This window comes from Pseudophryne corroboree, chromosome 8 (assembly GCF_028390025.1).
Source record: "Pseudophryne corroboree isolate aPseCor3 chromosome 8, aPseCor3.hap2, whole genome shotgun sequence".
Classification (NCBI taxonomy): domain Eukaryota; kingdom Metazoa; phylum Chordata; class Amphibia; order Anura; family Myobatrachidae; genus Pseudophryne; species Pseudophryne corroboree.
In genome coordinates, this window is record NC_086451.1 from 176,348,571 (window position 1) to 176,484,769 (window position 136,199).

General features: G+C 46.9%; 34 non-coding genes and 5 pseudogenes across 34 annotated transcripts; 27 read left to right on the forward strand and 12 right to left on the reverse strand.

Moving 5' to 3' along the window:
- Positions 1–9,832: 9,832 nt before the first annotated feature.
- LOC134952379 (U1 spliceosomal RNA) lies at positions 9,833–9,995 on the forward strand. The gene has a single exon (XR_010184918.1). It is a non-coding gene; the product is annotated as a U1 spliceosomal RNA (small nuclear RNA).
- A 31,113-nt stretch (positions 9,996–41,108) lies between these two features.
- Positions 41,109–41,220, forward strand: LOC134953775 (U5 spliceosomal RNA). Its single transcript, XR_010185774.1, has one exon. It is a non-coding gene; the product is annotated as a U5 spliceosomal RNA (small nuclear RNA).
- A 454-nt stretch (positions 41,221–41,674) lies between these two features.
- Positions 41,675–41,790, forward strand: LOC134953804 (U5 spliceosomal RNA). The gene has a single exon (XR_010185793.1). It is a non-coding gene; the product is annotated as a U5 spliceosomal RNA (small nuclear RNA).
- Positions 41,791–43,465: 1,675 nt separating this feature from the next.
- Positions 43,466–43,580, forward strand: LOC134953725 (U5 spliceosomal RNA). Its single transcript, XR_010185733.1, has one exon. It is a non-coding gene; the product is annotated as a U5 spliceosomal RNA (small nuclear RNA).
- Positions 43,581–63,368: 19,788 nt separating this feature from the next.
- Positions 63,369–63,532, forward strand: LOC134950394 (U1 spliceosomal RNA). The gene has a single exon (XR_010183320.1). It is a non-coding gene; the product is annotated as a U1 spliceosomal RNA (small nuclear RNA).
- Positions 63,533–63,684: 152 nt separating this feature from the next.
- LOC134952600 (U1 spliceosomal RNA) lies at positions 63,685–63,847 on the forward strand. Its single transcript, XR_010185090.1, has one exon. It is a non-coding gene; the product is annotated as a U1 spliceosomal RNA (small nuclear RNA).
- A 670-nt stretch (positions 63,848–64,517) lies between these two features.
- Positions 64,518–64,681, forward strand: LOC134950557 (U1 spliceosomal RNA). Its single transcript, XR_010183456.1, has one exon. It is a non-coding gene; the product is annotated as a U1 spliceosomal RNA (small nuclear RNA).
- Positions 64,682–64,833: 152 nt separating this feature from the next.
- On the forward strand, positions 64,834–64,996 carry LOC134952558 (U1 spliceosomal RNA). The gene has a single exon (XR_010185056.1). It is a non-coding gene; the product is annotated as a U1 spliceosomal RNA (small nuclear RNA).
- Positions 64,997–65,666: 670 nt separating this feature from the next.
- LOC134950815 (U1 spliceosomal RNA) lies at positions 65,667–65,830 on the forward strand. Its single transcript, XR_010183668.1, has one exon. It is a non-coding gene; the product is annotated as a U1 spliceosomal RNA (small nuclear RNA).
- A 152-nt stretch (positions 65,831–65,982) lies between these two features.
- Positions 65,983–66,145, forward strand: LOC134952984 (U1 spliceosomal RNA). The gene has a single exon (XR_010185338.1). It is a non-coding gene; the product is annotated as a U1 spliceosomal RNA (small nuclear RNA).
- Positions 66,146–66,816: 671 nt separating this feature from the next.
- LOC134951494 (U1 spliceosomal RNA) lies at positions 66,817–66,980 on the forward strand. Its single transcript, XR_010184224.1, has one exon. It is a non-coding gene; the product is annotated as a U1 spliceosomal RNA (small nuclear RNA).
- Positions 66,981–67,132: 152 nt separating this feature from the next.
- LOC134953227 (U1 spliceosomal RNA) lies at positions 67,133–67,295 on the forward strand. Its single transcript, XR_010185502.1, has one exon. It is a non-coding gene; the product is annotated as a U1 spliceosomal RNA (small nuclear RNA).
- A 671-nt stretch (positions 67,296–67,966) lies between these two features.
- LOC134951304 (U1 spliceosomal RNA) lies at positions 67,967–68,130 on the forward strand. Its single transcript, XR_010184069.1, has one exon. It is a non-coding gene; the product is annotated as a U1 spliceosomal RNA (small nuclear RNA).
- Positions 68,131–68,282: 152 nt separating this feature from the next.
- On the forward strand, positions 68,283–68,445 carry LOC134953604 (U1 spliceosomal RNA). Its single transcript, XR_010185675.1, has one exon. It is a non-coding gene; the product is annotated as a U1 spliceosomal RNA (small nuclear RNA).
- Positions 68,446–71,067: 2,622 nt separating this feature from the next.
- On the forward strand, positions 71,068–71,231 carry LOC134950293 (U1 spliceosomal RNA). Its single transcript, XR_010183236.1, has one exon. It is a non-coding gene; the product is annotated as a U1 spliceosomal RNA (small nuclear RNA).
- Positions 71,232–71,383: 152 nt separating this feature from the next.
- LOC134952912 (U1 spliceosomal RNA) lies at positions 71,384–71,546 on the forward strand. The gene has a single exon (XR_010185288.1). It is a non-coding gene; the product is annotated as a U1 spliceosomal RNA (small nuclear RNA).
- A 661-nt stretch (positions 71,547–72,207) lies between these two features.
- LOC134950990 (U1 spliceosomal RNA) lies at positions 72,208–72,371 on the forward strand. The gene has a single exon (XR_010183811.1). It is a non-coding gene; the product is annotated as a U1 spliceosomal RNA (small nuclear RNA).
- Positions 72,372–72,523: 152 nt separating this feature from the next.
- On the forward strand, positions 72,524–72,665 carry LOC134953065 (U1 spliceosomal RNA; annotated as a pseudogene).
- A 2,851-nt stretch (positions 72,666–75,516) lies between these two features.
- Positions 75,517–75,680, forward strand: LOC134951495 (U1 spliceosomal RNA). Its single transcript, XR_010184225.1, has one exon. It is a non-coding gene; the product is annotated as a U1 spliceosomal RNA (small nuclear RNA).
- A 152-nt stretch (positions 75,681–75,832) lies between these two features.
- LOC134953228 (U1 spliceosomal RNA) lies at positions 75,833–75,995 on the forward strand. Its single transcript, XR_010185503.1, has one exon. It is a non-coding gene; the product is annotated as a U1 spliceosomal RNA (small nuclear RNA).
- A 670-nt stretch (positions 75,996–76,665) lies between these two features.
- LOC134951496 (U1 spliceosomal RNA) lies at positions 76,666–76,829 on the forward strand. Its single transcript, XR_010184226.1, has one exon. It is a non-coding gene; the product is annotated as a U1 spliceosomal RNA (small nuclear RNA).
- Positions 76,830–76,981: 152 nt separating this feature from the next.
- LOC134953111 (U1 spliceosomal RNA) lies at positions 76,982–77,144 on the forward strand. The gene has a single exon (XR_010185431.1). It is a non-coding gene; the product is annotated as a U1 spliceosomal RNA (small nuclear RNA).
- Positions 77,145–77,815: 671 nt separating this feature from the next.
- On the forward strand, positions 77,816–77,979 carry LOC134951305 (U1 spliceosomal RNA). The gene has a single exon (XR_010184070.1). It is a non-coding gene; the product is annotated as a U1 spliceosomal RNA (small nuclear RNA).
- Positions 77,980–78,131: 152 nt separating this feature from the next.
- Positions 78,132–78,273, forward strand: LOC134953327 (U1 spliceosomal RNA; annotated as a pseudogene).
- A 695-nt stretch (positions 78,274–78,968) lies between these two features.
- LOC134951395 (U1 spliceosomal RNA) lies at positions 78,969–79,132 on the forward strand. The gene has a single exon (XR_010184144.1). It is a non-coding gene; the product is annotated as a U1 spliceosomal RNA (small nuclear RNA).
- Positions 79,133–79,284: 152 nt separating this feature from the next.
- LOC134952058 (U1 spliceosomal RNA) lies at positions 79,285–79,447 on the forward strand. The gene has a single exon (XR_010184676.1). It is a non-coding gene; the product is annotated as a U1 spliceosomal RNA (small nuclear RNA).
- A 670-nt stretch (positions 79,448–80,117) lies between these two features.
- On the forward strand, positions 80,118–80,281 carry LOC134950692 (U1 spliceosomal RNA). The gene has a single exon (XR_010183567.1). It is a non-coding gene; the product is annotated as a U1 spliceosomal RNA (small nuclear RNA).
- A 2,075-nt stretch (positions 80,282–82,356) lies between these two features.
- Positions 82,357–82,519, reverse strand: LOC134952059 (U1 spliceosomal RNA). Its single transcript, XR_010184677.1, has one exon. It is a non-coding gene; the product is annotated as a U1 spliceosomal RNA (small nuclear RNA).
- A 152-nt stretch (positions 82,520–82,671) lies between these two features.
- Positions 82,672–82,835, reverse strand: LOC134951396 (U1 spliceosomal RNA). The gene has a single exon (XR_010184145.1). It is a non-coding gene; the product is annotated as a U1 spliceosomal RNA (small nuclear RNA).
- Positions 82,836–83,530: 695 nt separating this feature from the next.
- On the reverse strand, positions 83,531–83,672 carry LOC134953473 (U1 spliceosomal RNA; annotated as a pseudogene).
- A 152-nt stretch (positions 83,673–83,824) lies between these two features.
- LOC134951114 (U1 spliceosomal RNA) lies at positions 83,825–83,988 on the reverse strand. Its single transcript, XR_010183913.1, has one exon. It is a non-coding gene; the product is annotated as a U1 spliceosomal RNA (small nuclear RNA).
- A 695-nt stretch (positions 83,989–84,683) lies between these two features.
- On the reverse strand, positions 84,684–84,825 carry LOC134953474 (U1 spliceosomal RNA; annotated as a pseudogene).
- Positions 84,826–85,996: 1,171 nt separating this feature from the next.
- On the reverse strand, positions 85,997–86,138 carry LOC134953384 (U1 spliceosomal RNA; annotated as a pseudogene).
- Positions 86,139–86,290: 152 nt separating this feature from the next.
- Positions 86,291–86,454, reverse strand: LOC134950675 (U1 spliceosomal RNA). Its single transcript, XR_010183553.1, has one exon. It is a non-coding gene; the product is annotated as a U1 spliceosomal RNA (small nuclear RNA).
- A 670-nt stretch (positions 86,455–87,124) lies between these two features.
- LOC134952428 (U1 spliceosomal RNA) lies at positions 87,125–87,287 on the reverse strand. The gene has a single exon (XR_010184952.1). It is a non-coding gene; the product is annotated as a U1 spliceosomal RNA (small nuclear RNA).
- Positions 87,288–87,439: 152 nt separating this feature from the next.
- Positions 87,440–87,603, reverse strand: LOC134950642 (U1 spliceosomal RNA). The gene has a single exon (XR_010183526.1). It is a non-coding gene; the product is annotated as a U1 spliceosomal RNA (small nuclear RNA).
- A 661-nt stretch (positions 87,604–88,264) lies between these two features.
- On the reverse strand, positions 88,265–88,427 carry LOC134952913 (U1 spliceosomal RNA). The gene has a single exon (XR_010185289.1). It is a non-coding gene; the product is annotated as a U1 spliceosomal RNA (small nuclear RNA).
- Positions 88,428–88,579: 152 nt separating this feature from the next.
- Positions 88,580–88,743, reverse strand: LOC134950369 (U1 spliceosomal RNA). The gene has a single exon (XR_010183300.1). It is a non-coding gene; the product is annotated as a U1 spliceosomal RNA (small nuclear RNA).
- Positions 88,744–91,365: 2,622 nt separating this feature from the next.
- Positions 91,366–91,528, reverse strand: LOC134953425 (U1 spliceosomal RNA). Its single transcript, XR_010185571.1, has one exon. It is a non-coding gene; the product is annotated as a U1 spliceosomal RNA (small nuclear RNA).
- Positions 91,529–136,199: the final 44,671 nt, after the last annotated feature.

Consider the following 136,199-nt stretch of genomic DNA (forward strand, 5'->3'; position numbering starts at 1 on the left):
TCAGCCGGATGCCGAGTCATATGGGTGGTAGTGGACCGTTTTAGCAAAATGGCCCATTTCATTGCTCTTCCCCGATTGCCATCTGCCCAGGGATTGGCAGTCTTGTTCCTCCGCCATGTTTTCAGACTCCATGGGTTACCCACTGATATTGTCTCTGATCGGGGTCCACAATTCATTGCACAATTTTGGAAGTCTTTTTGTGCCTCATTAAAGATGAAATTATCTTTAACGTCTGGCTACCATCCCCAATCCAACGGGCAGACTGAGCGAGTTAATCAATCATTAAAACAATATTTGCGTTTGTACTCGGCCAAACTCCAAAATGACTGGTCTGAGTTTCTTCCGTTGGCGGAGTTTGCTTACAACAATGCCTGTCATTCCTCCACCAATGTGTCTCCATTTTTTACAGTTTTTGGTTTTCACCCCAGAGCTAATTCCTTTTTTCAACATTCCTCTGTCTCCTCACTGACCTTGACCTCTCATCTCAAACTCATTTGGAGAAAAGTGCACCTGGCTCTCAGAAAAGCGGCATTTCGGGAGAAAATTTTTTCTGACAGGCTCCGGCGGCCGTGCACTTTTAAAGTAGGAGATAGGGTATGGTTGTCGACTCGCAACATTAAACTTCGACAAACCTCAGCCAGATTGGGTCCTAAATTTATTGGACCATTTCATATTATCAAAAAAGTCAATCCAGTTGCTTTCCGGTTACGTTTACCAAAAACTTTACGGATCGGAAATACCTTCCATTGCTCCTTGTTAAAACCATATGTTTCGTCCAGTAGATTTCCTCGCAAGATCTCTCAGGGGAAATCACCAATAGATGTACAGGGTCAGCAGGAGTTCTTGGTGGAGAAGGTTCTCGATTCCAAGTTGTCCCGGGGTCGGCTTTATTTTTTGGTACATTGGAGAGGTTATGGTCCAGAAGAAAGGTCTTGGGTCCTGGATGAGGATCTCCATGCCCCGAGGCTCAAAAGGGCATTTTTTCGAGAATTTCCGCAGAAACCTGGCCTTAGGGGTTCCTTGACCCCTCCTCAAGGGGGGGGTACTGTTAGGCGCCGAGGGTCCGCCCGTCAGTGCGGCCCGGCGCCTAGCAACTAGGGACGCCGCAGGCAGACAGCCGCCGGCTCCCTAGCAACGCTAGACGCCGGGCGCACGGAGCCGCTCAGACCCTAGCAACGGGGACGCCACGCTCGGACCGCGTTCCCCGTTGCTGTGTCTTAATTAATCAGTTCAAGTGTATCCTGGCCGTACAGCATGCAGCTGCACGGCATGATTATGTGATTACCCTGTCTGGATCTTGATTGGAGGGCTCCCAAATTTAAGCACTCTCAGGACTTCTCACAGACGCCGGTGATAGCTTCCTGTTTGCTGTGTCAGTTACAGAGAGTTTCCAGTCCTGCTCAATCCGGTTGTTCCTGTCCTCAGTGGTCCTGTACTCGGAAGTTGTCATCTATTCCTGGAGTCCGACCGAGCACCTTTAACATCCTGTGTTCGTGAGTCGCGGCGTAGCCGTGTGTTGCGGCTTGACCGCTTACTGTTTATTATTTAGTTTCATTGTGTTCCGGAGCTTTTGCGGAGGATTCCGCTCCCACAAATCCACTCTGGTATCCAGCGGTGCTGGATAGGAGTAACGGATCAGTGGATCTTTGGTTGTCCTTTTCCCTGGCGGTTTGTCCGCACATACTTTTGGTTTAAGTTAGTTAGCTTGTAGCCCCTGGCCTGGTTGCTTAGTCAGAGGGCCCCTTGTTATCACCCTGTCTCGGATTTCCCTTTGTCTCCCATTAAGACCTGAGGGGGCATCGAAGTTGGGCAGACATAATCCGCCCTTCAAACGCGGCTGCCATGGGCTCAAGCAACCATAGTCTCGCAGGGGATTTCTGATAACACGGGCGAGACAACGGAGTTAGGGCGCCAGGGGTTACTAGGCTTTCCTGCTCCCGTAACCAGCATATCTTTCCAGTACTCAGACCTCTGCCATAAGATCTCCTCTGGTCTGGAGTACGGGAATCATAACAGATCTTAAATAGACCCCTGGGTTTTAAGGATAACCATGGTTGAGTCCAATGGTTAATTCACATTGACCGAAGTTCTAATTAAGTAGTGATGTGCACCGGAAATTTTTCGGGTTTTGTGTTTTGGTTTTGGGTTCGGTTCCGCGGCCGTGTTTTGGGTTCGGACGCGTTTTGGCAAAACCTCACCGAAATTTTTTTGTCGGATTCGGGTGTGTTTTGGATTCAGGTTTTTTTTTCAAAAAACCCTAAAAAACAGCTTAAATCATAGAATTTGGGGGTCATTTTGATCCCATAGTATTATTAACCTCAATAACCATAATTTCCACTCATTTTCAGTCTTTTTTGAACACCTCACAATATTATTTCTTTTGGTATTTGGTACCGGGGACACAGTACCTCAATCAAGTCTATAGTTAGCTCTGAAATCAGCATTAAACTGGATCCACACTTAGATTATCTGTCCAATTTTTTTTTCTAGTTGAAACAAAATTATGCTAATATGTGGCAGCAAATGACAATTGACCATTTGCTCCCAAACACTGGAAAACATCCAAAAATGGTCATTTAGATAAATTGGTTAAATCCATTTCATTTAGCTAATTTATCCAAACTACCTTTATTGTATCTTTGTGGGTGAATGATGTGTGGGTCAGTGTTGAGGGTGGTGGAGGAGATGGGTAATAGGCACAGCAGGGTGTGGACAGTCAAATAGTGTGCTTAGAGGTGCAGATAAATAGGGATATCTAATAATTCACCCACTATTCTATAGAATTATTAGATATCCCTATTTATCTGCATTACTCACCTAACACTCAGCATTTATCTACATGCTGATGCTATTCATAGCACTTAGCTTGCAAGTATTTTACCCATAAGGAGACACATTAGATGTTCCCTCTCTTTTCATTAAAGACGTCCCCAGCAACCATACTGTACTATACTATAACAGGAATAATTACTGTGGGGGATTATACCATTTGATCTGGAATAAAGGGAAAATATTGTGGAAAGAGTGCTGTAAGTGTATGATATGTAGAACTATTGTCAGGTTCTGACATTTGTCAAGTGAATTACTAATATACATTCAACTAATATTACATAGTGTCCAGTAATTCAGTATCAGACTAATTGATATAGTCAATTTGGATCAATAATAAAGACACAACACAGGTAGCGAACCTTGATATTAATAAATGTATTTCAATTTATTATATATGGTAATTACATTATACAAACTTATTGTACTTTATTTCGTGTTTAGACAATTTTAACGAATTTATTAAAAGTTAATTTTTAAATCATCATTTGTGCGCCAGCAAAAGAGACATTCTTTTCTCTTCTCCTTTCCTGCATAACATTACTTGTCTCTGGTTGCACCCCCAAACGTCCTACAATTAATATTTAATATAACTGATGGACATTTATTGGGGCGCATTGGAAAATTCAGGGCTATGCCGTGTAGATGATGGCCTAACAGGAGGCTTTAAAATTTTCTTTCTAGTGTCCTTCGTTTGGGAGAAAAATGCAAAGGTACAAGACAGCTTTTCCTTGCCAATATCTCTCTTTTGCAAAGAGCTGCGTATTGGAAAATTCAGGGCTATGCCGGGTAGATGATGGCCTAACAGGAGGCTTTAAAATTTTCTTTCTAGTGTCCTTCGTTTGGGAAAAAAATGCAAAGGTACAAGACAGCTTTTCCTTGCCAATATCTCTCTTTTGCAAAGAGCTGCGCATTGGAAAATTAAGGGCTATACCGTGTAGATGAAGCACTAACAGGAGGCTTTAAAATTTTCATTCTAGTATTCTTCGTTTGGGAGAAAAATGCAAAGGTACAAGACAGCTTTTCCTTGCCAATATCTCTATTTTGCAAAGAGCTACGCATTGGAAAATTCAGGGCTATACCGTGTAGATGAAGCACTAACAGGAGGCTTTAAAATTTTCATTCTAGTGTCCTTCGTTTGGGAGAAAAATCCAATGGTACAAGACAGCTTTTCCTTGCCAATATCTCTCTTTTGCAAAGAGCTGCGCATTGGAAAATTCAGGGCTATGCCGTGTAGATGATGGCCTAACAGGAGGCTTTAAAATTTTCTTTCTAGTGTCCTTCGTTTGGGAGAAAAATGCAAAGGTACAAGACAGCTTTTCCTTGCCAATATCTCTCTTTTGCAAAGAGCTGCGCATTGGAAAATTCAGGGCTATGCCGTGTAGATGATGGCCTAACAGGAGGCTTTAAAATTTTCTTTCTAGTGTCCTTCGTTTGGGAGAAAAATGCAAAGGTACAAGACAGCTTTTCCTTGCCAATATCTCTCTTTTGCAAAGAGCTGCGTATTGGAAAATTCAAGGCTATGCCGGGTAGATGATGGCCTAACAGGAGGCTTTAAAATTTTCTTTCTAGTGTCCTTCGTTTGGGAGAAAAATGCAAAGGTGCAAGACAGCTTTTCCTTGCAAATATCTCTCTTTTGCAAAGAGCTGCGCATTGGAAAATTCAGGGCTATACCGTGTAGATGAAGCCCTAACAGGAGGCTTTAACATTTTCATTCTAGTGTCCTTCGTTTGGGAGAAAAATGCAAAGGTACAAGACAGCTTTTCCTTGCCAATATCTCTCTTTTGCAAAGAGCTGCGTATTGGAAAATTCAGGGCTATGCCGTGTAGATGATGGCCTAACAGGAGGCTTTAAAATTTTCTTTCTAGTGTCCTTCGTTTGGGAGAAAAATGCAAAGGTACAAGACAGCTTTTCCTTGCCAATATCTCTCTTTTGCAAAGAGCTGCGCATTGGAAAATTCAGGGCTATACCGTGTAGATGAAGCACTAACAGGAGGCTTTAAAATTTTCATTCTAGTGTCCTTCGTTTGGGAGAAAAATGCAAAGGTACAAGACAGCTTTTCCTTGCCAATATCTCTCTTTTGCAAAGAGCTGCGCATTGGAAAATTCAGGGCTATGCCGTGTAGATGATGGCCTAACAGGAGGCTTTAAAATTTTCTTTCTAGTGTCCTTCGTTTGGGAGAAAAATGCAAAAGTACAAGACAGATTTTCCTTGCCAATATCTCTCTTTTGCAAAGAGCTGCGCATTGGAAAATTCAGGGCTATACCGTGTAGATGAAGCCCTAACAGGAGGCTTTAAAATTTTCATTCTAGTGTCCTTCGTTTGGGAGAAAAATGCAAAGGTACAAGACAGCTTTTCCTTGCCAATATCTCTCTTTTGCAAAGAGCTGCGCATTGGAAAATTCAGGGCTATGCCGTGTAGATGATGGCCTAACAGGAGGCTTTAAAATTTTCTTTCTAGTGTCCTTCGTTTGGGAGAAAAATGCAAAGGTACAAGACAGCTTTTCCTTGCCAATATCTCTCTTTTGCAAAGAGCTGCGCATTGGAAAATTCAGGGCTATACCGTGTAGATGAAGCCCTAACAGGAGGCTTTAAAATTTTCATTCTAGTGTCCTTCGTTTGGGAGAAAAATGCAAAGGTACAAGACTGCTTTTCCTTGCCAATATCTCTCTTTTGCAAAGAGCTGCGCATTGGAAAATTCAGGGCTATGCCGTGTAGATGATGGCCTAACAGGAGGCTTTAAAATTTTCTTTCTAGTGTCCTTCGTTTGGGAGAAAAATGCAAAGGTACAAGACAGCTTTTCCTTGCCAATATCTCTCTTTTGCAAAGAGCTGCGCATTGGAAAATTCAGGGCTATGCCGTGTACCTGATGGCCTAACAGGAGGCTTTAAAATTTTCTTTCTAGTGTCCTTCGTTTGGGAGAAAAATGCAAAGGTACAAGACAGCTTTTCCTTGCCAATATCTCTCTTTTGCAAAGAGCTACGCATTGGAAAATTCAGGGCTATACCGTGTAGACGAAGCACTAACAGGAGGCTTTAAAATTTTCATTCTAGTGTCCTTCGTTTGGGAGAAAAATGCAAAGGTACAAGACAGCTTTTCCTTGCCAATATCTCTCTTTTGCAAAGAGCTACGCATTGGAAAATTCAGGGCTATACCGTGTAGATGAAGCACTAACAGGAGGCTTTAAAATTTTCATTCCAGTGTCCTTCGTTTGGGAGAAAAATCCAATGGTACAAGACAGCTTTTCCTTGCCAATATCTCTCTTTTGCAGAGAGCTGCGCATTGGAAAATTCAGGGCTATGCCGTGTAGATGATGGCCTAACAGGAGGCTTTAAAATTTTCTTTCTAGTGTCCTTCGTTTGGGAGAAAAATGCAAAGGTACAATACTGCTTTTCCTTGCCAATATCTCTCTTTTGCAGAGAGCTGCGCATTGGAAAATTCAGGGCTATGCCGTGTAGATGAAGCCCTAACAGGAGGCTTTAAAATTTTCTTTCTAGTGTCCTTCGTTTGGGAGAAAAATGCAAAGGTACAAGACAGCTTTTCCTTGCCAATATCTCTCTTTTGCAAAGAGCTGCGCATTGGAAAATTCAGGGCTATGCCGTGTAGATGATGGCCTAACAGGAGGCTTTAAAATTTTCTTTCTAGTGTCCTTCGTTTGGGAGAAAAATGCAAAGGTGCAAGACAGCTTTTCCTTGCCAATATCTCTCTTTTGCAAAGAGCTACGCATTGGAAAAATCAGGGCTATACCGTGTAGATGAAGCACTAACAGGAGGCTTTAAAATTTTCATTCTAGTGTCCTTCGTTTGGGAGAAAAATCCAATGGTACAAGACAGCTTTTCCTTGCCAATATCTCTCTTTTGCAGAGAGCTGCGCATTGGAAAATTCAGGGCTATGCCGTGTAGATGATGGCCTAACAGGAGACTTTAAAATTTTCTTTCTAGTGTCCTTCGTTTGGGAGAAAAATGCAAAGGTACAAGACAGCTTTTCCTTGCCAATATCTCTCTTTTGCAGAGAGCTGTGCATTGGAAAATTCAGGGCTATGCCGTGTAGATGATGGCCTAACAGGAGGCTTTAAAATTTTCTTCCTAGTGTCCTTCGTTTGGGAGAAAAATGCAAAGGTACGAGACAGCTTTTCCTTGCCAATATCTCTCTTTTGCAAAGAGCTACGCATTGGAAAATTCAGGGCTATGTCGTGTAGATGATGGCCTAACAGGAGGCTTTAAAATTTTCTTTCTAGTGTCCTTCGTTTGGGAGAAAAATGCAAAGGTACAAGACAGCTTTTCCTTGCCAATATCTCTCTTTTGCAAAGAGCTGCGTATTGGAAAATTCAGGGCTATGCCGTGTAGATGATGGCCTAACAGGAGGCTTTAAAATTTTCTTTCTAGTGTCCTTCGTTTGGGAGAAAAATGCAAAGGTACAAGACAGCTTTTCCTTGCCAATATCTCTCTTTTGCAAAGAGCTGCGCATTGGAAAATTCAGGGCTATACCGTGTAGATGAAGCACTAACAGGAGGCTTTAAAATTTTCATTCTAGTGTCCTTCGTTTGGGAGAAAAATGCAAAGGTACAAGACAGCTTTTCCTTGGCAATATCTCTCTTTTGCAAAGAGCTGCGCATTGGAAAATTCAGGGCTATGCCGTGTAGATGATGGCCTAACAGGAGGCTTTAAAATTTTCTTTCTAGTGTCCTTCGTTTGGGAGAAAAATGCAAAAGTACAAGACAGATTTTCCTTGCCAATATCTCTCTTTTGCAAAGAGCTGCGCATTGGAAAATTCAGGGCTATGCCGTGTAGATGATGGCCTAACAGGAGGCTTTAAAATTTTCTTTCTAGTGTCCTTCGTTTGGGAGAAAAATGCAAAGGTACAAGACAGCTTTTCCTTGCCAATATCTCTCTTTTGCAAAGAGCTGCGCATTGGAAAATTCAGGGCTATACCGTGTAGATGAAGCCCTAACAGGAGGCTTTAAAATTTTCATTCTAGTGTCCTTCGTTTGGGAGAAAAATGCAAAGGTACAAGACAGCTTTTCCTTGCCAATATCTCTCTTTTGCAAAGAGCTGCGCATTGGAAAATTCAGGGCTATGCCGTGTAGATGATGGCCTAACAGGAGGCTTTAAAATTTTCTTTCTAGTGTCCTTCGTTTGGGAGAAAAATGCAAAGGTACAAGACAGCTTTTCCTTGCCAATATCTCTCTTTTGCAAAGAGCTGCGCATTGGAAAATTCAGGGCTATGCCGTGTACATGATGGCCTAACAGGAGGCTTTAAAATTTTCTTTCTAGTGTCCTTCGTTTGGGAGAAAAATGCAAAGGTACAAGACAGCTTTTCCTTGCCAATATCTCTCTTTTGCAAAGAGCTACGCATTGGAAAATTCAGGGCTATACCGTGTAGATGAAGCACTAACAGGAGGCTTTAAAATTTTCATTCTAGTGTCCTTCGTTTGGGAGAAAAATGCAAAGGTACAAGACAGCTTTTCCTTGCCAATATCTCTCTTTTGCAAAGAGCTACGCATTGGAAATTTCAGGGCTATACCGTGTAGATGAAGCACTAACAGGAGGCTTTAAAATTTTCATTCCAGTGTCCTTCGTTTGGGAGAAAAATCCAATGGTACAAGACAGCTTTTCCTTGCCAATATCTCTCTTTTGCAGAGAGCTGCGCATTGGAAAATTCAGGGCTATGCCGTGTAGATGATGGCCTAACAGGAGGCTTTAAAATTTTCTTTCTAGTGTCCTTCGTTTGGGAGAAAAATGCAAAGGTACAATACTGCTTTTCCTTGCCAATATCTCTCTTTTGCAGAGAGCTGCGCATTGGAAAATTCAGGGCTATGCCGTGTAGATGAAGCCCTAACAGGAGGCTTTAAAATTTTCTTTCTAGTGTCCTTCGTTTGGGAGAAAAATGCAAAGGTACAAGACAGCTTTTCCTTGCCAATATCTCTCTTTTGCAAAGAGCTGCGCATTGGAAAATTCAGGGCTATGCCGTGTAGATGATGGCCTAACAGGAGGCTTTAAAATTTTCTTTCTAGTGTCCTTCGTTTGGGAGAAAAATGCAAAGGTGCAAGACAGCTTTTCCTTGCCAATATCTCTCTTTTGCAAAGAGCTACGCATTGGAAAAATCAGGGCTATACCGTGTAGATGAAGCACTAACAGGAGGCTTTAAAATTTTCATTCTAGTGTCCTTCGTTTGGGAGAAAAATCCAATGGTACAAGACAGCTTTTCCTTGCCAATATCTCTCTTTTGCAGAGAGCTGCGCATTGGAAAATTCAGGGCTATGCCGTGTAGATGATGGCCTAACAGGAGGCTTTAAAATTTTCTTTCTAGTGTCCTTCGTTTGGGAGAAAAATGCAAAGGTACAAGACAGCTTTTCCTTGCCAATATCTCTCTTTTGCAGAGAGCTGTGCATTGGAAAATTCAGGGCTATGCCGTGTAGATGATGGCCTAACAGGAGGCTTTAAAATTTTCTTTCTAGTGTCCTTCGTTTGGGAGAAAAATGCAAAGGTACAAGACAGCTTTTCCTTGCCAATATCTCTCTTTTGCAAAGAGCTACGCATTGGAAAATTCAGGGCTATGTCGTGTAGATGATGGCCTAACAGGAGGCTTTAAAATTTTCTTTCTAGTGTCCTTCGTTTGGGAGAAAAATGTAAAGGTACAAGACAGCTTTTCCTTGCCAAAATCTCTCTTTTGCAAAGAGCTGCGCAATGGAAAATTCAGGGCTATGCCGTGTAGATGATGGCCTAACAGGAAGCTTTAAAATTTTCTTTCTAGTGTCCTTCGTTTGGGAGAAAAATGCAAAGGTACAAGACAGCTTTTCCTTGGCAATATCTCTCTTTTGCAAAGAGCTGCGCATTGAAATATTCAGGGCTATACCGTGTAGATGAAGCACTAACAGGAGGCTTTTTAAATTTTCATTCTAGTGTCCTTCGTTTCGAGAGTTTCCTTGTGCTGCCTCGGTTGGATCTCCTTCACTTGACAGGGGGGTGCCCGAGCAGCGACCCTCCCCAGCTCTATCCCAAATCTTACTTACCTGCCAGGTGAGATACTATGATCATGAAGCTGCTTCTCCCAGGGCAAGGCTCACCCATTGCACTCTGGGTGTGCTGCTCCTGCGATTTCCCCAAATGTGGGAAACTTGACTGCATAATTTGTGTTTCCCCTGGTCGGCTCTCGTATAATTCAGATCTCTTTGTCTCAGGTCTCTCTCCAGCCTAGTTTGCTGTCTGTTTCCACTTCTCTTTTCTTGAGCCGCTCCCTTCTATGCCCTTGCGCACTATCCTGACTTCTCCCGTCTGCTTAATTTGTGCCTTCCAACGCACAATGCGAACTACAGGTAGTGCTGCAGGGCCCACACCCTTTTACTTGCCTTACAGATCAGCTCTGGAGCTGTTACAGTGCCCAGCTGCTGCAAGAAATCAGCTTGAATGCTTCAGGGGCTGGGGCATAGCCAACATGAGCCCCACACCGAAGGAGGGTGGAGGTGTTTAATGCGAACTAGGGGTCATCCAAGCGCCGCAAAAGGCTGCCATGCCCTGCACGCCCCTTTTCTCTTTTCATATGCAGATGTAGGTCCCTGCGGCCCTGGCATTACCGCTCCAACTAGTCACCCCTGGCCGGGGTTCCCTGGAGGAGTGGGGACCCCTTAAATCAAGAGGTTCCTCCCCTCGAGGCACCCAAGGGCCAGAGGTGAAGCCCGAGGCTGTCCCCAGCACCCCTGGGTGGTGGGTGCCGGGCTGATAGCCATGTGTGTAAAAAAAGAATATTGTTTTTTGTTGTTGTAGAACTACAAGGCCCAGCAAGCCTCCCCCGCTTGCTGGTACTTGGAGAACCTCAAGTACCAGCAGGCAGGGAAATAACGGGCTTGCTGGTACCTGTAGTTCTACAACAACAAAAAATACCCAAATAAAAACACAAACACACACAGCGTGACAGTAAAATTATTGAGACAGGCTGTAGCATGTGGGTGCATGTAACCCTATAAAAGTGATGGATTGGGTGACTATTACAATACCCACTGTTGCTGTCTGAAAAATTATGGATTTATAGATTGCTCTGCCGAGACATGTTTTTTTCTAAAATGCACCACAGGTATGGATGGATAGTATACTTGACGACACAGAGGTAGGTAGAGCAGTGGCCTACTGTACCGTACTGCTATATATTATATTATTTATTATTATTATTATTATCCTTTATTTATATGGCGCCACAAGGGTTCCGCAGTGCCCAATTACAGAGTACATAAACAAATAATCAAACAGGAAAACAGCAACTTACAGTTGACGACAATATAGGACAAGTACAGGGTAAATAAACATAGCTACATCAGCAGATGACACTGGAATAAGTATCAGGTGGCAGAAGACTGCTGGATTTGGTGCAGCTGAAGATTATTAAAGTAAGAAAAGAGTAAGCACATGAGGGAAGAGGGCCCTGCTCGTGAGAGCTTACATTCTAAAAGGGAGGGGTAGACAGACAGGGGTGAGACAGATGGGGTACATAGAGAGCATGGAACAGAGGTTTAGGATGAGATTTGGCTGGGTTTGGTGAAGAAGTGGGTCTTGAGAGCCCGTTTGAAGTTTTGTAGAGAGGTGGAGAGTCTGAGGGGGAGAGGTAGGGAATTCCAGAGAAGTGGTGCAGCACGTGAAAAATCTTGGAGGTAGGAGTGGGAGGAAGTAATCCGTAGGCAGGAGTCGGTGTGCATTAGCAGAGCGAAGAGGACGGGTGGGAGTGTAAAGCGAGATAAGATCAGAGATGTAGATGGGAGAGGAGTGGGTGAGGGCTTTGTAAGCAAGTGTGAGAAGCTTGAAATGGATTCTGAAAGGGAAGGGGAGCCAGTGAAGGACTAGTAAGAGAGGAGAGGTGGACGTAGTGCGTTTGGTGAGGAAAATGAGCCGGGAAGCAGCATTGAGGATAGATTGGAGTGGAGAGAGGTATTTGTCAGGAATGCCAGTCAGGAAGAGATTACAGCAGTCCAGTCTGGAGATGACCAGTGAGTGGATAAGAGTCTTAGTAGCATCCTGGGTCAGAAAGGGTCTGATCCTGGAAATATTTATTAGATGAAAACGGCAGGTTTGTGAGAGGTGCTGAATGTGTGGTTTGAAGGAGAGGGAGGAGTCAAGGATTACTCCAAGACAGCGCACTTGGGGGGTAGAGGAGATAGTAGTGCCATCAATAGATAATGAGATTGTAGGAGGTGAGGTTATGCGGGAGGGAGGGAAGATGATCAGCTCAGTCTTAGACATGTTAAGTTTAAGAAAGAGCTGGGACATCCAGGAAGAGATAGCAGAGAGACAGTTGGAGATACGAGTGAGGAGAGTAGGGGAGAGGTCTGGAGAGGAAAGATAGATTTGAGTGTCATCAGCATAGAGATGATATTGGAAACCAAAAGAACTAATGAGCTTACCTAGTGAGGACGTATAGAGAGAGAAGAGAAGAGGACCAAGGACAGAACCTTGGGGAACCCCTACAGTTAGTGGAAGTGAGGGGGAGGTGGAGTCATGAGAGGAGACAGAGAATGAACGGTCAGAAAGGTAGGACAACAACCAAGAGAGGGCTGTGTTACGCAGACCAATGGAGTGAAGGATTTGCAGTAGGAGAGGATGGTCCACAGTGTCAAAAGCAGCAGAGAGATCAAGTAGAATAAGTAGAGAGTAGTGTCCCTTAGATTTAGCAGCATGGAGGTCATTGCATACTTTTGTAAGGGCAGTTTCAGTGGAGTGGAGAGGACGGAAGCCAGACTGGAATGGGTCAAGCAGTGAGTGTGAGGAAAGAAAGGAAGTAAGGCGGTTGTAGACAATACGCTCAAGGAGTTTGGAGGCAAAAGGGAGGAGAGAGATGGGTCGGTAGTTGGAGAGAGTGTTTGGATCAAGGGTAGGTTTTTTAAGAATAGGAGAGATGAGAGCGTGCTTGAAGGCAGAGGGGACAGTGCCTGATGAGAGGGAGAGATTGAGAAGGTGGGAAAGATGGGAAAAAGCAGAAGAAGAGAGGTGGCAAAGGAGGCGGGAGGGGATTGGGTCAAGTGGGGAGGTGGTGAGGGGACAGGAACGAATGAGGGCCATGACTTCCTCTCCAGATGCATGGGAGAAAGATGACAGAGTTGGTGCGAGGGATGGGGAGGGTTGGTAAGGGTTGGGAGAAGGCTGGTTACTGATAGTCTGGTGTGATGTGATGTCCTGACGTATGGAGTCAATTTTGGATGTGAAGTTAGTGGCAAAGTCAAGAGCAGAGAGTGAGGAAGGGAGACGAGGTGGAGGTGGGCAGAGGAGTGAGTTGAGAGTGGCAAAGAGGCGCCGGGGGTTGGAAGACTGGGAGGAGATGAGGTTCTTGAAGTATGACTGTTTAGCAAGAGAAAGGGCAGCACTGAAGGATGAGAGCCTAAGTTTGAAATGGAGGAAGTCTGCCTTAGAGCGTGATTTCCTCCAGTGTCGCTCAGCCGTACGTGAGCATTTTTGCAGATATCTGGTGCATTTGGTGTGCAAGGGTTGAGGTGTTAATTTGTGAGGGTGAATAGTGGTTGGTGGAGCAACAGAGTCAAGAGCAGAAGTAAGGGAAGCATTGTATGTGGAAGTGGCTTGTTCAGGGCATGAGAGAGAGAGAATAGGAGAGAGAAGTGAGTCAAACAGGGAGGAAAGGAATGTGGTGTCAATAGCTTCAATGTTACGCTTAGTGATGGTAGCCTTAGGAGGTAGAGATGGGGAAGTCGAGAGAGATAGGTTGAAGGAGAGCAGGTGGTGGTCAGAGAGGGGAAATGGGGAGTTGGAAAAATCAGAAATATCACAGCGGTGAGTGAAGACCAGATCCAGTGAGCTCCCATTCACATGGGAGGGTGAGGAGGTCCACTGGGAGAGACCAAGTGAAGAGGTGAGGTTAAGGAGTTTAGAGGCAGGGGATTGTGTGAGGATGTCAATAGGGATGTTGAAATCGCCAAGGATAATGGTGGGAATGTCAGAAGAGAGGAAGTGAGGAAGCCAGGAAGCAAAGTTGTCGATTAATTTGGAAGCAGTGCCAGGGGGGCGGTAAATGACAGCTTCTCTAAGATGGACTGGTTGGAAGAGGCATATGGCGTGGACCTCAAATGTAGAGAATATAAGGGATGGTTCTGGTGGTATGAGTTGGTAGGAGTTACTAGAAGGTAAAAGGACCCCAACACCACCCCCATGGCGACCCCCAGGTCGGGGTGTGTGTGTGAATGTAAGGCCCCCAGCAGAGAGAGCAGCAGCAGAAGTAGTGTCAGAGGGCGTAATCCAAGTTTCAGTAATGGCTAGTAGGTGTAGGGAGTTGGAAATGAAAAGGTCATGAGTGGGGACCAGTTTGTTATAAACAGATCTGGCATTCCAGAGGGCACAGGATAGGGGGTATGAGTTTGTGGGAGAGATGTGAATTAGATTTTCAGGGTTGCTGTAGCGATGAGGTGGGATTAACTTTGAGGGCAGGGATGATGAGAGAGTAGTGATGGTACGGGTGCCTGAGCTAGGAGGGGAAACTGCAGGAGGTGGGCAGGGAGGGAGGTCAGTGTGATGTGAATGGGGGTGTGGGGAGGTGACAGGGAAGGGAGAGAGGGAGCAGGGCTGAGTTGTGGGGTAGCAGGACCATGGGGCAGAGGTGAATGAAAGTGGGGTAACAGGAAAGGTGGGGGAAGGAAACAGAGGGATGGAGGGGAGACAGAGGAGGGGAGAGAGGAGGAGGTGGAGGAGACTAGGGGGGAAGGCTAAAGATACATTATTAGGTAGACACTGAGTGATGTGGGGAGTATAAGAAAACCTTGACATAGTGTTAAGTAGGTAAATAGGTTGAGGGAAAGTGGAAGTAGGAGAGGAGACTGTAAGGCAATCCGAGCAGAAGAATTGCAGAAATGCAGGTGAGAAAAGCAGTGTAGGCTCAAGGGGTGTAGATTTAGTATGAAATGAGTCAAAAGCATAGATAAAGTGGGTGCAGAAAAGTATTTGGAGTGTAAGAAATGAAAGGATTGTGAGAGGTTTAAGAAGCAATGGTAATTATGTTAGATGTTTTAAGTGTTTGCAGGTAAAATTGCATTGGTGCAGCTGTGCTTAAAAAACAAAATTACAATAATACAGATACAGGCATTTGTAGGTGAAATGGGTGGTTTATGAAATGTCCAAGTAAGGTAGTTCTGTGCTATGTAATCAGATGCAACAATCAGGAGGTGAGTGATCTGAGGAGTAAGTGACTCACATTTGTTATTAGTTCTTCAGTTTTCTTTGTTTTGTTAGATTGGTGTGCTTCTGTTTTCCTTCTTTTTCACTTGGATTGAACGCTGATTGAACACTGCTGTTATGTGTCAATTTTATCACGCTTTGATAAAAATGCACGCTTAGATCAATAAATGCACAGCCAAATGGCTTTGCACAGCCTACACCATTGGACTTAAGTAGAAGACTATTACAAGTGAAACCAATAATTGAAATCTGTAACCACACCCCACCCCCTCAAATGCCAGGCAATAAATTACCTTAAAAACAACAACCAGGCATTCCACAAAGATTAAACTGGGTCTATATCATTCAAAACTTTAAAAAAGTACTTCAAAATCACATACTATGCAATAATGTTTCAATTTGCATTACCCAGCAGAATTAGCTTTGCATATATAGATATAGTGCAGCAGAATATATTGGTGGTTGTAGTCAATTGTAATTACCTGTAGGTGACAAGAAGAGAAGAAACGTCAATTCACAATCAATATCAGCTGAAGATAAATTAACGCTGATTGAACGCTACTGTTATGTGTCAATTTTATCACGCTTTGATAAAAATGCACGCTTAGATCAATAAATGCACAGCCAAACGGCTTTGCACAGCCTACACCATTGGACTTAAGTAGAAGACTATTACAAGTGAAACCAATAATTGAAATCTGTAACCACACCCCACCCCCTCAAATGCCAGGCAATAAATTACCTTAAAAACAACAACCAGGCATTCCACAAAGATTAAACTGGGTCTATATCATTCAAAACTTTAAAAAAGTACTTCAAAATCACATACTATGCAATAATGTTTCAATTTGCATAACCCAGCAGAATTAGCTTTGCATATATAGATATAGTGCAGCAGAATATATTGGTGGTTGTAGTCAATTGTAATTACCTGTAGGTGACAAGAAGAGAAGAAACGTCAATTCACAATCAATATCAGCTGAAGATAAATTAACGCTGATTGAACGCTGCTGTTATGTGTCAATTTTATCACGCTTTGATAAAAATGCACGCTTAGATCAATAAATGCACAGCCAAACGGCTTTGCACAGCCTACACCATTGGACTTAAGTAGAAGACTATTACAAGTGAAACCAATAATTGAAATCTGTAACCACACCCCACCCCCTCAAATGCCAGGCAATAAATTACCTTAAAAACAACAACCAGGCATTCCACAAAGATTAAACTGGGTCTATATCATTCAAAACTTTAAAAAAGTACTTCAAAATCACATACTATGCAATAATGTTTCAATTTGCATTACCCAGCAGAATTAGCTTTGCATATATAGATATAGGAGCAGCAGAATATATTGGTGGTTGTAGTCAATTGTAATTACTCAGCAGAATTAGCTTTGCATATATAGATATAGTGCAGCAGAATATATTGGTGGTTGTAGTCAATTGTAATTACCCAGCAGAATTAGCTTTGCAAATATAGATTTAGTGCAGCAGAATATATTGGTGGTTGTAGTCAGTTGTAATTACCCAGCAGAATTAGCTTTGCATATATATAGTGCAGCAGAATATATTGGTGGTTGTAGTCAATTGTAATTACCCAGCAGCAGCTCTACTGCACTCAACATCACCAGTGCTCACAATATATATAATGCTATATACTATGCCATAGTGGTGCTTACTATATAACACCTCCTACTGCGTTCCCCCTGGCAATGAGCATGACACCCAGAGAGTGAAACCCCTGGCAATGAGCATGACACCCAGCACGTGAAACTCTTGGCATTGAGCAGTTTTTGTAAAAGTAATTAGAAGCTTTACTGTAGGGCATAGTGTATCACAGATATTGTGGTGAGTGACATAATATGTTCCAAAGGGCATTAATGTGTGGGGCTTAACATGGTGGAAATTACTGTACTTTTTTCCCTGTGGTGGCCGAGGTCTGTTGGTGCAGGGTCAAGAACTGGGGTGTAAGGTAGTCTTTGCCTGCAAGGCTACGCCCATTTTATGGAGACCATACCCATTTTTGCGAGGTCACGCCCCCCCATCCCGTCCGGAGCGCTCACGCAAATATAGTTTTTTTAATATATATATATATGGGGGAGGGGCACAATTTTTAATGCCAATGGTGGCGGGGGGCACGCATTTGAAGCCAAATTGTTTAGAAACACCCCTGCAAGAAAATATCTGCAAATCCAATGTTACCATAAGTGTGGCATATACCTGCGCTTGCTCGCGGGGTGAGAACATCTCCCTAATTGAATTCAGCGATATGAATAGAGGTTGTGCAGCAGCCACAGAAAGGGTTAATCTCTGCAGCTTGTCACTAAATTACATTGTTGCAATTTTAGCTGGGAGCTGCAATAATTACTCTAATACATAACACAGCCAACACTTCTATATTCACACAATATACTGCATGGTGAATATAGAAGTGGTGCTTACTAAACAGCACCTCCTACTGCATTCCACATCACCGCTGGTCACACTCATATCAGGCCCATAATGCTGTATACTATGCCATAGTGGTGCTTACTATATAACACCAGGTGATGTGCAGTGGTCAAAACACACTAACTGGTCCCATGCTGTTGTTGAACTAAAGGCCTATACACACGATGAGATTCGGTCTATGCTAATAGGTTTAAAAAGGTTACATAAAAGCTACTTTATGTATTTATTCATTAAAGTTTTTAAGTTGTATTTTACAACCATACAATGATATGATATATAATGTATCGTATAATCATTACATAATGTTGATGGCATTGAATTGTCTCTGCCTTGACTAGTGGCAGCAGCTTCAGCACTAGGTGGAAGTGGATCTTGATCTTTCCCTATTTTACCCTCCACCTAATTGTTCTCCGTTTTTTAATGTGTGGAATTATATGCCAGTAATATATCTGGAATTAGACGGTGGTAATGTCTGGAATTAGATACCACTAGATAGATACCAGATATCACTGTGACTGGAATGATGACATATGCACAGTGACAGGACACTACCACAGCACCCTACAGCAGCCATATGCGGCACAAGACACTGGAGTATTAGTAATGTACTGTAGTATACTGAGCACCACAAGACAATGAGCAGTGATACGGAGCACTGATGAGATTACTAGAACTGACACTGAGCAGCCAGATGCAGCACTGGACTATTAGTAATGTACTCTAGTATACTGAGCACCACAATGCAGCACAAGACAATGAGCAGTGATACTGAGCACTGATGAGGATACTACTGAGAACTGACACTGAGCAGGAGAGACACACTACAATTTCATCTTGCGCCTCTTTTTTTATTTATCTTTGCATCATATGCTGTTTGGGGCTATTTTTTTAAGTGCCATCCTGTCTGACACTGCAGTGCCACTCCTAGATGGGCCAGGTGTTTGTGCTGCCCACTTGGGTCGCTTAGCTTAGTCATCCAGGGACCTTGGTGCAAATTTTAGGACTAAAAATAATATTGGGAGGTGTGAGGTGTTCAGAATAGACTGGAAAGGAGTAGAAATTATGGTTATTGAGCTTAATACTATAGGATCAAAATTACCCCCAAATTCTATGATTTTAGCTGTTTGAGGTTTTAAAAAAAAATCACCCAAATCCAAAACCCGAAAGGGTGGTTTTGCCAAAACGCGTCCGTATCCAAAACACAACTGCGGATCCGAAACCAAAACCAAAACATGAAACACGAAAAATGCCCGCTGCACATCTCTAGTTAGGGGAGAAGCATGTAGCCTTGTAGACTATGTACAGCTATATCTAGAAAAATATACGATCTAATCTTTAACCAACCAATGCAAGAAAGTATTTAATGTGAAAATACGAAACACTAGACTAATTGGAGGTGCGCCCTAAAGCAAATTACAATGTTAGGATTAGGGGGTTCGGAAAGACCTCTAGTGTATACACTACTATATACATTTTAAGATAGGAAGGTACAAATTACATATTCACATTGCATCTATGGGCTGGATTCAAATGTCCCTTTCCTCCCTCAATCGTGCCCGTCAGCAGCTATTCTAATGTTGCTGCCAACGGGTGCGACATGTTTATTTCAGCTCGCTACCCCCAGGGGAAACAAGCTGAAATGTGAGCAAAGAGACCCATTTGGGCAACCAAACGGTGTCTTTTCACGATCGCGCCCATTACTTTATTCAGGTTTAGGTGCTTTGTGCACCTAAACCAGAGTGTAATGGGCGCAATAATTGAGGGCATTTGAATTTCCCTTATATGTGTGTGTGTGATATACACACAGACACACATACTGTATTTCTTCATATAATGGACACCTCAGTTTCTATTCATTCATGTCCTGCCCCCTACTCTGTCAGACCCCTTCCCCTCTACTTTTCTGACCCCAAACGCCACTCATTCTTGTTGAGTGCTGGTGGGCCCATTCAGAATTTTGCTATGGGGCCCACAAAGGTCTAGTTACGCCACTGGGCAGGGTTATAGAGGAGGCGGTGCAAGGCATCCTGGGAACAGTCAAAGCTTTAGCCTGTTGGTGCCTTGGATCAACATCCAACTCTACACCCCGATGTTAGTGTAGTGCCTTTTGGGGTTAAGGTTTTACAGAAAGTTACAGGTTTTTTTAATTTAGTAAAATATGCCCCATTTTAAAGATAGGGCATTTAAATTTGTTGCACCTGTGCAGTACATAGCAGCCTGCAGGGCATGTACAGTGGCTTCATTTGGGTGCACATACATTGCCGGCTCCTGGTCGCAAACTGAAATTATTGTGTGTAAGTGGAATTAGCGGTGTTTATGTCATACAGGGGGGTGGGGGAGGTTTGTGGTTGGCGGGGGGCACGCTGTGCGATTATTATCCTGCATCTATACATACATGCGCTAACACCTGGACATACACTGATGTACCCACACCTAATATCCATACATACACGCCCTGACACCTGGACATACACCAACATTCCCACACCTGCATCTATACATACACATGCTGACACCTGGACATACACCAACATTCAAGCACCTGCATCTATATATACACGCGCTGACAAATGGACATACACCGACGTACCCACACTTGCATCTATACATACATGCACTGACATCTGGACATACAAGCACCTGCATCTATACATACACGCGCTGACACCTGAACCTACACTGACGTTCCCACACCTGCATCTATACATACACATTCTGACACCTGGACATACACAGACGTACCCACACCTGCATCTATACATACACGCGTTGACACCTGGACGTACACTGACGTACACACACCTACATCTACACACACGGTCGTGCCCTTATATTAAGGCTGAATCGAACAAACGGAATTCTCCCATAGGGAACTTCTGAGATGGGGGCATGGTATTTGAGGGGCTACACCTCAAAACTGATTGGACGTACTGAGCTGAAATTTGGCATGGGAGCGTAGAATCGTCACCCGGTGCTGCATGCCAAATTTCAGGGCAAAATAATAAAAAATGAGGAATTGGGAGTAACCTAAAGTTCCAACTGTCAGTTTTTTTCTGCTACTTCCTTGTTGGCTTATTGACACCGTTTTCCTATAGAGTGAATGAGGAGATTTTTGGGAAGGCATAACTCAGGGTAGAGGACAAAGAAAGACTAGGGGGTAAATTTACTAAGATTCGTAATTTCCGAAAAAAGGTCAAAGTTCAATCACGAATGACATCGACAGTGTAAAACTGCAACTTTTTGAATTGATTACGATGGATTTACTAAGCTGTCGTATTCGGGTTTTTCTTTTCTTCCGATGTCGATGTCATTCGTTTTTTTTTACCTATTTTTACGGCAGTGATTAGCAAAACACTGCCGTTTTTTTTTACAATCAATCTCGGCCGGATCTGTGTGATCCGTGCTGGGGTTCTTATTTTTTTTTTTTTAATTAAACAATGTAAAATCCCAAAAAAAAAATGCGTGGGGTCCCCCCTCCTAAGCATAACCAGCCTCGGGCTCTTTGAGCCGATCCTGGTTGCAGAAATATGGGGGAAAAATTGACAGGGGTTCCCCCATATTTAAGCAACCAGCATCGGGCTCTGCGCCTGGTCCTGGTTCCAAAAATACGGGGGACAAAAAGAGTAGGGGTCCCCCGTATTTTTAAAACCAGCACCGGGCTCCACTAGCTGGACAGATAATGCCACAGCCGGGGGTCACTTTTATACAGTGCCCTGCGGCCGTGGCATCAAAAATCCAACTAGTCACCCCTGGCCGGGGTACCCTGGGGGAGTGGGGACCCCTTCAATCAAGGGGTCCCCCCCCCCAGCCACCCAAGGGCCAGGGGTGAAGCCCGAGGCTGTCCCCCCCCATCCAATGGGCTGCGGATGGGGAGGCTGATAGCCATTTGTGATAATGAAAAGATATTGTTTTTAGTAGCAGTACTACAAGTCCCAGCAAGCCTCCCCCGCATGCTGGTACTTGGAAAACCACAAGTACCAGCATGCGGCGGAAAAACGGGCCCGCTGGTACCTGTAGTACTACCACTAAAAAAATACCCAAAAAAACACAAGACACACACACCGTGAAAGTATAATTTTATTACATACATACACACATACATACATACTTACCTTATGTTCTCACGCAGGTCGGTCCTCTTCTCCAGTAGAATCCAAGGGCTACCTGTTGAAGAAATTCTACTCACCAGATCCAGTGGTCCAGGCTCCTCGGCAAATCCAGGGATAATCCACGTACTTGAATAAAACAAAAAAACGGTTGCCCGACCTCGAACTGAAAGGTGACCCATGTTTGAAGTCAAAGTGGGTTTCTGGCATTCGTGGGAAGGTGACCCATGTGCAAACATGGGTCCCCTTTCAGTTCGTGGTCGGGACACCGTTTTTTTTTATTTATTCAAGTACGTGGATTAACCCTGGATTTGCCGAGGAGCCTGGACCCATGGATCTGGTGAGTAGAATTTCTTCAAAGAGGTAGCCCTTGGATTCTACTGGAGAAGAGGACCGACCTGCGTGAGAACATAAGGTAAGTATGTATGTATGTGTGTATGTATGTAATAAAATTATACTTTCACGGTGTGTGTGTCTTGTGTTTTTTTGGGTATTTTTTTAGTGGTAGTACTACAGGTACCAGCGGGCCCGTTTTTCCGCCGCATGCTGGTACTTGTGGTTCTCCAAGTACCAGCATGCGGGGGAGGCTTGCTGGGACTTGTAGTACTGCTACTAAAAACAATATCTTTTCATTATCACAAATGGCTATCAGCCTCCCCATCCGCAGCCCATTGGATGGGGGGGGACAGCCTCGGGCTTCACCCCTGGCCCTTGGGTGGCTGGGGGGGGGGACCCCTTGATTGAAGGGGTCCCCACTCCCCCAGGGTACCCCGGCCAGGGGTGACTAGTTGGATTTTTAATGCCACGGCCGCAGGGCGCTGTATAAAAGTGACCCCCGGCTGTGGCATTATCTGTCCAGCTAGTGGAGCCCGGTGCTGGTTTTAAAAATACGGGGGACCCCTACTCTTTTTGTCCCCCGTATTTTTGGGACCAGGACCAGGCGCAGAGCCCGATGCTGGTTGCTTAAATATGGGGGAACCCCTGTCATTTTTTCCCCCATATTTCTGCAACCAGGATCGGCTCAAAGAGCCCGAGGCTGGTTATGCTTAGGAGGGGGGACCCCACGCAATTTTTTTGGCAAAAATAAGCACTTTCCCACCCCTTCCCACTGATATACATGCACGGATCTCATGGATCCCTGCATGCATCTCAAATCACGGAAAAAAAAAGCAGGTCTGTTTTTTTTAGGACTTTTTTACGAGTTGTAATTTTTCACGGCAGTGTTTTGTGTTTTTTTGCTTTGCACTTCTTAGTAAATGACCGAGATTCATATCTAAACAGGCGTAATTTGACCGATGGTGTATTCATTCGTAATTTTTTACCTGAACTAGCAAAAAATTACGAATGCCCTCATCACTGCCGTGATTAGTGTTTAGTAAATGACCGAGATTAACCGAGATGACACTTTGAAGAAAAAACGGCATCTCGGTCAAAATCGGGAGCTTAGTAAATATACCCCTAGGGGTTTGTTTTATTAGATAGAGTATGTCCCAGTGTAGTGCCTTTTGGGGTTGTGGTTTTTCAGAAAGTTATAGTTTTTTTTTTATTAAGTAAAATATGCCCCATTATAATGATAGGGCTTTTCAATTTGTTGCGGCTGCGCAGTGGCCGCCAGCAGGGGGTGTACAGTGGCAGCTTCACTTGGGTGTACTAACATGGACGACTTTTTCCTCGCCTCTGGTTTTTGTTGGTAAACTGGAGGGGAACGGCCTACACTTGGGTGATACAGTGGGGTAAGGGGGTGTTTTGGGGTTACTGGGGGCATAGTGTGATAATTATAGGCCCTGGCACGGCTCACGTTAGTTTTATTGTTCCGTGGTGTAGGAGCGGTGGCAGGGCCGGCTCCTACACCACGTGATCACAGCACAGTCAGCCAGGGGCGGGAAGTTCAAAAGTGCTTAGCACTGTGCAGTATTTATCCCGTCATTATAGACGCAGCCTAGCACTGCAGCTGCTGCTGCGGAACTTCCACTGGTGCAGGGGGTGCAATGCGCAGGGGCCCATGGTAATGAAGGGGCCCATATGTGTCAAACTTAATTATACTGACTTATCTTTATGAATGTATTGCTGGGCACGCACGGCTGTGGTCTGTAATAAAGGAGGAGGAGGAGGCGGTCTAGCTGGAGGAGGAAGAGGGAGCCCACTCCCCTCTCTTCACATCTCCTCCCATTCTCTTACCGTCCTCATCCCCTCTCACAGACAGGCTGCTATTGCCGGGTTCGACGTCATGATCTAGTGACCGGCCCCGGCGCGAAAATAAAGAGAGCAGAGAAGCTTTCCTGAGTCCATGTCCCCCGGTAAGCCTTATACATAGCACCCCAGATCACCTCCATCAGGAACCGGCCCTGGTCACCTCCATCACCCTCCGGCCCTGGTCACTTCCATCATCATACCTCCCAACTGTCCCGATTTTCGCGGGACAGTCCCGTTTTTTGGGGACTGTCCCGCTGTCCCACCCGCGGGCCGCAGTGTCCCGCGGTGGGGGGGGGGGCAGTTGGGAGGCTCTGTCACCCGCTGCCCTGCTTAGCAGAGCAGCGGTGAATAGACGCTGTGCGCATGCGCACAGCGTCTATTCAGTGCAGACAGAGGGAGAGGGGGCATGCCAGCAGCTCACAGAGCGCTGGGCATGCCCCCTCAGTGACGAAAACGGGGGCGTGACTCGCGATCGCGGGTCCTCCCACGAAGCCACGCCCCCTTTTCGTAGGCCGCGCCCCCTTTTCGGAATCGCGCGCGGCCAGAAGGTTGACCAAGAGGAACGATGGTGCCCATGTGCTGTCCGGGAATGATGGTGCTGCGCCTGTCTGGCTAGGCAGGGGAGAGAAGGGTCATGCTGGGGGAAAAGATGGTGCAAAGCTGTCTGTGTTGAGGGGGGGAGGGGGGGGTGATGGTGTTGTCCTGTCTGCCTGTGGAAGGGGGGGTGATTGTGCTGTCTGTCTATGGGAAGAGGAAGTGTCTGTCTATGGGGGGGGGGGGGAGGGGGCGTTGCTGGAGGAAAAGATTGTGCTACATTGTCTATCTAGGGGTGTGGAGGGTGATGGTGTTGTCCTCTCTGCCTCTTTTCATGTGTCTTACTCTCTCTTTCATGTGTCTTACTCTCTCTTTCATGTGTCTGGCTCTTTTTCTTCTCTGTATCTCACTTTTCATGTGCCTATCTCTCTTTTGATGTGTATGTGTGTCTCTCTCTTCATGTGTCTCTCCTTTCATGTCTCTTTCTTGATCTCTCACTCTCTTTTCATAGCGCCCTTTTCTTGTCTCTTTTCATGTCACTCTGTCTCTCTCTCCATGTCTTTCTCTCTCTCTTTTTCTCTGTATCTCTCTTTTTTCATGTGCCTATCTCTCTTTTCAAGTCTCTCTTCATGTGTGTCTCTTTTTCTCTGTATCTCTCTTTTCATGTCTCTCACTGTCTCTTCATCTCTCTCTTTTCATATCTCTCTTTTCATGACTCTTTACATGTCAATCTATGTCTCTCTCTCTCCATGTCTGTGTCTCTCTCTTTTCATGTCTCTCTCTCTTTTCATGTGTATCTCTCTCTTCATGTCTCTTTTCATGTGTCTCTCACTGTTTTCATATCTCTTTTCATGTGTCTCTCTTTTTCTCTGTATCTCTCTTTTCATGTGTCTCTCTCTTTTCATGTGTCTCTCTCCCTCTCTCTTTTCATGTCTCTCCATGTTTCTCCCTCTGTGTGTCTCTCTTTTCATATCTCTCTTCATGTCTCTCTCTCATGTCTATCACTTTCTTTCTCTTATGTCCATCTCTCTCTCTTCCTGTCTCTGTCTTTTCATGTGTCTCTCTCTTTTCATGTCTCTTTCTTGATATCTCACTCTCTCTCTCTTTTCATGACTCTTTTCTTGTCTCTTTTCATATCACTCTGTCTCTCCATGTCTGTTTCTCTCTCTCTTTTCATGTCTCTCTTTTTCTCTGTATCTCTTTTTTTTTCATGTCTCTCTCTCTCTCTTCATGTCTGTCTCTGTAAATATCCCATTTTCTCTGTCTCTATCCCTATGTCTGTCTCCTCATGTCTCTCTTCATTTTTCTGTCTAACACACACACCTTTCTCTCTCTCTCTCACACACACACACACACACACACACACACACACACACACACACACTGTACACATCTCTCACACATACGTACAGTATGTTAGTCTTTTCATGTCTCTTTTTCTCTGTCTCTCCATTTCTGTCTCTCTATCTCTCCATGTCTCTCTCTCCTTTTCTCTGTCTCTCTGTGTCTCTCTCCCTTTTTCTGTCTCTGTCTCTCCCTTTTGCTCTGTCTCCCCATGTCTCACTACATGTTTCTGTCTCTCTCAGACACATACATATCTCTCTCACACACATACATGTTTTTCTTTTCATGTCTTTCTCTCTTTGTTTCTATCCATGTCTGTCTGTTTCTCACTCTCTCTATTTCTCTGTCTCTCTTTTTCTCTATCTCTCCATGGGCGGGATGTACTAAGCGGAAAATGCGGTAAACTCCCTGTTTACCGCATTTTCCGGATGTACTAACCCCAGGCCGGCAGGACAGCGCCGCGGTGGGGTACGTCCATAGAAGCCTATGGGGCTTCTCTCCGCGGCGCTGTGTGAGGGATCTAATCGGATCCCTCCTAGCATGCCCTGCGGCCACCCCCGTCACCCTGCGCATGCACAGACTGACTTCTGGGGCCGAATCCCGGAAGTCAGGCTGCCGCTGCGCATCGCGGAGGACAGCTCTTATCGGAAGAGCTGTCCTCCGCAATGCTGAGTACATATGCGATCAGCATCATGGCGCAGGGCGGCGATGTACATTAGTACATCCCGCCCCATGTCTTTCTCATTTTTCTGTCTCACTCGCACACACATATAGATCGCTCTGTCTCTCTCTCTATCCATGTCTTTCTAATTTTTTTTGTCTCGCACACACATATACTGTATATCGCTCTCTCTCACACACACACACATATATATATATATCTCTCACACACATATGCATATCTCTCACACACGCATACATATCTCTCACACAGACATACATGTATGTATCTCTATGTCTAATCTCCATGTCTCTCCTTTTTTCTCTCTGTCTTACTCTCTCGCACACACATACCGAATCCCAGTGAACCCTTTAAACCCAATTTACCCCCTTGACTCCCTCCTATAAAGACTTCACCTCTGCCTCTCCCCGTCACCCTCTACCTGTTACCCACTCTCTCCCAGTCACCCACCGTCTCTTCCTTTCACCCACTCTGTCATCCTGAGCCTCACCCTGTCACACTCTAATTCACGTCACCTTCTAACTCTCCCTGTCACACTCTGCCTCTTCCTAGTCACCCACTGTTTTTCCCTGTAACCATTAAACCTCTCCCTGTCACCCTCTCCTTATCACCTGCTGCCTCTCCTGTCCCCCTATCCCCGTCACCAACTACCTCTCCTGTCACCCTCTGTCTCCCCGTCACCCACTGCCTTTACCTTTAACCACCTCCCCTTCACCCACTGCCTCTACCTTTAACCCTCTCCTCTTCACCCACTACCTCTCCCTGTCATCTTCTACCCTTCACCCACTGCCTCTCCCTGTAGTCCTCTCACTCTCTCTCTCCACTACCAAGCAACATATTTTGAACTTGAGGAGAGGGGCCCAAAGCATATTTCTGCACCTGGGCCCACCACCCACAATTTCCGCCACCAGACTCTGGGTCCCCATCCTCCTCTTCCGCTACAGGTTCACAAGCAGCAAGAGCACTCCGATCCCCCCTCCAACCCGCCTCTCTGATCTCCCAATTCTCTGATTCTCCTCTCTATGTTCCAACCCCCCCCCGTCTCTCTCCATCTGCAGGAATAGGACCCGCCCCCTTCTTCATTCAGCCCGCCCCCTTCATCCCCTGTATCTTTCTTTCTGCCATTTGTGATCTCTCCCATCTGTAGGAATAGGCCCCGCACCTTTTTTACTCAGCCCGCCCCCTTCTTCCCCTGTACCTTGCTCTCTCCCGAGTGTGCTCTCCGTCTCTCCCGTCTGCAGGAATAGGCCCCGACCCCTTCTTCATTACTTTCTTAGGAAAGGGAGGAGGAGCCGAGGAGGAAGGTGTACTCTGGGAGGCCGGGAGCTGCGGCGGTGTAGAGGGGCTGATGAAACACTTTGGCCACTCCCCCTCCAGCGGACCTTGGAAACAGCACCTTATAGGGGGAGAAGACCCGGACACCTGCATTCTACCATCCCTTCCCCCGCTGCTTCAATGAAGACAGCTCTGCCAGGCCAGTCACAGTGGCGTGGAGAAGAGAGGGGGGAGGCGCACTCACAGATCTAGCACACAGCGGCAGAGGTGTCTGGGTAAGAAAACAGTGGCATGTGATCAACGTCTGGATGTGCCCAGCACAAGGCTGACTGGCAATTACTTGCCACTCCCAGCACTGCTCAATTCCCTGCTCCGCACCTCTTCCCAACACCTCCCCCCTGTTATGTGTTGTGTACACTAGTGTGACCTGCTGGCACTCCAACTCCCATGTCGTGTCAGCTGTTTTACTTATCCTCCAGCTCACCAACCCCTCCCCCCCCCCACGTAATGTGCACCTATAGCCAGACTCCAAATTCCCCTCCCTGCTGTGTGTCCGGCCATCCCCCCCTCCCTGCTGTGTGTCCGGCTACACCCCCCCTCTCCTCCGTGCTGTGTGTCCGGCCAACACCCCCCCCCCTCCCTCCCTGCTGTGTGTCCGGCCACCCCCCCCTCCCTGCTGTGTGTCCGGCCAACCCCCCCCCTCCTCCCTGCTGTGTGTCTGGCCACCCCCCCCCCTCCCTGCTGTGTGTCCGGCCACCCCCCCCCTCCCTGCTGTGTGTCCGGCTACCCTTCCTCCTCCCTGCTGTGTGACCGGCCAACCCCCCTCCCTCCTCCCTGCTGTGTGTCCGGCCAACCCCCCTCCCTCCTCCCTGCTGTGTGTCCGGCCACCCCCCCCCCTCCCTGCTGTGTGTCCGTCTACCCTCCCTCCTCCCTGCTGTGTGTCCGGCCACCCTCCCTCCTCCCTGCTGTGTGTCCGGCCACCCTCCCTGCTGTGTGTCCGGCCAACCCCTCCCTCCTCCCTGCTATGTGTCCGGCCAACCCCCCCCCCCCTCCCTCCTCCCTGCTATGTGTCCGGCCAACCCCCCTCCCTCCTCCCTGCTGTGTGTCCGGCCACCCCCCCCCTCCCTGCTGTGTGTCCGTCTATCCTCCCTCCTCCCTGCTGTGTCTCCGGCCACCCTCCCTCCTCCCTGCTGTGTCTCCGGGCACCCTTCCTCCTCCCTGCTGTGTGTCCGGCCTACCCCCCCCCCCTGCTGTTTGTCCGGCCACCCTCCCCTCCCCTGCTGTGTGTCCGGCCTACCCCCCCCCTCCCTGCTGTGTGTCCGGCCTACCCCCCCCCCTCCCTGCTGTGTGTCCGGACTACCCCCCCTCCTCCCTGCTGTGTGTCCGGCCACCCTCCCCTCCCCTGCTGTGTGTCCGGCCTACTCCCCCCCCCCCCTGCTGTGTGTCCAGCCCCCCCCCTCACCTGCTGTGTGTCCAGCCCCCCCCTCCTCACCTGCTGTGTGTCCGGCCTACCCCCCCTCCCCTCCCTGCTGTTTGTCCGGCCTACCCCCCCCCCCACATCTCATTCACCCACCGCCGCAGACTCCTCCCCCACACGGTTATTATAATAAGGCCACCCCCCCCCTCACCTGCTGTGTGTCCAGCTCCCCCCCTCACCTGCTGTGTGTCCAGCCACCCCCCCCCTCACCTGCTGTGTGTCCGGCCTACCCCCCCCCCTCACCTGCTGTGTGTCCAGCCCCCCTCACCTGCTGTGTGTCCAGCCGCCTACCCCCCCCCTCACCTGCTGTGTGTCCGGCCTCCCCCCCCCCCCTCCCTGCTGTGTGTCCAGCCCCCCCCCCTCACCTGCTGTGTGTCCAGCCCCCCCCCCTCACCTGCTGTGTGTCCGGCCTACCCCCCCTCCCTGCTGTTTGTCCGGCCTACCCCCCCTCCCCTCCCCTGCTGTGTGTCCTGCCTACCCCCCCTCCCTGTTGTGTGTCCAGCCCCCCCCCCTCACCTGCTGTGTCCGGCCTACCCTCCCCTCCCCTGCTGTGTGTTCGGCAACCCCCCCCCTCTTCCCGCTGTGTTCGAACACCCCCTACCCCCTCCCCTCCCTGCCGTGTGTCCGGTCACCCTCCCCTCTCTGCTGTGTGTCCAGCCACCCCCCCCCCTCTCTGCTGTGTGTCCGGCCACCCCCCCCAGACACGCAGCGCCTGACACACACAGACATGCAATGCCTGACACGCATACGCATATGCAGCGCCTGACACACACGCACACACACAGCACCTCACACACACACACACACAGCACCTGACACTCACACGGACCTGACACACACGCACTCACACGCAGTACCTGATACACGCACACGCATATGCAGCGCCTGACACACACGCAGCACCTGACACGCACACACACAGATGCAGTACCTAACATTCACACGGATCTGACACACACGCACACACTCACACGCAGCACCTGACACACACAGATACGCAGCGCCTGACACACACGCACAGGCAGCGCCTGACACACACGCACAGGCAGCGCCTGACACACACGCACAGGCAGCACCTGACACACACGCACAGGCAGCGCCTGACACACACGCACAGGCAGCGCCTGACACACAGGCAGCGCCTGACACACAGGCAGCGCCTGACACTGACACACAGGCAGCGCCTGACACACAGGCAGCGCCTGACACACAGGCACACACCTGACACACACGCACACACCTGACACTCACACGCACCTGACACACGCACTCACACACAGCACCTGACATACTCACATGCAGCACCTGACACACACACACACGCAGACATGCAGCACATGACACGCAGCGCCTGACACACACACAGACACGCAGCGCCTGACACACACGCAGCGCCTGACACACACGCAGATACGCAGCGCCTGACACACACGCAGATACGCAGCGCCTGACACACACGCAGACACGCAGCGCCTGACACACACGCAGACACGCAGCACCTGGCACACACGCAGCACCTGACACACGCAGCACCTGACACACACACGCAGACATGCAGCACATGACACACAAGCAGCGCCTGACACACACGCAGACACGCAGCGCCTGACAGACACGCAGCGCCTGACACACACGCAGACACGCAGCGCCTGACACACACGCAGACACGCAGCGCCTGACACACACGCAGCACCTGACACACACGCAGACACGCAGCGCCTGACACACACGCAGCACCTGACACACACGCAGACATGCAGCACCTGACACACGCAGCACCTGACACACACGCAGACACGCGGCACCTGACACACACGCAGCACCTGACACACACGCAGACACGCAGCACCTGACACACACGCAGACACGCAGCACCTGGCAGACACGCAGCACCTGACACACGCGCAGACACGCAGCACCTGACACACACGCAGACACGCAGCACCTGACACACACGCAGACACGCACACACACACAGCACCTGACACAGATATGCAGCGCCTGACACACACACGCAGACATACAGCGCCTGACACACATACACGCAGACATGCAGCGCCTGACACACACACGCAGACATGCAGCGCCTGACACACACACACGCAGACATGCAGCACACCTGACACACCCACACACAGATATGCAGCACCTGACACACCCACACACACATACAGACAAGCAGCACCTGACACACACACACACACACACACGCAGCACCTGACACACATATATACATGTGGCATTTAACGCACACACGCACAGCACCTGACACACAATCATATACACTCAGAGCACCTAACACACACATACACTCGCAGCACCTCACACACACTCGTATACACACGCAGCACCTGCTACTTACACATATATACACATGCAGCACCTGCCACTCCCACATACATGAACAGCACCTAACACACACATATATACATGCAGCACCTGACACACATACACGCGCAGCACCTGACAGTCGCACACATACAGATGCGACAGCTGACACAAACACATACACGCTCAACACCTGACACCCACGTGGCAGCTGACGCATACAAATGCAGCACCTGAGATACACACATACACGTACAGCACCTGAGACACACACATACATGTACAGCACCTGAAACACACACACACATGTATGTACACGCGCGGCTCCAGGCACACACATACGTACGTACACACGCGGCACTTGACACACACACACACACACGTACACGCGCGGCACCTGACACACACGCACGCACGCACGCACGTACGTACGTACGTACGTACACGTGTGGCATCTGACACACACACACGTATGCACACGCGTGGCTCCTGACACACACGCGTGTTGCTCCTGACACACACACATGTACGTACACGCTCGGCTCCTGACACACACACGTATGTATGTATACGTGCTGCACCTGACACCTACACGTATGTACGTATACGCGTGGCTCCTGACACCCTCACGCATGTACACGTGCTGCTCCTGGCACACACACGCACACACACGTACACGCGTGGCACCTGACACATACACGCGTGTACGTACACACATGCACAGCACCTGACATACACACATGTAGGTACGCGCCACCTGACACACACACACGTACACGCACGACACCTGACACACACGTACATACTAGTGATGAGTGGGTTCGGTTCGTCGGAATCCGGACCCTCCGGACTTGACCCATTTTACATGGGTCCGAGGCAGGTTCGAACCTTCCCGCCTTGCTCGGCTAACCCGAGCGCGCCCGAACGTCATCATCCCGCTGATTCCCGCGAGATTCGGATGTCTGCATTCGTGGAAAGGGGTCCTATGTGTAAACATGGGACCCCTTTCAGTCCGTCTGGTCCGGGTGTTCGGTTTGTTGTTTTGCCAAGTACGTGGATTTAATCTGGAACCTGGATCAGGTGAGTATAATTATCTTTTATTTTCAGGTACCCGTGGATTCTACTTGGAGAAGAGGACCGACTGCTTCGTGTCAACATAGGTAAGTATGTGTGTGTCGGCAGGTGTAAAATAAAGTTATACTTTCACGGTGTCTGTGTCCTGTTTTTATTTGGGTATTTTTTTCCCAGTAGAACTACAGGTACCAGCGGGCCCGTTTTTCTCCCGCATGCTGGTACTTGTGGTTCTCAAAGTACCATCTTGCGGGGGAGGCTTGCTGGGACTTGTAGTGCTACTGGAAAAAACAATATTCTTTCAATTTTCTCAAGGCTATCAGCCTCCCATCCGCAGCCCTTGGATGGGGGGGACAGCTTCGGGCTTCACCCCTGGCCCTTGGGTGGCTGGGGGGGGGGACCCCTTGATTGAAGGGGTCCCCACTCCCCCAGGGTACCCCGGCCAGGGGTGACTAGTTGGATATTTAATGGCACGGCCGCAGGGCACTGTATAAAAGTGACCCCCGGCTGTGGCATTATCTGTCCAGCTAGTGGAGCCCGATGCTGGTGTAAAAAATATGGGGGACCCTACTCTTTTTGTCCCCCGTATTTTTTGCACCAGCACCAGGCGCAGAGCCCGGTGCTGGTTTTAAAAATACGGGGGATCCCCTGTCCGTTTTTTCCCCGGATTTTTAGAACCAGGATCGGCTCGAAGAGCCCGAGGCTGGTTATGCTTTGGAGGGGGTACCCCACGCAAATTTTTTTTCCGGGTTTTTCACATTCCATTTAAAAATAACAAACAAATAATAATCTTTTAAAAAATATATAAATAATACTTGTGCCTCCAAAAAAGACAAACCAAGTACCTAATCCCTTCTAATATAAATAGATATGCTATTACCCCCCAAAAAACAGCAAAAAAAACATGTTTTAATTTTTTTTATTAGATTCCGCCTGCAAAATGTGGTGGATTGAAAATTACGAATTTACTGTTTAAAAGCACTGTTGTCGAATTTACAAACTTCAATTGAATATACTTTTGTCGAACTGCTGCATTTGTACCATTGCAGAAAAGTCGAATTTGTCAAATGTCGAATTTTAAAAAGTCGAATTTTGAGAGCCTGTAAGAATAGGCCCCTCCCCCTTCTTCACATCAGCCGTCCTCTTCTACCCCTGTACCTTGCTCTCTCCTGTCTGTGCTCTCTCCCGTCTGTAGGACTAGGCCCCGCCCCCTTCTTACCCTCCAGTGACTGCTCTCTCCTGACAAGTGGACCAGGCCTGCCCCCTACACGCTGCTGGTGTCTTCATTGTTACTTGGTCTGGAGCTCCGTTGGGGAGAGAACTCACGTGAGCTTATTAAGAATGAGGAACTGGGATGTTTTAATTTTATTGTGAGTAGTGTAGTGTGGTGATGTAGTATGTTGTATGGGGGGTATAGTGTAACTATGAAGTGCAGCATATGGGAGGGCTATAGCATAGTGATGTAGTGTGGCATATGGGGGGTGGTAGCGCATAGGCGTGTGTACAGGGGGTGCCTGGTGCGCACAGGCACTCCCTAATGTCCAGCACCGCTGCACGCCACGCTTGCTGTAGCACAGTGATCGCTGAGTGTGTGATCAGTGGAGCCTAGCCTGCAGCTCATTTCTGTACCTCCCACCACCGCTGCTGGGAGGGCAGACGGGGAGCAGGTGTCACAAGGAGTGTGTGGGTAACTAATTCACAATACTTCCGCTCAACGTGGCACTGCTGGTCCTTCATCTCCCATGTCTCTTCACCAGGTGGCGGGCGGCCCAGAAATTAAGTGATGTGTTGTGCAGCAGTCAGTGTGAAGTGACTGTGAGTAACACTGGTGGTGCTGATGATGCTGCTGCAGAATCGGGAAGCAATTAATTCATAAATATAATGTACTCTATCAGTGTATTATACATACATAAACATGTACATACGTGTATTTGTGTATACATGTATATGCATGTATATACATGAGTGTGTGTGCATATATATATATATATACAGCCAGTTCCCAGGAACAAGAGTCCTCCCCCGCTTCCGCTAAGTCCACAGCATGACGCTGGGGCTCCACTGGTGGAGCAAGGTGCGGTGGGGGCCCGTCTCAAGTGCTTCAGCGGTCAGTGGGCTTGCTCACAGGTGGATCCCTGGATTCTACAAGTAGTGTCTCAGGGATACAAGCTGGAATTCGAGACGTCTCCCCCTCGCCGTTTCCTAAAATCTGCCTTGCCAACATCTCCCTTGGACAGGGAGGCTGTGATAGAGGCAAATTCACAAGCTGTATTCGCAGCAGGTGATAGTCAAGGTACCCCTCCTTCAACAAGGAAAGGGTTACTATTCCACAATGTTTGTGGTACCGAAACCGGACGGTTCGGTTAGACCCATTTTAAATTTAAAATCTTTGAACACGTATATAAAACGGTTCAGGTTCAAGATGGAATCAGGGCGGTTATCTCAAGCCTGGAGGAAGGAGATTACATGGTATCACTGGACATCAAGGATGCTTACCTGCATGTCCCCATTTACACTCCTCACCAGGTGTACCTAAGATTTGTGGTACAGGACTGTCATTACCAATTCCAGGCGCTGCCGTTTGGTCTGTCCACGGCACTGAGGGTGTTTACCAAGTTAATGATGATACTCCTGCGAAAAAAGGAAGTTATAATTATCCCGTACTTGGACGAACTCCTGATAAAGGCGAGGTCCAAGAAACAGTTGTTGATCCGAGTAGCACTTGCTCTAGGCTGGTGCTACAACAGCACGGCTGGATCCTGAATATTCCAAAGTCGCAGCTGGTTCCTGCAACACGTCTATTGTTCCTGGGGATGGTTCTGGACACAGAACAGAAAAGGGTGTTTCTCCCGGAGGAGAAGGCCAAGGAGTTGTCATCGCTAGTCAGAGACCTCTTAAGACCAAAACAGGTGTCGGTGCACCACTGCACGCGAGTCCTGGGAAAGATGGTAGCTTCTTACGAAGCAATTCCGTTCGGAAGGTTCCATGCACGGATCTTTCAGTGGGATCTGTTGGACAAGTGGTCCGGATCGCATCTTCAGATGCATCAGAGGATAACCCTGTCTGCAAGGACCAGGGTGTCTCTACTGTGGTGGCTGCAGAGTGCTCATCTTCTAGAGGGCTGCAGATTCGGCATACAGGACTGGGTCCTGGTAACCACGGACGCCAGCCTTCGAAGCTGGGGAGCAGTCACACAGGGAAGAAATTTCCAGGGACTATGGTCAAGCCAGGAAATGTCCCTACACATAAATATTCTGGAACTAAGAGCCATTTACAATGCCCTAAGTCAGGCAAGACCCCTGCTTCAAAGTCAGCTAGTACTGATTCACCCAGACAACATCACGGCGGTCGCCCATGTAAACCGACAGGGCGGCACGAGAAGCAGGATGGCGATGGCAGAAGCCATGAAGATTCTCCGATGGGCGGAAAATCACGTGTTATTCCGGGAGTGGACAACTGGGAAGCAGACTTCCTCAGCAGACACGACCTCCACCCGGGAGAGTGGGGACTTCATCCAGAAGTCTTCCGGCTGATTACAAACCTCAACAAAAAGCTAGAAAACTATTGCGCCAGGTCAAGGGACCCTCAGGCGATATCGGTGGATGCTCTAGTGACACCGTGGGTGTACCGGTCGGTTTATGTGTTTCCTCCTCTTCCCCTCATACCAAGGGTGCTGAGGATAATAAGAAGGAGAAGAGTAAGAACTATACTCATTGTTCCGGATTGGCCAAGAAGAGCTTGGTACCCAGAACTTCAAGAAATGATCTCAGAGGACCCATGGCCTCTACTGCTCAGACAAGACCTGCTGCAGCAGGGGCCTTGTCTGTTCCAAGACTTACCGCGGCTGCGTTTGATGGCATGGCGGTTGAACACCGGATCCTGAAGGAAAAGGGCATTCCGGAGGAAGTCATTCCTACGCTGAACAAAGCCAGGAAGGACGTGACCGCAAAACATTATCACCGCATATGGCGAAAATATGTTGCTTGGTGTGAGGACAGGAAGGCCCCAATGGAGGAATTTCAACTGGGTTGATTCCTGCACTTCCTACAGTCAGGGGTGACTATGGGCCTCAAATTGGGGTCCATTAAGGTCCAGATTTCGGCTCTGTCGATTTTCTTCCAAAAAGAACTGGCTTCCCTGCCGGAAGTTCAGACTTTTTTTTAAAGGAGTGCTGCATATTCAGCCTCCTTTTGTGCCTCCAGTGGCACCTTTGGATCTCAACGTGGTGTTGGATTTCCTTAAATCACATTGGTTTGAGCCACTTTAAACCGTGGAGTTAAAATATCTCACGTGGAAAGTGGTCATGCTATTGGCCCTGGCTTCGGCCAGGCATGTGTCAGAGTTGGCGGCTTTGTCATGTAAAAGCCCTTATGTGATTTTCCATATGGATAGGGCGGAATTGAGGACTCGTCCCCAATTTCTGCCTAAGGTGGTTTCAGCGTTTCATTTGAACCAACTTATTGTGGTGCCTGCGGCTACTCGGAACTTGGAGGATTCCAAGTTGCTGGATGTAGTCAGGGCCCTGAAAATTTGTTTCCAGAATGGCTGGAGTCAGGAAAACTGACTCGCTGTTTATCCTCTACGCACCAAACAAGATGGGTGCTCCTGCTTCAAAGCAGACTATTGCTCGCTGGATATGTAGCACAATTCAGCTTGCACATTCTGCGGCGGGACTTCCGCATTCTAGAATAGTAAAAGCCCATTCCACGCGGAAGGTGGGCTCTTCTTGGGCGGCTGCCCGAGGGGTCTCTGCTTTACAACTTTGCCGAGCTGCTACTCGGTCGGGGTCAAACACATTTGCAAGATTTTACAAGTTTGATACCCTGACTGAGGAGGACCTGGAGTTCGCTCATTCGGTGCTGCAGAGTCATCCGCACTCTCCCGCCTGTTTGGGAGCTTTGATATAATCCCCATGGTCCTTACGGAGTCCCAGCATCCACTTAGGACGTCAGAGAAAATAAGATTTTACTCACCGGTAAATCTATTTCTCGTAGTCCGTAGTGGATGCTGGGCGCCCATCCCAAGTGCGGATTGTCTGCAATACTTGTACATAGTTATTGTTAACAATAGGGTTATTGTTGAGAGCCATCTGTGCAGAGGCTCCGTTGTTGTCATACTGTTAACTGGGTATAATATCACGAGTTGTACGGTGTGGCTGGTATGAGTCTTACCCGGGATTCAAAATCCTTCCTTAGTGTCAGCTCTTCCGGGCACAGTATCCTAACTGAGGTCTGGAGGAGGGTCATAGGGGGAGGAGCCAGTGCACACCAGGTAGTCCTAAAGCTCTCTTTAGTTGTGCCCAATCTCCTGCGGAGCCGCTATTCCCCATGGTCCTTACGGAGTCCCAGCATCCACTACGGACTACGAGAAATAGATTTATATATATATATATATAATAAGATTTTACTTATTATATATATATATATATATATATATATATATGACTTGGGGTTTGTTTTATTAGATAGAGCATGTCCCTGTAAAGTGCCTTTTGGGGTTGTGGTTTTTCAGAAAGTTACAGGTTTTTTTTAATTAAGAGAAATATGCCCCATTATAGAGATCGGGCATTTCAATTTGTTGCGCCTGCGCAGTGGCCGCCAGCAGGGGGTGTACTAGAGTGCCTTCTCTTGAGAGCCGCAATATGGCCGCCTTCTCCCCGGTTATTCTGTAAATAGGAAAATAACCTCACAGGTTCACATAGGGCAGAGTTGCCACTACTAGTGCAGGGCTGTAACGTACAGTACTAAGGAAAAGCCATATACTAAAGTGGCACGGTGACCTCACCCCTCTCAGAGACACCAGGGCGCAGCACACTGTACGGGGTACACTGGTACACACACCTGTTAGCTCAGGGCAGCACTATAGGACCCTCCTGTAATGCTGTGCTGGTGGCGTGTAGTGATCAGGGCACTGGGAGACAGGCAGGCTGGTCTCCGTCTCTGCTGCCTATAGAACTTCCACCTCTGTTATATATCAGGGCTGCTCTCCTGTTGTTATGATTCCAATACTCTGGTCTGGGGATATCTTATAGCAAGGACCTGAGTACTGGAACGTAATGCTGGGAAAGGGAGTGGGAACGGGAATAGCCCCTGGCGCCCTATCTCCGTTGTCTCGCCCGTGCTGTCAGAAATCTCTTGCGAGACTATGGTTGCTTGGACCCATGGCAGCCGCGTTTGAAGGGCGGATTACGTCTGCCCAACTCCGATGGCCCCTCAGGTCTTAATGGGAGACAAAGAGAAATCCGAGACAGGGTGATAACAAGGGGCCCTCTACTAAACAACAAAGCCAGGGGCTCAAAACTAACTTTAAACTAGAGTATGTGTGGAAAACCGCCAGGGAAAAGGACAACTAAAATACCCACTTGTCCACTCTCCTACCCGGCACCGGCGAGTTCCGGAGAGGACTGTGGGAGCGGAAACCTCCGCAAATGCACCAACACAAAATACAAAATAAAGCGGCCTAGGCCGCAGCACGCGGCAGAGCTGCCACTCACGAAAACCACACGAGATCCTCTAGCGACTGTTGCGGGTAAATGAGGACTGGAAGTCTCCTTGGGAAGAGATGACAACACCAAGATTCAGGAACTCTGAGGACAGGAATGACCGGACACAGCAGAACTGGAACAGACGTCAGCAAACCAAAGCAGCATGCAGGAAGCTATAACCGGCGTCTGTGTGAGGCACTGAGAAGGTATTTAGCAGGGAGTCCTCCAATCAGAAGTTCAGAGCCTGATTAGCACAATGCCGTGCAGCTGCCTTGCTGCACGACCAGAAGACAAGTGTGTGTGTAGTTCACTTGATTGACCCTGCAACGGGGAGCGCAGTCCGTCCGTGGCGTCCCCATTGCTAGGGTCCAGGCGGCTCAGCGCGCCCGGCGTCCTAGCGTTGCTAGGGAGCCGGCGGCTAGCACGCTCGGCGTTGCTAGGCGCCGGGCCGCGAGGACATCGCGGACCACGGCGCCTAACACCTGTGTGTTCTCTTCCTCTCCTACCTCACACTGGAACTGGCTGCCCAGAGAACGAGAGGGCAGCGGCTGACATCAGAGAGGGTGCAGCAATCTGTGTGGGCAGAGCCCCTCACAGCAAGGTGTCCTTATGCTGTGCCCCGTGTAATCACTGTGAGCCATACAGACTCTCACCCTGGTATGCTCTCTATTTATTATTGATTTTTTTACACTGCGGCATGCTCAAGGGAAGGGAGCAGGCACCCCCCCACCCCACCACCACTACTCCTCTGCCAGCATCACTGCCGAGCCGGTCAGTGTTCCGGCGGCAATGAGCAGTAGGCAGCCACCAGCAACAACAGTCAGAAAGCTGTTACTCCCGGCAGCAGTAGCGTCAAGCTGCAATTCAGCCAGCGGCACGATGATCCGGGAGACAGTGGCAGCACAGGGAAGCAGTACCCCCTCCAATCGCAGCACCAACCAGGAGACTGAGGCAGCAACCTGCCCCCAACAGCAGCACCACCCTGATGATATGTAAGATGCATTTTGGTGTCACAAGAAGGTGGCCGGAGTAGTGGCTGGCTGTGGTCACACCCCGGGGAAAAGTGATAGTGATTTCTTTATCATCCACTAGGGGTCACTGGAGTACTCTTAGGGATATGGACGGGCGTAGCCGAACAAAGGCACTGAATATTTAAATTTAGGACTCTCCCCCCTCCATATCCCCGAGTACCTCAGTGTACTCTCCCAGTGTTTTTTCGGTGCTCACAGCACGAACATCGGCTTGTGGGAATGCCACATGTCAGAAGATTTTATTAAATTTTTCATTTTACTTTTTATTTTTAATTTTTACACTTCCCTTCCCAGTTTCTGGAAAAACATGGGTCCGGGATGGTGCCGCTGCAAGGCAGCGCATGGCGTGTCGGTCCTCACAAAGAGCACCCTCACAGCCACAGGCGCTACAAGCAGCGCATGGCGTGTCGGTCCTCACAAAGAGCACCCTCACAGCCACAGGCAGCCACTGTCTCCTGCAAGCTGAACGGAGCTTACAGAAACCCCGTCACAGCCAGGATGAGACAAAGAGCTGGAAGGAAAATGGAGCTGGACGGAGCTTACAGGAGAAGCCCCGTCACAGCCAAGATAAGACAAACAGCTGCACCTGGAGATGAGACAGGAGCCAGGATCTGCTGGACGGAGCTTACAGAAAGAAGCCCCGTCACAGCCAGGATGAAAGCTTACATAAGTGGCGAGCAAGGTATGTTTGTCAGGGCGGTCAGCTCATGCTGCCGCCCTGTTGTGTGGGGAAATTCTTTACTGAGGCACCCGTCCACGTGCCGCCGCTAATTAGACCCCTGAGCGAGGCCAGCCGAGCCAGCCACACTACGCGCACAGCTCTGAGCGGCCGCACGTCATTCAGAGACGCCGGCCGCTCTTCCAGCGCTGACCGCCCACCGCAGCCCGCCGCTGATACACGGACACTGCTGAACGATGTAAGGCGCGCTCTTCCGGACGGCTCCCCGGCGCTATACACAGCGCTCCCCGGCTATCCCTGCACCCGCTCCCGTCCGCTGCAGGTAACAGGGGGTAGAAGCTAGCGCACAAGCAGCGCAGCTGCAGGGGGGGTGAGGGGGAGTAATGCCCATAGCAGCAGCACCAAAGGCTGCATGGGTTAAGAAATAGGCTGTTCAGTTTGGTTGTTTGTTTTTTTTAAACAATACTCTGGTTTCTCTTCAGAATGACTAAATCTTTCGCCTTTTACTAAAGATTTCCCTGGAGAGGAACAACCATGAGTTTCATGCAGCCATTTTTAACCATGTTTCCTGGTTTTCTGTTAAGGCTGCAATATAATACAAAAATCAGCAGGCAGTGTTTATATTACTGGAAGGCTAACTAAAAGCATGTATTGGGAATGCATGTATTTTACTGTATACTAAACCTGGGATATCACTGTATAATAGGCTATTAAATAGCACTGCAGCAGGTAAACTGTACTGTGATTTTCAGTGAAAGCATGGCATGAGGGCCATTTTAATCATTGCTGTTGTTCCAGCTTATAATTCCAGAACATTCCGACATACACCTCTACTCCACAAGGAGGCGCAGGGGTGTTAGTAGGAATTTTTGGTTCAGGTTTCACATAAGTTAGCCAGGTAATCTGTATTTCTACATAATTCTAGAACATTCCTACCCTACATCTCTAAGCCACCAGAGGCGCAGGGGAGTTAGTAGGAATTTGGTTCGGGTTTCATATGCCCATGTGAACTGCTTTTCACATAAAGAATACTTTGGTTTCTCTTCATATCGAATAAATCTTTTGTTTTTGGCTAAAGATTTCCGTAGAGAGAAACAAGCATGAGTTTCATATGAATATGCTGTTCAGCAATAACATTTATATATATATATGACACATAATAACTTCATTAAGTCGTGCAAGTGTCTGTCTGTTGCCTATTATGGTGTCTGTCTACATAGCGAGTAAGGCTCTAGTACAGACTAAAAATAATTTTAAAAAGCCTAGGTTAACATTGGCAATTCAAATTAAAAGAGCGGTAACATCGGAGTCTCGGAATGACTCCGCCAGCTCTAACAAAAGACAGTCTTTCCAAAGGGCCAATTTCCCTTTGGGTACCAGAGTTTTTATTTCACTGGTCTTATAATTTAATGCACGATTCTATGTCAAATCTCACACCGATAACTACGAGTGAGAAGGGTACATTCGTCCAGCACTCAGATAGTGCGGGGTTTTGGACAACCATACATAATCGTTTCCAAAAGGACGCGATCCGCCATTGGTAGATGCGTTTCTGTCAAACATTATAAAAACCCAGGATACATTTGGGTCACTAGAATCTATGTATGAAACAATGACGATCACGGTTAAAAGAAGCTGCAGAGTATATCTGTAAAGCTTCTGCTAACGCCGGTTATTTTCATTGTCGCTAGTTAAGCGCGACAAGGCCAGAGCTTGTTTGCTCCTAAATTTGATATACTTGTAACGGCGTTTTATCCCTTTATGATATTCAGCCATTACCGCATACAGTATACTTGTAACGGCGTTTTACCCCTTTATAAGAAACAGTCACGCCTTGTAACGACAGGACGTTACAGTCAGCAAGCCAGTGGTTTGATCACCTCTTTTACAATTGTGGAAGCGCGTCTTTACATGTTACATTTGCGAGGTTTCATGACTTCAACTCATACATGTCTCAGCTATTTACAGCTTAAAGTACAAAACTGCCTCTGTCGAACGGTTTGGCAGGTGGCCATTTAGTTTTGCTGGTTTATAAACCAGGCAGTAGTACGCCAACAGAGTCAGAGTTACTTATTCCCCTCTGTTTGAGCAAAACCAAACTGCTCCGTCGCAATATCAATCAGCAAGTCATTTACTACACTTGGAAAATGGATTTTCTGCGGTTAGTATTTGCTTATTGGAGCCACAAAATTTGCATAATTGCATTTGATCTTCACAATGCGTATTTACCCAGTCCGGTTTGTTCATCACAGGTTCTAGCGTTTGCAAATCGCCACAACCATTAACCATTTCAGGTCTACCGTTGCTTATCGCTTCGGGTATTTACCAAAGTGATGTTGGGATGATAGCTCATCTCACATAAGAACTCTGTCTCAACAAAGTTCCTCTAACTTGCGCTACTAAGGTATACTGCGGTAGCAGATCAAGTTCGAAAACAATCGCATCTAATTCCGTCTAAACGATGTCAATTCCTAGGTAAGATTATAAATACGGTAAATCAAAGACTTTTACCTACTACACCAGCAAGAATAATGTACATCTAGTAATTAGTGCAAAACACGCACACTAGCGGTACATTGGTGTATTCACCTATTAAGAATAAAGATGTGTTTTCAATTTAGTTTGCCACCCTTCACTCGCGTTTCCCACAGAGGGACAAGGGTGCATATACTCTGGACGACAGTCGCAGAGGGTCAGGATTTGTAGTTAAAATCAGTGACAAAGGTTCTAAAACACGACAGATTGCTGTCGATAAATGTCCTAGAACTCCGTGCATTTTACAATGCAATACATGATTCACTTTCAGTCTGACCAGGGATATACTCTGGTTTCTCTTCAGAACGAATAAATCTTTCGCCTTTTACTAAAGATTTCCGTGGAGAGGAACAACCGTGAGTTTCATGTAATTTTTTGATGCCTGGCTCACGCTGGGCTTAAGCAGTCAAACAAGGCAACGGCAGTTGCATACACAACAACAGTGAGAACCAAGAAGCCGCATGGCAATGCGGCAGGTAACTCAAATCCTCAATGGCTCAGAACACCATTATGTGAAAATGTCAAGAGATCATTCCGTGAGTGGACATCTGTTAGACAGATGATCTCACCCGTCAGGATTTGGATCCTGAAAACTGGACATTAAATCCAGAGGTGTTTCATATGTGAGTCCACAGAAGGGGGTTACCCTCAAGTATACATGATGGCATCTCGCCACAATTACAAAAGCTCAGTATGTGTACAAAACACATCACAAGGGCAGTGGCGGTGGAGTCTCTCACATTCATGTGGTCATTCAGCATCGTGTATCTGGCTCCACCATTTTCCGCTGCTCTCTCCGTTGCCAAAACGGATCATAAGACAGTTCGTCACAGTCATACTGGTGGTATCTCATGGGTTTCGGAGAAGTTTGCTTCTCGATTTTCCAAGGAATACTTGCACACGATCTTGGGCCGCTCATAATACGTCCAACCTGTTACATCAGGGAACGGTCTTTTACCCATAGTTACCTATGTACCTATTACGTATGTACCGCAGCTGCGGTTGACGGGGTGAGGGTTCAGACCGCCATCTTAAGAAATGGAGCATTACAGTATCGGTTACACCAACCATGTTACAAGCTAGTAAGCCGCTTAAGGCAGCCCATTATTACAAAATTTCGTGTGCTTACATAGGTGGTAAACCTCGGAAGTATCCGACATCATCCTTCAAGTTACCCGTATTCTGTTAAACGGGGTGGGATGGAAAACTGCGTTTACCTGCACTCTCAGTGCAGATATCTGTATGGTAAACTTATTTTCAAAGACGTTTGCCTCTATTGCGTCTGTACACATCTTTCTACAAGGTGTCATCAAAGTTCAGACTCTATTTATCCCACCTACAGCGCCAGGTTGCTTGAGGTTGGGTTCAGATTTCTTACAGTTTTCATATTTTGAACCCTTACAACAAATGGGGATTAAGTTTCTCACTTTGGAAAATATTTTTCTTCTAGCCTTGGCTTCGGCAAGGGTTTTGTTTTCATATTTGGGTGCCTTGTATTCCAAGCCACCGTATTTGAGTTTTCTCATGACAAAGCAGATTTTCGGACGAATTCCGCTTTCGTATCCTTCACATCAATATACCAATAGTGGTTCCTGTGTGGACAGCACATTCTAGAATTCTGAATGTGGTACACGCATTACGCGTTTATATATGTCCCGAACGTCTACAGTACGTGATATGAATACGTTGTTTGTTCTCTATGATACTGCCAACTGGGGTTAGCCAGTTTCTCAGCAGACATTATCCAGTTGGATAATAATAATGACTACAAGTCAGGCTTACTTTAAGGCTAAGTTACAATCGCCTACGTCAGTAATAGCTCATCCCACAGGTTCTGTGGGAATGTCAGACCCAGCGGGTCGTGGAGCGTCTACGACGCGGCTACATAGCCTTTAGTGCACCACGTTTGTGCACGTTTACACGTTATGAATGGTGGCGCCATCAGCATCTGGCTTTGGCCTGCCTACTGTTACAAGTATCAAACAGCTCTCCCGCCCACGAGGGAAGCTTTGGTACGTCCCAAGAGTACTCCAGTGACCCCTAGTGGATGATAAAGAAAATAGGATTTTGGTACTTACCAGGTAAATCCTTTTCTTTGAATCCATAGGGGGCACTGGACGCCCACCCAGAGCAGTTTTACCTGGGTTGTTTTAAGCTCAAGGGAGCTTAGGGTAAAAAGTTTTACTTGATTGATATTAAGCTCAGAGGAGCTTATGGTAACACATTTTCACCGATTGGTTCAAATTATAAAGTTCTATCGGTTATGGTGTCAACTGTTTAGTTGACAGTAAGGTTATGGGTCAACTTTGTTGTTGTCCGTTATGTTATAGGTATTCTCCATTGTCAACCTCTCTATATAGTTCCTGTTCGCTCAGTAAAAAACACTGAGAGAGTACACTGAGGTACTCGGGGATATGGAGGGGGGAGAGTCCTAAATTTAAATATTCAGTGCCTTTGTTCGGCTACGCCCGTCCATATCCCTAAGAGTACTCCAGTGCCCCCTATGGATTCAAAGAAAAGGATTTACCTGGTAAGTACCAAAATCCTATTTTCAGTGTTCCCTTGCGCGGGGATTTGATGTGTAGATGTATGGAGGCTATGTATGCATAGATGTGAGCGGCAGTGTGCGGATATATGAGAGCGGCAGTGTGCGGATGTATGAGAGCGGCAATGTACGGCTGTATAACTGCATCGGTGTGCGGCTGTATGAGTGTGATGGTGTGCGTCTGTAAGAGTGCGGCAGTGTGCGTCTGTAAGAGTGCGGAGTTGTACGGATGTATAAGAGCGGGGTTGTACGGATGTATGAGAGCGGCAGTGTATGGATATATGAGAGCAACAGTGTACAGTTGTGTATGAGAGTGGCGGTGTACGGATATATGAGAATGGCAGTGTATGGATGGCAGCGTCATAGGGAGGGATGTCGGAATGTTGTTATAGGGTTCCTAATACAAAATGGAATCCGTATAGTGGGTGGGGCTGGCACCATGGCACCACGTTGGGCTTGATGGGCAGGTAGTGCGGCAAGCACACCCAAATTGGCATATGACGTCGCCCGCAGTCCACACTGTTGTGAGGAGTCAGAGTTAATTTTGACTGTGTACTGCACTCACAGAGGACCTACCGCCCGTCCCCTCCTCGCATCTGAGCAGCAGGTCAGGCTCTTATTTTCTTTTTAATCAGGAGAGGCCAAGTGAACTGTGAGCAGGGGGGCAGAGCTACATGGAACCCAGAGGGGCTGCTGTGCTGTCAGAGAGGGAGAGGAAGAGAGAGATGAAGCTACTGCAGATCCCCAGCTGATTGTGAGGTGCCGGGTTTAAGGGTGATGTGATCACCCTTCTCCCTCGCTGCAGCTGGGGACCGCATCTAGGCTTCCTCCATCGAGGGCATGCGGCGCAGCAGTGGGCAGCGTGTAATGAGTTTGTCTGACTCATTATACTGCTGCCTGTTGTGGACACCTCCGTCTGTACGGACTGGTGTACATGCCCAGCACAGAGGTGACAGTGTTGGTGGAAGTGCTGCCCAGCTCTGACCCTGCAGGCCTCCCTGATCTGGCTTCGGCCGCTGCTGCTGCAGCCCCGAAACCCCTGCCGGTCCCCTCCATAGACTTCTGCCTGGCCAGCGATGAGGTACTAGGGGTAGCCCAGCTGCGGGAAGGGTATGTCTCTGGCTTTCTCTCCGGCAGGGGAAGGTGACAGCGGCGGAGGAAGTGCTGCCCACCTCAGACACTGCAGGCCTCCCCGATCCAGCTGCGGCCACAGCTGATGCTGCCAGAACCCCCTGCTGGTCTCCTTTGTTGACTGCCGCATGGCCAGTGCTGAAGTACTGGGGGTAGGCCAGCTACGGGAAGAGTGTCTCTGCCTCGGACTCTCTCTCACTGGCAGGGGAAGGAAGGGCTGATTCTCTGGCACAACAGGGAGGGCTGGGCTGCAGGAACACAGCACTGGAAGAAACAGGAGGCCGAACTCATGACCAAAAAGTGAGCAGTGCAGTGATCAGCCCCCTGGTCTTTCCCTCTCTCTGGGTGCAGAGCTGTATTCTATAGAGAGAGCTGGGATGGGAAGAAGGGGAACGGCACTTGACATACACATACACGCGCAACACCTGACACACACACACACACATACACGTGCGGCACCTGACACACACACGTAGCATCAGACACAATAAAATATACATGCAGCACCTGACACACACACGCGCAACACCTGACACACACACATATACACATGCGGCACCTGACACACACACGTAGCATCAGACACAATAAAATAAACATGCAGCACCTGACACATGCATGTACACGCAGCACCTGACACATACATATACACGCAGCACCTGACACATACATATACACGCAGCACCTGACACATACATATACACGCAGCACCTGACACATGCATATACACGCAGCACCTGACACATACATATAAACGGAGCACCTGACACATACATATACACGCACACCATCAGACACACTAATATACACATGCAGCACCTGACACACACATAGACACGTGCAGCACCTGACGCACACACATGTACACGCGCAGCACCTAATGCACACTCATGTACACACGCAGCACCTGACGCACACTCATGTACATGCACAGCACCTAATACACACTCATGTACACGCGCAGCACCTGACGCACACTAATGTACACGCGCAGCACCTGACACAGACATACGTATTCATGCGCAGCACCAGACATACACTTGTACACACGCGGAGCACATGATACTCGCACACATATACACCCGCAACACCTGACACACACACACGTGCGGCAGCTGACGCATACACACGCTTCATCAGACACACTCATATATACACGCAGCACCTGACACACACACACACACACACACACACACACACAGGACCTGACACACATACACAGGCAGCACCTGACACACACACATATACATGCGCAGCACCTGACACCACGCACTCACACGTACAAGCAATGCATTTCACGCCTACCTCCAGCCTCAGTTACATGCTGCTGCCGCCTACCCCCCTCCCTGCATCAGCTGCAAAATATTTTGACCAAAGTCTAAAGGCCCATACACATTAAACGATGTCGCTCTGTGAGCGACATTGTCTAATGTTTCCCCCTCCCGGGCCGGCGGCCGGCTGTACACACTGAGCGGTATGACCGCTCATATTGCTCAGTGACGTCACGCCCCCGCCAGCCCTGTATGAAGGTCGTGGATGACAGTCCACATCCTTCATGCATGCCCTACCGACAGCGACGATTGTTGCCGACCCGCGGGGCCGCGCATTGTTTCTTCGCTGGCGGCATATACACTTAACGATAAAACGAGCGATGTCGCTCAAGGAGGGGGAAAATGAGCGACGTCGCTCATTAAATCGTTAAGTGTGTACGGACCTTAAACAATTCGGTTTGGTAAATAAAATTATTTTGCACAGAACAGTGATGTTATACGAACATTTTCATTAAACATTTAAAAAATCAAATGTTTATTCTTACAGTGAAATTTTACATTTCTGAATAAAAAAAATAAATTTAAAAAAAGCGATGAAATTCCATAGACAAAAAACCTTACAGTTTCACATGTCCCATTAAGGCTTCTTAGACATGATCGAAATTTCAGAAACCTGTTGTAACTCTTCCACTCAAACTCCAAAAAGCAATGAAATTCCGATCATTAAGGCTGACGCCTTAATGGACGTGTTCCTTGCGCAATACAGATATGGTATGCCATCACAGCCTGTGGGTAAGTGCAGATTCAGCACTCTCACAGAGTGAGATTGCTGTCACTCACACAATGGTGGAGCTGCTAATTCACAGATTTGTGTGCTCATTGGAATACACACATGCAGTCTATGCAACTGAAGGTCTGTGCAGTTTTGTGGTGCTCCCATCCCACACAGTGCCCACAACCATCCCATTCAGTCACCACAACAATGCCACCTTGTTACAACATCCTTCTCACTCCATACATCCATCTCACTTAGTATACACATTTAGCTCCCTCAAACATCTTGGTTATTTGCTAAACTATAATACCCCATCTACGGACTATGCATCTACACTTACTTCCCCTATACACCCCCATGCTGCCCTGTCTTCCCCAATCCCTACTGCTGTGTTCTCCCATCTGTGCTAGTCTGTACCATCTTTCCCCACCTGTGCCTTGTCTGTACCACCGTTTCCTTTTCTCTGTGCTGCTCAGTGTTTCCTTCTTCAACGTCACTCTGCCTCCTCCAATACATAGCACACTGTCTTCTCTCCCATCTGCACCAGTTTTCTACCCATCCATGCCAGTGTTTTCAACCCATCTGCACCATTTCCCCCATCTACACCGCTCTGTCTCCCTTCCCATACTTGCTGCTTAATCTACCCCCTATCCACACCACTCTTACCCCATTCATGTAGCTGACATCCTGAAGGTAAATTTAGTGGATCCTGCGCTCTTGGCAGGGGGATAACCGCCACAGCCCACCCCCCAGTGGTCCGGAAACGCCTCCGTTGTGCAGACCATGCCCTGCCAATGGCATTCTAACGCTGTTTGCTCGCCCCCTTCCTTCCCCGCAACCACCTCTGCCTATCAATCAGGCAGGGTGATAGCATCTCACTGGGCTCCTGGGGTACGCACGCGCAGTGCGGCCATTGCACGTGCGCACCTCACAAACTAATTCAGACTGCAATCGCTGCTGCTGCGGTCTGAATTACCCCGTGTTTCTTTGTCCCCCCCATTAGTGCTGCTTAGTGTTCCCTCTTTCCACACACTTCTGTTCCCCCATCCACACCGATTTCCTCCCTCCAATCAACAACACTCTTACCTCATCTGAGCAGCTTTGTCTTCCGCTCAGACCTTCAGTTGCATAGACTGCATGTGTGTATTCCAATGAGCACACAAATCTGTGAATTAGCAGCTCCACCATTGTGTGAGTGACAGCAATCTCACTCTGTGAGAGTGCTGAATCTGCACTTACCCACAGGCTGTGATGGCATACCATATCTGTATTGCGCAAGGAACACGTCCATTAAGGCGTCAGCCTTAATGATCGGAATTTCATTGCTTTTTGGAGTTTGAGTGGAAGAGTTACAACAGGTTTCTGAAATTTCGATCATGTCTAAGAAGCCTTAATGGGACATGTGAAACCGTAAGGTTTTTTGTCTATGGAATATATATATATATATATATATATATATATCACAAACATATATGATTCATACATATATCACACTCACATACATGATACATACATGAGAAAGACCTGGGAAGGTGATGAGGCCCGGGCCCCCTGCTGATGTTGCGTTGAGGAAGGCAGTGTTCCAGGGCGGATGCCAGTCGGGGAGAGCGCCGCGCAGCCCGGGAAAAATACTGCTGAGGAGCTACATCTGGAAGAGCCCCAGGGAGGGAGAGTGTCACATGCCCCATCCTGCGCGGCACACTCTGCAGGCCTGCACATGGGAAGGGAGGTCTCTGGCCACACATACTCACCCTGCTGCTGAAGCCCCGTTGCTGTCCCCATCAGCGCTCTCCAGCGGGGAGCGGGGCCAGGATGAACCTCAACCTGTGAGAACTATCTTCATGATCAAGAGATCTCATATGCAAGATAAGTATGTGTTGGGAAAGGGCTGGGGAGGGCGGCTGCTCGGGCACACCCTCGTCAAGTTAAGGAGATTTAACTGAGGAAGCACAAGGGAACTCTCGTCTGGGGACAACAACTGCAGGGAGACCACATCTTTTCTGATGAACATGGGAGGGCGGAAGGCTGCCTAATACTGAAGCACCCTCAGACATTAAACCATATGCAACAACTATTGCAAGCATTCCTGGGGGAAGGTCTGCAGCAGACGGATTTGCATTCAGTGATGTCATCCAAGCAGTGGGCCAAAGTTGGCTGGAACCCTCATCTGTATATGAAAAGAGAAAAGGGGCATGCGGGGCATGGCGGTCTTTTGCGGCGCTTGGATAACCCCAAGTTTGCATTAAACACCCCCACCCTCCTTCGGTGTGGGGCTCATGTTGGCCATGCCCAAGCCCCTGAAGCATTCAAGCTGATTTCTTGCAGCAGCTGGGCTCTACAAGACAAGTAAAAGGGTGTGGGCCCTGCAGCACCACCGGTAGTTTGCATACACACATATATAGGACAGCATCTCTTATATGCCCCAGGGTCAATAAAATAGTATCCTTGTCTAGGCTATCCATCCCCTCAGATAAGGCATTTGTCCATGCCGCTACAGCACTACACACCCAGGTCGACGCAATTGCCGGTCTGAGTAAGGTACCTGAATGTGTATAAATGGACTTCAGGGTAATCTCCTGTTTGCGGTCAGCACACTCTTTGAGGGTAGCCGTATCCTGGGACGGGAGGGCTACCTTCTTGGATAAGCGTGTTAATGCTTTGTCCACCCTAGGGGAGGATTCCCATCGTAACCTATCCGTTGATGGGAAAGGATACGCCATAAGATTCCTTTTGGATATCTGCAGTCTTTTATCTGGAGATTTCCAAGCTTTTTTACATAACTCGTTTAGCTCGTGTGAGGGGGGAAAGGTTACCTCAGGCTTCTTTCCCTTGTACATATGTACCCTCTTGTCAGCGACAGGGGGTTACTCTGTGATGTGCAAAACATCTTTTATTGCCATAATCATAAATCGAATGGATTTTGCCAATTTTGGCTGTAACTTTGCATCATCGTAATCGACACTGGAGTCAGAATCCGTGTCGGTATCTGTGTCAACAAACTGGGATAGTGGGCGCTTATGAGACCCTGACAGTCCCTGCAACATAGGATCAGGCATGGGTTGAGACCCTGACTGTCCCAAAGCTTCTGCCTTGTCTAATCTTTTGTGCAATGAGTTTACACTAGCATTTAAAACATTCCACATATCCATCCAATCAGCTGTCGGCAGAGAAACCACATTCATTTGCTCCCGCTCCTCTCTAATATAGCCTTCTTCCTCAGACATGTCGACACACGTGTACCGACACACCACACACACAGGGAATGCTTTTTCTGAAGACAGTTTCCCCACAAGGCCCTTTGGAGAGACAGAGAGGGAGTATGCCAGCACACACCCCAGCGCTATATAACCCAGGAATAAAACAGTAACTTAATGTTTGCCCAGTAGTGCTGCTGTATGTAATTTGCGAATTATGTGCCCCCCCCCCTCTTTTCAACCCTCTTGTCTAACGTGGTATAAGCAGGGTAGAGTCCGGGGAGCTTCCTCTCAGCGGTGCTGTGGAGAAAAAATGGCGCTGGTGAGTGCTGAGGGAGAAGCCCCGCCCCCTCGGAGGTGGGCTTCTGTCCCGCTTAAACTGTAAAATTGGTGGGGGCTCATACATTTATACAGTGCCCAGCTGTATATATGTTATATTTTTGCGAAAGAGGTTTATATTGCTGCCCAGGGCGCCCCCCCTGCGCCCTGCACCCTTACAGTGACCGGAGTATGTGAGGTGTATGGGAGCAAAGGCACACAGCTGCAGTGCTGTGCGTTACCTCAGTGAAGATCATGAAGTCTTCTGCCGCCTCTGAAGTTTTCTTTTCTTCTCATACTCACCCGGCTTCTATCTTCCGGCTCTGCGAGGGGGACGGCGGCGTGGCTCTGGGACGGACGGCGAGGGTGAGATCCTGCGTACCAATCCCTCTGGAGCTAATGGTGTCCAGTAGCCTAAGAAGCAGGACCTTGCAACTCAGAGAGTAGGGCTGCTTCTCTCCCCTCAGTCCCTCGATGAGGGAGTCTGTTGCCAGCAGTGCTCCCTGAAAATTAAAAACCTAACAAAATACTTTCTGTCAGAAAGCTCAGGAGAGCTCCTGAAAAGCACCCAGTCTCCACTGGGCACAGTATCAAACTGAGGTCTGGAGGAGGGGCATAGAGGGAGGAGCCAGTGCACACCCAGAACTAAAGTCTTTCTTAAAGTGCCCATGTCTCCTGCGGAGCCCGTCTATCCCCATGGTCCTTACGGAGTCCCCAGCATCCTCTAGGACGTTAGAGAAAATAGGATTTTAATACCTACTGGTAAATCCTTTTCTCTTATTCCGTAGAGGATGCTGGGCACCCGTCCCAGTGCGTACTGTGTCTGCAGTTATTAAATGGCCCTTAACTCCAGAACATTTATGTGGAGACAACTTTCCTGACTTGACCATCTTCCTTGGATGTTTTCCCCCTGTGTGACTGCTCCCCAGCCTCGGAGGGTTGCATCCGTGGTCCCTAGGATCCCGTCCTGGATCCCAAACCATCGCCCCTCTAGGTGGTGAGAACTGTGCAGCCACCAATGGAGTGAGATTCTGGTCTTGGAAGACAGGATTATCCTCCGGTGCATGTGTAGGTGGGATCCGGACCACTTGTCCAACAGGTCCCACTGGAACACTCTGGCATGGAGCCTGCCAAACTGAATGGCATCGTAGGCCGCAACCATCTTCCCCAGCAACAGAATGCATTGATGGATTAACACTCTTGCTGGTTTCAGAATTTGTTTGACCAGACTCTGGATCTCCAGAGCCATTCCACTAGAAGAAAACCTCTTCTGTGTCCAGTATCACTCCCAAAAACAACAACCGCGTCATTAGGACCAACTGCGATTTTGGCAAGTTTAGGAGCCAACCATGTTGTTAAAGAACTGTCAGGGAGAGTAGATGTTTTGCACCAACTGGTACCGGGATCGCGTCCTTTATCAGGAGATCATCCAAGTACGGGATAATTGTGACTCCTTGCTTGCGAAGGAGAACCATCATTTCCGCCATCACCCTGGTGAAAATCCTCGGAGCCGTGGAAAGACCAAACGGCAACGTCTGAAATTGGTAATGACAATCCTGAATTGCAAACCTCAGGTAGCTTGATGCAGTGGCTAAATGGGAACATGTAAGTAGGCATCCTTTATGTCTACCAAAACCATGAAATCTCCTTTATCCCCCGGACTGGAGATCACTACCCTGAGAGATTCCATCTTGAAATTGAATTTCTTTAGGTAGAAATTAAGGGATTTCAGATTTAAGATTGGTCTGACTGAGCCGTCCGGCTTCGGGACCACGAAGAGGCTTGAATAAAAACCTTCTCCCTGCTGACTAAGGCTGATTTGAACAATTGGTGAGGGGGAACTTCTTGAAACCCCAGTTTGTACCCTTGGGACACTATTTGTAAAACCCACGAGTCCAGGTCCGAATGAATCCAGAACTGACTGAAGAGTTTTAGACGTGCCCCCCAGTGGCGGAACTAGCGAGCAGTGGGCCCATGTGCGACAAAATGGCTTGGGCCCCCCCCCCCCATCCCATCCCATCCAAGTCCACCCCCTCACCCCTGGAGAGGATCTGGTGAGGGGGGCCTGCTCAGGGAAGTGGATACCTAGCAACAGTGCCGTAACTAGACATTTTAGCAGTGTGTGCAAGAAACGGCATTGGAGCCCCACCCCTGCATGCAAAACAGGGGCAGCAAAAAAACATAGTGGCGTGGCTTTGTGGTTAAGGGGTGTGGCCACAAAATAATACCAATTCATAAAACGGTGCACAGTAGTCTCCATTATTCAAATTACGCCGCACAGTAGCACCACTACACCAGGTAGAGACCCTTTTACACCTTACGGCGGACAGATTCCTCTTTTTACACATTACAGCAGACAGCGTCCTCTTTTTACACATTACAGCAGACAGCGTCCCCTTTTTACACATTACGGCAGACAGCATCCCCCTTTTTTACACAACGGCAGACAGCGTGCCCTTGTTACACATAGCGGCAGACAGCGTACATTTTTTTCACATAACGGCAGACAGCCTGCCCTTGTTAAACATAGCGGCAGACAGCGTACACTTTTTTCACATAACAGCAGTCAGCCTGCCCTTGTTACACATAATGGCAGACATCGTACACTTTTTACACATTACAGCAGACAGCTTGCCCTTGTTACACATTACAGCAGACAGCTTGCCCTTGTTACACATTATGGCAGACAGCGTGCCCTTGTTACACATTACGGCAGACAGCATCTCCCTTGTTACACATTACGGCAGGCAGATTCCCCCTTGTTACACATTGCGGCAAGCAGATCCCCCCTTTTTACACATAGCTGCAGGCAGATTCCCCCTTTTTACACATAGCGGCAGGCAGATTCCCCCTTTTTACACATTGCGGCAGGCAGTCCCCCTTTTTACACATAGCTGCAGGCAGATTCCCCCTTTTAACACATAGCTGCAGGCAGATTCCCCCCTTTTACACATAGCTGCAGGCAGATTCCCCCTTTTTACACAAAAAGCGGCAGGCAGATTCCCCCTTTTTACACATAGCGGCAGGCAGATTCCCCCTTTTTACACATAGCGGCAGGCAGATTCCCCCTTTTTACACATAGCGGCAGGCAGTCCCAAGAAAGAAAGAGAAGAAAGAAAGAAAGAAAGAAAGAAAGAAAGAAAGAAAGAAAGAAAGAAAGAAAGAAAGAAAGAAAGAAAGAAAGAAAGAAAGAAAGAAAGAAAGAAAGAAGAATTATACTTACCCTCTCCGCTGGCTCAGGCTCCTCGTGCAGCTTGACGATTCCCGGGCAGTAGAGAAGGAGGAGAAGGGAGGTGGAGGAGGAAGCCGCAGCAGCGCTGTGTTATTGGTGGAGGCGCTGCTGCTGCTGCCCCTCTGCTTCACTATAGGCTGTTCTCGGAAGACAGCCTATAGTGAAGCAGAGGGGCAGCAGCAGCAGCGCCTCCACCAGTAACAAAGCGCTGCTGCGGCTCCTTCCTTCACCTCCCTCCTCCTCCTCCTCCCCCCCGTGCCGCTGCTCCTCTCATCTCCAAGCGACCCTCCTCCCTCTTCGTGTGTTACAGAGGCGGCAGCGTGTCTGGTGCTGCGGCTGCTGCCCGTAGTGCCCTGGCCTGATCTGTTCGTTACGACGGGCGGGCGGCGGGAGTCGCAGGACGCAGACCCGACGGGAGCGCTGGTGTGCGGCTGCGGCATGATACAATGAGTCATTGTGACTCATTGTAATGCCGGCGGCTGTGGGCCCTTGAGTGCGGCGGGGCCCCAGTGCAATGCACTGCCTGCCCTGCCAGTAGTTCCGCCCCTGGTGCCCCCCACTGGTGTGGGCTCCTGCAAGAGAGCCCCAGCGTCATGCAGTGGATTTGGCAGAAGCAGAGGACTCTGCTCCTGCGATCTTGAAGAGGCTTCTTGGAGTCAGCATCAGCATTCCCTTGGTGAATCCACAATGCCCTCCTATCCGAGACTGCCATGAAATTGGCCAGTGAGCACTTGTGCCCGGTGTAGGATTTTTAAATATGTGTAGTTTACTGTATGCAAGGGTTTAAAACCTTTTAGGAACTGAGATCTAAGGTGTATTACATGTAGTTTAAAAAAAACAAAAAAGGTTTATTTTATGGCAGTAGTTTCCAAACTGGGGTTCTTGCACTGGTAGCATAGTTTGGTGGTCCAGGACCAATTAAAATTATTTATACTTTATTAAATTGGCAAAACCATTCCCTCACAACATAACTGAACCTGAGGATGACATGCTATAAACACAATTTACTTAATTTTATATTTTTTTCTGAATTTCTCAATAAAGAAAACTTTGGCCTAGGGGTGCCGTGAAACAAATTTTGATACTATTTATTTATATAGTGCTCTTTCTCCAACAGGACTCAAGGCGCTTGAGATATGGCTTCTGGAACTGAACACAGGATTCTAAATGTGGCTGTACCAAGGACCTATACAGTGGCATTACAGGTTGAGTATCCCTTATCCAAAATGCTTGGGACCAGAGGAATTTTGAATATCGGATTTTTCTGTATTTTGGAATAATTGCATATCATAACGAGATATTATGGTGATGGGACCTAAATCTAAGCACAGAATGCATTTATGTTTCATATATACCATATACACACAGCCTGAAGGTCATTTTAGCCAATATTTTTTATAACTTTGTGCATTAAACAAAGTGTGTGTACATTCACAGAATTCATTTATGTGTCATATACACCTTATACACACAGTCTGAAGTTCATTTAATACAATATTTTTAATAACTTTGAGTATTAAACAAAGTTTGTGTACACTGAGCCATCAAAAAACAAAGGTTTCACTATCTCAGTCTCACTCAAAAAAGTCCGTATTTCGGAATATTCCGTATTTCGGAATATTTGGATATGGGATACTCAACCTGTATTACTTTTTTCTGCTACTGGTTCTTTACCTATGCAAACAAGCATCTGACTTGCCTTTCCTATTGCTTTGTTACATTGCTCACCTGAAATAGTAATACTTAGATAGCTTTCCTCTTGCCATTATAATGCCCTTAATATTATAGTTAGCCTTTGTATTTTTGAGACGTGTATGATTTTGCATTTTTTGGCATTAAATGTTGCCATGTTCTTGACCATTCCTCTAGTGCAGGGGCGGAACTGCCAGAGACAACGGAGTCAGTTGCCGCCGGGCTCCAGCCCTAAAGGGGCTTCCTCCATTGCCCTCCGGCTGTTACGTGCCCTTCCTACTAAATAGACAAAGGCGCTACCAGCAGGGTCTCGCAGTTTGTACATTCCATGCCGTAACACCCTTCTTTCCACCTTTTTAAAGACCCAGCCCAGCAGCCTCGCCGCTGCCACCACCGCTAGCTGCAGCACTGCCAGCGGTGGGGTGCCCCTGCTTCTTCTCACACCACAGATAGCTGGGCAGCACTGCAACTGCCTGCCTGATTGCTCCGCCCCCTTCCGGCTCCCAAGCACCTCTGCTGCCCAGTGATCCAGGAGCCTGCTGCTAGGAAGAAGTGGCCGAGCTTCAGCAAGCGAGTCTGGACACTGGCGGAGGAAGCCATGATAACCAGATAATGGGGAGTGGAGAGCCAGTTCCAAGGTAATACTTTATACAGCTGGTTGAGATCCTGGTCGGTGGATATGGATTTCAAGAAAACCCTGGAGGTGCTTCCTTTCAAGGGAGACACTCTCTTTGGAGAAGACCTCAATAAGATTGTAGCTGATCTGGCTACTGCTAAAACAGCTTGCCTACCTTGTATGACTCCTACCACGCAGAAGGCTAAAAGTACTTTCCCTTGGCCCTTTCATCCTCAAGGTAAAGCGTACCCAAGGTCAGGCATACCCAAAGCAAGCTCATGCTTCCAGACCTGACAAGCCCAGACTGAAGCAAGCCTGGGCTGCCCATCAGCCTGCTTCCAAAACGGACAAGCCTGCCGCATGACGGTGCAGGCCTCCCTCTGGGGGATCCCAGGGTGGGGGGCCCGACTTCTAGGTTTGGCATAATTCTAAGCTAGAGAATTCTGTTTGGAGCTCACCTTGTACTTTGTGAAGAAATAATCAGCATTGTGGCTGAGCAGATACATGTAGTGTGTGGCTGCAAACTGCATGGATCTGCTGCGTTGTAATGCTGATACTTTTTTTTTCAAAGTACCAATAGCTTCATATAATGTTCACAATTTTTATGCAGGATCAAATAGCTCAATAGGTAGGGTGTTTGATTAGAATTCAACAGGTTATAGGTTTGAATCCTGGGTATGGTAGTTATAGGTTTGAATCCTGGGTATGGTATAGTTGTTCTGACTGCCGGCATCCTATCACCTGGGATATCATACTAAATAAATGGAGTTGATCAATTTTTTTTATTTTTTTTTTAAACTAGGGACAATTTCCAGATACTTTTCTTTATAACTGAGATTGCCCCCTGGAACTTCACATCAGTTGACAACTATGCATGAGTGGGCAGTGCTTGCTCTGGATCTGCCCACCCATTTATGTGCCGTCATAAAAGAAAGCACAACTGACAGTTATCCTGGGCGTACACTACACAATTATCTGTCAGGCTATCTATCCAGTCTGGATGGATGGAATGAAAATCTGGTAATGTATAGGAGCAAATGTCAATTAACCATTTGCTCCCAAACACTAGAAAAGTGGTCAAAAATGGTCATTACACAAATTGGTTAAACCCAAAATTTAACCAATTTGTTTAGGGGACCATTTTTGTCCATTTTCTAGTGTTTGAGAGTAAATCGTTGATGGTCATTTGCTCACATAGATAACCGGATTTCTATTCCAACCAGCCAGTGTTGGAGATATGGTCTGCCAGATTACATAATGCATACCAGAGCCATAACTAGACTTTTTGGTGCCCTGTGACAGATAATTATATGCGCCCCCCCCCCTCCACTATTTTTGCAATATGGACAAAAGGCGCATGCCTTGTGGGGAAGGGGCATAACAAGATTGGTCTCAGAGAAAGCACATGAGATATGAAGATATATCTAGTATACTTGACACTCAATGGTTTGTGGTATTGCCGGGGTGCCCTCCTTAAATGCATATACAGTCACACATGGCGTGTTTGTGCAAATGGCATATCAGCAGTCAGCACTAACTGGTGACATGCCATTTGTACAAGTAAGCCATGTGTGACTAATATATAAACATACTTTATTAAATAACACCTCAAACTATCATACCCAGGATTCAAACCTATAACCTGTTGAATTCTAATCAAATACCCTACCCATTGAGCTACTTGATCCTGCATCTATTCTAACCTCCAAAAACAGATTCAGTTGCATTTTCCAGCGTGTTTTGTTTGCGCCTTTGCAAATGTCTTACATCGACAAACTTATTTAGTACTATTTTGCAAATAGGGTTACATTGTCGCAACATTGTGTTCCCTAATTGCTTGATTTTTTTAAATGCAACAATTGATAAAGACACCTGATAATTGCTCTGTGGAGTCTTATTTTGTGTCTACTTCTTATCTACATTTAATTCCCTACCTCTAATCAAGGCATTTTTAAATGCTGGGGGCTGCCAGGACGTGAGGCCTACCTAGACTTTAGATCTGAATTTGAAAGTACTTGTGAACTAACTTAATTTCCTACTTCTAAATTCATTCCTAAATTCACTACTTACATGAATCCTGTAGTTGGGCATTTTGAGCCTTCAATTGTGGGCATTGTTTTGTGTCCAGACCAGCAGCTGGTGGTGTGCATTTGCTGGAAAGGCATCGAAGACCTCCGATATGCTGCATCTCCTGATGTGTGTCTCCCTCAAGTGGCTGTCAGCAAATGCATGCTAGACACCCCATTCCAAGCTGATTGTGACATCACGGAACATGCATCATAGAACAGGCATGCTAGAATATGGGTCTTCAACCTGCGACCCTCCAGCTGCTGTGGAACTACATATACCAGCATGCCCTGCCTCAGTTTTAGCATACCTTAATAGCAAAACTGTGGCAGGGCATGCTGGGATGTGTAGTTTCACAGCAGCTGGAGGGCCACAGGATGAAGACCCATGTGCTAGAGCCAAGCCGCAGGTACATTGAATGCTAGCAAGCTGAATGTTTAAATCCTTTTTGTTCCGCAGCATTCCAATGCGGAAGATTCCATGGAACCAGAGATTATTCCATTGAGAAGGACATGCTGCCTGGATGACTGCACTGTGCAAATTAAATCACGGAGCCAGTTGGCTTGTGGGTGGCTCTGGTGACTGGGTGGTTGGGTGGGCGGTGTGTCGGAGGTGGAGCACATGCAAATGAATGTGTATCATCCAGCTAGTGAGAGTGAAAACTCATGCAGGAGTGTGCCTGCTTGTCAGTGGGTTATGCACCTTGAGAGGCGTCAAATCTACATGGAGCAGCTGGAGGGGACAAGAGCAGGTTTGCAAAATATAGATAGAAGAGCATATATGCTGGCGCATTCTCCATGATTGTGTCAGCTTATGTTTTGGTGCACTGCACTTTCCTTCACTAAGTTTTAGCCATTTTGGTTAAACGCAAGTGTAGTTGCTTCTCGCACTTTTGGCTGTGATCTTGTATCGTGGTTGAAGAGTCTGCTGGAGGGATTGTTTTCTTCATTGGCGAGAGACTGAAGATATTCCAGGATGGAAGGCTTGGGAACACTATCCGTTTTTCAGTTGTGGAAGAGTTGAAAGACCGGATTGGACTACATTCTATAGTAAAGGATATCTTTGTATTTATTAATCCTCCATTTATATGTGTCTGTCTTTCAATAAAGCTTCGGGCTTGTGATTCCCTCACCCTCTTACACTCCACACACATAGCCTTATTAACTGTTGTATTATTGTATAGTTTAAATGTATAGTGCAGTTCATGATTTATAGTGTAGGCTGGCCTGTGCTGTAGTTCTTGAACTGTACTATACCGACAGCATTTGTATTGTGTTTTATCTGTGCTGCAACACAGTACTTATGTGTGTAATGTTTATGTATGTTTTTTTGCTTCTTTATGTCAATAAAGACTGCTTTTTCAATCCAATATCTGAAAACAATCAATGTTTATCTTTGATGGCAATAGAAGTGGTATGATATTTGCTGCTTTTGAAAGGCAATATCTGATATGTCCCCTATCTGGGAACCATATATTAAATGGCTTTTCAGAAAAGGAAGATGGTAGAAGAGCTTTCAGTTCTTGTTGGACCGATGCACATTTCCTATTCTAGCCTCCAAAAACAGATTCAGTTGCATTTTCCAGCGTGTTTTAAATGCGCCTTTGCAAATGTCTTACATCGACAAACTTATTTAGTACTATTTTGCAAATAGGGTTACATTGTTGCAACATTGTGTTCCCTAATTGCTTGATTTTTTAAATGCAACAATTGATAAAGACACCTGATAACTGCTCTGTGGAGTCTTATTTTGCGTCTACTTCTTATCTCCATTTAATTCCCTACCTCTAATCAAGGCATTTTTAAGTGCTGGGGGCTGCCAGGACGTGAGGCCTACCTAGACTTTAGATCTGAATTTGAATGTACTTGTGAACTAACTTAATTTCCTACTTCTAAATTCATTCCTAAATTCACTACTTACATGAATCCTGTAGTTGGGCATTTTGGGACTTCGATTGTGGGCATTGTTTTGTGTCCAGACCAGCAGCAGGTGGTGTGCATTTGCTGGAAAGGCATCGAAGACCTCCGATATGCTGCATCTCCTGATGTGTGTCTCCCTCAAGTGGCTGTCAGCAAATGCCTGCTAGACACCCCATTCCAAGCTGATTGTGACATCACGGTACATGCATCATAGAACAGGCATGCTAGAACATGGGTCTTCAACCTGCGACCCTCCAGCTGCTGTGGAACTACACATCCCAGCATGCCCTGCCTCAGTTTTAGCATACCTTAATAGCAAAACTGTGGCAGGGCATGCTGGGATGTGTAGTTTCACAGCAGCTGGAGGGCCACAGGATGAAGACCCATGTGCTAGAGCCAAGCCGCAGGTACATTGAATGCTAGCAAGCTGAATATTTAAATCATTTTTGTTCCGCAGCATTCCAATGTGGAAGATTCCATGGAACCAGAGATCCTTCCATTGAGAAGGACATGCTGCCTGGATGACTACACTGTGCAAATTAAATCACGGAGCCAGTTGGCTTGTGGGTGGCTCTGGTCACTTTGTGGTTGGGTGGGTGGTGTGTCGGAGATGGAGCACATGCAAATGATTGTGTATCATCCAGCTAGTGAGAGAGAAAACTCATGCAGGAGTGTGCCTGCTTGTCAGTGGGTTATGCACCTTTCCAGACGTCAAATCTACATGGAGCAGCTGGAGAGGACAAGAGCAGGTTTGCAAAATATAGACAGAAGAGCTCTCCAGCCTAGTTTGCTGTCTGTTTCCACTTTTCTTTTCTTGAGCCGCTCCCTTCTATGCCCTTGCGCACTATCCTGACTTCTCCCGTCTGCTTACTTTGTGCCTTACAATGCACAATGCAAACTACAGGTAGTGCTGCAGGGCCCACACCCTTTTACTTGCCTTACAGAGCAGCTCTGGAGCTGTTACAGTGCCCAGCTGCTGCAAGAAATCAGCTTGAATGCTTCAGGGGCTGGGGCATAGCCAACATGAGCCCCACACCGAAGGAGGGTGGAGGTGTTTAATGCGAACTAGAGGTCATCCAAGCGCCGCAAAAGGCCGCCATGCCCTGCACGCCCCTTTTCTCTTTTCATATGCAGACGAGGGTTAAAGCCAACTTTGACCCACTGCTTGGATGGCATTACCATATGCAAATCAATCTGCTGCAGGCCTTCCCCCAGGAATGCTTGCACTAGTTGTTGCATTTGGTTTGTTGTTTGGGGGTGCTTCAGTATTAGGCAGCCTTCTGCCCTCCCATGTTCATCTGAAAATATGTGTTCTCCCTGCAGTTGTTGTCCCCAGATGAGAGTTCCCTTGTGCTGCCTCAGTTGAATCTCCTTTACTTGACAGAGATGTGCCTGAGCAGCGGCCCTCTCCAGCCCTATCCCAAATCATACTTATCTTGCATAGGAGATACCATGGTCATGAAGATTGTTTTCCCAGGGTGAGGTTCATTCATTGCATTCTGGGTATGCTGACCCCTGTGATTTCCCCAAATGTGGGAAACTTGAATGCATTATTTGTAGTAGTGGGGGACTGTGTTTGTGCTTTCCTCTGGTCAGCTCTGGTAAAAGTCAGATTTCTTTGTCTCATTTCTTCCTCTAGCCTTGTTCTTCTTTCGAGAGTTCCCTTGTGCTGCCTCAGTTGGATCTCCTTCACTTGACAGGGGGGTGCCCGAGCAGCGACCCTCCCCAGCTCTAGCCCAACTCCTACTTACCTGCCAGGTGAGATACTATGATCATGTAGGTGCTTCTCCCAGGGCAAGGCTCACCCATTGCACTCTGGGTGTGCTGCTCCTGCGATTTCCCCAAATGTGGGACACTTGACTGCATAATTTGTGTTTCCCCTGGTCGGCTCTCGTATAATTCAGATCTCTTTGTCTCAGGTCTCTCTCCAGCCTAGTTTGCTGTCTGTTTCCACTTCTCTTTTCTTGAGCCGCTCCCTTCTATGCCCTTGCGCACTATTCTGACCTCTCCTGTCTGCTTACTTTGTGCCTTCCAACGCACAATGCAAACTACAGGTAGTGCTGCAGGGCCCACACCCTTTTACTTGCCTTACAGAGCAGCTCTGGAGCTGTTACAGTGCCCAGCTGCTGCAAGAAATCAGCTTGAATGCTTCAGGGGCTGGGGCATAGCCAACATGAGCCCCACACCGAAGGAGGGTGGAGATGTTTAATGCGAATTAGGGGTCATCCAAGCGCCGCAAAAGGCCGCCATGCCCTGCACATCCCTTTTTTCTTTTCATATGCAGACGAGGGTTGAAGCCAACTTTGACCCACTGCTTGGATGACATCACCATATGCAAATCCATCTGCTGCAGGCCTTCCCCAGGAATGCTTGCACTAGTTGTTGCATTTGGTTTGTTGTTTGGGGGTGCTTCAGTATTAGGCAGCCTTCTGCCCTCCCATGTTCATCTGAAAATATGTGTTCTCCCTGCAGTTGTTGTCCCCAGATGAGAGTTCCCTTGTGCTGCCTCAGTTGAATCGCCTTTACTTGACAGAGATGTGCCTGAGCAGCGGCCCTCCCCAGCCCTATCCCAAATCATACTTATTTTGCATAGGAGATACCATGGTCATGAAGATTGTTCTCCCAGGGTGAGGTTCATTCATTGCATTCTGGGTATGCTGACCCCTGTGATTTCCCCAAATGTGGGAAACTTGACTGCATTATTTGTGGTAGTGGGGGACTGTGTTTGTGCTTTCCTCTGGTCAGCTCTGGTAAAAGTCAGATTTCTTTGTCTCAGATCTTCCTCTAGCCTTGTTCTTCTTTCGAGAGTTCCCTTGTGCTGCCTCAGTTGGATCTCCTTCACTTGACAGGGGGGTGCCCGAGCAGCGACCCTCCCCAGCTCTTTCCCAACTCCTACTTACCTGCCAGGTGAGATACTATGATCATGTAGGTGCTTCTCCCAGGGCAAGGCTCACCCATTGCACTCTGGGTGTGCTGCCCCTGTGATTTCCCCAAATGTGGGAAACTTGACTGCATAATTTGTGTTTCCCCTGGTCGGCTCTCGTATAATTCAGATCTCTTTGTCTCAGGTCTCTCTCCAGCCTAGTTTGCTGTCTGTTTCCACTTCTCTTTTCTTGAGCCGCTCCCTTCTATGCCCTTGCGCACTATTCTGACCTCTCCTGTCTGCTTACTTTGTGCCTTCCAACGCACAATGCAAACTACAGGTAGTGCTGCAGGGCCCACACCCTTTTACATGCTTTACAGAGCAGCTCTGGAGCTGTTACAGTGCCCAGCTGCTGCAAGAAATCAGCTTGAATGCTTCAGGGGCTGGGGCATAGCCAACATGAGCCCCACACCGAAGGAGGGTGGAGATGTTTAATGCGAATTAGGGGTCATCCAAGCGCCGCAAAAGGCCGCCATGCCCTGCACATCCCTTTTTTCTTTTCATATGCAGACGAGGGTTGAAGCCAACTTTGACCCACTGCTTGGATGAGATCACCATATGCAAATCCATCTGCTGCAGGCCTTCCCCAGGAATGCTTGCACTAGTTGTTGCATTTGGTTTGTTGTTTGGGGGTGCTTCAGTATTAGGCAGCCTTCTGCCCTCCCATGTTCATCTGAAAATATGTGTTCTCCCTGCAGTTGTTGTCCCCAGATGAGAGTTCCCTTGTGCTGCCTCAGTTGAATCGCCTTTACTTGACAGAGATGTGCCTGAGCAGCGGCCCTCCCCAGCCCTATCCCAAATCATACTTATTTTGCATAGGAGATACCATGGTCATGAAGATTGTTCTCCCAGGGTGAGGTTCATTCATTGCATTCTGGGTATGCTGACCCCTGTGATTTCCCCAAATGTTGGAAACTCGACTGCATTATTTGTGGTAGTGGGGGACTGTGTTTGTGCTTTCCTCTGGTCAGCTCTGGTAAAAGACAGATTTCTTTGTCTCAGATCTTCCTCTAGCCTTGTTCTTCTTTCGAGAGTTCCCTTGTGCTGCCTCAGTTGGATCTCCTTCACTTGACAGGGGGGTGCCCGAGCAGCGACCCTCCCCAGCTCTAGCCCAACTCCTACTTACCTGCCAGGTGAGATACTATGATCATGTAGGTGCTTCTCCCAGGGCAAGGCTCACCCATCGCACTCTGGGTGTGCTGCCCCTGTGATTTCCCCAAATGCGGGAAACTTGACTGCATAATTTGTGTTTCCCCTGGTCGGCTCTCGTATAATTCAGATGTCTTTGTCTCAGGTCTCTCTCCAGCCTAGTTTGCTGTCTGTTTCCACTTCTCTTTTCTTGAGCCGCTCCCTTCTATGCCCTTGCGCACTATCCTGACTTCTCCCGTCTGCTTACTTTTTGCCTTCCAACGCACAATGCGAACTACAGGTAGTGCTGCAGGGCCCACACCCTTTTACTTGCCTTACAGAGCAGCTCTGGAGCTGTTACAGTGCCCAGCTGCTGCAAGAAATCAGCTTGAATGCTTCAGGGGCTGGGGCATAGCCAACATGAGCACCACACCGAAGGAGGGTGGAAGTGTTTAATGCGAACTAGGGGTCATCCAAGCGCCGCAAAAGGCCGCCATGCCCTGCACGCCCCTCTTCTCTATTCATATGCAGATGAGGGTTGAAGCCAACTTTGACCCACTGCTTGGATGACATCACCATATGCAAATCCATCTGCTGCAGGCCTTCCCCCAGGAATGCTTGCACTAGTTGTTGCATTTGGTTTGTTGTTTGGGGGTGCTTCAGTATTAGGCAGCCTTCTGCCCTCCCATGTTCATCTGAAAATATGTGTTCTCCCTGCAGTTGTTGTCCCCAGATGAGAGTTCGCTTGTGCTGCCTCAGTTGAATCTCCTTTACTTGACAGAGATGTGCCTGAGCAGCGGCCCTCCCCAGCTCTATCCCAAATCATACTTATTTTGCATAGGAGATACCATGGTCATGAAGATTGTTTTCCCAGGGTGAGGTTCATTCATTGCATTCTGGGTATGCTGACCCCTGTGATTTCCCCAAATGTGGGAAACTGGACTGCATTATTTGTGGTAGTGAGGGACTGTGTTTGTGCTTTCCTCTGGTCAGCTCTGGTAAAAGTCAGATTTCTTTGTCTCAGATCTTCCTCTAGCCTTGTTCTTCTTTCGAGAGTTCCCTTGTGCTGCCTCAGTTGGATCTCCTTCACTTGACAGGGGGGTGCCCGAGCAGCGACCCTCCCCAGCTCTAGCCCAGCTCCTACTTACCTGCCAGGTGAGATACTATGATCATGAAGGTGCTTCTCCCAGGGCAAGGCTCACCCATTGCACTCTGGGTGTGCAACTCCTGCGGTTTCCCCAAATGTTGGACACTTGACTGCATAATTTGTGTTTCACCTGGTCGGCTCTCGTATAATTCAGATCTCTTTGTCTCAGGTCTCTCTCCAGCCTAATTTGCAGTCTGTTTCCACTTCTCTTTTCTTGAGTTGCTCCCTTCTATGCCCTTGCGCACTATCCTGACTTCTCCCGTCTGCTTACTTTGTGCCTTCCAACGCACAATGCAAACTACAGGTAGTGCTGCAGGGCCCACACCCTTTTACTTGCCTTACAGAGCAGCTCTGGAGCTGTTACAGTGCCCAGCTGCTGCAAGAAATCAGCTTGAATGCTTCAGGGGCTGGGGCATAGCCATCATGAGCCCCACACCGAAGGAGGGTGGAGGTGTTTAATGCGAACTAGGGGTCATCCAAGCACCGCAAAAGGCCGCCATGCCCTGCATGCCAATTTTCTCTTTTCATATGCAGACGAGGGTTGAAGCCAACTTTGACCCACTGCTTGGATGACATCACCATATGCAAATCCATCTGCTGCAGGCCTTCCCCCAGGAATGCTTGCACTAGTTGTTGCATTTGGTTTGTTGTTTGGGGGTGCTTCAGTATTAGGCAGCCGTCTGCCCTCCCATGTTCATCTGAAAATATGTGTACCTCCTGCAGTTGTTGTCCCCAGATGAGAGTTCCCTTGTGCTGCCTCAGTTGAATCTCCTTTACTTGACAGAGATGTGCCTGAGCAGCGGCCCTCCCCAGCCCTATCCCAAATCATACTTATTTTGCATAGGAGATACCATGGTCATGAAGATTGTTCTCCCAGGGTGAGGTTCATTCATTGCATTCTGGGTATGCTGACCCCTGTTATTTCCCCAAATGTGGTAAACTTGACAGCATTATTTGTGGTAGTGGGGGACTGTGTTTGTGCTTTCCTCTGGTCAGCTCTGGTTAAAGTCAGATTTCTTTGTCTCAGATCTTCCTCTAGCCTTGTTCTTTTTTCGAGAGTTCCCTTGTGCTGCCTCAGTTGGATCTCCTTCACTTGACAGGGGGGTGCCCGAGCAGCGACCCTCCCCAGCTCTAGCCCAACTCCTTCTTACCTGCTAGGTAAGATACTATGATCATGAAGGTGCTTCTCCCAGGGCAAGGCTCACCAATTGCACTCTGGGTGTGCTGCTCCTGCGATTTCCCCAAATGTGGGAAACTTGACTGCATAATTTGTGTTTCCCCTGGTCGGCTCTCGTATAATTCAGATCTCTTTGTCTCATGTCTCTCTCCAGCCTAGTTTGCTGTCTGTTTACACTTCTCTTTTCTTGAGCCACTCCCTTCTATGCCTTGCGCACTATCTTGACTTCTCCCGTCTGCTTACTTTGTGCCTTCCAACGCACAATGCGAACTACAGGTAGTGCTGCAGGGCCCACACCCTTTTAGTTGCCTTACAGAGCAGCTCTGGAGCTATTACAGTGCCCAGCTGCTGCAAGTAATCAGCTTGATTGCTTCAGGGGCTGGGGCATAGCCAACATGAGCCCCACACCGAAGTAGGGTGGAGGTGTTTAATGCGAACTAGGGGTCATCCAAGCGCCGCAAAAGGCCGCCATGCCCTGCACGCCCCTTTTCTCTTTTCATATGCAGACGAGGGTTGAAGCCAACTTTGACCCACTGCTTGGATGACATCACCATATGCAAATCCATCTGCTGCAGGCCTTCCCCCAGGAATGCTTGTACTAGTTGTTGCATTTGGTTTGTTGTTTGGGGGTGCTTCAGTATTAGGCAGCCTTCTGCCCTCCCATGTTCATCTGAAAATATGTGTTCTCCCTGCAGTTGTTGTCCCCAGATGAGAGTTCCCTTGTGCTGCCTCAGTTGAATCTCCTTTACTTGACAAGGGAGGCATTTTGGATTTTTTCTTTGGGTACCCTTACACCTGATGGTCTGAATGAGAGCATCGAACTGAACAACATTGGCAGTCTCTGAAGATTTTATCTATTGATTTACCTAATATATTATTTATTGAATATCCATTTATTGTATGTTTAATAAATAAACAAAATTATTAGAAGTAGCTATTTTGGAAACAGCTTTCCTCTTAGGATGAAACTGTATAATCCTGTTGTGTGTATTCCTTTAATGTTCCTTAGTAAAATCCACTAGTAATGATGAACATCAGATTTCTTCCTCCATCCTCTTTTTACACTTTCTCTTGGTTCTATATATATATATATTTTTTCTATTTTTATTTTTTTCCCCTCCTTCTCCCAAAAGGCCCCCCTCCCTCTCCCCCCCTCCCTGTTTTAAATTTTAAAATCTTTAAATATTTAAATCTTCGAATCCTTAAATTGTCTGTTTAATATTTATTTTTTCTTCAATTCTTTTTGTTGTTTAAACAGCAATGTAATTATTCCAGGGGTTAAAATAATGAAATATAGAAATAATATTAACAAAAATTAAAGGTAAAAATGAATTGATAGAATGATCCCATTAAAAGTAAATAAATAATATGGATGTTAAGCTGAGCAGGTTGGATTCGAACATGGGACTAGCTGCATAGAGTGCATTTGATGTTTCCCCTGCGCCACAAGAACTGCTTTAGTAGTGGCATGGATTTATGTTACCCTAAAAGGTTTTATATAAGTAAATGGGGATCCTTAGTGCTGAGTCTCTGAATTATGTATATGTGATTATAGATATGAGGTATTGATTGAAAGATTATAGGTTAATCTGTATATAGATTATATATTTTCTGTTATTTTTTAAACCACCTTGTTGCTTATTTTATTATTATTTTTAATCACCATGTTGCTTATTTTTATATTATGAAATGCCTTTATATGTGCAATTGCAATTAGAAAGTTGTTCCATATGTGAGTCATTACATGTATGCATCCAATTAGTACATGTATGTATCCAATCAACTAATTAGTAATACTATTGGTCCGGTGCATTTTAAAAAGAGCCTGCTAGGCTGCTGATGTATCCTCTGACGAAACCGCTCTTGGATAACAGCGGAGAAACACGTAAGGAAGGTGATTACCGGACACTCTGATTGCTGAGATATAAGCCCGTTCATGAACGAGCTACATCACGGCGGACGTCTGATGTAAAGACAGCGGTGAAGGGGAAAAAGCAATTTGAGACCGAGCAAAAGGAGGTCTCTACCCCACGGCAGGGAGAAATATCCCGACCGCGAGTACCAATAAGATCCAGCCACGGTTAACGGGGGTCGTAGCATACCGCTGTGTTTCACCAACCATCACAGCGCTCTCCCCCTGTTTTCTTTCATTACTCACGTGAGTTACATATGAACTTTAACTGCAGTAAATAAGAGGCGTTGGTTACAACTGTTGCTGTTCATCCACAAGAAGGAATTTAATGTATCAATTACAATTGGAAAGTAACGATTAAATTACAACAGCTGTATCCAGGAGGATTTTTTGGACACTTTAATAAACATTCCGTTGTCATCAAGGGCAATATGAAATAGATCCTGATTACATTTAGATATGGATAGTGGTGCCTATATATGTTGACTCCATTGTATTTTATTGAATGTGGGTTTCTTCTGTCTATATATATTTTTTTTAAAATAAAGAGCTTGTATATTTTATTTTTTGCGCTCCCTTGATAACAAGTGTGATTATCTTTAAAATTTGGTTTATTATTGGTAGAACAGTACTACCTATGGGAGCACCATTTTATAATATATGGTGAAAATTAATAGATGTATAAAGATTAAATAAGCAACAAATTGGTGAAATAGATAAGTTTTGATAGGAGCACTGGGTTCTATATATATTTATTGACATTTGGTTATATATATGTATAGACTTTATAAATTCTTGACAGAGATGTGCCTGAGCCCTCCCCAGCCCTATCCCAAATCATACTTATTTTGCATAGGAGATACCATGGTCATGAAGATTGTTCTCCCAGGGTGAGGTTCATTCATTGCATTCTGGGTATGCTGACCCCTGTGATTTCCCCAAATGTGGGAAACTCAACTGCATTATTTGTGGTAGTGGGGGACTGTGTTTGTGCTTTCCTCTGGTCAGCTCTGGTAAAAGTCAGATTTATTTGTCTCAGATCTTCCTCTAGCCTTGTTCTTCTTTCGAGAGTTTCCATGTGCTGCCTCAGTTGGATCTCCTTCACTTGACAGAGGGGTGCCCGAGCAGCGACCCTCCCCAGCTCTAGCCCAACTCCTACTTACCTGCCAGGTGAGATACTATGATCATGAAGGTGCTTCTCCCAGGGCAAGGCTCACCCATTGCACTCTGGGTGTGCTGCTCCTGCGGTTTCCCCAAATGTTGGACACTTGACTGCATAATTTGTGTTTCCCCTGGTCGGCTCTCGTATAATTCAGATCTCTTTGTCTCAGGTCTCTCTCCAGCCTAGTTTGCTGTCTGTTTCCACTTCTCTTTTCTTGAGTTGCTCCCTTCTATGCCCTTGCTCACTATCCTGACTTCTCCCGTCTGCTTACTTTGTGCCTTCCAACGCACAATGCAAACTACAGGTAGTGCTGCAGGGCCCACACCCTTTTACTTTCCTTACAGAGCAGCTCTGGAGTTGTTACAGTGCCCAGCTGCTGCAAGAAATCAGCTTGAATGCTTCAGGGGCTGGGGCATAGCCCCACACCGAAGGAGGGTGGAGGTGTTTAATGCGAACTAGGGGTCATCCAAGTGCCGCAAAAGGCCGCCATGCCCTGCACGCCCCTTTTCTCTTTTCATATGCAGACGAGGGTTGAAGCCAACTTTGACCCACTGCTTGGATGACATCACCATATGCAAATCCATCTGCTGCAGGCCTTCCCCCAGGAATGCTTGCACTAGTTGTTGCATTTGGTTTGTTGTTTGGGGGTGCTTCAGTATTAGGCAGCCTTCTGCCCTACCATGTTCATCTGAAAATATGTGTTCTCCCTGCAGTTGTTGTCCCCAGATGAGAGTTCCCTTGTGCTGCCTCAGTTGAATCTCCTTTACATGACAGAGATGTGCCTGAGCAGCGGCCCTCCCCAGCCCTATCCCAAGTCATACTTATTTTGCATAGGAGATACCATGGTCATGAAGATTGTTCTCCCAGGGTGAGGTTCATTCATTGCATTCTGGGTATGCTGACCCCTGTGATTTCCACAAATGTGGGAAACTCGACTGCATTATTTGTGGTAGTGGGGGACTGTGTTTGTTCTTTCCTCTGGTCAGCTCTGGTAAAAGTCAGATTTATTTGTCTCAGATCTTCCTCTAGCCTTGTTCTTCTATCGAGAGTTTCCTTGTGCTGCCTCAGTTGGATCTACTTCACTTGACAGGGGGGTGCCCGAGCAGCGACCCTCCCCAGCTCTAGCCCAACTCCTACTTACCTGCCAGGTGAGATACTATGATCATGAAGTTGCTTCTCCCAGGACAAGGATCACCCATTGCACTCTGGGTGTGCTGCTCCTGCGATTTCCCAAAATGTGGGAAACTTGACTGCATAATTTGTGTTTCCCCTGGTCAGCTCTCATATAATTCAGATCTCTTTGTCTCAGGTCTCTCTCCAGCCTAGTTTGCTGTCTGTTTCCACTTCTTTTTTCTTGAGCCCCTCCCTTCTATACCCTAGTGCACTATCCTGACTTCTCCTCCCGTCTGGAAATACAAACGAAAAAAAGGTTTTTAGGCGCTGAACAGGGTCGTGCAAATATAGCACTGATAATGGCAGCCACTTGGTAAGGAGGTAGCCGGCCTCCTGAAAGTAAAACAACTAAAACAAAATCACCAAGTAGGCGCACAATACCAATGATGTTGATAAAAACACAATTTATTAACATAAAACCAATGACAAACTGATTAAAAAACACAACACTACACAGAGCATATAACTGAGGTATTATACCTTATAATTCACACATAAAGTGTATTATTAAGTGAAAGGGACACTGAAATGCAGGAGAACCCGTCTCTGTAAGATAGGGTTAATCTCTCACATTAATTCCATATCAGACAGTTTAAATGAAAAGGAAGTCCTGTAAACTGATGTAATAAGCGTTTGTAACCATAAAGGTATCCGGATTTAAATAATGTTTCCTTGGAGCAAAATAAACCAACCGATTAATGTTACTCACAGAGACGTAATGATCTCTTGCTGCACGGGATAAATGGTTAAGGAACCGCTTGTTATCACCCTGTGCATGGGTGAGACATCCGTCAGCGGTATATTCAGATGAAAGCCATTTCTTTCTGTGCAGCACCAGTTGCCTGTATCAGACAACCATACAGATCCTCCAGCTTGCTGAGCGACGCCCGGCCGGGCAGGAGGTAACAATGTTCCAAATGCAAGGAGAGTTAGAGTGGAATGATTGAATCACAGGCTGGATCATTCACCGGTGACTTGTAACGGACGGCTGAAAGTGATGGATGTCGTGCTCCGTGGGACACTTAATGGTCAAGTGTGGCCCTTTCTTCTGTACCCTCAACGCGTTTCTCCGCACCTAAGGCGGCTTCTTCAAGAGGCAGAGTGTCTCTGCCTCTTGAAGAAGCCGCCTTAGGTGCGGAGAAACGCGTTGAGGGTACAGAAGAAAGGGCCACACTTGACCATTAAGTGTCCCACGGAGCACGACATCCATCACTTTCAGCCGTCCGTTACAAGTCACCGGTGAATGATCCAGCCTGTGATTCAATCATTCCACTCTAACTCTCCTTGCATTTGGAACATTGTTACCTCCTGCCCGGCCGGGCGTCGCTCAGCAAGCTGGAGGATCTGTATGGTGGTCTGATACAGGCAACTGGTGCTGCACAGAAAGAAATGGCTTTCATCTGAATATACCGCTGACGGATGTCTCACCCATGCACAGGGTGATAACAAGCGGTTCCTTAACCATTTATCCCGTGCAGCAAGAGATCATTACGTCTCTGTGAGTAACATTAATCGGTTGGTTTATTTTGCTCCAAGGAAACATTATTTAAATCCGGATACCTTTATGGTCACAAACGCTTATTACATCAGTTTACAGGACTTCCTTTTCATTTAAACTGTCTGATATGGAATTAATGTGAGAGATTAACCCTATTTTACAGAGACGGGTTCTCCTGCATTTCAGTGTCCCTTTCACTTAATAATACACTTTATGTGTGAATTATAAGGTATAATACCTCAGTTATATGCTCTGTGTAGTGTTGTGTTTTTTAATCAGTTTGTCATTGGTTTTATGTTAATAAATTGTGTTTTTATCAACATCATTGGTATTGTGCGCCTACTTTGTGATTTTGTTTTAGTTCTCCTCCCGTCTGCTTACTTAGTGCCTTACAATGGCCCTCATTCCGAGTTGTTCGCTCGCAAGGCGAATGTAGCAGAGTTACACACGCTAAGCCGCCGCCTACTGGGAGTGTATCTTAGCTTCTTAAATGTGCGACCGATGTATTCGCAATATTGCGATCACAAACGAGTTAGCAGTTTTAGAGTAGCTTCAGACTTACTCTGCCTGTGCGATCAGTTCTGTGCTTTTCGGTCCTGGCTGACGTCACAAACACACCCAGCGTTCGTCCAGGCACTCCCACCGTTTCTCCAGCCACTCCTGCGTTTTTTCCGGAAACGGTAGCGTTTTCAGCCACACGCCCATAAAACGCCGTGTTTCCGCCCAGTAACACCCATTTCCTGTCAATCACACTACGATCGCCGGAGCGAAGAAAAAGCCGTGAGTAAAAATACTTTCTTCTTAGTAAAGTTACTTGGCGCATGCGCAGTGCGAACATTGCGCATGCGCACTAAGAGAATTCTCACTGCGATGCGATGAAAATCTCCGAGCGAACAACTCGGAATGAGGGCCAATGCACAATGCAAACTACAGGTAGTGCTGCAGGGCCCACACCCTTTTACTTGCCTTACAGAGTAGCTCTGGAGCTGTTACAGTGCCCAGCTGCTGCAAGAAATCAGCTTGAATGCTTCAGGGGCTGGGGCATAGCCAACATGAGCCCCACACCGAAGGAGGGTGGAGGTGTTTAATGCGAACTAGGGGTCATCCAAGCGCCGCAAAAGGCCGCCATGCCCTGCACGCCCCTCTTCTCTATTCATATGCAGATGAGGGTTGAAGCCAACTTTGACCCACTGCTTGGATGACATCACCATATGCAAATCCATCTGCTGCAGGCCTTCCCCCAGGAATGCTTGCACTAGTTGTTGCATTTGGTTTGTTGTTTGGGGGTGCTTCAGTATTAGGCAGCCTCTGCCCTCCCATGTTCATCTGAAAATATGTGTTCTCCCTGCAGTTGTTGCCCCCAGATGAGAGTTCCCTTGTGCTGCCTCAGTTGAATCTCCTTTACTTGACAGAGATGTGCCTGAGCAGCGGCCCTCCCCAGCTCTATCCCAAATCATACTTATTTTGCATAGGAGATACCATGGTCATGAAGATTGTTTTCCCAGGGTGAGGTTCATTCATTGCATTCTGGGTATGCTGACCCCTGTGATTTCCCCAAATGTGGGAAACTGGACTGCATTATTTGTGGTAGTGAGGGACTGTGTTTGTGCTTTCCTCTGGTCAGCTCTGGTAAAAGTCAGATTTCTTTGTCTCAGATCTTCCTCTAGCCTTGTTCTTCTTTCGAGAGTTCCCTTGTGCTGCCTCAGTTGGATCTCCTTCACTTGACAGGGGGGTGCCCGAGCAGCGACCCTCCCCAGCTCTAGCCCTGCTCCTACTTACCTGCCAGGTGAGATACTATGATCATGAAGGTGCTTCTCCCAGGGCAAGGCTCACCCATTGCACTCTGGGTGTGCAACTCCTGCGGTTTCCCCAAATGTTGGACACTTGACTGCATAATTTGTGTTTCACCTGGTCGGCTCTCGTATAATTCAGATCTCTTTGTCTCAGGTCTCTCTCCAGCCTAATTTGCAGTCTGTTTCCACTTCTCTTTTCTTGAGTTGCTCCCTTCTATGCCCTTGCGCACTATCCTGACTTCTCCCGTCTGCTTACTTTGTGCCTTCCAACGCACAATGCAAACTACAGGTAGTGCTGCAGGGCCCACACCCTTTTACTTGCCTTACAGAGCAGCTCTGGAGCTGTTACAGTGCCCAGCTGCTGCAAGAAATCAGCTTGAATGCTTCAGGGGCTGGGGCATAGCCATCATGAGCCCCACACCGAAGGAGGGTGGAGGTGTTTAATGCGAACTAGGGGTCATCCAAGCGCCGCAAAAGGCCGCCATGCCCTGCACGCCCCTCTTCTCTATTCATATGCAGATGAGGGTTGAAGCCAACTTTGACCCACTGCTTGGATGACATCACCATATGCAAATCCATCTGCTGCAGGCCTTCCCCCAGGAATGCTTGCACTAGTTGTTGCATTTGGTTTGTTGTTTGGGGGTGCTTCAGTATTAGGCAGCCTCTGCCCTCCCATGTTCATCTGAAAATATGTGTTCTCCCTGCAGTTGTTGCCCCCAGATGAGAGTTCCCTTGTGCTGCCTCAGTTGAATCTCCTTTACTTGACAGAGATGTGCCTGAGCAGCGGCCCTCCCCAGCTCTATCCCAAATCATACTTATTTTGCATAGGAGATACCATGGTCATGAAGATTGTTTTCCCAGGGTGAGGTTCATTCATTGCATTCTGGGTATGCTGACCCCTGTGATTTCCCCAAATGTGGGAAACTGGACTGCATTATTTGTGGTAGTGAGGGACTGTGTTTGTGCTTTCCTCTGGTCAGCTCTGGTAAAAGTCAGATTTCTTTGTCTCAGATCTTCCTCTAGCCTTGTTCTTCTTTCGAGAGTTCCCTTGTGCTGCCTCAGTTGGATCTCCTTCACTTGACAGGGGGGTGCCCGAGCAGCGACCCTCCCCAGCTCTAGCCCAGCTCCTACTTACCTGCCAGGTGAGATACTATGATCATGAAGGTGCTTCTCCCAGGGCAAGGCTCATCCATTGCACTCTGGGTGTGCTACTCCTGCGGTTTTCCCAAATGTTGGACACTTGACTGCATAATTTGTGTTTCACCTGGTCGGCTCTCGTATAATTCAGATCTCTTTGTCTCAGGTCACTCTCCAGCCTAATTTGCAGTCTGTTTCCACTTCTCTTTTCTTGAGTTGCTCCCTTCTATGCCCTTGCGCACTATCCTGACTTCTCCCGTCTGCTTACTTTGTGCCTTCCAACGCACAATGCAAACTACAGGTAGTGCTGCAGGGCCCACACCCTTTTACTTGCCTTACAGAGCAGCTCTGGAGCTGTTACAGTGCCCAGCTGCTGCAAGAAATCAGCTTGAATGCTTCAGGGGCTGGGGCATAGCCATCATGAGCCCCACACCGAAGGAGGGTGGAGGTGTTTAATGCGAACTAGGGGTCATCCAAGCACCGCAAAAGGCCGCCATGCCCTGCATGCCAATTTTCTCTTTTCATATGCAGACGAGGGTTGAAGCCAACTTTGACCCACTGCTTGGATGACATCACCATATGCAAATCCATCTGCTGCAGGCCTTCCCCCAGGAATGCTTGCACTAGTTGTTGCATTTGGTTTGTTGTTTGGGGGTGCTTCAGTATTAGGCAGCCTTCTGCCCTCCCATGTTCATCTGAAAATATGTGTAACTCCTGCAGTTGTTGTCCCCAGATGAGAGTTCCCTTGTGCTGCCTCAGTTGAATCTCTTTTACTTGACAGAGATGTGCCTGAGCAGCGGCCCTCCCCAGCCCTATCCCAAATCATACTTATTTTGCATAGGAGATACCATGGTCATGAAGATTGTTCTCCCAGGGTGAGGTTCATTCATTGCATTCTGGGTATGCTGACCCCTGTTATTTCCCCAAATGTGGTAAACTTGACAGCATTATTTGTGGTAGTGGGGGACTGTGTTTGTGCTTTCCTCTGGTCAGCTCTGGTAAAAGTCAGATTTCTTTGTCTCAGATCTTCCTCTAGCCTTGTTCTTCTTTCGAGAGTTCCCTTGTGCTGTCTCAGTTGGATCTACTTCACTTGACAGGGGGGTGCCCGAGCAGCGACCCTCCCCAGCTCTAGCCCAACTCCTACTTACCTGCCAGGTGAGATACTATGATCATGAAGTTGCTTCTCCCTGGGCAAGGATCACCCATTGCACTCTGGGTGTGCTGCCCCTGTGATTTCCCCAAATGTGGGAAACTTGACTGCGTAATTTGTGTTTCCCCTGGTCGGCTCTCATATAATTCAGATCTCTTTGTCTCAGGTCTCTCTCCAGCCTAGTTTGCTGTCTGTTTCCACTTCTTTTTTCTTGAGCCCCTCCCTTCTATACCCTTGTGCACTATCCTGACTTCTCCTCCCGTCTGCTTACTTTGTGCCTTCCAATGCACAATGCAAACTACAGGTAGTGCTGCAGGGCCCACACCCTTTTACTTGCCTTACAGAGCAGCTCTGGAGCTGTTACAGTGCCCAGCTGCTGCAAGAAATCAGCTTGAATGCTTCAGGGGCTGGGGCATGGCCAACATGAGCCCCACAGAGAAGGAGGGTGGGGGTATTTAATGCGAACTAGGGGTCATCCAAGCGCCGCAAAAGGCCGCCATGCCCTGCATACCCCTTTTCTCTTTTCATATGCAGATGAGGGTTCCAGCCAACTTTGGCCCACTGCTTGGATGACATCACCGTATGCAAATCCGTCTTCTGCAGACCTTCCCCCAGGAATGCTTGTACTAGTTGTTGCATTTGGTTTGTTGTTTGGGGGTGCTTCAGTATTAGGCAGCCTTCTGCCCTCCCATGTTCATCTGAAAATATGTGTTCTCCCTGCAGTTGTTGTCCCCAGATGAGAGTTCCCTTGTGCTGCCTCAGTTGAATCTCCTTTACTTGACAGAGATGTGCCTGAGCAGCGGCCCTCCCCATCCCTATCCCAAATCATACTTATTTTGCATAGGAGATACCATGGTCATGAAGATTGTTCTCCCAGGGTGAGGTTCATTCATTGCATTCTGGGTATGCTGACCCCTGTGATTTCCCCAAATGTGGGAAACTTGACTGCATTATTTGTGGTAGTGAGTGACTGTGTTTGTGCTTTCCTCTGGTCAGCTCTGGTAAAAGTCAGATTTCTTTGTCTCAGATCTTCCTCTAGCCTTGTTCTTCTTTCGAGAGTTTCCTTGTGCTGCCTCAGTTGGATCTCCTTCACTTGACAGGGGGGTGCCCGAGCAGCGACCCTCCCCAGCTCTAGCCCAACTCCTACTTACCTGCCAGGTGAGATACTATGATCATGAAGGTGCTTCTCCCAGGGCAAGGCTCACCCATTGCACTCTGGGTGTGCTGCTCCTGCGATTTCCCCAAATGTGGGAAACTTGACTGCATAATTTGTGTTTCCCCTGGTCGGCTCTCGTATAATTCAGATCTCTTTGTCTCAGGTCTCTCTCCAGCCTAGTTTGCTGTCTGTTTCCACTTCTCTTTTCTTGAGCCGCTCCGTTCTATGCCCTTGCGCACTATCCTGTCTTCTCCCGTCTGCTTACTTTTTGCCTTCCAACGCACAATGCGAACTACAGGTAGTGCTGCAGGTCCCACACCCTTTTATTTGCCTTACAGAGCAGCTCTGGAGCTGTTACAGTGCCAACTGCTGCAAGAAATCAGCTTGAATGCTTCAGGGGCTGGGGCATAGCCAACATGAGCCCCACACCGAAGGAGGGTGGAGGTGTTTAATGCGAGCTAGGGGTCATCCAAGCGCCGCAAAAGGCTGCCATGCCCTGCACGCCCCTTTTCTCTTTTCATATGCAGACGAGGGTTGAAGCCAACTTTGACCCACTGCTTGGATGACATCACCATATGCAAATCCATCTGCTGCAGGCCTTCCCCCAGGAATGCTTGCACTAGTTGTTGCATTTTGTTTGTTGTTTGGGGGTGCTTCAGTATTAGGTAGCCTTCTGCCCTCCCATGTTCATCTGAAAATATGTGTTCTCCCTGCAGTTGTTGTCCCCAGATGAGAGTTCCCTTGTGCTGCCTCAGTTGAATCTCCTTTACTTGACAGAGATGTGCCTGAGCAGCGGCCCTCCCCAGCCCTATCCCAAATCATACTTATTTTGCATAGGAGATACCATGGTCATGAAGATTGTTCTCCCAGGGTGAGGTTCATTCATTGCATTCTGGGTATGCTGACCCCTGTGATTTCCACAAATGTGGGAAACTCGACTGCATTATTTGTGGTAGTGGGGGACAGTGTTTGTGCTTTCCTCTGGTCAGCTCTGGTAAAAGTCAGATTTCTTTGTCTCAGATTTTCCTCTAGCCTTGTTCTTCTTTCGAGAGTTCCCTTGTGCTGCCTCAGTTGGATCTCCTTCACTTGACAGGGGGCTGCCCGAGCAGCGACCCTCCCCAGCTCTAGCACATGTAAGTTTGTTTTTATTTTACTACATTGTGGTTTGTGGCTCTATACCATGTAATGCATGTCTTTTAACAGTAGTCAAGTCTTCCAATGTGCTTGTTAGTGAAACCCAATACATAGCTTTATTTTATTTTGTTTCTTCAAATATTGAATGCATATGTCTTATAACTTTTTTTTTCAATATATAAACATTTTTATTATAAGATTTTCAATGACACAAGTACATCCAAGTTGCAGATTATGGGTTGTGAAGGACAAATCAACCATATAAACAATTTAAGCAATTTAAATTGCATGCAGGTAGTAGAATATCAAACTCCTTGGATGAGAGTTGGTCGTAATAAACTAGGATAGAAAAGAATAAAGTAGAAAATAAGATTTTAAACCTACCGGTAAATCTTTTTCTCGTAGTCCGTAGAGGGTGCTGGGGACTCCGTAAGGACCATGGGGATAGACGGGCTCCGCAGGAGACATGGGCACTTTAAGAAAGACTTTAGTTCTGGGTGTGCACTGGCTCCTCCCTCTATGCGCCTCTATGCCACAGTTAGAGAAACTGTGCCCAGAGGAGACTGACAGTATGAGGAAAGGATTTTGTTAATCCAGGGCAAGATTCATACCAGCCACACCAATTACACTGTATAACTTGTGATAAACTACCCAGTTATGAGTACGAAAAAACAACATACTGTAGCATCAGTGCAGGACCGATGCAACTATAACATAACCCTTATTGAAGCAATAACTATATACAAGTATTGCAGAAGTAGTCCGCACTTGGGACGGGCGCCCAGCATCCTCTACGGACTACGAGAAAAAGATTTACCGGTAGGTTTAAAATCTTATTTTCTCTAACGTCCTAGAGGATGCTGGGGACTCCATAAGGACCATGGGGATTATACCAAAGCTCCAAAACGGGCGGGAGAGTGCGGATGACTCTGCAGCACCGATTGAGCAAACATGAGTTCCTCCTCAGCCAGGGTATCAAACTTATAGTATTTTGAAAAGGTGTTTGAACCTGACCAAGTAGCAGCTCGACACAGCTGTAGTGCCGAGACCCCTCGGGCAGCCGCCCAAGAAGAGCCCACTTTCCTCGTGGAATGGGCCTAGACCGATTTCGGTAACTGCAATCCAGCCATAGAATGCGCTTGCTGAATCGTGTTACAAATCCAGCGAGCAATAGCCTGCTTTGAAGCAGGGGCACCAATCTTGTTGGTTGCATACAGGACAAACAGCGCTTCAGTTTTCCTGACTCTAGCCGTCCTGGCCACGTAAATTTTCAAAGCCCTGACCACATCAAGTAACTCGGAATCCTCCAAGTCACGCGTAGCCAAAGGCACCACAATAGATTGGTTCATATGAAAAGATGAGACCACTTTTGGTAGGAATTGAGGATGGGTCCGCAATTCCGCTCTATCCACATGGAACACCAAATATGGGCTTTTATGTGACAAAGCCGCTAATTCCGACACTCGCCTAGCCGAAGCCAAGGCTAATAACATGACCACCTTCCACGTGAGATATGTTAACTCCACCGTTTTAAGGCTGCTAAAAACTGCTAGCGAGCAATCAACTCAGAATGACCCCCATAGTGTATTGCAAGAAAATATCTGTAAATCCAATGGTACCGTAAGTGCGGTATATACTCGCACTTCTTTGCGGGGCGAGAACATCTCCCCTAAGTGAAGTCAGCCCTATGAATAGAGTTTGTGTGATCCCTGTGCAGCAGTCACAGAAAGGGTTCATCTCTGCAGTTTGTCACTCAAATTACATTGTTGCATTTTTTCTAGAAGTGGATCTGAGAGCTGTTACCCGCAGACCAGCTACAATAATTATCCTGGGATAGTGCGCAAGGGCATAGAAGGGAGCGGCTCAAGAAAAGAGAAGTGGAAACAGACAGCAAACTAGGCTGGAGAGAGACCTGAGACAAAGAGATCTGAATTATACGAGAGCCGACCAGGGGAAACACAAATTATGCAGTCAAGTTTCCCACATTTGGGGAAATCGCAGGAGCAGCACACCCAGAGTGCAATGGGTGAGCCTTGCCCTGGGAGAAGCACCTTCATGATCATAGTATCTCACCTGGCAGGTAAGTAGGAGTTGGGCTAGAGCTGGGGAGGGTCGCTGCTCGGGCACCCCCCTGTCAAGTGAAGGAGATCCAACTGAAGCAGCACAAGGAAACTCTCGAAAGAAGAACAAGGCTAGAGGAAGATCTGAGACAAAGAAATCTGACTTTTACCAGAGCTGACCAGAGGAAAGCACAAACACAGTCACTCACTACCACAAATAATGCAGTCAAGTTTCCCACATTTGGGGAAATCACAGGGGTCAGCATACCCAGAATGCAATGAATGAACCTCACCCTGGGAGAACAATCTTCATGACCATGGTATCTCCTATGCAAAATAAGTATGATTTGGGATAGGGCTGGGGAGGGCCGCTGCTCAGGCACATCTCTGTCAAGTAAAGGAGATTCAACTGAGGCAGCACAAGGGAACTCTCATCTGGGGACAACAACTGCAGGGAGAACACATATTTTCAGATGAACATGGGAGGGCAGAAGGCTGCCTAATACTGAAGCACCCCCAAACAACAAACCAAATGCAACAACTAGTACAAGCATTCCTGGGGGAAGGTCTGCAGAAGACGGATTTGCATACGGTGATGTCATCCAAGCAGTGGGCCAAAGTTGGCTGGAACCCTCATCTGCATATGAAAAGAGAAAAGGGGTATGCAGGGCATGGCGGCCTTTTGCGGCGCTTGGATGACCCCTAGTTCGCATTAAATACCCCCACCCTCCTTCTGTGTGGGGCTCATGTTGGCCATGCCCCAGTCCCTGAAGCATTCAAGCTGATTTCTTGCAGCAGCTGGGCACTGTAACAGCTCCAGAGCTGCTCTGTAAGGCAAGTAAAAGTGTGTGGGCCCTGCAGCACTACCTGTAGTTTGCATTGTGCATTGTAAGGCACAAAGTAAGCAGACGGGAGGAGAAGTCAGGATAGTGCACAAGGGTATAGAAGGGAGGGGCTCAAGAAAAAAGAAGTGGAAACAGACAGCAAACTAGGCTGGAGAGAGACCTGAGACAAAGAGATCTGAATTATATGAGAGCCGACCAGGGGAAACACAAATTACGCAGTCAAGTTTCCCACATTTGGGGAAATCACAGGGGCAGCACACCCAGAGTGCAATGGGTGATCCTTGCCATGGGAGAAGCAACTTCATGATCATAGTATCTCACCTGGCAGGTAAGTAGGAGTTGGGCTAGAGCTGGGGAGGGTCGCTGCTCGGGCAGCCCCCTGTCAAGTGAAGGAGATCCAACTGAGGCAGCACAAGGGAACTCTCGAAAGAAGAACAAGGCTAGAGGAAAATCTGAGACAAAGAAATCTGACTTTTACCAGAGCTGACCAGAGGAAAGCACAAACACAGTCCCCCACTACCACAAATAATGCAGTCGAGTTTCCCACATTTGTGGAAATCACAGGGGTCAGCATACCCAGAATGCAATGAATGAACCTCACCCTGGGAGAACAATCTTCATGACCAAGGTATCTCCTATGCAAAATAAGTATGATTTGGGATAGGGCTGGGGAGGGCCGCTGCTCAGGCACATCTCTGTCAAGTAAAGGAGATTCAACTGAGGCAGCACAAGGGAACTCTCATCTGGGGACAACAACTGCAGGGAGAACACATATTTTCAGATGAACATGGGAGGGCAGAAGGCTACCTAATACTGAAGCACCCCAAAACAACAAACAAAATGCAACAACTAGTGCAGGCATTCCTGGGGGAAGGCCTGCAGCAGATGGATTTGCATATGGTGATGTCATCCAAGCAGTGGGTCAAAGTTGGCTTCAACCCTCGTCTGCATATGAAAAGAGAAAAGGGGCGTGCAGGGCATGGCAGCCTTTTGCGGCGCTTGGATGACCCCTAGCTCGCATTAAACACCTTCACCCTCCTTCGGTGTGGGGCTCATGTTGGCCATGCCCCAGCCCCTGAAGCATTCAAGCTGATTTCTTGCAGCAGCTGGGCACTGTAACAGCTCCAGAGCTGCTCTGTAAGGCAAGTAAAAGGGTGTGGGCCCTGCAGCACTACCTGTAGTTTGCATTGTGCATTGTAAGGCACAAAGTAAGCAGACGGGAGGAGAAGTCAGGATAGTGCACAAGGGTATAGAAGGGAGGGGCTCAAGAAAAAAGAAGTGGAAACAGACAGCAAACTAGGCTGGAGAGAGACCTGAGACAAAGAGATCTGAATTATATGAGAGCCGACCAGGGGAAACACAAATTACGCAGTCAAGTTTCCCACATTTGGGGAAATCACAGGGGCAGCACACCCAGAGTGCAATGGGTGATCCTTGCCATGGGAGAAGCAACTTCATGATCATAGTATCTCACCTGGCAGGTAAGTAGGAGTTGGGCTAGAGCTGGGGAGGGTCGCTGCTCGGGCAGCCCCCTGTCAAGTGAAGGAGATCCAACTGAGGCAGCACAAGGGAACTCTCGAAAGAAGAACAAGGCTAGAGGAAAATCTGAGACAAAGAAATCTGACTTTTACCAGAGCTGACCAGAGGAAAGCACAAACACAGTCCCCCACTACCACAAATAATGCAGTCGAGTTTCCCACATTTGTGGAAATCACAGGGGTCAGCATTAGTGATGAGCGGATTCGGTTTTACTCGGTTTTACTCGGTTCTCAAAACGGCATCTTATTGGCTCACGGATGTCACGTGTTTTGGATAGCCAATAAGATGCCGTTTTGAGAACCGAGTAAAACCGAGTAAAACCGAACCTCGCTCATCACTAGTCAGCATACCCAGAATGCAATGAATGAACCTCACCCTGGGAGAACAATCTTCATGACCAAGGTATCTCCTATGCAAAATAAGTATGATTTGGGATAGGGCTGGGGAGGGCCGCTGCTCAGGCACATCTCTGTCAAGTAAAGGAGATTCAACTGAGGCAGCACAAGGGAACTCTCATCTGGGGACAACAACTGCAGGGAGAACACATATTTTCAGATGAACATGGGAGGGCAGAAGGCTACCTAATACTGAAGCACCCCAAAACAACAAACAAAATGCAACAACTAGTGCAGGCATTCCTGGGGGAAGGCCTGCAGCAGATGGATTTGCATATGGTGATGTCATCCAAGCAGTGGGTTAAAGTTGGCTTCAACCCTCGTCTGCATATGAAAAGAGAAAAGGGGCGTGCAGGGCATGGCAGCCTTTTGCGGCGCTTGGATGACCCCTAGCTCGCATTAAACACCTTCACCCTCCTTCGGTGTGGGGCTCATGTTGGCCATGCCCCAGCCCCTGAAGCATTCAAGCTGATTTCTTGCAGCAGCTGGGCACTGTAACAGCTCCAGAGCTGCTCTGTAAGGCAAGTAAAAGGGTGTGGGCCCTGCAGCACTACCTGTAGTTTGCATTGTGCATTGTAAGGCACAAAGTAAGCAGACAGGAGGAGAAGTCAGGATAGTGCACAAGGGTATAGAAGGGAGGGGCTCAAGAAAAAAGAAGTGGAAACAGACAGCAAACTAGGCTGGAGAGAGACCTGAGACAAAGAGATCTGAATTATATGAGAGCCGACCAGGGGAAACACAAATTACGCAGTCAAGTTTCCCACATTTGGGGAAATCACAGGGGCAGCACACCCAGAGTGCAATGGGTGATCCTTGCCCAGGGAGAAGAAACTTCATGATCATAGTATCTCACCTGGCAGGTAAGTAGGAGTTGGGCTAGAGCTGGGGAGGGTCGCTGCTCGGGCACCCCCCTGTCAAGTGAAGGAGATCCAACTGAGGCAGCACAAGGGAACTCTCGAAAGAAGAACAAGGCTAGAGGAAAATCTGAGACAAAGAAATCTGACTTTTACCAGAGCTGACCAGAGGAAAGCACAAACACAGTCCCCCACTACCACAAATAATGCAGTCGAGTTTCCCACATTTAAGGAAATCACAGGGGTCAGCATACCCAGAATGCAATGAATGAACCTCACCCTGGGAGAACAATCTTCATGACCATGGTATCTCCTATGCAAAATAAGTATGATTTGGGATAGGGCTGGGGAGGGCCGCTGCTCAGGCACATCTCTGTCAAGTAAAGAAGATTCAACTGAGGCAGCACAAGGGAACTCTCATCTGGGGACAACAACTGCAGGGAGAACACATATTTTCAGATGAACATGGGAGGGCAGAAGGCTGCCTAATACTGAAGCACCCCCAAACAACAAACCAAATGCAACAACTAGTGCAAGCATTCCTGGGGGAAGGCTGCAGCAGATGGATTTGCATATGGTGATGTCATCCAAGCAGTGGGTCAAAGTTGGCTTCAACCCTCGTCTGCATATGAAAAGAGAAAAGGGGCGTGCAGGGCATGGCGGCCTTTTGCGGCGATTGGATGACCCCTAGTTCGCATTAAACACCTCCACCCTCCTTCGGTGTGGGGCTCATGTTGGCTATGCCCCAGCCCCTGAAGCATTCAAGCTGATTTCTTGCAGCAGCTAGGCACTGTAACAGCTCCAGAGCTGCTCTGTAAGGCAAGTAAAAGGGCGTGGGCCCTGCAGCACTACCTTTAGTTCGCATTGTGCGTTGGAAGGCACAAATTAAGCAGACGGGAGAAGTCAGGATAGTGCGCAAGGGCATAGAAGGGAGCGGCTCAAGAAAAAAGAAGTGGAAATAGACAGCAAACTAGGCTGGAGAGAGACCTGAGACAAAGAGATCTGAATTATACGAGAGCCGACCAGGGGAAACACAAATTATGCAGTCAAGTTTCCCACATTTGGGGAAATCGCAGGAGCAGCACACCCAGAGTGCAATGGGTGAGACTTGCCCTGGGAGAAGCACCTTCATGATCATAGTATCTCACCTGGCAGGTAAGTAGGATTTGGGATAGAGCTGGGGAGGGTCGCTGCTCGGGCACCCCCCTGTCAAGTGAAGTAGATCCAACTGAGGCAGCACAAGGAAACTCTCGATAGAAGAACAAGGCTAGAGGAAGATCTGAGACAAATAAATCTGACTTTTACCAGAGCTGACCAGAGGAAAGAACAAACACAGTCCCCCACTACCACAAATAATGCAGTCGAGTTTCCCACATTTGGGGAAATCATAGGGGTCAGCATACCCAGAATGCAATGAATGAACCTCACCCTGGGAGAACAATCTTCATGACCATGGTATCTCCTATGCAAAATAAGTATGACTTGGGATAGGGCTGGGGAGGGCCGCTGCTCAGGCACATCTCTGTCAAGTAAAGGAGATTCAACTGAGGCAGCACAAGGGAACTCTCATCTGGGGACAACAACTGCAGGGAGAACACATATTTTCAGATGAACATGGGAGGGCAGAAGGCTGCCTAATACTGAAGCACCCCCATACAACAAACCAAATGCAACAACTAGTGCAAGCATTCCTGGGGGAAGGCCTGCAGCAGATGGATTTGCATATGGTGATGTCATCCAAGCAGTGGGTCAAAATTGGCTTCAACCCTCGTCTGCATATGAAAAGAGAAAAGGGGCGTGCAGGGCATGGCGGCCTTTTGCGGCGCTTGGATGACCCCTAGTTTGCATTAAACACCTCCACCCTCCTTCGGTGTGGGGCTATGCCCCAGCCCCTGAAGCATTCAAGCTGATTTCTTGCAGCAGCTGGGCACTGTAACAGCTCCAGAGCTGCTCTGTAAGGCAAGTAAAAGGGTGTGGGCCCTGCAGCACTACCTGTGGTTTGCATTGTGCGTTGGAAGGCACAAAGTAAGCAGACGGGAGAAGTCAGGATAGTGCGCAAGGGCATAGAAGGGAGCAACTCAAGAAAAGAGAAGTGGAAACAGACAGCAAACTAGGCTGGAGAGAGACCTGAGACAAAGAGATCTGAATTATACGAGAGCCGACCAGGGGAAACACAAATTATGCAGTCAAGTGTCCAACATTTGGGGAAACCGCAGGAGCAGCACACCCAGAGTGCAATGGGTGAGCCTTGCCCTGGGAGAAGCACCTTCATGATCATAGTATCTCACCTGGCAGGTAAGTAGGAGTTGGGCTAGAGCTGGGGAGGGTCGCTGCTTGGGCACCCCCCTGTCAAGTGAAGGAGATCCAACTGAGGCAGCACATGGAAACTCTCGAAAGAAGAACAAGGCTAGAGGAAGATCTGAGACAAATAAATCTGACTTTTACCAGAGCTGACCAGAGGAAAGCACAAACACAGTCCCCCACTACCACAAATAATGCAGTCGAGTTTCCCACATTTGGGGAAATCACAGGGGTCAGCATACCCAGAATGCAATGAATGAACCTCACCCTGGGAGAACAATCTTCATGACCATGGTATCTCCTATGCAAAATAAGTATGATTTGGGATAGGGCTGGGGAGGGCCGCTGCTCAGGCACATCTCTGTCAAGAATTTATAAAGTCTATACATATATATAACCAAATGTCAATATATATATATAGAACCCAGCGATTCTATCAAAACTTATCTATTTCACCAATTTGTTGCTTATTTAATCTTTATACATCTATTAATTTTCACCATATATTATAAAATGCTGCTCCCATAGGTAGTACTGTTCTACCAATAATAAACCAAATTTTAAAGATAATCACACTTGTTATTAAGGGAGCGCAAAAAATAAAATATACAAGCTCTTTATTTTTAAAAAATATATATAGACAGAAGAAACCCACATTCAATAAAATACAATGGAGTCAACATATATAGGCACCACTATCCATATCTAAATGTAATCAGGATCTATTTCATATTGCCCTTGATGACAACGGAATGTTTATTAAAGTGTCCAAAAAATCCTCCTGGATACAGCTGTTGTAATTTAATCATTACTTTCCAATTGTAATTGATACATTAAATTCCTTCTTGTGGATGAACAGCAACAGTTGTAACCAACGCCTCTTATTTACTGCAGTTAAAGTTCATATGTAACTCACGTGAGTAATGAAAGAAAACAGGGGGAGAGCGCTGTGATGGTTGGTGAAACACAGCGGTATGCTACGACCCCCGTTAACCGTGGCTGGATCTTATTGGCACTCGCGGTCGGGATATTTCTCCCTGCCGTGGGGTAGAGACCTCCTTTTGCTCGGTCTCAAATTGCTTTTTCCCCTTCACCGCTGTCTTTACATCAGACGTCCGCCGTGATGTAGCTCGTTCATGAACGGGCTTATATCTCAGCAATCAGAGTGTCCGGTAATCACCTTCCTTACGCGTTTTTCCGCTGTTATCCAAGAGCGGTTTCGTCAGAGGATACATCAGCAGCCTAGCAGGCTCTTTTTAAAATGCACCGGACCAATAGCATTACTAATTAGTTGATTGGATACATACATGTACTAATTGGATGCATACATGTAATGACTCACATATGGAACAACTTTCTAATTGCAATTGCACATATAAAGGCATTTCATAATATAAAAATAAGCAACATGGTGATTAAAAATAATAATAAAATAAGCAACAAGGTGGTTTAAAAAATAACAGAAAATATATAATCTATATACAGATTAACCTATAATCTTTCAATCAATACCTCATATCTATAATCACATATACATAATTCAGAGACTCAGCACTAAGGATCCCCATTTACTTATATAAAACCTTTTAGGGTAACATAAATCCATGCCATTACTAAAGCAGTTCTTGTGGCGCAGGGGAAACATCAAATGCACTCTATGCAACTAGTCCCATGTTCGAATCCAACCTGCTCAGCTTAACATCCATATTATTTATTTACTTTTAATGGGATCATTCTATCAATTCATTTTTACCTTTAATTTTTGTTAATATTATTTCTATATTTCATTATTTTAACCCCTGGAATAACTACATTGCTGTTTAAACAACAAAAAGAATTGAAGAAAAAATAAATATTAAACAGACAATTTAAGGATTCGAAGATTTAAATATTTAAAGATTTTAAAATGTAAAACAGGGAGGGGGGGAGGGAGGGGGGCCTTTTGGGAGAAGGAGGGGGAAAAAATAAAAATAGAAAAAAAAATATATATAGAACCAAGAGAAAGTGTAAAAAGAGGATGGAGGAAGAAATCTGATGTTCATCATTACTAGTGGATTTTACTAAAGAACTTTAAAGGAACACACACAACAGGATTATACAGTTTCATCCTAAGAGGAAAGCTGTTTCCAAAATAGCTACTTCTAATATTTTTTTTATTTATTAAACATACAATAAATGGATATTCAATAAATAATGTATTAGGTAAATCAATAGATAAAATCTTCAGAGACTGCCAATGTTGTTCAGTTCGATGCTCTCATTCAGACCATCAGGTGTATGGGTACCCAAAGAAAAAATCCAAAATGCCTCCCTTGTCAAGTAAAGGAGATTCAACTGAGGCAGCACAAGGGAACTCTCATCTGGGGACAACAACTGCAGGGAGAACACATATTTTCAGATGAACATGGGAGGGCAGAAGGCTGCCTAATACTGAAGCACCCCCAAACAACAAACCAAACGCAACAACTAGTACAAGCATTCCTGGGGGAAGGCCTGCAGCAGATGGATTTGCATATGGTGATGTCATCCAAGCAGTGGGTCAAAGTTGGCTTCAACCCTCGTCTGCATATGAAAAGAGAAAAGGGGCGTGCAGGGCATGGCGGCCTTTTGCGGCGCTTGGATGACCCCTAGTTCGCATTAAACACCTCCACCCTACTTCGGTGTGGGGCTCATGTTGGCTATGCCCCAGCCCCTGAAGCATTCAAGCTGATTACTTGCAGCAGCTGGGCACTGTAATAGCTCCAGAGCTGCTCTGTAAGGCAACTAAAAGGGTGTGGGCCCTGCAGCACTACCTGTAGTTCGCATTGTGCGTTGGACGGCACAAAGTAAGCAGACGGTAGAAGTCAAGATAGTGCGCAAGGGCATAGAATGGAGTGGCTCAAGAAAAGAGAAGTGTAAACAGACAGCAAACTAGGCTGGAGAGAGACATGAGACAAAGAGATCTGAATTATACGAGAGCCGACCAGGGGAAACACAAATTATGCAGTCAAGTTTCCCACATTTGAGGATATCGCAGGAGCAGCACACCCAGAGTGCAATTGGTGAGCCTTGCCCTGGGAGAAGCACCTTCATGATCATAGTATCTCACCTAGCAGGTAAGTAGGAGTTGGGCTAGAGCTGGGGAGGGTCACTGCTCGGGCACCCCCCTGTCAAGTGAAGGAGATCCAACTAAGGCAGCACAAGGGAACTCTCGAAAGAAGAACAAGGCTAGAGGAAGATCTGAGACAAAGAAATCTGACTTTTACCAGAGCTGACCAGAGGAAAGCACAAACACAGTCCCCCACTACCACAAATAATGCTGTCAAGTTTACCACATTTGGGTAATAATGCAGGATAATAATCGCACAGCGTGCCCCCCGCCAACCACAAACCTCCCCCACCCCCCTGTATGACATAAACACCGCTAATTCCACTTACACACAATAATTTCAGTTTGCGTCCAGGAGCCGGCAATGTATGTGCACCCAAATGAAGCCACTGTACATGCCCTGCAGGCTGCTATGTACTGCACAGGTGCAACAAATTTAAATGCCCTATCTTTAAAATGGGGCATATTTTACTAAATTAAAAAAAACCTGTAACTTTCTGTAAAACCTTAACCCCAAAAGGCACTACACTAACATAGGGGTGTAGAGTTGGATGTTGATCCAAGGCACCAACAGGCTAAAGCTTTGACTGTTCCCAGGATGCCTTGCACCGCCTCCTCTATAACCCTGCCCAGTGGCGTAACTAGACCTTTGTGGGCCCCATAGCAAAATTCTGAATGGGCCCACCAGCACTCAACAAGAATGAGTGGCGTTTGGGGTCAGAAAAGTAGATGGGAAGGGGTCTGACAGAGTAGGGGGCAGGACATGAATGAATAGAAACTGAGGTGTCCATTATATAAAGAAATACAGTATGTGTGTCTGTGTGTATATCACACACACACATATAAGGGAAATTCAAATGCCCTCAATTATTGCGCCCATTACACTCTGGTTTAGGTGCACAAAGCACCTAAACCTGAATAAAGTAATGGGCGCGATCGTGAAAAGAGACCGTTTGGTTGCCCAAATGGGTCTCTTTGCACACATTTCAGCTTGTTTCCCCTGGGGGTAGCGAGCTGAAATAAACATGTCGCACCCGTTGGCAGCAACATTAGAATAGCTGCTGACGGGCACGATTGAGGGAGGAAAGGGACATTTGAATCCAGCCCATAGATGCAATGTGAATATGTAATTTGTACCTTCCTATCTTAAAATGTATATAGTAGTGTATACACTAGAGGTCTTTCCGAACCCCCTAATCCTAACATTGTAATTTGCTTTAGGGCGCACCTCCAATTAGTCTAGTGTTTCGTATTTTCACATTAAATACTTTCTTGCATTGGTTGGTTAAAGATTAGATCGTATATTTTTCTAGATATAGCTGTGCATAGTCTACAAGGCTACATGCTTCTCCCCTAACTAGAGATGTGCAGCGGGCATTTTTCGTGTTTCATGTTTTGGTTTTGGTTTCGGATCCGCAGTTGTGTTTTGGATACGGACGCGTTTTGGCAAAACCACCCTTTCGGGTTTTGGATTCGGGTGATTTTTTTTTAAAACCTCAAACAGCTAAAATAATAGAATTTGGGGGTAATTTTGATCCTATAGTATTAAGCTCAATAACCATAATTTCTACTCCTTTCCAGTCTATTCTGAACACCTCACACCTCCCAATATTATTTTTAGTCCTAAAATTTGCACCAAGGTCCCTGGATGACTAAGCTAAGCGACCCAAGTGGGCAGCACAAACACCTGGCCCATCTAGGAGTGGCACTGCAGTGTCAGACAGGATGGCACTTAAAAAAATAGCCCCAAACAGCACATGATGCAAAGATAAATAAAAAAAGAGGCGCAAGATGAAATTGTAGTGTGTCTCTCCTGCTCAGTGTCAGTTCTCAGTAGTATCCTCATCAGTGCTCAGTATCACTGCTCATTGTCTTGTGCTGCATTGTGGTGCTCAGTATACTAGAGTACATTACTAATAGTCCAGTGCTGCATCTTGCTGCTCAGTGTCAGTTCTAGTATCCTCATCAGTGCTCAGTATCACTGCTCATTGTTTTGTGCTGCATTGTGGTGCTCAGTATACTACAGAACATTACTAATAGTCCAGTGCTGCATCTGGCTGCTCAGTGTCAGTTCTAGTAATCTCATCAGTGCTCCGCATCACTGCTCATTGTCTTGTGGTGCTCAGTATACTAGAGTACATTACTAATACTCCAGTGTCTTGTGCCGCATATGGCTGCTGTAGGGTGCTGTGGTAGTGTCCTGTCACTGTGCATATGTCATCATTCCAGACACAGTGACATACCCTCCAACTGTACCTTTTTAATAGGTACAGTACCTTTTTTTCATGGTCTGTACCTATTTTTGGCTCTCCAAACTTCCATTGAAAGTATAGGAAAAGGGGCGTGACCACGCCCCCTTTACCTGTGACCACGCCCCTTTTTCTAATTTGTACCGATTTTTGTGTGTAAAATGTTGGAGGGTATGCAGTGATATCTGGTATCTATCTAGTGGTATCTAATTCCAGACATTACCACCGTCTAATTCCAGATATATTACTGGCATATAATTCCACACATTAAAAAATGGAGAACAAAAAGGTGGAGGGTAAAATAGGGAAAGATCAAGATCCACTTCCACCTAGTGCTGAAGCTGCTGCCACTAGTCAAGGCAGAGACAATTCAATGCCATCAACATTATGTAATGATTATACGATACATTATATATCATATCATTGTATGGTTGTAAAATACAACTTAAAAACTTTAATGAATAAATACATAAAGTAGCTTTTATGTAACCTTTTTAAACCTATTAGCATAGACCGAATCTCATCGTGTGTATAGGCCTTTAGTTCAACAACAGCATGGGACCAGTTAGTTTGTTTTGACCACTGCACAGCACCTGGTGTTATATAGTAAGCACCACTATGGCATAGTATACAGCATTATGGGCCTGATATGAGTGTGACCAGCGGTGATGTGGAATGCAGTAGGAGGTGCTGTTTAGTAAGCACCACTTCTATATTCACCATGCAGTATATTGTGTGAATATAGAAGTGTTGGCTGTGTTATGTATTAGAGTAATTATTGCAGCTCCCAGCTAAAATTGCAACAATGTAATTTAGTGACAAGCTGCAGAGATTAACCCTTTCTGTGGCTGCTGCACAACCTCTATTCATATCGCTGAATTCAATTAGGGAGATGTTCTCACCCCGCGAGCAAGCGCAGGTATATGCCACACTTATGGTAACATTGGATTTGCAGATATTTTCTTGCAGGGGTGTTTCTAAACAATTTGGCTTCAAATGCGTGCCCCCCGCCACCATTGGCATTAAAAATTGTGCCCCTCCCCCATATATATATATATATATATATATATATAAAAAAAAATATATTTGCGTGAGCGCTCCGGACGGGATGGGGGGGCGTGACCTCGCAAAAATGGGTATGGTCTCCATAAAATGGGCGTAGCCTTGCAGGCAAAGACTACCTTACACCCCAGTTCTTGACCCTGCACCAACAGACCTCGGCCACCACAGGGAAAAAAGTACAGTAATTTCCACCATGTTAAGCCCCACACATTAATGCCCTTTGGAACATATTATGTCACTCACCACAATATCTGTGATACACTATGCCCTACAGTAAAGCTTCTAATTACTTTTACAAAAACTGCTCAATGCCAAGAGTTTCACGTGCTGGGTGTCATGCTCATTGCCAGGGGTTTCACTCTCTGGGTGTCATGCTAATTGCCAGGGGGAACGCAGTAGGAGGTGTTATATAGTAAGCACCACTATGGCATAGTATATAGCATTATATATATTGTGAGCACTGGTGATGTTGAGTGCAGTAGAGCTGCTGCTGGGTAATTACAATTGACTACAACCACCAATATATTCTGCTGCACTATATATATGCAAAGCTAATTCTGCTGGGTAATTACAACTGACTACAACCACCAATATATTCTGCTGCACTATATCTATATTTGCAAAGCTAATTCTGCTGGGTAATTACAATTGACTACAACCACCAATATATTCTGCTGCACTATATCTATATATGCAAAGCTAATTCTGCTGAGTAATTACAATTGACTACAACCACCAATATATTCTGCTGCACTATATCTATATATGCAAAGCTAATTCTGCTGGGTAATGCAAATTGAAACATTATTGCATAGTATGTGATTTTGAAGTACTTTTTTAAAGTTTTGAATGATATAGACCCAGTTTAATCTTTGTGGAATGCCTGGTTGTTGTTTTTAAGGTAATTTATTGCCTGGCATTTGAGGGGGTGGGGTGTGGTTACAGATTTCAATTATTGGTTTCACTTGTAATAGTCTTCTACTTAAGTCCAATGGTGTAGGCTGTGCAAAGCCGTTTGGCTGTGCATTTATTGATCTAAGCGTGCATTTTTATCAAAGCGTGATAAAATTGACACATAACAGCAGCGTTCAATCAGCGTTAATTTATCTTCAGCTGATATTGATTGTGAATTGACGTTTCTTCTCTTCTTGTCACCTACAGGTAATTACAATTGACTACAACCACCAATATATTCTGCTGCACTATATCTATATATGCAAAGCTAATTCTGCTGGGTTATGCAAATTGAAACATTATTGCATAGTATGTGATTTTGAAGTACTTTTTTAAAGTTTTGAATGATATAGACCCAGTTTAATCTTTGTGGAATGCCTGGTTGTTGTTTTTACGGTAATTTATTGCCTGGCATTTGAGGGGGTGGGGTGTGGTTACAGATTTCAATTATTGGTTTCACTTGTAATAGTCTTCTACTTAAGTCCAATGGTGTAGGCTGTGCAAAGCCATTTGGCTGTGCATTTATTGATCTAAGCGTGCATTTTTATCAAAGCGTGATAAAATTGACACATAACAGCAGTGTTCAATCAGCATTAATTTATCTTCAGCTGATATCGATTGTGAATTGACGTTTCTTCTCTTCTTGTCACCTACAGGTAATTACAATTGACTACAACCACCAATATATTCTGCTGCACTATATCTATATATGCAAAGCTAATTCTGCTGGGTAATGCAAATTGAAACATTATTGCATAGTATGTGATTTTGAAGTACTTTTTTAAAGTTTTGAATGATATAGACCCAGTTTAATCTTTGTGGAATGCCTGGTTGTTGTTTTTAAGGTAATTTATTGCCTGGCATTTGAGGGGGTGGGGTGTGGTTACAGATTTCAATTATTGGTTTCACTTGTAATAGTCTTCTACTTAAGTCCAATGGTGTAGGCTGTGCAAAGCCATTTGGCTGTGCATTTATTGATCTAAGCGTGCATTTTTATCAAAGCGTGATAAAATTGACACATAACAGCAGTGTTCAATTAGCGTTCAATCGAAGTGAAAAAGAAGGAAAACAGAAGCACACCAATCTAACAAAACAAAGAAAACTGAAGAACTAATAACAAATGTGAGTCACTTACTCCTCAGATCACTCACCTCCTGATTGTTGCATCTGATTACATAGCACAGAACTACCTTACTTGGACATTTCATAAACCATCCATTTCACCTACAAATGCCTGTATCTGTATTATTGTAATTTTGTTTTTTAAGCACAGCTGCACCAATGCAATTTTACCTGCAAACACTTAAAACATCTAACATAATTACCATTGCTTCTTAAACCTCTCACAATCCTTTCATTTCTTACACTCCAAATACTTTTCTGCACCCACTTTATCTACGCTTTTGACTCATTTCATACTAAATCTACACCCCTTGAGCCTACACTGCTTTTCTCACCTGCATTTCTGCAATTCTTCTGCTCGGATTGCCTTACAGTCTCCTCTCCTACTTCCACTTTCCCTCAACCTATTTACCTACTTAACACTATGTCAAGGTTTTCTTATACTCCCCACATCACTCAGTGTCTACCTAATAATGTATCTTTAGCCTTCCCCCCTAGTCTCCTCCACCTCCTCCTCTCTCCCCTCCATCCCTCTGTTTCCTTCCCCCACCTTTCCTGTTACCCCACTTTCATTCACCTCTGCCCCATGGTCCTGCTACCCCACAACTCAGCCCTGCTCCCTCTCTCCCTTCCCTGTCACCTCCCCACACCCCCATCCACATCACACTGACCTCCCTCCCTGCCCACCTCCTGCAGTTTCCCATCCTAGCTCAGGCACCCGTACCATCACTACTCTCTCATCATCCCTGCCCTCAAAGTTAATCCCACCTCATCGCTACAGCAACCCTGAAAATCTAATTCACATCTCTCCCACAAACTCATACCCCCTATCCTGTGCCCTCTGGAATGCCAGATCTGTTTATAACAAACTGGTCCCCACTCATGACCTTTTCATTTCCAACTCCCTACACCTACTAGCCATTACTGAAACTTGGATTACGCCCTCTGACACTACTTCTGCTGCTGCTCTCTCTGCTGGGGGCCTTACATTCACACACACACCCCGACCTGGGGGTCGCCATGGGGGTGGTGTTGGGGTCCTTTTACCTTCTAGTTACTCCTACCAACTCATACCACCAGAACCATCCCTTATATTCTCTACATTTGAGGTCCACGCCATATGCCTCTTCCAACCAGTCCATCTTAGAGTAGCTGTCATTTACCGCCCCCCTGGCACTGCTTCCAAATTCATCGACAACTTTGCTTCCTGGCTTCCTCACTTCCTCTCTTCTGACATTCCCACCATTATCCTAGGCGATTTCAACATCCCTATTGACATCCCCACACAATCCCCTGCCTCTAAACTCCTTAACCTCACCTCTTCACTTGGTCTCTCCCAGTGGACCTCCTCACCCTCCCATGTGAATGGGAGCTCACTGGATCTGGTCTTCACTCACCGCTGTGATATTTCTGATTTTTCCAACTCCCCATTTCCCCTCTCTGACCACCACCTGCTCTCCTTCAACCTATCTCTCTCGACTTCCCCATCTCTACCTCCTAAGGCTACCATCACTAAGCGTAACATTGAAGCTATTGACACCACATTCCTTTCCTCCCTGTTTGACTCACTTCTCTCTCCTAGTCTCTCTCTCTCATGCCCTGAACAAGCCACTTCCACATACAATGCTTCCCTTACTTCTGCTCTTGACTCTGTTGCTCCACCAACCACTATTCACCCTCGCAAATTAACACCTCAACCCTGGCACACCAAATGCACCAGATATCTGCAAAAATGCTCACGTACGGCTGAGCGACACTGGAGGAAATCACGCTCTAATGCAGACTTCCTCCATTTCAAACTTATGCTCTCATCCTTCAGTGCTGCCCTTTCTCTTGCTAAACAGTCATACTTCAAGAACCTCATCTCCTCCCAGTCTTCCAACCCCCGGCGCCTCTTTGCCACTCTCAACTCACTCCTCTGCCCACCTCCACCTCGTCTCCCTTCCTCACTCTCTGCTCTTGACTTTGCCACTTACTTCACATCCAAAATTGACTCCATACGTCAGGACATCACATCACACCAGACTATCAGTAACCAGCCTTCTCCCAACCCTTACGAACCCTCCCCATCCCTCGCACCAACTCTGTCATCTTTCTCCCATGCATCTGGAGAGGAAGTCATGGCCCTCATTCGTTCCTGTCCCCTCACCACCTCCCCACTTGACCCAATCCCCTCCTGCCTCCTTTGCCACCTCTCTTCTTCTGCTTTTTCCCATCTTTCCCACCTTCTCAATCTCTCCCTCTCATCAGGCACTGTCCCCTCTGCCTTCAAGCACGCTCTCATCTCTCCTATTCTTAAAAAACCTACCCTTGATCCAAACACTCTCTCCAACTACCGACCCATCTCTCTCCTCCCTTTTGCCTCCAAACTCCTTGAGCGTATTGTCTACAACCGCCTTACTTCCTTTCTTTCCTCACACTCACTGCTTGACCCATTCCAGTCTGGCTTCCGTCCTCTCCACTCCACTGAAACTGCCCTTACAAAAGTATGCAATGACCTCCATGCTGCTAAATCTAAGGGACACTACTCTCTACTTATTCTACTTGATCTCTCTGCTGCTTTTGACACTGTGGACCATCCTCTCCTACTGCAAATCCTTCACTCCATTGTTCTGCGTAACACAGCCCTCTCTTGGTTGTCGTCCTACCTTTCTGACCGTTCATTCTCTGTCTCCTCTCATGACTCCACCTCCCCCTCACTTCCACTAACTGTAGGGGTACCCCAAGGTTCTGTCCTTGGTCCTCTTCTCTTCTCTCTCTAAACGTCCTCACTAAGTAAGCTCATTAGTTCTTTTGGTTTCCAATATCATCTCTATGCTGATGACACTCAAATCTATCTTTCCTCTCCAGACCTCTCCCCTACTCTCCTCACTCGTATCTCCAACTGTCTCTCTGCTATCTCTTCCTGGATGTCCCAGCTCTTTCTTAAACTTAACATGTCTAAGACCGATCTGATCATCTTCCCTCCCTCCCGCATAACCTCACCTCCTACAATCTCATTATCTATTGATGGCACTACTATCTCCTCTACCCCCCCAAGTGCGCTGTCTTGGAGTAATCCTTGACTCCTCCCTCTCCTTCAAACCACACATTCAGCACCTCTCACAAACCTGCCGTTTTCATCTAAAAAATATTTCCAGGATCAGACCCTTTCTGACCCAGGATGCTACTAAGACTCTTATCCACTCACTGGTCATCTCCAGACTGGACTGCTGTAATCTCTTCCTGACTGGCATTCCTGACAAATACCTCTCTCCACTCCAATCTATCCTCAATGCTGCTTCCCGGCTCATTTTCCTCACCAAACGCACTACGTCCACCTCTCCTCTCTTACTAGTCCTTCACTGGCTCCTCTTCCCTTTCAGAATCCATTTCAAGCTTCTCACACTTGCTTACAAAGCCCTCACCCACTCCTCTCCCATCTACATCTCTGATCTTATCTCGCTTTACACTCCCACCCGTCCTCTTCGCTCTGCTAATGCACACCGACTCCTGCCTACGGATTACTTCCTCCCACTCCTACCTCCAAGATTTTTCACGTGCTGCACCACTTCTCTGGAATTCCCTACCTCTCCCCCTCAGACTCTCCACCTCTCTACAAAACTTCAAACGGGCTCTCAAGACCCACTTCTTCACCAAACCCAGCCAAATCTCATCCTAAACCTCTGTTCCACGCTCTCTATGTACCCCATCTGTCTCACCCCTGTCTGTCTACCCCTCCCTTTTAGAATGTAAGCTCTCACGAGCAGGGCCCTCTTCCCTCATGTGCTTACTCTTTTCTTACTTTAATAATCTTCAGCTGCACCAAATCCAGCAGTCTTCTGCCACCTGATACTTATTCCAGTGTCATCTGCTGATGTAGCTATGTTTATTTACCCTGTACTTGTCCTATATTGTCGTCAACTGTAAGTTGCTGTTTTCCTGTTTGATTATTTGTTTATGTACTCTGTAGTTGGGCACTGCGGAACCCTTGTGGCGCCATATAAATAAAGGATAATAATAATAATAAATAATATAATATATAGCAGTACGGTACAGTAGGCCACTGCTCTACCTACCTCTGTGTCGTCAAGTATACTATCCATCCATACCTGTGGTGCATTTTAGAAAAAAACATGTCTCGGCAGAGCAATCTATAAATCCATAATTTTTCAGACAGCAACAGTGGGTATTGTAATAGTCACCCAATCCATCACTTTTATAGGGTTACATGCACCCACATGCTACAGCCTGTCTCAATAATTTTACTGTCGCGCTATGTGTGTTTGCGTTTTTATTTGGGTATTTTTTGTTGTTGTAGAACTACAGGTACCAGCAAGCCCGTTATTTCCCCGCCTGCTGGTACTTGAGGTACTCCAAGTACCAGCAAGCGGGGGAGGCTTGCTGGGCCTTGTAGTTCCACAACAAAAAAAACAATATTCTTTTTTTACACACATGGCTATCAGCCCGGCACCCACCACCCAGGGGTGCTGGGGACAGCCTCGGGCTTCACCTCTGGCCCTTGGGTGCCTCGAGGGGAGGAACCTCTTGATTTAAGGGGTCCCCACTCCTCCAGGGAACCCCGGCCAGGGGTGACTAGTTGGAGGGGTAATGCCAGGGCCGCAGGGACCTACATAAAAGTGTCCCCCGGCTGTGGCATTATCTCTCTGGCTAGTGGAGCCCGGTGCTGGTTTTAAAAATATGGGGGACCCCTACATCTTTTGTCCCACGTATTTTTGGAACCTGGACCGTTCTAAGAGCCCGGTGCTGGTTGTCTAAATACGGGGAACCCCTGTCCAATTTTTCCCCCAGTATTTAAATAACCAGGACCGGCTCAAAGAGCCCGAGGCTGGTTATACTAAGGAGGGGGGACCTCACGCATTTTTTTTTAACCCATTCAGACCCTTCTCCTTTAAGTTAATGGAAGCCCTGGACAACAAAATTGCATTCATGTCCTCCTCCCTCACCCTTCCCAGTCCCAAACACTCATTTTTTTTTTCTTTAAAAATGTATAATATATAACAAGAACAATGAGCAGGCAGGCAGCGGGCATTGGCGGCATCGGACTGAGATAGAAATTAGTGGTGGAGGGCTGGGTCAGTTGATTGTGGGAGAGTTTGTAAGCCATTGGCGGTGGCAGCGGGTATCGGCTCAGAGGCAGTAGCGGGCATTGGCTAAGGGTCATCGGCAGGATTCGGCGGAAATTATGGCTGTAGTGCCTCACTAGCCACTGACCTCACCGCACGCCACTGTGGGACAGATGTAACATGCAGAGAGAGGTAGATTTGGGAGGGGGAATGTCCTAGCATAACTGTTAATTGCAGTGTAATACTGTTATTCAGCTGTGCAGCATTTGTGGCTAAATGTCAACGAAGCCAGTATTTACCCTGCATGCAAAACAATAAATGTATTTGAACATACCTCCCAACTATACCAATTTTTGCAGGACAGTCACTTTTTTTGGGAATGTCCAGCTAACCCAAACAACCCCCCCCCCCCCCCCTGTGGGAGCCGCAGTGTCCCATAGTCATGGGGAAGGGGGGGGGGGTGGAAGGCTCCCTGTAGCTTGTTGCTCTGCAAATATGCACATTGTGACGTCACAAATCCTCCCACAAAACGCCGGGTCCCTCCAGTGTTTTTCCGGACACTCCCTAGAAACATTCAGTTGCCACCCACACAAACACCCTCTTCTTGTCAATCTTCTTGTGATCTCCGGACCGTCGCACTTACGCATTGTGGCGCATACGCATGTGCAGTGCAGACCTGATTGCCCGCTGGGTGAAAATAAATTGAAGCGATCTGGTCTGAATAAGCCTCAATGTCTATTCACGGGAGACAGAGGGGCTGGGGCATGGCCAGCAGCTCACAGAGCACCTATAATGACAAAAATGGGAGACATGGCTCATGATCGCGATATACCTGCGAAGGTACGCCCTCTACTGATTGACAGGCAGAGGCATTCGCATTTTCTGCGGGGCACCCGGAGAAAATGTAGGCACACGCACAGGATGGACCCTGCGTATATGCCCCCATCCTCTTCATAGTTTTTGCGGTTGGAACGCGTATTACGATCCAAACTGAATTAGGCCCTATGTCTTATATACACGAGCAGTGTGAAAATGGGGGTAATTCGATGGGGGTAATTCCAAGTTGATCGCAGCAGGAATTTTGTTAGCAGTTGGGCAAAACCATGTGTACTGCAGGGGAGGCAGATATAACATGTGCAGAAAGAGTTAGATTTGGGTGAGTTATTTTGTTTCTGTGCAGGGTAAATACTGACTGCTTTATTTTTACACTGCAAATTAGATTGCAGATTGAACACACCACACCCAAATCTAACTTTCTCTGCACATGTTAAATCTGCCTTCCCTGCAGTGCACATAGGTGGTCATTCCGAGTTGTTCGCTCTGTAATTTTCTTCGCATCGCAGCGATTTTCCGCTTAATGCGCATGCGCAATGTTCGCACTGCGACTGCGCCAAGTAAATTTGCTATGCAGTTAGGAATATTACTCACGGTTTTTTCATCGTTCTGGTGATCGTAATGTGATTGACAGGAAGTGGGTGTTTCTGGGCGGAAACAGACCGTTTTAGGGGCGTGTGGGAAAAAATGCTACCGTTTCTGGGAAAAACGCGGTAATGGCTGGAGAAACGGAGGAGTGTCTGGGCGAACGCTGGGTGTGTTTGTGACGTCAAACCAGGAACGACAAGCACTGAACTGATCGCACTGGCAGAGTAAGTCTCGAGCTACTCAGAAACTGCACAGAGATGTCTTATCGCAATATTGCAAATCTTTCGTTCGCAATTTTAAGATGCTAAGATTCACTCCCAGTAGGCGGCGGCTTAGCGTGTGCAATGCTGCTAAAAGCAGCTTGCGAGCGAACAACTCGGAATGAGGGCCATGGGGGGTAATTCTGAGTTGATCGCAGCAGGATTTTTGTTAGCAGTTGGGCAAAACCATGTGCACTGCATTTACGAACAGATGATTTTTTATATAAATTTTAAAATGTTAGTAAATGTTGGGCTTCCAGGTTGAAAAAAAAACACACATCGATTAAGATCGATCTTAAATAGACCCCTGGGTTTTAAGGATAACCATGGTTGAGTCCAATGGTTAATTCACATTGACCGAAGTTCTAATTAAGTCACCTGTGCTCAAGCATGATATCCTTAAAATCTGGATTGCAATGACAGCATTTGGGAACTATGCCTAAGGGTTTAATTTTTACATTTATCCACTGACAATAAATCTACCTACAATATCCCTGTAACTGTTATGATTACAGTATTTCACTAAATAATTTAATTTGCTGAACCTTCTGTAAAAAGAAATATTAAGATGCTGTAATTCCCAGATGCAGCAAATTTGTTAGCTAGTGGGCAAAACCATGTGCACTGCAGGGATGGGGGGGGGCAGATATAACATTGGCAGAGAGATTTAGGTGGGTTATATTGTTTGTGTGCAGGGTAAATACTGGCTGTTTTGTTTTTACACTGCAATTTAGATTTCAGTTTGAACACACCGCACCAAAATCTAACTCTCTCTGCACATATTATACACCCCCCCCCCCCCTGCAGTGTACATGGTTTTAGCTAATAAATTTGCTGCTGTGATCAGATCTGAGTTAAGCCCTATGTATTTGGCACTGGCAAAGGGTTAGAGGCCTTGCTGTAGAGCTCACACCTTTCTTGTCATGCATTGTAATATTTCCTATGTCCTGATGTTGTGCTCTCTGCTCCATCCAAGTAAACAGCAATGTAGCGTGGCTATCAAAGAGCGTGAAGATTGCAGATTTCCTGGGATTAATGCTAAAGAATGCTATTATAGAGGCTGCTGCTTTAATTCAAGTGTCACTGGGGTTAAATGGTGTTTTTACCTTAAAAACACAGGTAGAGTATACAGTACAGTGGTAGAGTGGGAGCATGTAGTGCTATTGATTACAGATTTGATGGAGCTTAAACATGGATAAGGTCCATAGCTATAAGAGTTTATCTTGTGTATCCTTTATTCTTAGTCATGGTCAGATAAGATTAGAAAATACCATTTAAGTGGAAATTTCCTGTTAGCTGTTTTAGCTAAATTGCACCAGTTAAAAAAAAAAAAAAAAAACTAAGCTGCTGTAATTCCTGGATGTTTCCTTACTGCATCAACAGGAAGTGACAAGAAACAATGTAATGTGGAACCGTACAGCAGAAGGGATTGCGGCTACCCCACAATAAGTGCAGCGGAATGTAAGAAGAGGAATTGTTGCTTTGACTGCAGCATTCCCGGGGTTAACTGGTGTTTCTTCAAGTCACAAGGTATGGAGCTGCTGTATAGTTACTCGCAAGTCAGTAGTTGTATGATGCTCACACCTGTTAAGCTGGATACACACAGAATGCCCTACACAGGGGGTGAAATGAGCACCCCCCCACCCCCCGTACGCTCAGTACACATCACGCTGTGCTGAGCGGGGGGAGAGATGTGTGCTGAGCAGTTCGCTCAGCACACATCTCTCCCCAAAATTGGGCCGTGAATACGGACCTTTAAACTGGATCCACACTTAGATTATCTGTCCAAATTTTGTTTCAACTAGAAAAAAAAAAAATATGCTAATATGTGGCAGCAAATGACAATTGACCATTTGCTCCCAAACACTGGAAAACATCCAAAAATGGTCATTTAGATAAATTGGTTAAATCCATTTCATTTAGCTAATTTATCCAAACTACCTTTATTGTATCTTTGTGGGTGAATGATGTGTGGGTCAGTGTTGAGGGTGGTGGAGGAGATGGGTAATAGGCACAGCAGGGTGTGGACAGTCAAATATTGTGCTTAGAGGTTCAGAGTCATTGTATGAGACTCTGGCAACAGTGACTTGATGAGTCTGGTGTCCATAGGGTGAGACGCACTAACCTTTTTATGCTATTGAAATAGTTCTCCTCCTGACCGACGCAGTTCCTTGCTCCGAGGTTGGTGTATTGTCCTGTTGCAGCGCCTCTCCACTGTGGTCACAGTGAGCTGTGTGGTGTTGCTGGCGCAAGCCAATCTCCCCCCAACCTCCCTCTGGCATTTCAGACCTACGTACGCATGATGGGATCTTGTATGATATGCGCGTGTGCTGTAGAGATGAAAGTGGCGGTGAGGAGGCAGATCGTGAGATGGGGAAACTTTGTGGACTGTTAGCGAAGGGGAGCACTGGGCAATCCGAGTTGCAAAGAGGGCAGCAGAAGAGGTTATTGCATGTGCACTGGTGACAGGTCCATCCTTGGTGGCTAGCCTCAGTGGTAAAGGGGTACATGAGCTAGTGTCCCTTGGTCAGCCATGTACCATGGCCACCTCCCTACCTCCTATATATTCTCCCTAATCTGTCACTTTGTTACGGTCTGCTGCTGGCACTGGTGTATCGTCCTGCAGATGCCGTCTCCGCCCATTGCTGTGACTTCCCCCAGAGTTAGCCACAGAGAGTGACAGATCTGGGAAAATATATAGGAGATCATTACTTTCACTTGCAGCCTACCTTATTTTTTTGCAGCCTAGCATGCTCCTGACCCCTTCTCTCACTAATACTTATACAACATTCATGAACTCATCTTAAGGTTTCTTTATTATTCAGTCACACTGTCTTGGATCCAAACCATTTCCTGTGGCATTGCAGTCAAACAATTGAGCTATTTACCCTTGCATAGAAAGGTATAATCTAAGCTAGAGAATTCTATTTGGAGCTCACCTTGTACTTTGTGAAGAAATAATCAGCATTGTGGCTGAGCAGATATATGGAGTGTGTGGCTGCACACTGCATTGATCTGCTGAGTTGCAATGCTAATAATATTTTTTTGCAAAGTACCAATAGCTTCATATAATGTTCAAAATTTTTATGCAGGATCAAGTAGCTCAATGGGTAGGGTGTTTGATTAGAATTCAACAGGTTATAGGTTTGAATCCTGGGTATGGTAGTTTGAGGTGTTATTTAATAAAGTGTGTTTATATATTAGTCACACATGGCTTACTTGTACAAATGGCATGTCACCAGTTAGTGCTGACTGCTGATATGCCATTTGCACAAGCAAGCCATGTGTGACTGTATATGCATTTAAGGAGGGCCCCCCGGCAATACCACAAACCATTGAGTGTCAAGTATACTAGATATATCTTCATATCTCATGTGCTTTCTCTGAGACCAATCTTGTTATGCCCCTTCCCCACGAGGCATGCGCCTTTTGTCCATATTGCAAAAATAGTGGGGGGGGGGGGGGGCATATAATTCTCTGTCACAGGGCACTAAAAAGTCTAGTTATGGCTCTGGTATGCATTATGTAATCTGGCAGACCATCTCTCCAACACTGGCTGATTGGAATAGAAATCCGGTTATCTATGTGAGCTAATGACCATCAACGATTTACTCTCAAACACTAGAAAATGGACAAAAATGGTCCCCTAAACAAATTGGTTAAATTTTGGGTTTAACCAATTTGTGTAATGACCATTTTTGACCACTTTTCTAGTGTTTGGGAGCAAATGGTTAATCGACATTTGCTCCTATACATTACCAGATTTTTATTCCATCCATCCAGACTGGATAGATAGCCTGACAGATAATTGTGTAGTGTACGCCCAGGATAACTGTCAGTTATGCTTTCTTTTATGATGGCACACAAATGGGTGGGCAGATCCAGGGCAAGCACTGCCCACTCATGCATAGTTGTCAACTGATGTGAAGTTCCAGGGGGCAATCTCAGTTATAAATAAAAGTATCTGGAAATTGTCCCTAGTTTAATAAAAAAAAAAAAAAATTGATCAACTCCATTTATTTAGTATGATATCCCAGGTGATAGGATGCCGGCAGTCAGAATAACATGCTTTATTAAATAACACATCTCAAACTACAATACCCAGGATTCAAACCTATAACCTGTTGAATTCTAATCAAACACCCTACCCATTGAGCTATTTGATCCTGCATAAAAATTGTGAACATTATATGAAGCTATTGGTACTTTGAAAAAAAAAAGTATCAGCATTGCAACGCAGCAGATCCATGCAGTTTGCAGCCACACACTACATGTATCTGCTCAGCCACAATGCTGATTATTTCTTCACAAAGTACAAGGTGAGCTCCAAATAGAATTCTCTATCTTAGAATTATACCTTTCTATGCCAAACCTAGAAGTCGGGCCCCCCACCCTGGGATCCCCCAGAGGGAGGCCCGCCCCGTCATGCGGCAGGCTTGTCCGTTTTGGAAGCAGGCTGACGGGCAGCCCAGGCTTGCTTCAGTCTCGGCTTGGCAGGTCTGGAAGCATGAGCTTGCTTTGGGTATGCCTGACCATGGGTACGCTTTACCTGGAGGATGAAAGGGCCCAGGAAAAGTACTTTTAGCCTTCTGCGTGGTAGGAGTCATACTAGGTAGGCAAGTTGTTTTAGCAGTAGCCAGATCAGCTACAATCTTATTGAGGTCTTCTCCAAAGAGAGTGTCTCCCTTGAAAGGAAGCACCTCCAGGGTTATCTTGGAATCCATATCCACCGACCAGGATCTCAACCAGCTGTATAAAGTATTACCTTGGAACTGGCTCTCCACTCCCCATTATCTGGTTATCATGACTTCCTCCGCCAGTTTCCAGACTCGCTTGCTGAAGCTCGGCCACTTCTTCCTAGCAGCAGGCTCCTGGATCACTGGGCAGCAGAGGTGCTTGGGAGCCGGATGGGGGAGGAGCAATAAGGCAGGCAGCCTTTGGCACACACACACACACACACACCAAAAAAGAACATATCCCAGTTTAACATAACGCTATGTGGTGCAAGGTATGGAGCTGGTCACTTGTATCAGACCTCTGACATTTGCCTTTTCACCCATATTGCATACTTTTTCTTGCAGGTTGTGTCTAAATTCAAGAAGTGTTCTAAGTACTTCAGCTTAGTATCTTTACTGACCCCTCTTTACCCCACACTACATAACTGACCCCTCTATACCCTACACTACATCACTGACCTTTCTATAACCATCACTGCATTACTGACCCCTCTTTACAGTACACTGACCTCTATATACCTGCTAGTACATCCCTGATGCCTATATTCCCTACGCCACATCCCTGACGCCTCTATTCCCTACGCCACATCCCTGACGCCTCTATTCCCTACGCCACATCCCTGACGCCTCTATTCCCTACGCCACATCCCTGACGCCTCTATTCCCTACGCCACATCCCTGACGCCTCTATTCCCTACGCCACATCCCTGACGCCTCTATTTCCTACGCCACATCCCTGACGCCTTTATTCCCTACGCCACATCCATGACGCCTCTATTCCCTACGCCACATCCATGACGCCTCTATTCCCTACGCCACATCCATGACGCCTCTATTCCCTACGCCACATCCCTGACGCCTCTATTCCTTACGCTACATCCCTGACGAATCTATACAGTACAATGCATTACTGATCCCTCTAGACCATACATCCTCATTACATCAGAGAGTTAGTGAAACACTGGAAAAAATAAGGGTATAAGTGGACTACAGAAACTGATGCTCTAAACAAAGGAGAGAGAGAGTAAAGCACAAGGGAAAGTGGGCAATTAGAACACCATAGAGAGAGGAGAGATAGAAATGCCTGAAAAAGTAGAGGGGGTTGGGTATGGCATCGGCGCTCGGGATTCCAGAGGTCACATGATCCCCAATCCTAATACTAACCCTCTGGGGGGGTGGCGGATAGGGCTAACCCTCAGGGGGTGGCAGCTAGGGCTACCCCCTTCCCCCTCCTAGTGCCTTCCCTTACACCACCTCCCCTGGTCCGACTCCTAACCCTCCCTCCAATATTCACCTTCGGGATGTTGGCTGTCTGTGTGCCGGCACCAGTCTCCCAAGTGGTGTCAGGATTCCAACATCGGTCAAATGACCGCCGGTATACCGTCTGCCAGGATGGTAAATGTATCCTGAGGACAGGTAGTGAGTGTGGAGGGATAGGTGGTTCAGTAAAATGTAACGGCTCAAACTGCGATCATTCACTGATAAATTGATTTATAGCTCTCCCTTTTTAACCATTGCAATTATGAAAGCAATGTTTTTTAAACTTTTAAATAAAGCTTGTTAGCATCCCCAGCACACTGTATATGCTGCGAGATGTAGTTCTCAATATGAAAACATTTAATTACTGTATGAACTCTAATCCCCCAACTGAAACCTGGATGGTGCTCCTGGCAAGTGACATCCTGGCCAAGGGGTAGATACGCCCCTGAGGGTCAGGGCCAGCAACAGAAATCTTGGGCCCCAGTACACTGATATCTCTTGGGCCCCCTTAAGCCCCCCTTAACTTGGCAGAGGGATCTTTAAAAAAAAAAATGGAGCCTTTGACTCGGACCGTCAGTGAGGCCGGCAGGTGGTTTTCATACTGGGCTATCCAGCTCTTCGGTGGCGGTGGCAGGGACATTCAGAAAAGGGCCAGCACAGCAACATGCATAATAATGGCAATACAGTATGGACCACAGGGACTGGACAAAGTGATGGGGTAAAAGGAGGGGGGAGGGTTTAGTTGGCCTGTTGACACTGCAGCATACTTACGACTGCAAGGGATATAGGACTCTTGAGTTCACGGGCCAATTTCATGGCAGTCTCGGAGAGGAGGGCATTGTGGATTCACCAAGGGAATGCTGATACTGACTCCAAGAAGAAAGGGAGTCTCTTCCCTATGAAGGTGAAGCCTTGTTTGGCGACGGCCTAGTTAATTTGATCTCGGCAGCTCCCGCAGGTAAGTCAACCTTCTTGCCCTATGTTCCCTCTCAACGGATGAAGACGCATCATTATCTACCGCAGTCATTTTGGCCCAATAGATATGCAAGAAGTTAAGATTCCCCTTTCTTTGCAGGTAGAGGAAGGAGAAGGAAGAGGTCTGTAGCCTCTTCAAGATCGCAGGAGCAGAGATTGTCCTCTGCTTCTGCCAAATCCACTGCATGACGCTGGGGCTTTCTTGCAGGAGCCCGCACCAGTGGGGGCACGTCTAAAACTCTTCAGTCAGTTCTGGATTCATTCGGACCTGGACTCGTGGGTTTTACAAATAGTGTCCCAAGGGTACAAACTGGGTTTTCAAGACGTTCCCCCTCACCGATTGTTCAAATTGGCCTTAGTCAGCAGGGAGAAGGTTTTTATTCAAGCCTCTTCGTGGTCCCGAAGCCAGACGGCTCAGTCAGACCAATCTAAAATCTGAAATCCCTCAATTTCTTCCTAAAAAAATTCAATTTCAAGATGGAATCTCTCAGGGTAGTGATCTCCAGTCCGGAGGAAAGAGATTACATGGTTTTGGTAGACATAAAGGATGCCTACTTACATGTTCCCATTTAGCCACTGCATCAAGCTACCTAAGGTTTGCAATTCAGGATTGTCATTACCAATTTCAGACATTGCCGTTTGGTCTGTCCATGGCTCCGAGGATTTTCACCAGGGTGATGGCGGAAATTATGGTTCTCCTTCGCAAGCAAGGAGTCACAATTATCCCGTACTTGGATGATCTCCTGATAAAGGCGAGATCCAGGGACCAGTTGGTGCAAAACATTGCACTCTCCCTGACAGTTCTTCAACAACATGGTTGGCTCCTACACTTGCCAAAATCGCAGTTGGTCCCAATGACGCGGTAGTTGTTTTTGGGAGTCATACTGGACACAGAAGAGGTTTTCTTCCAGGGGAAAGGCTATGGAGATCCAGAGTCTGGTCAAACAAATTCTGAAACCAGCAAGAGTGTTAATCCATCAATGCATTCGGTTGCTGGGGAAGATGGTTGTGGCCTACGAGGCCATTCAGTTTGGCAGGTTCCATGCAAGAGTGTTCCAGTGGGACCTGTTGGACAAGTGGTCCGGATCCCACCTACACATGCACCGGAGGATAATCCTGTCTTCCAAGACCAGAATCTCACTCCATTGGTGGCTGCACAGTTCTCACCTCCTAGAGGGGCGATGGTTCGGGATCCAGCACTGGATCCTAGGGACCACAGATGCAACCCTCCGAGGCTGGGGAGCAGTCACACAGGGGGAAAACGTCCAAGGAAGATGGTCAAGTCAGGAAAGTTGTCTCCACATAAATGTTCTGGAGTTAAGGGCCATTTAATAACTGCAGACACAGTACACACTGGGACGGGTGCCCAGCATCCTCTACAGACTAAGAGAAAAGGATTTACCGGTAGGTATTAAAATCCTAGTTTCTCTAACGTCCTAGAGGATGCTGGGGACTCCGTAAGGACCATGGGGATAGACGGGCTCCGCAGAGTTCATGATCTTCACTGAGGTAACGCACAGCACTGCAGCTGTGCGCCATTGCTCCCATACACCTCACATACTCCGGTCACTGTAAGGGTGCAGGGCGCAGGGGGGGCACCCTGGGCTGCAATATAAACCTCTTATTGGCAAAAATATAACATATATACAGCTGGGCACTGTATATATGTATGAGCCCCCGCCAATTTTACAGTTTAAGCGGGACAGAAGCCCGCCGCCGAGGGGGCGGGGCTTCTCCCTCAGCACTCACCAGCGCCATTTTTTCTCCACAGCACCGCTGAGAGGAAGCTCCCCGGACTCTCCCCTGCTTATACCACGGTAGAGAAGATGGTTGAAAAGAGGGGGGGGGGCACAAAATTTGTCGCAAATTACATACAGCAGCGCTACTGGACAAACATTAAGTTACTGTGTTATTCCTGGGTTATATAGCGCTGGGGTGTGTGCTGGCATACTCTCTCTCTGTCTCTCCAAAGGGCCTTGTGGGGAAACTGTCTTCAGAAAAAGCATTCCCTGTGTGTGTGGTGTCGGTACACGTGTGTCGACATGTCTGAGGAAGAAGGCTATATTAGAGAGGAGCGGGAGCAAATGAATGTGGTGTCCTCGCTGACACCTGATTGGATGGATATGTGGAATGCTTTAAATGCTAGTGTAAACTCATTGTACAAAAGATTAGACAAGGCTGAAGCTTTGGGACAGTCAGGGTCTCAACCCATGCCTGATCCTATGTTGCAGGGACTGCCAGGGTCTCATAAGCGCCCACTATCCCAGATTGTTGACACAGATACCGACATGGATTCTGACTCCAGTGTCGATTACGATGATGCAAAGTTACAGCCAAAATTGGCAAAATCCATTCGATATATGATTATGGCAATAAAAGATGTTTTGCACATCACAGAGGAACCCCCTGTCCCTGACAAGAGGGTACATATGTACAAGGGAAAGAAGCCTGAGGTAACCTTTGAGGGGGTCACACGAGCTGAACGAGTTATGTGAAAAAGCTTGGGAATCTCCAGATAAAAGACTGCAGATTTCCAAAAGGATTCTTATGGCGTATCCTTTTCCATCAACGGATAGGTTACGATGGAAATCCTCCCCTAGGATGGACAAAGCATTAACACGCACAGCTACAGTTGGAAAATCAAATTTTTACCTTATGTTCCCTCACAGCATAAGAAAGCTCCGCATTATCAAATGCAGTCCTTTCGGTCACAAAGAAACAAGAAAGTGCGAGGTGCGTCCTTTCTTGCCAGAGGTAGGGGCAGAGGAATAAAGCTGCACAACACAGCTAGTTCCCAGGAACAGAAGTCCTCCCCGGCCTCTACAAAATCTACCTCATGACGCTGGGGCTCCACTGGCAGAGTCCGGCCCATGTGATGTCATGCAGCTGCTCTGACCACACCTCCTGTTTCTCCGTTGCCGACCCCATTTTGAAACCGTGCCCCCGCACCGCTCCATCTCCGACTTGGAAATGGAATGTTGTTGACCCCCCTCCCCCCTTCACCGATTCACAGGCAGAGGCGATCGCATTATCTGCGGGGTACCGCAGAAAATGCAGGCGGATGCGTTTGCTCTTAGCAGTTTTTGCAGTTGGATTGCGATCCAACCTGAATCAGGCCCCATTACCTATCACAATGCACTGCGGGTAGTACAAAATGGGGTTAATATAGGAGAAAAAACCCCAGAGCTGTGCTCCTTAACTGTCCCTGGTGGCTAGTGGAGCGGCTGCCCAGTAATCAGTGTCCACGCCAGTGCGCACACGGCCCGCCCCCATCAGCGGCCTCGTGATCCCGGAGGGTGGTGTGTGTGTGACTGACCTTAGGAAGAAACCGGAGCCTCCGCTGCAGTGACCCAGCAACCGGGGCACGGGAGTATACTGCGCCACTGGGAGTGATGGAGCTGCAGTAAAGAAGTCTATTAGACCTAGCCTGCTGCAGCCCTTGTAGATTCTTATAAAAAAAGTTCTTCTTTTCTTGCCAAAATTAATAGCTAAGAATAGGCTACCTAAGTGGCCTGCTACTGAAGGCACCAACTACAAACTGAGCTCCCTGTTCATGGAAGCGAGGTTATAGAGGAGGGGGCGCTGAGCATCTTGGGAACAGTCAAAAGCTTTGAGCCTGTTGGTGCCTCAGATCAAGATACTACTCTACACCCCAATGTGAATCCTTGTGGAGTCCAGTGTACCCCACAGAAGAAATGAATGTGTCACACCCATTGGCAGCAACATTAGAATAGCTGCTGATGGGCACAATTGAGAAAGGAAGGGGGGGAAACATTTGAATCCAGCACATATATGTAATTTGTACCTTCCTACTTTAAAATGTAATGGATGAACCTCACCCTGTGAGAACTATCTTCATGATCAAGAGATCTCATATGCAAGATAAGTATGTGTTGGGATAGGGCTGTGGAGGGCGGCTGCTCGGGCACACCCCTGTCAAGTTAAGGAGATTCAACTGAGGCAGCACAAGGGAACTCTCATCTGGGGACAACAACTGCAGGGAGAACACATTTTCAGACGAATGTGGGAGGGCAGAAGGCTGCCTAATACTGAAGCACCCCCAAACAACAAACCAAATGCAACAACTAGTGCAAGCATTCCTGGGGGAAGGCCTGCAGCAGATGGATTTGCATATGGTGACGTCATCCAAGCAGTGGGCATAGTTGGCTGCAACCCTCGTCTGCATATGAAAAGAGAAAAGGGTCACGCAGGGCATGGCGGCCTTTGTGGGGTTGCGCTTGGATGACACCTAAATCGCTTTATACACCCCCACCCCCCATCAGTGTGGGCTCATGTTGGCCATGCCCCAGCCCCTGAAGCATTCAAGCTGATTTCTTGCAGCAGCTGGACCCAGTAACAGCTCCAGAGTTGCTCTACAAGACAAGTAAAAGGGTGTGAGCCCTGCAGCACCACCTGTAGTTTGCATACACACATATATAGGACAGCATCTCTTATATGCCCCAGGGTCAATAAAATAGTATCCTTATCTATGGTATCCATCCCCTCAGATAAGGTAACCGTCCATGCCGCTACAGCACTACACACCCAGGCCGACGCAATTGCCGGTCTGAGTAAGGTACCTGAATGTGTATAAATGGACTTCAGGGTAATCTCCTGTTTGCGGTCAGCAGACTCTTTGAGGGTAGCCGTATACTGGGACGGGAGGGCTACCTTCTTGGATAAGCGTGTTAATGCTTTGTCCACCCAAGGGGAGGATTCCCATCGTAACCTATCCGTTGATGGGAAAGGATACGCCATAAGAATCCTATTGGAAATCTGCAGTCTTTTATCTGGAGATTTCCAAGCTTTTTCACATAACTCGTTCAGCTTGTGTGAGGGGAGAAAGGTTACCTCAGGCTTCTTTCCCTTGTACATATGTACCCTCTTGTCAGGGACAGGGGGTTCCTCTGTGATGTGCAAAACATCTTTTATTGCCATAATCATATATCGAATGGATTTTGCCAATTTTGGCTGTAACTTTGCATCATCGTAATCGACACTGGAGTCAGAATCCATGTCGGTATCTGTGTCAACAATCTGGGATAGTGGGCGCTTATGAGACCCTGACAGTCCCTGCAACATAGGATCAGGCATGGGTTGAGACCCTGACTGTCCCAAAGCTTCAGCCTTGTCCAATCTTTTGTGCAATGAGTTTACACTAGCATTTAAAACATTCCACATATCCATCCAATCAGCTGTCGGTGGAGACACCACATTCATTTGCTCCTGCTCCTCTCTAATATAGCCTTCTTCCTCAGACATGTCAGACATGTCGACACACGTGTACCGACACCACAAACACAGGGAATGTGTGAAGACAGCTTCCCCACAAGGCCCTTTGGAGAGACAGAGAGAGAGTATGCCAGCACACACCCCAGCGCTATATAACCCAGGAATAACACAGTATCTTAATGTTTGCCCAGTAGTACTGCTGTATGTAATTTGCGCCGAATTATGTGCCCCCCCCCCTCTTTTCAACTCTCTTGTCTACTATGGTATAAGCAGGGGAGAGTCCGGGGAGCTTCCTCTCAGCGGTGCTGTGAAGAAAAAATGGCGCTGGTGAGTGCTGAGGGAGAAGCCCTGCCCCCTCGGCGGCGGGCTTCTGTCCCGCTTAAACTGTAAAATTGGCGGGGGCTCATACATATATACAGTGCCCAGCTGTATATATGTTATATTTTTGCCAAAAAGAGGTTTATATTGCTGCCCAGGGTGCCCCCCCTGCGCCCTGCACCCTTACAGTGACCGGAGTATGTGAGGTGTATGGGAGCAATGGCGCACAGCTGCAGTGCTGTGCGTTACCTCAGTGAAGATCATGAACTCTGCGGAGCCCGTCTATCCCCATGGTCCTTACGGAGTCCCCAGCATCCTCTAGGACGTTAGAGAAACTAGGATTTTAATACCTACCGGTAAATCCTTTTCTCCTAGTCTGTAGAGGATGCTGGGCACCCGTCCCAGTGTGTACTGTGTCTGCAGTTATTAAATGGCCCTTAACTCCAGAACATTTATGTGGAGACAACTTTCCTGACTTGACCATCTTCCTTGGACGTTTTCCCCCTGTGTGACTGCTCCCCAGCCTCGGAGGGTTGCATCTGTGGTCCCTAGGATCCAGTGCTGGATCCCGAACCATCGCCCCTCTAGGAGGTGAGAACTGTGCAGCCACCAATGGAGTGAGATTCTGGTCTTGGAAGACAGGATTATCCTCCGGTGCATGTGTAGGTGGGATCCGGACCACTTGTCCAACAGGTCCCACTGGAACACTCTGGCATGGAACCTGCCAAACTGAATGGCCTCGTAGGCCACAACCATCTTCCCCAGCAACCGAATGCATTGATGGATTAACACTCTTGCTGGTTTCAGAATTTGTTTGACCAGACTCTGGATCTCCATAGCCTTTCCCCTGGAAGAAAACCTCTTCTGTGTCCAGCATGACTCCCAAAAACAACTACCGCGTCATTGGGACCAACTGCGATTTTGGCAAGTGTAGGAGCCAACCATGTTGTTGAAGAACTGTCAGGGAGAGTGCAATGTTTTGCACCAACTGGTCCCTGGATCTCGCCTTTATCAGGAGATCATCCAAGTACGGGATAATTGTGACTCCTTGCTTGCGAAGGAGAACCATCATTTCCGCCATCACCCTGGTAAAAATCCTCGGAGCCGTGGACAGACCAAACGGCAATGTCTGAAATTGGTAATGACAATCCTGAATTGCAAACCTTAGGTAGCTTGATGCAGTGGCTAAATGGGAACATGTAAGTAGGCATCCTTTATGTCTACCAAAACCATGAAATCTCTTTCCTCCGGACTGGAGATCACTACCCTGAGAGATTCCATCTTGAAATTGAATTTCTTTAGGAAGAAATTGAGGGATTTCAGATTTTAGATTGGTCTGACTGAGCCGTCCGGCTTCGGGACCACGAAGAGGCTTGAATAAAAACCTTCTCCCTGCTGACTAAGGCCAATTTGAACAATCGGTGAGGGGGAACGTCTTGAAAACCCAGTTTGTACCCTTGGGACACTATTTGTAAAACCCACGAGTCCAGGTCCGAATGAATCCAGAACTGACTGAAGAGTTTTAGACGTGCCCCCACTGGTGTGAGCTCCTGCAAGAAAGCCCCAGCGTCATGCAGTGGATTTGGCAGAAGCAGAGGACAATCTCTGCTCCTGCGATCTTGAAGAGGCTACAGACCTCTTCCTTCTCCTTCCTCTACCTGCAAAGAAAGGGGAATCTTAACTTCTTGCATATCTATTGGGCCAAAATGACTGCGGTAGATAATGATGCATCTTCATCCGTTGAGAGGGAACATAGGGCAAGAAGGTTGACTTACCTGCGGGAGCTGCCGAGATCAAATTAACTAGGCCGTCGCCAAACAAGGCTTCACCTTCATAGGGAAGAGACTCCCTTTCTTCTTGGAGTCAGCATCAGCATTCCCTTGGTGAATCCACAATGCCCTCCTATCCGAGACTGCCATGAAATTGGCCCGTGAACTCAAGAGTCCTATATCCCTTGCAGTCGTAAGTATGCTGCAGTGTCAACAGGCCAACTAAACCCTCCCCCCTCCTTTTACCCCATCACTTTGTCCAGTCCCTGTGGTCCATACTGTATTGCCATTATTATGCATGTTGCTGTGCTGGCCCTTTTCTGAATGTCCCTGCCACCGCCACCGAAGAGCTGGATAGCCCAGTATGAAAACCACCTGCCGGCCTCACTGACGGTCCGAGTCAAAGGCTCCATTTTTTTTTTAAAGATCCCTCTGCCAAGTTAAGGGGGGCTTAAGGGGGCCCAAGAGATATCAGTGTACTGGGGCCCAAGATTTCTGTTGCTGGCCCTGACCCTCTGGGGCGTATCTACCCCTTGGCCAGGATGTCACTTGCCAGGAGCACCATCCAGGTTTCAGTTGGGGGATTAGAGTTCATACAGTAATTAAATGTTTTCATATTGAGAACTACATCTCCCAGCATATACAGTGTGCTGGGGATGCTAACAAGCTTTATTTAAAAGTTTAAAAAAAAACATTGCTTTTATAATTGCAATGGTTAAAAAGGGAGAGCTATAAATCAATTTATCAGTGAATGATCGCAGTTTGAGCCGTTACATTTTACTGAACCACCTATCCCTCCACACTCACTACCTGTCCTCAGGATACATTTACCATCCTGGCAGACGGTATACCGGCGGTCATTTGACCGATGTTGGAATCCTGACACCACTTGGGAGACTGGTGCCGGCACACAGACAGCCAACATCCCGAAGGTGAATATTGGAGGGAGGGTTAGGAGTCGGACCAGGGGAGGTGGTGTAAGGGAAGGCACTAGGAGGGGAGGGGGGGGTAGCCCTAGCTGCCACCCCCTGAGGGTTAGCCCTATCCGCCACCCCCCCAGAGGGTTAGTATTAGGATTGGGGATCATGTGACCTCTGGAATCCCGAGCGCCGGATGCCATACCCAACCCCCTTTACTTTTTCAGGCATTTCTATCTCTCCTCTCTCTATGGTGTTCCAATTGCCCACTTTCCCTTGTGCTTTACTCTCTCTCTCTCTCTCCTTTGTTTAGAGCATCAGTTTCTGTAGTCCACTTATACCCTTATTTTTTCCAGTGTTTCACTAACTCTCTGATGTAATGAGGATGTATGGTCTAGAGGGATCAGTAATGCATTGTACTGTATAGAGGCATCAGGGATGTAGCGTAGGGAATAGAGGCGTCAGGTATGTAGCATAGGGAATAGAGGCGTCATGGATGTGGCGTAGGGAATAGAGGCGTCAGGGATGTGGCGTAGGGAATAGAGGCGTCAGGGATGTGGCGTAGGGAATAGAGGCGTCAGGGATGTGGCGTAGGGAATAGAGGCGTCAGGGATGTGGCGTAGGGAATAGAGGCGTCAGGGATGTGGCGTAGGGAATAGAGGCGTCAGGGATGTGGCGTAGGGAATAGAGGCGTCAGGGATGTGGCGTAGGGAATAGAGGCGTCAGGGATGTGGCGTAGGGAATAGAGGCGTCAGGGATGTGGCGTAGGGAATAGAGGCGTCAGGGATGTGGCGTAGGGAATAGAGGCGTCAGGGATGTGGCGTAGGGAATAGAGGCGTCAGGGATGTGGCGTAGGGAATAGAGGCGTCAGGGATGTGGCGTAGGGAATAGAGGCGTCAGGGATGTGGCGTAGGGAATAGAGGCGTCAGGGATGTGGCGTAGGGAATAGAGGCGTCAGGGATGTGGCGTAGGGAATATAGGCATCAGGGATGTACTAGCAGGTATATAGAGGTCAGTGTACTGTAAAGAGGGGTCAGTAATGCAGTGATGGTTATAGAAAGGTCAGTGATGTAGTGTAGGGTATAGAGGGGTCAGTTATGTAGTGTGGGGTAAAGAGGGGTCAGTAAAGATACTAAGCTGAAGTACTTAGAACACTTCTTGAATTAAGACACAACCTGCAAGAAAAAGTATGCAATATGGGTGAAAAGGCAAATGTCAGAGGTCTGATACAAGTGACCAGCTCCATACCTTGCACCACATAGCGTTATGTTAAACTGGGATATGTTCTTTTTTGGTGTGTGTGGGTGTGTGTGGGTGCCAAAGGCTGCCTGCCTTATTGCTCCTCCCCCATCCGGCTCCCAAGCACCTCTGCTGCCCAGTGATCCAGGAGCCTGCTGCTAGGAAGAAGTGGCCGAGCTTCAGCAAGCGAGTCTGGAAACTGGCGGAGGAAGTCATGATAACCAGATAATGGGGAGTGGAGAGCCAGTTCCAAGGTAATACTTTATACAGCTGGTTGAGATCCTGGTCGGTGGATATGGATTCCAAGAAAACCCTGGAGGTGCTTCCTTTCAAGGGAGACACTCTCTTTGGAGAAGACCTCAATAAGATTGTAGCTGATCTGGCTACTGCTAAAACAACTTGCCTACCTAGTATGACTCCTACCACGCAGAAGGCTAAAAGTACTTTTCCTTGGCCCTTTCATCCTCCAGGTAAAGCGTACCCATGGTCAGGCATACCCAAAGCAAGCTCATGCTTCCAGACCTGCCAAGCCCAGACTGAAGCAAGCCTGTGCTGCCCGTCAGCCTGCTTCCAAAACGGACAAGCCTGCCGCATGACGGGGCGGGCCTCCCTCTGGGGGATCCCAGGGTGGGGGGCCCGACTTCTAGGTTTGGCATAGAAAGGTATAATTCTAAGATAGAGAATTCTATTTGGAGCTCACCTTGTACTTTGTGAAGAAATAATCAGCATTGTGGCTGAGCAGATACATGTAGTGTGTGGCTGCAAACTGCATGGATCTGCTGCGTTGCAATGCTGATACTTTTTTTTTTTCAAAGTACCAATAGCTTCATATAATGTTCACAATTTTTATGCAGGATCAAATAGCTCAATGGGTAGGGTGTTTGATTAGAATTCAACAGGTTATAGGTTTGAATCCTGGGTATTGTAGTTTGAGATGTGTTATTTAATAAAGCATGTTGTTCTGACTGCCGGCATCCTATCACCTGGGATATCATACTAAATAAATGGAGTTGATCAATTTTTTTTTTTTTTTTATTAAACTAGGGACAATTTCCAGATACTATTATTTATAACTGAGATTGCCCCCTGGAACTTCACATCAGTTGACAACTATGCATGAGTGGGCAGTGCTTGCCCTGGATCTGCCCACCTATTTGTGTGCCATCATAAAATAAAGCATAACTGACAGTTATCCTGGGCGTACACTACACAATTATCTGTCAGGCTATCTATCCAGTCTGGATGGATGGATGGAATAAAAATCTGGTAATGTATAGGAGCAAATGTCGATTAACCATTTGCTCCCAAACACTAGAAAAGTGGTCAAAAATGGTCATTACACAAATTGGTTAAACCCAAAATTTAACCAATTTGTTTAGGGGACCATTTTTGTCCATTTTCTAGTGTTTGAGAGTAAATCGTTGATGGTCATTTGCTCACATAGATAACCGGATTTCTATTCCAATCAGCCAGTGTTGGAGAGATGGTCTGCCAGATTACATAATGCATACCAGAGCCATAACTAGACTTTTTAGTGCCCTGTGACAGAGAATTATATGCCCCCCCCCCCCCCCCCCCCACTATTTTTGCAATATGGACAAAAGGCGCATGCCTCGTGGGGAAGGGGCATAACAAGATTGGTCTCAGAGAAAGCACATGAGATATGAAGATATATCTAGTATACTTGACACTCAATGGTTTGTGGTATTGCCGGGGGGCCCTCCTTAAATGCATATACAGTCACACATGGCTTGCTTGTGCAAATGGCATATCAGCAGTCAGCACTAACTGGTGACATGCCATTTGTACAAGTAAGCCATGTGTGACTAATATATAAACACACTTTATTAAATAACACCTCAAACTACCATACCCAGGATTCAAACCTATAACCTGTTGAATTCTAATCAAACACCCTACCCATTGAGCTACTTGATCCTGCATAAAAATTGTGAACATTATATGAAGCTATTGGTACTTTGCAAAAAAATATTATTAGCATTGCAACTCAGCAGATCAATGCAGTGTGCAGCCACACACTCCATATATCTGCTCAGCCACAATGCTGATTATTTCTTCACAAAGTACAAGGTGAGCTCCAAATAGAATTCTCTAGCTTAGATTATACCTTTCTATGCAAGGGTAAATAGCTCAATTGTTTGACTGCAATGCCACAGGAAATGGTTTGGATCCAAGACAGTGTGACTGAATAATAAAGAAACCTTAAGATGAGTTCATGAATGTTGTAAAAGTATTAGTGAGAGAAGGGGTCAGGAGCATGCTAGGCTGCAAAAAATAAGGTAGGCTGCAAGTGAAAGTAATGATCTCCTATATATTTTCCCAGATCTGTCACTCTGTGTGGCTAACTCTGGGGGAAGTCACATCAATGGGCGGAGACGGCATCTGCAGGACGATACACCAGTGCCAGCAGCAGACCGTAACAAAGTGACAGATTAGGGAGAATATATAGGAGGTAGGGAGGTGGCCATGGTACATGGCTGACCAAGGGACACTAGCTCATGTACCCCTTTACCACTGAGACTAGCCACCAAGGATGGACCTGTCACCAGTGCACATGCAATAACCTCTTCTGCTGCCCTCTTTGCAACTCAGATTGCCCAGTGCTCCCCTTCGCTAACAGTCCACAAAGTTTCCCCATCTCACGATCTGCCTCCTCACCGCCACTTTCATCTCTACAGCACACGCGCATATCATACAAGATCCCATCATGCGTACGTAGGTCTGAAATGCCAGAGGGAGGTTGGGAGGAGATTGGCATGCGCCAGCAACACCACACAGCTCACTGTGACCACAGTGGAGAGGCGCTGCAACAGGACAATACACCAACCTCGGAGCAAGGAACTGCGTCGGTCAGGAGGAGAACTATTTCAATAGCATAAAAAGGTTAGTGCGTCCCACCCTATGGACACCAGACTCATCAAGTCACTGTTGCCAGAGTCTCATACAATGACTCTGAACCTCTAAGCACACTATTTGACTGTCCACACCCTGCTGTGCCTATTACCCATCTCCTCCACCACCCTCAACACTGACCCACACATCATTCACCCACAAAGATACAATAAAGGTAGTTTGGATAAATTAGCTAAATGAAATGGATTTAACCAATTTATCTAAATGACCATTTTTGGATGTTTTCCAGTGTTTGTGAGCAAATGGTCAATTGTCATTTGCTGCCACATATTAGCATAATTTTGTTTCAACTAGAAAAAAAAAATTGGACAGATAATCTAAGTGTGGATCCAGTTTAAAGGTCCGTATTCACGGCCCGATTTTGGGGAGATGTGTGCTGAGCGAACTGCTCAGCACACATCTCTCCCCCCGCTCAGCACAGCGTGATGTGTACTGAGCGTACGGGGGGTGGGGGGGCGCTCATTTCACCCCCTGTGTAGGGCATTCTGTGTGTATCCAGCTTAACAGGTGTGAGCATCATACAACTACTGACTTGCGAGTAACTATACAGCAGCTCCATACCTTGTGACTTGAAGAAACACCAGTTAACCCCGGGAATGCTGCAGTCAAAGCAACAATTCCTCTTCTTACATTCCGCTGCACTTATTGAGGGGTAGCCGCAATCCCTTCTGCTGTACGGTTCCACATTACATTGTTTCTTGTCACTTCCTGTTGATGCAGTAAGGAAACATCCAGGAATTACAGCAGCTTAGTTTTTTTTTTTTTTTAACTGGTACAATTTAGCTAAAACAGCTAACAGGAAATTTCCACTTAAATGGTATTTTCTAATCTTATCTGACCATGACTAAGAATAAAGGATACACAAGATAAACTCTTATAGCTATGGACCTTATCCATGTTTAAGCTCCATCAAATCTGTAATCAATAGCACTACATGCTCCCACTCTACTGTATACTCTACCTGTGTTTTTAAGGTAAAAACACCATTTAACCCCAGTGACACTTGAATTAAAGCAGCAGCCTCTATAATAGCATTCTTTAGCATTAATCCCAGGAAATCTGCAATCTTCACGCTCTTTGATAGCCACGCTACATTGCTGTTTACTTGGATGGAGCAGAGAGCACAACATCAGGACATAGGAAATATTACAATGCATGATAAGAAAGGTGTGAGCTCTACAGCAAGGCCTCTAACCCTTTGCCAGTGCCAAATACATAGGGCTTAACTCAGATCTGATCACAGCAGCAAATTTATTAGCTAAAACCATGTACACTGCAGGGGGGGGGGGGGGGTGTATAATATGTGCAGAGAGAGTTAGATTTTGGTGCGGTGTGTTCAAACTGAAATCTAAATTGCAGTGTAAAAACAAAACAGCCAGTATTTACCCTGCACACAAACAATATAACCCACCTAAATCTCTCTGCAAATGTTATATCTGCCCCCCCCCCCCATCCATGCAGTGCACATGGTTTTGCCCACTAGCTAACAAATTTGCTGCATCTGGGAATTACAGCATCTTAATATTTCTTTTTACAGAAGGTTCAGCAAATTAAATTATTTAGTGAAATACTGTAATCATAACAGTTACAGGGATATTGTAGGTAGATTTATTGTCAGTGGATAAATGTAAAAATTAAACCCTTAGGCATAGTTCCCAAATGCTGTCATTGCAATCCAGATTTTAAGGATATCATGCTTGAGCACAGGTGACTTAATTAGAACTTCGGTCAATGTGAATTAACCATTGGACTCAACCATGGTTATCCTTAAAACCCAGGGGTCTATTTAAGATCGATCTTAATCGATGTTGGGCTTCCAGGTTGAAAAAAAAACACACATTTACTAACATTTTAAAATTTATATAAAAAATCATCTGTTCGTAAATGCAGTGCACATGGTTTTGCCCAACTGCTAACAAAAATCCTGCTGCGATCAACTCAGAATTACCCCCCATGGCCCTCATTCCGAGTTGTTCGCTCGCAAGCTGCTTTTAGCAGCATTGCACACGCTAAGCCGCCGCCTACTGGGAGTGAATCTTAGCATCTTAAAATTGCGAACGAAAGATTTGCAATATTGCGATAAGACATCTCTGTGCAGTTTCTGAGTAGCTCGAGACTTATAGGCCCTACACACTTGGCGATATTCTGAAAGATATGAACGATCTCGATCATAAATGAACGAGAACTCGTTCATATCTTTCAGTGTGGAGACTTAAGCGATGAACGATGCGCGTCCCCGCGCTCGTTCATCGCTGGTCTCCCGTCGGCTGTGCATGCAGGCCAATATGGACGATCTCGTCCATATTTGCCTGCACTTCAATGCAGCCGGGTGACGGGGGGAGTGAAGAAACTTCACTCCCCCCGTCACTGCCCCCCCGCCGCCGGGTTGCTCGTCGGCCGTATCGGCCGTCGGGCACCTCGGCGGCGCATCGCCGAGTGTGTAGGGCCCTTTACTCTGCCAGTGCGATCAGTTCAGTGCTTGTCGTTCCTGGTTTGACGTCACAAACACACCCAGCGTTCGCCCAGACACTCCTCCGTTTCTCCAGCCATTACCGCGTTTTTCCCAGAAACGGTAGCATTTTTTCCCACACGCCCCTAAAACGGTCTGTTTCCGCCCAGAAACACCCACTTCCTGTCAATCACATTACGTTTACCAGAACGATGAAAAAACCGTGAGTAATATTCCTAACTGCATAGCAAATTTACTTGGCGCAGTCGCAGTGCGAACATTGCACATGCGCATTAAGCGGAAAATCGCTGCGATGCGAAGAAAATTACCGAGCGAACAACTCGGAATGACCACCTATGTGCACTGCAGGGAAGGCAGATTTAACATGTGCAGAGAGAGTTAGATTTGGGTGTGGTGTGTTCAATCTGCAATCTAATTTGCAGTGTAAAAATAAAGCAGTCAGTATTTACCCTGCACAGAAACAAAATAACTCACCCAAATCTAACTCTTTCTGCACATGTTATATCTGCCTCCCCTGCAGTACACATGGTTTTGCCCAACTGCAAACAAAATTCCTGCTGTGATCAACTTGGAATTACCCCATCGAATTACCCCCATTTTCACACTGCTCGTGTATATAAGACATAGTTTGGATCGTAATACGCGTTACAACCGCAAAAACTATGAAGAGGATGGGGGCATATACGCAGGGTCCATCCTGTGCGTGTGCCTACATTTTCTCCGGGTGCCCCGCAGAAAATGCGAATGCCTCTGCCTGTCAATCAGTAGAGGGCGTACCTTCGCAGGTATATCGCAATCATGAGCCATGTCTCCCATTTTTGTCATTATAGGTGCTCTGTGAGCTGCTGGCCATGCCCCAGCCCCTCTGTCTCCCGTGAATAGACATTGAGGCTTATTCAGACCAGATCGCTTCAATTTATTTTCACCCAGCGGGCAATCAGGTCTGCACTGCACATGCGTATGCGCCACAATGCGTAAGTGCGACGGTCCGGAGATCACAAGAAGATTGACAAGAAGAGGGTGTTTGTGTGGGTGGCAACTGAATGTTTCTAGGGCGTGTCCGGAAAAACACTGGAGGGACCCGGCGTTTTGTGGGAGGATTTGTGACGTCACCTCAATGGCTGAGTAAGTGCTGAGCTGTGCAGCTCTTGTGCACATGTGATCACACACCTGCACAGCAAATTTTCCCTTCCGCTGTAGGCGGCAACTACCTGATTACAGGGATGCAAAAAACACACCCTAGCGATCAGGTCTGAATTACCCACAATGTGCATATTTGCAGAGCAACAAGCTACAGGGAGCCTTCCACCCCCCCCCCCCTTCCCCATGACTATGGGACACTGCGGCCCCCACAGGGGGGGGGGGTGTTTGGGTTAGCTGGACATTCCCCAAAAAAGTGACTGTCCTGCAAAAATTGGTATAGTTGGGAGGTATGTTCAAATACATTTATTGTTTTGCATGCAGGGTAAATACTGGCTTCGTTGACATTTAGCCACAAATGCTGCACAGCTGAATAACAGTATTACACTGCAATTAACAGTTATGCTAGGACATTCCCCCTCCCAAATCTACCTCTCTCTGCATGTTACATCTGTCCCACAGTGGCGTGCGGTGAGGTCAGTGGCTAGTGAGGCACTACAGCCATAATTTCCGCCGAATCCTGCCGATGACCCTTAGCCAATGCCCGCTACTGCCTCTGAGCCGATACCCGCTGCCACCGCCAATGGCTTACAAACTCTCCCACAATCAACTGACCCAGCCCTCCACCACTAATTTCTATCTCAGTCCGATGCCGCCAATGCCCGCTGCCTGCCTGCTCATTGTTCTTGTTATATATTATACATTTTTAAAGAAAAAAAAATGAGTGTTTGGGACTGGGAAGGGTGAGGGAGGAGGACATGAATGCAATTTTGTTGTCCAGGGCTTCCATTAACTTAAAGGAGAAGGGTCTGAATGGGTTAAAAAAAAATGCGTGAGGTCCCCCCTCCTTAGTATAACCAGCCTCGGGCTCTTTGAGCCGGTCCTGGTTATTTAAATACTGGGGGAAAAATTGGACAGGGGTTCCCCGTATTCAGACAACCAGCACCGGGCTCTTAGAACGGTCCAGGTTCCAAAAATACGTGGGACAAAAGATGTAGGGGTCCCCCATATTTTTAAAACCAGCACCGGGCTCCACTAGCCAGAGAGATAATGCCACAGCCGGGGGACACTTTTATGTAGGTCCCTGCGGCCCTGGCATTACCCCTCCAACTAGTCACCCCTGGCCGGGGTTCCCTGGAGGAGTGGGGACCCCTTAAATCAAGAGGTTCCTCCCCTCGAGGCACCCAAGGGCCAGAGGTGAAGCCCGAGGCTGTCCCCAGCACCCCTGGGTGGTGGGTGCCGGGCTGATAGCCATGTGTGTAAAAAAAGAATATTGTTTTTTTTGTTGTGGAACTACAAGGCCCAGCAAGCCTCCCCCGCTTGCTGGTACTTGGAGAACCTCAAGTACCAGCAGGCGGGGAAATAACGGGCTTGCTGGTACCTGTAGTTCTACAACAACAAAAAATACCCAAATAAAAACAAAAACACACACAGCGTGACAGTAAAATTATTGAGACAGGCTGTAGCATGTGGGTGCATGTAACCCTATAAAAGTGATGGATTGGGTGACTATTACAATACCCACTGTTGCTGTCTGAAAAATTATGGATTTATAGATTGCTCTCCAGAGACATGTTTTTTTCTAAAATGCACCACAGGTATGGATGGATAGTATACTTGACGACACAGAGGTAGGTAGAGCAGTGGCCTACTGTACCGTACTGCTATATATTATATTATTTATTATTATTATTATCCTTTATTTATATGGCGCCACAAGGGTTCCGCAGTGCCCAATTACAGAGTACATAAACAAATAATCAAACAGGAAAACAGCAACTTACAGTTGACGACAATATAGGACAAGTACAGGGTAAATAAACATAGCTACATCAGCAGATGACACTGGAATAAGTATCAGGTGGCAGAAGACTGCTGGATTTGGTGCAGCTGAAGATTATTAAAGTAAGAAAAGAGTAAGCACATGAGGGAAGAGGGCCCTGCTCGTGAGAGCTTACATTCTAAAAGGGAGGGGTAGACAGACAGGGGTGAGACAGATGGGGTACATAGAGAGCGTAGAACAGAGGTTTAGGATGAGATTTGGCTGGGTTTGGTGAAGAAGTGGGTCTTGAGAGCCCGTTTGAAGTTTTGTAGAGAGGTGGAGAGTCTGAGGGGGAGAGGTAGGGAATTCCAGAGAAGTGGTGCAGCACGTGAAAAATCTTGGAGGTAGGAGTGGGAGGAAGTAATCCGTAGGCAGGAGTCGGTGTGCATTAGCAGAGCGAAGAGGACGGGTGGGAGTGTAAAGCGAGATAAGATCAGAGATGTAGATGGGAGAGGAGTGGGTGAGGGCTTTGTAAGCAAGTGTGAGAAGCTTGAAATGGATTCTGAAAGGGAAGGGGAGCCAGTGAAGGACTAGTAAGAGAGGAGAGGTGGACGTAGTGCGTTTGGTGAGGAAAATGAGCCGGGAAGCAGCATTGAGGATAGATTGGAGTGGAGAGAGGTATTTGTCAGGAATGCCAGTCAGGAAGAGATTACAGCAGTCCAGTCTGGAGATGACCAGTGAGTGGATAAGAGTCTTAGTAGCATCCTGGGTCAGAAAGGGTCTGATCCTGGAAATATTTTTTAGATGAAAACGGCAGGTTTGTGAGAGGTGCTGAATGTGTGGTTTGAAGGAGAGGGAGGAGTCAAGGATTACTCCAAGACAGCGCACTTGGGGGGTAGAGGAGATAGTAGTGCCATCAATAGATAATGAGATTGTAGGAGGTGAGGTTATGCGGGAGGGAGGGAAGATGATCAGCTCGGTCTTAGACATGTTAAGTTTAAGAAAGAGCTGGGACATCCAGGAAGAGATAGCAGAGAGACAGTTGGAGATACGAGTGAGGAGAGTAGGGGAGAGGTCTGGAGAGGAAAGATAGATTTGAGTGTCATCAGCATAGAGATGATATTGGAAACCAAAAGAACTAATGAGCTTACTTAGTGAGGACGTATAGAGAGAGAAGAGAAGAGGACCAAGGACAGAACCTTGGGGTACCCCTACAGTTAGTGGAAGTGAGGGGGAGGTGGAGTCATGAGAGGAGACAGAGAATGAACGGTCAGAAAGGTAGGACGACAACCAAGAGAGGGCTGTGTTACGCAGACCAATGGAGTGAAGGATTTGCAGTAGGAGAGGATGGTCCACAGTGTCAAAAGCAGCAGAGAGATCAAGTAGAATAAGTAGAGAGTAGTGTCCCTTAGATTTAGCAGCATGGAGGTCATTGCATACTTTTGTAAGGGCAGTTTCAGTGGAGTGGAGAGGACGGAAGCCAGACTGGAATGGGTCAAGCAGTGAGTGTGAGGAAAGAAAGGAAGTAAGGCGGTTGTAGACAATACGCTCAAGGAGTTTGGAGGCAAAAGGGAGGAGAGAGATGGGTCGGTAGTTGGAGAGAGTGTTTGGATCAAGGGTAGGTTTTTTAAGAATAGGAGAGATGAGAGCGTGCTTGAAGGCAGAGGGGACAGTGCCTGATGAGAGGGAGAGATTGAGAAGGTGGGAAAGATGGGAAAAAGCAGAAGAAGAGAGGTGGCAAAGGAGGCTGGAGGGGATTGGGTCAAGTGGGGAGGTGGTGAGGGGACAGGAACGAATGAGGGCCATGACTTCCTCTCCAGATGCATGGGAGAAAGATGACAGAGTTGGTGCGAGGGATGGGGAGGGTTGGTAAGGGTTGGGAGAAGGCTGGTTACTGATAGTCTGGTGTGATGTGATGTCCTGACGTATGGAGTCAATTTTGGATGTGAAGTAAGTGGCAAAGTCAAGAGCAGAGAGTGAGGAAGGGAGACAAGGTGGAGGTGGGCAGAGGAGTGAGTTGAGAGTGGCAAAGAGGCGCCGGGGGTTGGAAGACTGGGAGGAGATGAGGTTCTTGAAGTATGACTGTTTAGCAAGAGAAAGGGCAGCACTGAAGGATGAGAGCATAAGTTTGAAATGGAGGAAGTCTGCCTTAGAGCGTGATTTCCTCCAGTGTCGCTCAGCCGTACGTGAGCATTTTTGCAGATATCTGGTGCATTTGGTGTGCCAGGGTTGAGGTGTTAATTTGTGAGGGTGAATAGTGGTTGGTGGAGCAACAGAGTCAAGAGCAGAAGTAAGGGAAGCATTGTATGTGGAAGTGGCTTGTTCAGGGCATGAGAGAGAGAGAATAGGAGAGAGAAGTGAGTCAAACAGGGAGGAAAGGAATGTGGTGTCAATAGCTTCAATGTTACGCTTAGTGATGGTAGCCTTAGGAGGTAGAGATGGGGAAGTCGAGAGAGATAGGTTGAAGGAGAGCAGGTGGTGGTCAGAGAGGGGAAATGGGGAGTTGGAAAAATCAGAAATATCACAGCGGTGAGTGAAGACCAGATCCAGTGAGCTCCCATTCGCATGGGAGGGTGAGGAGGTCCACTGGGAGAGACCAAGTGAAGAGGTGAGGTTAAGGAGTTTAGAGGCAGGGGATTGTGTGGGGATGTCAATAGGGATGTTGAAATCGCCTAGGATAATGGTGGGAATGTCAGAAGAGAGGAAGTGAGGAAGCCAGGAAGCAAAGTTGTCGATTAATTTGGAAGCAGTGCCAGGGGGGCGGTAAATGACAGCTACTCTAAGATGGACTGGTTGGAAGAGGCATATGGCGTGGACCTCAACTGTAGAGAATATAAGGGATGGTTCTGGTGGTATGAGTTGGTAGGAGTAACTAGAAGGTAAAAGGACCCCAACACCACCCCCATGGCGACCCCCAGGTCGGGGTGTGTGTGTGAATGTAAGGCCCCCAGCAGAGAGAGCAGCAGCAGAAGTAGTGTCAGAGGGCGTAATCCAAGTTTCAGTAATGGCTAGTAGGTGTAGGGAGTTGGAAATGAAAAGGTCATGAGTGGGGACCAGTTTGTTATAAACAGATCTGGCATTCCAGAGGGCACAGGATAGGGGGTATGAGTTTGTGGGAGAGATGTGAATTAGATTTTCAGGGTTGCTGTAGCGATGAGGTGGGATTAAGTTTGAGGGCAGGGATGATGAGAGAGTAGTGATGGTACGGGTGCCTGAGCTAGGAGGGGAAACTGCAGGAGGTGGGCAGGGAGGGAGGTCAGTGTGATGTGGATGGGGGTGTGGGGAGGTGACAGGGAAGGGAGAGAGGGAGCAGGGCTGAGTTGTGGGGTAGCAGGACCATGGGGCAGAGGTGAATGAAAGTGGGGTAACAGGAAAGGTGGGGGAAGGAAACAGAGGGATGGAGGGGAGACAGAGGAGGGGAGAGAGGAGGAGGTGGAGGAGACTAGGGGGGAAGGCTAAAGATACATTATTAGGTAAACACTGAGTGATGTGGGGAGTATAAGAAAACATTGACATAGTGTTAAGTAGGTAAATAGGTTGAGGGAAAGTGGAAGTAGGAGAGGAGACTGTAAGGCAATCCGAGCAGAAGAATTGCAGAAATGCAGGTGAGAAAAGCAGTGTAGGCTCAAGGGGTGTAGATTTAGTATGAAATGAGTCAAAAGCGTAGATAAAGTGGATGCAGAAAAGTATTTGGAGTGTAAGAAATGAAAGGATTGTGAGAGGTTTAAGAAGCAATGGTAATTATGTTAGATGTTTTAAGTGTATGCAGGTTAAATTGCATTGGTGCAGCTGTGCTTAAAAAACAAAATTACAATAATACAGATACAGGTATTTGTAGGTGAAATGGATGGTTTATGAAATGTCCAAGTAAGGTAGTTCTGTGCTATGTAATCAGATGCAACAATCAGGAGGTGAGTGATCTGAGGAGTAAGTGACTCACATTTGTTATTAGTTCTTCAGTTTTCTTTGTTTTGTTAGATTGGTGTGCTTCTGTTTTCCTTCTTTTTCACTTCGATTGAACGCTGATTGAACACTGCTGTTATGTGTCAATTTTATCACGCTTTGATAAAAATGCACGCTTAGATCAATAAATGCACAGCCAAATGGCTTTGCACAGCCTACACCATTGGACTTAAGTAGAAGACTATTACAAGTGAAACCAATAATTGAAATCTGTAACCACACCCCATCCCCTCAAATGCCAGGCAATAAATTACCTTAAAAACAACAACCAGGCATTCCACAAAGATTAAACTGGGTCTATATCATTCAAAACTTTAAAAAAGTACTTCAAAATCACATACTATGCAATAATGTTTCAATTTGCATTACCCAGCAGAATTAGCTTTGCATATATAGATATAGTGCAGCAGAATATATTGGTGGTTGTAGTCAATTGTAATTACTCAGCAGAATTAGCTTTGCATATATAGATATAGTGCAGCAGAATATATTGGTGGTTGTAGTCAATTGTAATTACCCAGCAGAATTAGCTTTGCAAATATAGATATAGTGCAGCAGAATATATTGGTGGTTGTAGTCAGTTGTAATTACCCAGCAGAATTAGCTTTGCATATATATAGTGCAGCAGAATATATTGGTGGTTGTAGTCAATTGTAATTACCCAGCAGCAGCTCTACTGCACTCAACATCACCAGTGCTCACAATATATATAATGCTATATACTATGCCATAGTGGTGCTTACTATAGTATATAACACCTCCTACTGCGTTCCCCCTGGCAATGAGCATGACATCCAGAGAGTGAAACCCCTGGCAATGAGCATGACACCCAGCACGTGAAACTCTTGGCATTGAGCAGTTTTTGTAAAAGTAATTAGAAGCTTTACTGTAGGGCATAGTGTATCACAGATATTGTGGTGAGTGACATAATATGTTCCAAAGGGCATTAATGTGTGGGGCTTAACATGGTGGAAATTACTGTACTTTTTTCCCTGTGGTGGCCGAGGTCTGTTGGTGCAGGGTCAAGAACTGGGGTGTAAGGTAGTCTTTGCCTGCAAGGCTACGCCCATTTTATGGAGACCATACCCATTTTTGCGAGGTCACGCCCCCCCATCCCGTCCGGAGCGCTCACGCAAATATAGTTTTTTTTATATATATATATATGGGGGAGGGGCACAATTTTTAATGCCAATGGTGGCGGGGGGCACGCATTTGAAGCCAAATTGTTTAGAAACACCCCTGCAAGAAAATATCTGCAAATCCAATGTTACCATAAGTGTGGCATATACCTGCGCTTGCTCGCGGGGTGAGAACATCTCCCTAATTGAATTCAGCGATATGAATAGAGGTTGTGCAGCAGCCACAGAAAGGGTTAATCTCTGCAACTTGTCACTAAATTACATTGTTGCAATTTTAGCTGGGAGCTGCAATAATTACTCTAATATATAACACAGCCAACACTTCTATATTCACACAATATACTGCATGGTGAATATAGAAGTGGTGCTTACTAAACAGCACCTCCTACTGCATTCCACATCACCGCTGGTCACACTCATATCAGGCCCATAATGCTGTATACTATGCCATAGTGGTGCTTACTATATAACACCAGGTGCTGTGCAGTGGTCAAAACACACTAACTGGTCCCATGCTGTTGTTGAACTAAAGGCCTATACACACGATGAGATTCGGTCTATGCTAATAGGTTTAAAAAGGTTACATAAAAGCTACTTTATGTATTTATTCATTAAAGTTTTTAAGTTGTATTTTACAACCATACAATGATATGATATATAATGTATCGTATAATAATTACATAATGTTGATGGCATTGAATTGTCTCTGCCTTGACTAGTGGCAGCAGCTTCAGCACTAGGTGGAAGTGGATCTTGATCTTTCCCTATTTTGCCCTCCACCTTTTTGTTCTCCATTTTTTAATGTGTGGAATTATATGCCAGTAATATATCTGGACTTAGACGGTGGTAATGTCTGGAATTAGATACCACTAGATAGATACCAGATATCACTGCATACCCTCCAACATTTTACACACAAAAATTGGTACAAATTAGGGAAAGGGGCGTGGTCACGGGTAAAGGGGGCGTGGTCACGCCCCTTTTCCTATACTTTCAATGGAAGTTTGGAGAGCCAAAAATAGGTACAGACCATGAAAAAAAGGTACTGTACCTATTAAAAAGGTACAGTTGGAGGGTATGTCACTGTGACTGGAATGATGACATATGCACAGTGACAGGACACTACCACAGCACCCTACAGCAGCCATATGCGGCACAAGACACTGGAGTATTAGTAATGTACTGTAGTATACTGAGCACCACAAGACAATGAGCAGTGATGCGGAGCACTGATGAGATTACTAGAACTGACACTGAGCAGCCAGATGCAGCACTGGACTATTAGTAATGTTCTGTAGTATACTGAGCACCACAATGCAGCACAAAACAATGAGCAGTGATACTGAGCACTGATGAGGATACTAGAACTGACACTGAGCAGCAAGATGCAGCACTGGACTATTAGTAATGTACTCTAGTATACTGAGCACCACAATGCAGCACAAGACAATGAGCAGTGATACTGAGCACTGATGAGGATACTACTGAGAACTGACACTGAGCAGGAGAGACACACTACAATTTCATCTTGCGCCTCTTTTTTTATTTATCTTTGCATCATGTGCTGTTTGGGGCTATTTTTTTAAGTGCCATCCTGTCTGACACTGCAGTGCCACTCCTAGATGGGCCAGGTGTTTGTGCTGCCCACTTGGGTCGCTTAGCTTAGTCATCCAGGGACCTTGGTGCAAATTTTAGGACTAAAAATAATATTGGGAGGTGTGAGGTGTTCAGAATAGACTGGAAAGGAGTAGAAATTATGGTTATTGAGCTTAATACTATAGGATCAAAATTACCCCCAAATTCTATGATTTTAGCTGTTTGAGGTTTTAAAAAAAAATCACCCGAATCCAAAACCCGAAAGGGTGGTTTTGCCAAAACGCGTCCGTATCCAAAACACAACTGCGGATCCGAAACCAAAACCAAAACATGAAACACGAAAAATGCCCGCTGCACATCTCTAGTTAGGGGTGAAGCATGTAGCCTTGTAGACTATGCACAGCTATATCTAGAAAAATATACGATCTAATCTTTAACCAACCAATGCAAGAAAGTATTTAATGTGAAAATACGAAACACTAGACTAATTGGAGGTGCGCCCTAAAGCAAATTACAATGTTAGGATTAGGGGGTTCGGAAAGACCTCTAGTGTATACACTACTATATACATTTTAAGATAGGAAGGTACAAATTACATATTCACATTGCATCTATGGGCTGGATTCAAATGTCCCTTTCCTCCCTCAATCGTGCCCGTCAGCAGCTATTCTAATGTTGCTGCTAACGGGTGCGACATGTTTATTTCAGCTCGCTACCCCCAGGGGAAACAAGCTGAAATGTGTGCAAAGAGACCCATTTGGGCAACCAAACGGTGTCTTTTCACGATCGCGCCCATTACTTTATTCAGGTTTAGGTGCTTTGTGCACCTAAACCAGAGTGTAATGGGCGCAATAATTGAGGGCATTTGAATTTCCCTTATATGTGTGTGTGTGATATACACACAGACACACATACTGTATTTCTTTATATAATGGACACCTCAGTTTCTATTCATTCATGTCCTGCCCCCTACTCTGTCAGACCCCTTCCCCTCTACTTTTCTGACCCCAAACGCCACTCATTCTTGTTGAGTGCTGGTGGGCCCATTCAGAATTTTGCTATGGGGCCCACAAAGGTCTAGTTACGCCACTGGGCAGGGTT